The sequence below is a fragment of the Pygocentrus nattereri genome, chromosome 15, assembly GCF_015220715.1.
Source record: "Pygocentrus nattereri isolate fPygNat1 chromosome 15, fPygNat1.pri, whole genome shotgun sequence".
Lineage (NCBI taxonomy): Eukaryota > Metazoa > Chordata > Actinopteri > Characiformes > Serrasalmidae > Pygocentrus > Pygocentrus nattereri.
In genome coordinates, this window is record NC_051225.1 from 40870958 (window position 1) to 40995957 (window position 125000).

General features: G+C 41.4%; 7 protein-coding genes across 10 annotated transcripts; 3 read left to right on the forward strand and 4 right to left on the reverse strand.

Moving 5' to 3' along the window:
- Positions 1–1697: 1697 nt before the first annotated feature.
- On the reverse strand, positions 1698–19163 carry dapk2a (death-associated protein kinase 2a). 2 transcript variants are annotated; one of them, XM_037545153.1, is made up of 10 exons: positions 19014–19163; positions 18504–18566; positions 15841–16062; positions 13610–13748; positions 13057–13186; positions 12862–12910; positions 12704–12730; positions 12419–12571; positions 12238–12283; positions 1698–2858 (listed from the first exon to the last, which is right to left on the reverse strand). In XM_037545153.1, exons 2-10 carry the CDS (start codon positions 18563–18565, stop codon positions 2217–2219), a joined length of 1470 nt encoding a protein of 489 aa, XP_037401050.1. In that variant the 5' UTR covers position 18566; positions 19014–19163; the 3' UTR covers positions 1698–2216. The 2 variants fall into 2 exon arrangements, with proteins under 2 accessions (XP_037401050.1, XP_037401051.1); XM_037545154.1 differs by lacking the exon at positions 15841–16062.
- A 1996-nt stretch (positions 19164–21159) lies between these two features.
- Positions 21160–27381, forward strand: si:ch211-112g6.4. Its single transcript, XM_017721560.2, has 6 exons — positions 21160–21439; positions 24682–24771; positions 24946–25114; positions 25249–25443; positions 25740–26642; positions 26729–27381. The coding sequence occupies exons 1-6, from the start codon at positions 21228–21230 to the stop codon at positions 26771–26773; spliced, it is 1614 nt and encodes a 537-aa protein (XP_017577049.1). The 5' UTR covers positions 21160–21227; the 3' UTR covers positions 26774–27381.
- A 15-nt stretch (positions 27382–27396) lies between these two features.
- LOC108441835 (calcium and integrin-binding family member 2-like) lies at positions 27397–33226 on the reverse strand. Of its 2 annotated transcripts, XM_017721561.2 has the most exons (8): positions 32523–33226; positions 32303–32421; positions 32126–32160; positions 30844–30955; positions 29842–29989; positions 28782–28977; positions 28122–28276; positions 27397–28028 (listed from the first exon to the last, which is right to left on the reverse strand). In XM_017721561.2, exons 2-7 carry the CDS (start codon positions 32351–32353, stop codon positions 28255–28257), a joined length of 564 nt encoding a protein of 187 aa, XP_017577050.1. In that variant the 5' UTR covers positions 32354–32421; positions 32523–33226; the 3' UTR covers positions 27397–28028; positions 28122–28254. The 2 variants fall into 2 exon arrangements, with proteins under 2 accessions (XP_017577050.1, XP_037401035.1); XM_037545138.1 differs by having other exon boundaries at positions 32303–33226.
- Positions 33227–35659: 2433 nt separating this feature from the next.
- On the forward strand, positions 35660–42262 carry rab8b (RAB8B, member RAS oncogene family). The gene is made up of 8 exons (XM_017721563.2): positions 35660–35933; positions 37701–37761; positions 37862–37922; positions 38423–38500; positions 38626–38715; positions 38836–38901; positions 39052–39102; positions 40523–42262. The coding sequence occupies exons 1-8, from the start codon at positions 35810–35812 to the stop codon at positions 40610–40612; spliced, it is 621 nt and encodes a 206-aa protein (XP_017577052.1). The 5' UTR covers positions 35660–35809; the 3' UTR covers positions 40613–42262.
- Positions 42263–43110: 848 nt separating this feature from the next.
- On the reverse strand, positions 43111–67914 carry trpm1a (transient receptor potential cation channel, subfamily M, member 1a). 2 transcript variants are annotated; one of them, XM_017721562.1, is made up of 27 exons: positions 67800–67914; positions 66957–67036; positions 66324–66513; positions 65734–65947; positions 65505–65629; positions 65183–65354; positions 64246–64420; positions 63888–64011; positions 61159–61231; positions 59323–59423; positions 59005–59178; positions 56973–57107; positions 56054–56104; positions 55617–55757; positions 55127–55156; positions 54706–54995; positions 50734–50962; positions 50509–50640; positions 49256–49393; positions 48814–48942; positions 48474–48725; positions 46929–47103; positions 46425–46445; positions 46155–46299; positions 45370–45575; positions 45126–45258; positions 43111–44449 (listed from the first exon to the last, which is right to left on the reverse strand). In XM_017721562.1, the coding sequence occupies exons 1-27, from the start codon at positions 67800–67802 to the stop codon at positions 43264–43266; spliced, it is 4824 nt and encodes a 1607-aa protein (XP_017577051.1). In that variant the 5' UTR covers positions 67803–67914; the 3' UTR covers positions 43111–43263. The 2 variants fall into 2 exon arrangements, with proteins under 2 accessions (XP_017577051.1, XP_037401234.1); XM_037545337.1 differs by lacking the exon at positions 67800–67914 and having other exon boundaries at positions 46911–47103.
- Positions 67915–74273: 6359 nt separating this feature from the next.
- Positions 74274–78853, reverse strand: gtf2a2 (general transcription factor IIA, 2). The gene is made up of 4 exons (XM_017721587.2): positions 78663–78853; positions 75539–75643; positions 75279–75405; positions 74274–74550 (listed from the first exon to the last, which is right to left on the reverse strand). The coding sequence occupies exons 1-4, from the start codon at positions 78732–78734 to the stop codon at positions 74525–74527; spliced, it is 330 nt and encodes a 109-aa protein (XP_017577076.1). The 5' UTR covers positions 78735–78853; the 3' UTR covers positions 74274–74524.
- A 29268-nt stretch (positions 78854–108121) lies between these two features.
- LOC108441852 (forkhead box protein B1-like) lies at positions 108122–110150 on the forward strand. The gene has a single exon (XM_017721591.2). It carries the CDS (start codon positions 108585–108587, stop codon positions 109458–109460), a length of 876 nt encoding a protein of 291 aa, XP_017577080.1. The 5' UTR covers positions 108122–108584; the 3' UTR covers positions 109461–110150.
- Positions 110151–125000: the final 14850 nt, after the last annotated feature.

A 125000-nucleotide genomic window follows, 5' to 3' on the forward strand; every position in this document is an offset into this window, starting at 1 on the left:
CTTTGGTTAGTATAATGTAAGAAAAACACCGAAAAGCAAAAACAGCACATACACCAACCACTCCCATCACATTGTCATGACCAGTTATGTAAACAGTAAAGAACACGTGGTTTTGGAATAACAACCTGTACACATTGACCTCCCACTAGAATCCACACATACACCATCTATAGTTTCCAGTTTGGCTGACTAGAGTCAGTAATAAGCCAGCAAGTAAATGAATTACTCCAGCCCCGTAACCAGGTTTACATAAAAAACAGTGATAGGTTTGTACACATGATATCCAACCCCAACCCTAAGTACACCTCCTTTTATGGACTTCACAGTGCTCTCAAACAGACTTGTTCAGAACACTTCAGTTTCCTATGAAAGGCTGTCTACAATAGAACCAAAGGAGTCCAACCAAAAGTTGGGACTGTGTGTTACTGCAAGAAATTGATTAAAATTTTACGGCATTCAAATGAAAACGTCATCTTTCCACTTGCAGAGCAGACATCATGCAAAAAACCCTCAAGATATGAGACACTCAGTTCACCCACCTCAGGCCAAAACTCAGGAAAAGCCAGGCAGTATTCAAAGCTAGAACCAGTGCTTTTAATCCAACAACCTAACACACTGTTAAGAATCTGATGACAGCTCACAACGAGCGTCTGAGTCTCCTGTTTCACATTTATAAAACAAGACACAAAGCGCCCATCGCAATTCCAGTTGGTCTTCGGCATGCCTTGCCGTGCTGAACACCGTTTACCATAACTGATGACTTGACCTGTTTAAAATGTTAATATTGATCAAAAAGTAAGAGCACATCTAATCTTGATTTAAATGTGTACATCAGTTCAATGTGAATGGCAATATTACAGCAAACCATTTCTTTTCAGTTTAGAATGAATGCAGTTGTGTAATGTACAGTATTATTTACTATAGCATAACATTATTCATAAGTAACTGATTTCTATATTTGAATGAACTACACTCAAAGTGCTGTATACGCTATGAATGAGGTGGTGACAGGTGTCCAAGATTTGATTAACAACCAAAACATTTACAAATATATTGTAACGATGGGGAGCGATGTTGAGGGGGACGCATGTGCGGAGACGAGCGAGATTTATTACGGGCAAATCCAAAATCAGGGTCAAGACGGTCCAGGTCCAAACGGCCAATACGGAGAACAGGAGGGACAGACATGACAAAATGAACACAGAACTCCAAACAGACCAGAAATAAACGAAACTCTTCAAACAGCACATCCAACAAACGAAGACCAGCAAACACAGGGTTTAAATACAAACCAGGACAACAAGGGACAGGTGGGAAACAGGTGGAAACAATCAGGGGTGGAGCCGTGAAACAAGAGGGCAGGACCGAAAACCAAAACAAAAGCACATGAACAGGACTGGGAGGGGCCAATCGTGACATGTACGTCCATCCAGTTCACAACAGTTTAGCTCTGCTCACTTACACTAAAGGAATGTTTCAGCCTCAGCTGCTTTTTGGATTAAGCACAATAATACAAGTCACCCAAATCAGAGCTAAGCTTAGTTACATATCTTAAAAGCGCAGTAACAAAAACAGGCTGTTTAATTCAAAGGAATAAAGAGAGGGTGGAAAGTGTTCACGTAAAAATGAATGACTGTTTCTGGCACAAGTGGACCAAAAATAAAATATGCGAAAAATGAAGGATACGGGCTGTTAAATAATCTCATTACAAGAGTTTTATTTAACAGGATTTTACTATATAATTTCTTTGAATTTAGACAGTTGCACCACACGGGAGTCAAGACCCTCAACTAATTTACATATGTGCATCCAGGGGGCCTCATTTCTGGGTTTCGCCTAAGCACCCACAATCATTAAATCCACCCCTGTGCATTAGAGCTGCATGAAATGGAAAATACCACATTGCAACTCTACTGAAACCTATTGCAACTGACAATATGTGAAAAACACAGTGAGCACAATGTTATTTGATGGTTAAAGATGCATTATGTTTGGTTAAATTGTTTGTGTTTGTTGGTTCACGTGAACCCCATCGTTTCATCCAAATACCCACATAAATCCATCTGGAACATTTGTGGTTAGTCTAGATGCTCACAGTACATAAAAAAGGCATTTTTCATAAGGCACACTTGCATATTGCAGCTTTATACAAAACCATGATAATATCATGATAATATTTAACAAACAGTGCATTGTGCAGCACTAGTGTATATGTATCATCTCTGCTGGTCTAGGTTAATTCCTGTCAGCAACTCTCCACCACAGGTCCTGTTCAGCAGCTCTTTCAGTGCCTCGTTCACATCAGCATTGAAGACACTGCTGAAGCTGCAGTTGGGAAACCCTCCGTTGCTCCCGGTGACCTGGAAGGATCCTACCACCTCCTGCACCCACTGCAGCTCCGCCCCCAGCTCCTTCTGCAGAGCCTCAAAATGAGCATGCCTCTCCTTGTAGCGCTCACTAACACGACTAATGCCACCCTCTACATTCCTCATGTCCTCCTGCACACTGCGCCTCTGTGCCTCCACCTTGCGGAACTCGTAGCGGAGCTGCGACAACTCATGACGGATGCTCTCGCTCTCCTCTTTGTACCACAGCTCCTTCTCATTGTAGATGGACACCAGAGCATCAATGTCCTCCTGCAGGCCATCATGGGCCAAAGCCAGCTGGCTGAATGTGTCCTCCATGGCTGCAATGTCCTCCACCACTTGGGCGAAGCGTTCGAAGTTCACGTACGTGTTGTTGGGTGGCATGCTTGAGTGCGACTTGACGGTGTACTCTCTCAGCCGCTTGGTCTTCAGCTGCCGCCGCTCACGTTTCCTCTCTGGGACTTTGCTGGGCTCCTCCTTATGCTCATTGGACTGTAGAGCCAAGGAAGAGAAGGGGTTAGAAGACGGGGTGAATGGCACTGAGATGTTTAGTCCAGCAAGAAGAAAACAGTGTTTCCCACAGCTCTACAATACTCTTATGTACTAGCTTGTAGTTTTGCCAACAAAGTTTAATTTTTATAATTCTGTAGCAAAGAACCAATAAAACGTTGAAACACATGTAGCTGTTGTTGTGTCCCAAGTTATGCAAACAAAGACCTTGTTGATACGTTATTACCCAAGAATACACTACACAGAAAACCCTGGAAAAACTAGGCTGTAAAAATGCATCAATCTTTGACACCTGGGAAATTAAAACTGCAATCAATTATAGTAACGTTCAATAAAGCATGCAAATTTTATATTCGATTTTGAAGTTAAAATATCGGTTTGGTTTTGTTCTTTTTTTTTTTTTTTTTTTTTTTTTTTTTTTTTTTTTTATTTAACCTGTCATGTCTGGCCATTTTTGCAATCGGAATGGTAATCCGAATGTACTGATGTACCAAACATATTTGTTTTCACAAGAAAAAGCTCTATAGGTTACTAAAGCCTATTCTTGTTAAAGTTTTTATTTTATTTGTTTGGCCAGGCCTGACAGGCAATAAAAAAGAGGACAGGAAAGAAAGAGAAGAAGGGAGGAGAGAGAAAAAAAAAAAAATAATAATAATAATAATAATAAATCATAATAATGATAATTAAGTAAGTAAATAAATAAATAGAAAAAAGAAAAAAAAAAAATAATAATAATAAAAAAGAGAGAAAAAACAAATAAAATAAGTAAATAAACAGACAACTAAATAAAAATAAATAGATAAATAAGTAAGTTAAAAAAAAAAAAAAAAAAAAAAAAAAAAAAAGGGGAGGGGAAAAAAACAATTATACAGATATACATACATATACATATTCACATATACATATACATATATACACCCAGACATAATTCTACTATTTGCTGCTACATACATACACATGTTTACATATCTATACATATGCCTCTATACATATACACCCACCCACCACACACAATTCTACTGTTTGCAGCAATGTGTATATGTGTGTATATGCGTTCACGTGTCATGTGTCATGGAATGTGCTCAGCAATGAGGGCAAGAAGCCGCAACCATGCCCCCGTGGTCCAGAGACAGATAGGGAAGGACCCGGGGGACCCGGACCATCCACAGCCCATTAGGAACTCAGGAGACCTGAGGCCACACGCTCCGACGGCCACCGCGTGCACGCCCCAGAGGACAAAGAATGGAGGCCCCAGACAGAGCGCCCACAGACAAAGGGCAAGTGACCGGAGAGCCAGAGGCAATGAGCAGCCCACCCCCCCCCGGCAGGCCAACATCCCCAGCATGAGCCGAGCATGCGGCCCCCGAGGGCCCAGGCGCCCGAGACCGGCCGACCCCCGGCAGGACCCCCCCCCCCATGCCAGAAAGGCCCAAACCACCCTCAGGACACAACCGCCAAGGGAGCAGGGCAGGGACCACGCCACGATGTCCAGTCATGCACCCAGGGACCCACAGGGCACCCATACCCCGGGTGTGGGGCGGAGTCGGCAAGCAGCGGGGAGCGGTGGGGAGGGGTAACTCCTGCCCACCACCATGTACCACAGATGTCCAGGCTCAGCAAGTCATAGACCCAGGCCCAGCTGTCCACACACACATGCTCACATGCACCCACACACACCCACACCCACACTCACACACGCCGGTCACCCACTCATGCATACACACGGAACATACATGGACTCACAGTATCGGCGGGCGGACACCAGCACGGGTCAGCGGTAACCCAGGGAGGCAGCCACCCCGGCCCCGAATGACCGGCCGGTCTCCCCACCAGGCAGGGTGCACCAAACCGGTGTGAGAGGACCTGCCCCCCCCCCCCCCCCCCCCCCCCACACACACTCAATATGTGTGTGAAATGAAAAGAATGTGTGTGAGCTACAGTGCAATTAAAATTGGAGGGACAGAGGCAATGTAGTACTGAATAACAGCACACTGCCACGCTGCCCCCCAAGGCCCTCAATGTCTAATGTGTAAATAAAATTGAGGGGCAGGTAGCAGTGAGCAGATAAGTGAGGTCACATCAGCAGCGCCACCCACCATCCACTGAGTGACACCTGCCCCCCAAAGCCCTGTGTGTACTGTACTGTGTCATGAAATGTGTCATTGTAAGGGGGGAAAAAAGGGGAGGAGTGGGACATCACGCATCACAGCGAGCAGAGCCAGGTAGGTGGCCCTACTCACTGTAGCATGGGCCCCCCTCCCCCAGAACCCCCATGTGTAGTGTGATGTTTGACTGAGTGGGAGGAGGGGAAGGGTCAGGATAAGAAAGACCGAGAGGCAGAGAACTACCCCTCGGAGGAAGAGAGCCAGCTGGCGCTAGCTCACTAGGCACCCCGGTTTCCTACACCCGGCCGCGGCGCAGGGAAGGCCGGCCCAGGGCCCGAAGCGGCCAAGCCCCCAGGACACCACCGCGCTCCAGGCCGGCGCCCGCCCACACAGCTGACACAGCACAAAACATACACACCCACACGCACACAAGAGACAACAATTATCACACATACACATACTCACGGTTACAATACACATACTCACGATTACAATACAAACACACACACATACATACCAACACAAACACACTCACCCGCACAAACTTCACACACACCCATATATACGCAAACACAGTGGTCCTGGGTCCAGAACCAACCAGCCCTATGTGGTTGTCCCCCTACTTGAGTGCCCCACCCCTCCTCCCGGGAGGCATCAAGAATCCTGGAATGCCAGACAGACACCCCGGCGCGCCCCAGACCCCCCACCACCCGGCGGTGCGCCCAGGGGGGCACAGACCCCTCCAGCGCAGGGAGGAGCCCAAACGGGGGACGGGCGACCCCAGGCGCCAAGGCCCCAGATCCCACACCCCGGCCCACACAGAGGAGGCCAGCCCCCCGGACGGGGCCAGCACCCACCCCCACGGGTCCCCAGGTCCCCACCCCAAGACCGTGAGCGCACACATCCAGGCCCCCCACCATCAACAACAGGGCCCGCACACAGAAACCGCAGAGCGTCAGCCCCCATCTCCAGTCCAAGAGCCATCAGACATCCAAATCCCCCAGCCCACCCCCAGCCACCTGCTGGGTACACCACAAGACAAGACTACAGCCGGTTACCCCCATCACGTGATGGAGCTGATCAGTGGGGACCAGAGGGATTCAAATGTAGTCAATTGATTTTTAGTGGTAGCAGACATTCTTTCCAGACTAATGTGGTCTAGAAGTAGGTTTCTGTAGTGAGTTATACATAAATCATTTTTTGATTTCCACTTCATGAGGATAGTTTTCTTGGCGATGCATAAGGCAGTAAGAACTATATGTGATATATTCGTTTCTATGTTTAATTCACTTATATCACCTAAAATGCACAGTTTTGGTGAGGCTTGGATATCACAATGGAACCATGTGGATAAGTCTTCACATATTGTCTGCCAAAATCTCTGAACAGGCATGCAAGACCATATAGCATGCATATAATTTTCAATATAATTACCTGTGCAGTTAGTGCATATATTTGTTTCTCTGAGGCCCATTTGGAACATTCTGTGCCCTGTATAATGTATTCTATGGAGAGTTTTGTATTGTATAAGTTGTAAATTTGGATTTTTAGTCATTTTAAAAGTATTTAGACATATCTGTGTCCAGAAATTTTCATCCGGGATGATGGAAAGATCTCTCTCCCATTTTGTAATTGGAAGGGATATTGAATCATTAATTTTTAATAATAATTTGTATATTTTTGATAACAGTTTAGGGGTATAGAGGTTTAGAAAGTCTGTTATCCACACAGGGATTTCTAGATTTAGATTACTTAGATTAAATCTTGCCTGTATGATGGACCTCAATTGGTGATATTCCAGAAATTTGCTACTGCTAATTTCATATTTTAAAATAAGATCTTCAAATGAAATAAAGGTCCCATCATGAATAACATGTTCTAAATTATTTATTCCTTTTTCTTGCCATTCTGAAAAATTCAGTACTGTCTTTTTCCGACATATATCGGGATTGTTCCAAATGGGTGTTAATTTACAAGGGATTAGTGAAGACTTAGCCATCTTTAAGAATTCCCACCAGGCTATCAGGGTGGTGCTTATTGTAAGGCTTTTAAAGCAATTGTAATGTTTAATGCTGGAGCTAATGAGAGGTAAGTCAGATATTTTCAATTTCCCACAGAGTGTTTGTTCCAGATCCAGCCATGGGCTGTCTGAGCGGTTTGATTTCATCCACCTTGAAACATACTGTAGTCTATTGGCTAAAAAATAGTGATAAAAATTTGGTAGTTCTAGACCACCGCTGCATTTTAGCTTTTGTAAAGTCTTCAAGCTTATTCTAGATGTTTTACTTTTCCATAAAAATTTAGAAATATATGAGTCTAGCGACTTAAACCAAGCAATAGAAGGTTTATTAGGGATCATTAAGAACAGATAATTTACTTTAGGCAGAATCATCATTTTTATTGTGGCAACTCTCCCCATGAGAGATATAGGTAGAGAGTTCCAACGTGTGAGATCGTCCTCTATTGTTTTTAGTAAAGGAATATGGTTCAGTCGTACCAGATCTAACAGCCTGGGAGAAAAATTTATACCTAGATATCTAATGTTGCCCGACTGTAGTGATGTAGGTATGATGTTCTGAAATTTACAATTCAGAGGCAAAACTGTTGATTTACTCCAATTAATGGAGTAATCTGATACAGATGAGAACTTATCTATAAGTGTGATTGTCTTTAGAAGAGCGGCTTGTGAGTTCCCGAGGAAAAGTAATACATCATCAGCATAAAGGCTTATTTTATGGTCTGTATTTTCTGTTTGGATTCCTTTGATGTTTACATTCTGTCTGATTTTTGCTGCTAGTGGCTCAATGAAGATGATAAACATTGAGGGAGAGAGTGGGCAACCTTGTCTAGTTCCCCTCTGCAGACTGAAGCTTTGTGAGATAAGATCATTTGTCCTAACCCGTGCATTTGGAGAGCTGTATAATGTTTCGATCCAGTTTATAAAGGATGGGCCAAATCCAAATTTATGTAGAACTGCTAACAAAAATTTCCAATTTACCCTGTCGAATGCTTTCTCTGCATCTAAAGAGACTACTATTTTTTCTAATTTGTTAATGGAACAGTAGTCTATTATATTTATTAGTCGGCGTGTGTTATCGGCTGAGTGCCGGCCCTTGATAAAACCTGTTTGGTCCGAATGTATAATATATGGAGTGATTTTTTCTAATCTTCTTGCGAGAACTTTGCAAATAATTTTAAGGTCTACATTAATAAGAGAGATTGGGCGATAGCTAGATGGAAGTGTTGGGTCTTTGCCTGGTTTAAGAAGCAGGCTAATGTTGGCAGAGTTCATGTTTGGGGAGATTGTGTGGTTATTCTTGATTTGAGTCACCATTCTGAAAAAAGTAGGTTCTAACACAGGCCAAAATTCTTTATAGAATTCTGCTGGGAACCCGTCTGGGCCTTGGGCCTTTATTATTTGGAAGGTGCTGTATTGCCTTATAGAATTCAGATGATGAAAACGGTGAATCAAGAGTCGTAATCTGATCCTCATTTAATTTAGGTAGATTTATATCATTAAGAAATTCTTCAATTTCAGCATCAGATGGATTAATCTGTGATGAGTATAAGGCTTCATAAAAGTCTTTAAAGGAGTTATTTATTTGTTGTGGGTCATGAGTAATATTACCGACCGAGTCTTTAATAGAGTGAATAGCTGTTTTTTCTTTATTCAGTTTTAACTGATTGGCCAGGAATTTTCCAGATTTATTTCCATGTTCAAAGTTTTCCAGACGCAACCTCTGCAACATAAATTGTGTCTTCTTATCAAGTATTTCATTTAATTCCAATTTAAGTTTCCTCAGGCTGTTAATTATATTTTCTTGTGGTGATGCAGCATAGGCATTTTCTAAAGATTTAATTTTCTGTTCCAATTCTAATATAAGTGTTTTTTCTTTATTTTTCTTATGTGCGCAGTAAGAAATTATTTTACCCCGCATTACTGCCTTTCCTGCTTCCCATAGAACACATGGCGATATTTCCGGCAGATTATTTTGTTCTAAGTATATAGCCCACTCTCGTTTAAAATAATTAATGAAATCTTGTTCTTTAAGTAATGATGTATTAAATCTCCAGTTCCTAGTTGGTGGTGTAATTCGTTTCTGTGTCAGAGACACAGATACAGGTGCGTGATCACTAATAGTGATCGGATGTATCTGAGTGTCTGTGATTTCCGTCATCATGGAGCTACTGACTAAAAAGTAATCCAAGCGGGAGTGGGAGTGATGTACTTGTGAGAAAAAACTATAATCTCTCAGAGTGGGGTGATGTGAGCGCCAAGCATCGCAAAGACCAAAATCCTTCATGTATTGTTTAAGAATGTCTGCAGACTGCCAGTTTCTTTGACTCACTGCTGTACTAAGCCTGTCAATCTCTGCATTAAGTACCAGGTTGAAGTCCCCTCCTATTACAATTGTGGTATCAGAGTGATCAGCAAGTGAGGTGAAGAAGGTATGAAAGAAGGAGGGATCATCAACATTTGGTCCATATATACTGGCAATACATAAATCTATATTCTGAATAGATAGATTAAGTATTATAAATCTGCCTTCGGGGTCTGACATCGTGTTTCTAATAGAGAAGTTTATCCTTTTGTTAATTAATATAGCTACACCTCTTTGTTTAGAGTTGTAACAGGCTGAGTACATATGAGGAAACTGTGAAGAGGAGAGTGTGTGTGCAGATGTTCTGGACACATGTGTCTCCTGTAGGAACACAATGTCAGCCTGCAAGTCGTTTAATCGGTTAATAATTTTCACCTTCTTCTCCCTTGAACCAACTCCACGCACATTCCATGAAACAAACCTCAGTGTGCTCATATTGAAATTAATCGAGAAAGTGTTGCGTGCTCACTGAAGATGTGTGTGTGTGTGTGGATGTGTGTGTGAGTGTACATTGCATGTTATGTGTCCTGTATAGCATTGTGTGTGTTGTGTAGCAAACATGTTGGATGCAGAAAGAAAAGAAAAGGAAAGGGTGCTCCAAAGTGACAAATATAGCAAAAGAATGAGGGGAAGAGAAAGAAAAAAAAAAAAAAAAAAAAGGAGAAAGAAAAAAAAATAAATAAATAAATAAAAATAAAAATAATAATTACTTAACATAAAGTCCACTATGCTGTCTAAACCGGCATTAATTGTTATATATAGACATGTAAAAAAAGAAAAAAAAACAAAACAAAGAAGATGGAGAAAAAAGGCGTTTGTATACACAGGTCACCTGATCAGTATAGCCATGGCGTGGTTTTCTGGTCGCGATAGAGCTGTCCGTTTATATAGAGTTTGTCCACCGCGATGACAGCTCGTCAACCTTCTTGAATATGTTTTTTCCGGAGAGGGAACAGGATTTTGCGTCGCTCCAGGATCTCTTTAGGAAACTGATCGTTGACGCTGAAGTCCGTTCCTCTCAGCTCCCGTCCGCGGCTCTTCACCAGCTCTTTCTGCTTGAAACGTTCGAATTTGGCTACGATTGGTCTGGGTCTGTGTGCCCCGGGTCGCTTAGCTCCTATACGGTGAACACGATCGAAGTTGATGGTTTTAACAGTGTCTTCCGGGAGCTTCAGGTAGGATTGCAAGAACTCTTTCACTGTCGTTTCCGGGTTTTCCTCCGATTTCTCCGGTAGACCCGAAAACACGAGGTTGTCCCTCATGCTGCGGGCCTGGAGCTCGGTGACGGTTTCCCTGATTTTTTTATTCTCCTCCGAGAGCCGGGTCATTCCCTTGGTGAGGGAATTCACCGACTCTCTGAGAGCGGCGTTCTCCACAGCAAGTGCTTCCACCTGCTGTTGGCTGAACTCTACCGACTCCCGGAGAGCCTGAAACTCCTTGTGAAGAATTTCCAAAATGGAGAGGCGAGCGTCGAAACTGGACAGCTTCTTATCGATGGACTCCAAAATGTCCGCCACTTCGCTGGACTGAGAAGAAGCCCCTGGTGAATCTTCTGGGCGACTCCTCTTGGTGGATGGAGCTCCTTTGTTGCTGGACGGAGTGTTGGTTGGTTTTCCCATTACGACTCGGTCGAAACACTCGTCGATGTAAGCTTGCAGACTGTCCAGATCTTCTTCACCGTCCTCCAGTGTACTTCCGGTAGTGAGTAGTTTATTAATATAAATTTTATAGCTTTTAAAGTTGTTTTATAACTGTGTTGGCTAAGAAAACTAATCCATGTGGTTTATAGATTACTGACTTGCTGCCTTGCTCAATATTGCCGAGGTTCGCGTTGAAGTCTGCGTTACTACAGCATAGCGTCTTCCTGTCTCTTCCTCTTCCTGTCTGGTTTTGTTCTAACATTTCAAAAATAAATGCGCTGAGATCACAAAGCTTGTTGTGTTGTTTTTAAAGTCTACACTCTTAAAAATAGAAATGCCAAAAAAGATCCATTGGAGCGGATGAACCACTTGTGGTTCCCCAAACATTTCAGTGCATTAGAACACACTAAATGAGATGTGCAAGTGTGAGGAACCTTCACATAGTGCTATGAATGCATGCTAATGTAAGGTTTACCTGGTTTCGTGAAAATATACACAATTTTCCACTCACCCCAGATGTACTTGCCAAACATGTCTTAAGCTCAAGTTTTGCTTCTTTAGCTGAGAACTGTGGCGAGGCAAACAGTGCAAAGTTGAACTGAGTAGTCACCTGCATCCAAACATTCATCAGCGTGGCTTAGGGCCAGTATAATTCACTTTGAAGTGTAAAAACGAACAAAGCTGCAGGCAGACAACACGGTCTGTATTCACAAACTACCTCAAGAGTAGGGGTGCTGACCTAGGACCAGTAATTGTGACAATGGCCATTATAAATCTGGAGGAATATGATTTAAGGTCAGTGCTGCTTGGTGAATACCAGCCCAGGTGTTATCTGAAATGTCGCCCATTGCATGAAGGTTTTGTTCATTTTCAGAGATCACAGTAAAACCCACGGTGCTCTAAACCACATCGACAGTTCTGTGCAACTTGCTGAAGACCTGGATTGGTTTAAGCAGGTTGAGAGGTGTTCTAACAATGCATTTCTAATAAAAGAATTCAGGCTACTTTGATGTTTCAGTTCTAAGTTTTGTTAGTAACGTTCGCCTCAAAGTGCCAGCTCTAAACTTTGGATGCTGAATGTCTTGGCTACTACATCTGGGGTCAGAGGAAAATCAGGTAAGTTTGATTTTTAATACTTTCAGCCAAGAACAATTTAGGATTATGCATTGCATTGCATTGTTTACGCTGCATGTTCAGAGATTTACACCCCTGAGAAACTTTAAATATGTAATACCTTGATCCAGGGATGGTTTAAAGCATCTTGAATAGTGAGTCTTTTCCTGCAAAGTAAAAAACCCAAGATTTTTGTTAAAGATACCCTGGACTATACGTTTGCAATCTGAAGTGGTAAATTGTTCGAGTTCAACTCTGTCAAAACATCTAAGGCGCTCTTTCTCTTTAACATCAACTCTTACTTGGTGTCCTTCTGTAGTAATTGTCTGATAAAGCTCTTGGCAAGTTCGCTGGTGTGGCCGAAAAACTCATCATCAAACACATAGTTCATCGCTGAAATGTTTCCTAAGGTGTCTTGCTTTGTCTCTCCTAGGAATGGAGATGCTCCGCTCAGCCTACAAACACACACACACACACACACACACACACACACACACACACACACACACACACACACACACACTCAACATATAACCTATGATAAAATGCTAAAAGATGTTATGAGTCAATATTTCTTCTTAACTTACAGAATATATGTGATGACTCCTATACTCCTACAACAGACAAGCAGCATCAGTTAACTTATTCTGTATGTATGCATTTGTGTTTCAGGGTAATAAACAAAGATCATCAAGACAATATACAGTTAGATTTTAGATTCATATTAGATGACACAAAGCCTCACCACATATCTGCCTCCAGGCCCAAAGGCTCATAATTCACAATCTCAGGAGCTGAAATGGCAAAAAAAAGTAATGACATCAAATTAACATCATTTAAATAACATATGTTTAAAAAACATAGCTGGCTTGCTAAAAGGTGTCATCCATTTTTCCGTTTTTATGCTGGGATCATAATTTATGCGTGTCAAAGGTCTTACCTACAAACTCTGGAGTTCCAAAGATGTTTTTAAATTCAGCCCCTTCAGCGATTTTGTGAGCCAGGCCAAAATCAATAAGTTTGATCCGAGGCAGAGGAACATTCTTATCAAGAAGCATGATGTTTTCAGGCTACAGATAAGAAAAGGTTACCACACATGGACCAAGTTAATCATACATACACCAAGAAACCTGTCTCTACTAACAGAGCACAGTGTTCAAATGTACTAGATAATTAAGTATTTATTTAATTAATCATATAAATATAGCCGTGTTAAGCAAAAAAAGGAAACAGCTTGTCGAGATCTCATCTCCCTGTTTTATATTAATGATAGTAGCCCCACATATTGCGATTTAATGTATTAATGTTGTGATTTGGAAATTTGGGAAATATTGTATGTTATGGTTCCCAATCCGGAGGCCTAACACAGAATCACTCATCTGTAATCAGAGCTTTCTTTCTCTGTATGACTGAACTTCAGGTGGAGTCAGTACTGAGTAACTACGTGAAGAGTGATGGAACTCCACAAACACCTTTATGGTTAGTGAATGTACCTTCAGGTCAAAGTGAGCAATGTTTCTGGTGTGCAGGTAGTGCACGCCCTCCAGAATCTGTTTGATGAACTGAGTGGCCTCTTCCTCACTAAGAGACTCCTTCTGTGCCAAGAAATCAAACAGCTCTCCTCCAGATACTCTAAACACAATTATCCCGTATTAAAACATTATCAAAGTCTTATCAAAGCTCTGATCAAATATTGACTGTTCGCTCATTACATAACACCAAAGTCAACTGTGAGCCTCTGAATACGGTGCAATGTTAGATACATTATATGGCCAAAAGTTTGTAGACACCATTTCAGCTAATGTGTTTTTTTTTCTTCTTCAGAATAGAAATTTAGAAATTTAGAATAGTTTGTTCCTCTGTTGCTGTCTTTGCTCTACAGATACTGATGTTGGTTGATTAGTTATGGACCAGAAACAGAAACCCAGCACATGTCAAAGATATTGGATGGTGCTCCAGAGCACCATCTCTCCAGAGAATGCAATTACACTGCTCCACAGCCCAATGCGTAGTATTCACTTTGCATTATGCACCATGACTTTACACTCATGTGCTGCTACTCCAGAATGCCCCATTCTATTGGCAATGCTTTTCTATTGAGATTATACAACAGTGTTGCCCCTACAATAATATAGGCTGTGGGGCCCACCCAGCCAAAATCGTGTGCTGACAGAGATACAAACGTTAGGATATAACTCACAGGCCAACATTTGCTTCCTAGTGTTCATTTCTTACATGGTATTTGCTCAATTTTGAGCAAAATAATTGATTTTCAAATTGTTTCAAATAATCTATTTTCAAAATTGAATATACTAAATTCAGGCTTATGTCAAGCGGTTCCACGCAACTGTGTTCAACAGCTTCATGTAGTCTGTGAAATCAAGTACACACAAGTGAGTTTTAACAAAGTCCTCATAGGAAAGTCTGTCCACTCCACGGCTATTTGGCAACGTGCCCGGGCAGTTATTTGCACTCATACAAGACCAGACTCCTATCTCCTGTAAAGAGGAAGAACCTATAAATCTGAAACCGAAAGTCATGTCAATGTTTCAAATCATTATCTGTAAAAAGATATGAAATATGATTTTTCAGCTTGTTCTCTTGCAGGTCTCTCACAGATCTCCACAACAGGGTGGGGTGGGGGCGGGGCTTTCCCTGATTGGCTCTCCTTGTAAAAAGACACCATATGAGCGTTATGAGCTTTCCCATTTAAAGGCTATTTCAACCTGTGTCCAGTCTTTTCCCCAGTATTCCATTTAGTAGGGTTCAGTTACTTTTACATAATTCTATCAATAATTCCATCAATTCCATCGGCGATTACTACGGGACTGATCTGTCTTTACAGAACACTCTGCAAAAGATTCCATGGCAACTTAAATTTGCACCAACAATAACGAAGCTTGACGGTTGATTGCTTATTGAGTGATTAAGAGAAACGTACACATAATAGAAATATAGGCAACACAAACGTAGTGAGTAAAACAGTAAGCAAATAGTTGATGTCAGGGGCCAGTGAGAAAGATTACAGTGACCAAACAAAAGCTTATGAAATAAATCTGACAATTCACTTAATTAATAACTTAAATAAATAACACACCTAACTCAGTTTCACTTAACGAGCTTTTGTTAAGTGATATCACCCACAAGAAACCCACAAGAGTGCAACATTTAGTCTGATCAGGCGTAATTATATATATTATATTATATATTATATATAATATTATATATTATATATATTTTTTCTGAGATATTAGTTTAGGGTGTTTGTTTTATTCAAATTTGTGCTGTAGTCCTGAAATGAGAATAATAAACACTAAAATGACTAAAACGTCGTGTTTCACCTCTTCTGTTATTTCAGTGAGCTAAACCAGCCCCTGCTGGACGTTTACGGACGTAAGAAATCAACTTCCTAAAGCGTTTTCACGTATCATCAAACGCAGATCTCTTTGGGCTTTCTTGCGATGGTCCCAAGCTGGTTCAGTATCAGACTCCTTTTTTATAGACCTGGCAGACTTAAAACTACACTGGTAGCTGCGAAGGGTCTGAAAACATCTAGAGGAAACACTGGACAGGCTGCGTGTGCAACTGAACTGAGTGTCATGAGTCGCTTTTAAAGTAGCTGAATTTACTGATTAATTAGAATGGGTGTCCGGATACTTTTGAACACATAGTGTAGGCAAAATAATCAACGTGTGTGCGAAAGAGTAAGTATGTGTGTCCTCACAGCTCCAGAATCAGCACAACATCGGTTTTGTTCTCGTAGACGTCGTGCAGAGTGACGATGTTGGGGTGGCGGATCTGCTGCAGAATGCTGACCTCCCGCTCGATCTCCTCTCGTAGCACTCCACGCCGGCTGGCATTGCTCTGCCTCTTTTTTATGAACTTGGCGGCAAACTCTTGGCCCGAACTCTTCTCCCGACACTGCTTCACAATGGCAAACTGCCCACTGATGCACCAGCAGCACAAGAATTCGAACAGGACAGTCACTGTTTAACCTCTTCAACACTGGGCTTATTATTACATGTTCAAAATAAGACTTCTCACTCAGTAACTGCTATGAAATTAATATGTAGGAGGAGGAGCTGAAATGTGGGCCCACATATGGGCCTTTACAGATGAAGGAGTTCATTTGCCTTTAGAAATTAAAGTACTAACCACACATTCAGCACATCCTCAGCCGATTAGACATGCTGCTCAATAAGCACCAAACAACAACAAGGAATTTTGTCCCGTTGGCAGGATGGCCAATCTGACAGTGGTAACGTAATTAAACCTCGTAAAACAAGTCAAATAGGTAAGCGGCGCATTAATGAAGGTGAGACTGTTCACTACAGTCCTACCCCTCAGAGAGCTGTGTGAAGGTCCATAGACAGAATGAAGGAAACCCTGAAAGTTTAACCTTCCTGGAGCAAACAATCCTTAAAATATGTCTTCTAACATTTTTGAATTACTTCTCACTCATAGTTCATTAAAAAAACAGTGAAATTCAGTTGAAAGTGCAGATTCTAGACAGTCCACACCACATTTGAGTTTGTACAGTTGTATGTATGACATGTTGACATGTTGTATGAATGTAACTTATTTAAGAAAAAAGATTAGGTCACATTTTATGTTTTATTTTGTTAAACTAAGCAAATAAATAGAAATTATGTGCTAACATTCATAAATATATAAATAACATATTTAAGTTTGTTCTGTTGAAGATGTTTGAACTTATTTTCCCTTAGAAAATCAACAAAACATGTAAAGTGGCTGCGGGGCTGCTGCTCACACAGCTTCTCAAATGTGTTTTACGTGTAACTAAGTAGAAGAGGAGATTTTATTATAACCTGAATTTGACGAAACGTCGTTGCTGTGCGTACGGTCTTGTTTTGTTGAAAGAAAAAACATGTATTGCATTTTACCTCTGTTTGTTTTGGTTTACTGACATTGAAAAAGTGGTAAAATGTCTTAAGTGTAGACTGAATATACATTCAGGCCAAACGAAATCCCACAGAACTCACTGATTTTGGGAGCAGCATGAAGAATGTAGCGCTTATTAGGCTCTGGGTAATCAACACTACAGCGAATGTCAGGTTAAAAAGGACTTCTACGGCAGTGTGAATAGCCTAGGAGGGGTCCTAAAGATAGCTCTCTTTAGCATCCCATCTGGGGTCTGCAAGGCTGGACATAGCATAGCTGCTAGGATCAGATAAATGTGCGATATGTAAACGTGTTTACTCTACTGTGTTTACTCTGCTGTGTTTACTCTGCTGGGTCTTTAAAAGCACAACACTGAATCTTGTGAGGTGTCATCAGCAGATTCAGATTTTTTTTAATCCAGCCGTTATTTATATTCACCGCCCAAAGAAAGCAGCAGGGCTAATAGGACACCCATCAATCAAACTTCTCCAAAGTGGGCGAAAATGAGCTAAACTGGACTTATCCTAATACGTTGTGAGAGCACAGTACTGAGACCTGACATACAAAAATAAAACCTGCACTCTGTAACACAAACCAGACAAAACATGAAGCTTTACCCGACGCACGCATATCACCTTAAAGCGTGCCTCTTATTTTTTATAAATCAAATGACCTACATGAACTAATAATAACCAAAAATAATAATAATAGCCAAAGCTTCTGGAGGACAACAGATTTTTGCTCTGTTCCTGACTGGGCTGAAGCAATAAGTCAACCAGTTACTACTAGTTACCATCCCTGACAGAACACTGTACAACACTGCAACACAACATGAACACTCAAAAGGCAGCAACAACTCAATGCATCCAATGTCATATACACCCATGGCCACTTTATTAGGTACAACCCTAACCCTAACCTGTTCAGTCGCTTGTTAACACAAATGGCTAATCAGCCAATCACACGGCCGCAGCTCACTGCATTTAGGCCTGTAGAGGTGGTCAAGACGACTTGCTGAAGTGCAGACCGAGCATCAGAACGGGGAAGAAAGGGGATTTAAGGGGCTTTGAACGTGGCGTGGTTGTTGGTGCCAGACGGGCTGGTCTGAGTATTTCAGAAACTGCTGATCTGCTGGGATTTTCACGCTCAACCATCTCTAGGGTTTACAGAGAACGGTCCGAAAAAGAGGAAATGTCCAGTGAGCGGTCAGTTGTGTGGACGAAAATGCCTTGTTGATGTGAGAGGTCAGAGGAGAATGGGCAGACTGGTTCCAGATGATAGAAAGGCAGCAGGAACTCAAATAACCAACCAGAATCTCTGAGGAACGTTTCCAACACCTTGTTGAAAGTCTGACACGAAGAATTAAAGCAGTTCTGAAGGCGAAAGGGGGTCCAGCCTTTTACTAGCAAGGGGTACCTAATAAAGTGGCCGGTGAGTGTGTCCTGCACATGCTGAGTGAAAAAGAAAGGGAAATAGTCTTTTAACCTTCCAAGCTCCTCTCCGACCTCATAGAAGTCTTCCACCTTCTCCTGTTTAAACACAGCCATCCTGTTGGATTTTTAAAGAGAAAGAGAGAGGGAGAGATGGACGGCAGGGTTGCTACATTAAGCAATGCCTGTTTTTTTGGTTTCCTCTGCTCGTTGTAAGTGTAGCCCCCCAGCCCTGCACGCCTCCAAATGCACTGGAATATCAAATCAAGCAGATCAATTTTTTTGGTCCCTGAAAAAGGATTATTTCTACTTCTCTCAAGCCACTGCTTCACATCTCACTCACAGATGACTCACGGCTTATTTCGGACTAAATAAAAGTAAAAATAGCCAGACGACCCCAGTGACCGGTGAAAATATTATATTACACTTTAAATAAAAACATGCTCTTTCTCCATCGGCCTATAAAACACGTACTTGTGACGGTGACAGTGGCTGAAGTTGCTGAGCTAAATGGACCAACTAAGACTAACATACGTCTGTGAAAGTGCATTAAACAGAAACTTACCTCTTGATCTGTTGTGTGAGTTCAGTTCAAAAGCTTTGCTCTGTTTTGTCTCTCCTGTGAACAGCCTGCCTGACTGAGCGCGTTCCTGTGCTCGAGCCTCGCTGTCTGTCTAAAACAGGACGCCACCTGTTGAACTCATGGCTGCATAAACACTTTGCCCACTGACTAGAGAAGCTGCCCTGTTTGACAGATGTATGCAGGCTGTAATATTAGGCTGTAATATTCGTGTCCGCACAGCTTAACGTCCTTATGTGGAGCAGCTGGTTTGGAAAAAGACTCGTTATGTTGTGTCGGTCCACTGATGTGGTGCAATATCTGTTACTAAGGTCAGTTTTCTCGCCAATCACCTATCTACTGATATGCTACTCTAAAAGCTGTAGTGACATGATATTTAACAGCAGTGAGAAGTTTCAGTCTACATGTTTTTGTGGACTGTTTAGCTGAATGAACATAAGACCTATAAAAACAACGAAGGTGAACTTAGCACAATGTGAAACGATCATTTATGTGCAGTTTTCTCCAGGAATAAAGTCACTGGCAAAAGTTATTGACACTCTTAAATCAATGAAATGACACAGGTGACTGTGCTTCACTGAAAAAAGAGATTGAAAATAAATGATACTGTAAAACATTCACCGCTCTTCCACCACCTCTGCATATTTGAGCTGACTGGGGAGTCTCTATTTTTTAAAAACAAAAAAATGACACACTATCAGTCTAAAACGTCTACAGACGTCACAAAATGACTAGTTTTGCATAGCAATGGTCAAATGTTCACCCGAAACCCTCATCTGCTCATAATCAGAATCGAAACTAATGTTCAGGTGTTTGAAATCACTTGTCATATTAGTAAATTTTGCTTTTCGCACCGTAAACATTGTGGATTAATATACTGTATGCTAGACGATAGATGAAATTTCAAGATGGTTTATTCAATATTTCAGTTTTTATTTGGGACACCAAGAAGTTATTCAATGGAAAGTAATACAGGCCTACCAAAAAAAATATATATATACCTGGAATCAGCCAGAAATGAACCCAACACCAATCGCCAAACTAAACGGGCTGTAAGAAGCTTTACAGACCGGCTGGAACAAAACAACATCAATACTGATCTGGACAAACTGACCAAACTGAGCTGAACCTGATATTGGCTCAGTTTTATGGCTCAGTCTGATTTGGTCCGACTCTGAAGACGAGACGACACTAAATTCCCAAACTGTCGTCTCCACTGAGCAGCTTTTCAGTCGGCAGCTGTGACAGAAGAACAGCTGAACAACCTGGAATCAGCCAGAAATGAACCCAACACCATTCGCCAGACGGGTCTGATCTTCAGAGTCGGACCAAATCAGACTGAACCATTTCTAAGGAGAAAACATGCCAAGAGTTAACCAGAAAGCGTCAGAGTGACCCAGCTAAAATATGAGATGAAGTTTTGTGGTTGGATGGGAGAGAAACGGAAGTTTCTGGACAAAATTCAAAATGCTGCACGTGGTGCGAATTTAACACCGCCAGGTCCTCAACAAATGCCATCCCAACAGTGAATTATGAGGGAGGCAGCATCATGCTGTGAGGATGCTGTTCCTCAGGAGGAACTGGGCGTCATGTTACAACTGAAAGACGGATGGGTAGCACACAATACAATACTGTAAGATAATCTGTTAAAAAACTAAATCTTGGGAGGAACTTCACCTTTCAGCAGGATAATGTTCTAGCAGGTACTAGTCTGAAGGGGCTGAATACGGACGCATGCAGCGTTTCTCAGTTTTTATTTAAAAAAAAACAAAAAAACAAAACAAAACAACATCTGCTGACAAATATTGAATTTTGCCCTTGGAAATGTACTTTTGAACATACTGGTTTGCAATTAAAATAGTGGCTGGAACATTTTGTAAGACGAATTTGACGACTTTTACGGGGGCTGAATATTTTTGCAAGGCACTATATTTACACAAGACAGCCGGAACAGATAATGCAGTAAAATCACAAGAACCTGTCAGAGGTCCAATCGAACAGGTAGATAGACACCCTTTAACAATGGCACTATTCACAGGCACACTCTCGCACACTGACGTGTAACGGAAAATAGGCAAATGAACTCGTCTTCCTGTAGCAGGGCAGGATTGCTGAGGCGATAGCGGGAGGGTGGTGGCAGGAGTGTCCAGGTGAATTTTCTGTGTATCTGTATTTTGGAAGCTGTAAAGAGAAAAGGAGATGGTAAGGATGGAGGAGATACAAGCTGCTATGAAAAGCCGATCAGCCAGACTGAAGATGTGTGCGGATAAAACGGAAGGAACAGAGTGGATGGAAAGAACTGAAGGCGGACTGAGGGAACAGGTCCTGAGGTGGTTTGTCGAAACCCAGGCTTCACTCATTCTTTGTAATGGAAACTTCCCCACATGGTTTCATGGCTTCGTCCCCAGACAGTAAGAATATATATGATAAGGTTATATCTGCAATTTGAGTGTGACTGTAGGGTAAGATCTGGTGAAAAGCAGCAGGAGAGCGGGGAGGCAAAACCTACCAAAGGTAAAAAGGAACATAAATGGTCTATCAGTTAAGCAGGTTTGAGCAGGAGCAGCTTGTGTTCTCCTTCTCATATCCTCTTAGCAATGGGTGGTGGGGTGAAATGCGTTATTTCTGTTATATAATTCACAATATTTGTATTCTGGATCAAAAGGTGAGCATGAGACAGCAAGATCTAATTAGTGAGGAGTATTTTCCATTCAACATAAACCAGGAAAAAATATCATTGGCTGTGCATTCCATTTTCAGCTGAGCATAAGTATTGGGACAAACAAGTTTAAATTAAAATGATGTTGTTTTAAGTTCGTATTTAGGACCAGGTCCCTAACGTGGAATAACTGACTCAAGAATCTTGATAACTTTAACTCCTGATAGCATGTGATGCTCTGTAGAGCCTTTCGGTTAGTCCTTGTTTTGGGAATATTCTGACTTCAGTTTCCTTTTCAGCTGGTAACTTAAGCTTTGTTGGGATTATATCAGGAAACTGACGTTTTTTTTCCCTCTCCTTGGTTAAGGTTAATGAGTTTGGAGGCATTTGCTTGGACATGGGTAGACGAGATGTTTATGTACACATCATATATCATTCTGCTACTGCCATCACCAAAACCTGTGAGAAAGTTCTAGAAGCAGCCATGTGTGCCCAAGCCGTGGCACTGCCTCCACCATGCTCCGCCATCTCTCGATCACTTTGTTAAAAATGAATCCATCCATATATCTTCAGGGACAGCTCCAGAGCTCTTCTGGCTCATCTCTGCTTCACTGCGAATTGCCTTGCCCCTCTGTCCTTGGTGCAAACAAGACGTTTGCATGTTGTAGTGTAGGGAATAGTGACATGTTCACCCTGTGGGCAGTCTTTTAATTCTATGGAGGTTAGTTTTGTGTTTATCTCCACAGTTTATCTCCACAGTTCTAAAGTCAGGTACACCGTGTGATTTTAGACATTTTGTTCTTTGGTGACAACTCACATTTCTGTGAATTTGAATCGTCCATCATGTACAGACAACGCCTGTGATTTATATGCTGAAGTTGTACAAAAGTGGCCATTCTGACTTACATACTGTGACTTGGGTGCTCACATTCAGGGGCGCCGTATGGGGGAAAAGTTAGGACGATTCTAAGGGCCCTAAAATATTTAGAATTTTAGAAGTTTTTGTGTTTTTTTTTGAGTCCTCAGTACAATGTTTAATTTATTCTGTACTAACAGAAACTAACAGTTTCTTTTTCATTTCTTGTTTTGGGCAAAAAGTAGATACCCAGAGAGCCTCTATACGGCAAAATCCCTGGTAGCACCCCTGCACACGAAATGCCGCCCTTACAGACATCACTGTCTGTGGACAATTTCTAATAAAGCTGTTTCATACAGTTTCACACTGCGCCCAAACAGGGCACGCTATGTCTAGTCATTTGGGATTGACCTGAATTGTGTGCACAATTCCATACTGGACAAATGCACCGTTTAATGCAGCATCGTTAACGTGTGCCACACTTTACAGGTCTTAATTACATTCAGTCTAACAGAGCAAAGACAACACATACAGACCAGCCTGTGGGTTTTCAGCCATACAGGAAAGACAAGTGACCAACATTTCTGATATCACAGAAATCTATCTGATCGTCTGATTGATCAATAAGAGCTAGTTTGGTCAGTTAAGTGGGCATTGCTATCCTCCTTACACTGCACGGCCAGTCACCAAATGGAGCATAAAACTAGTTCAATTGAACAGTGTATGACTGCCTTTACAAGGTTCCCGTCATCAGCTGCTGTGGTCTTCCTGGGATGGTCTGATTGTCCCAAATTGCTTTCATTCTCAAAATATTATAAACTGTTGTGTTTAGAATGCCCAGTTGTTCCACAGTGGTTCTGGCTGGTATTTGTTTAAACTGCTGTTCAAAACCACTGCTTACCATCATAAATTCTCTAGTTTTACAGCTCATTTTGTACATTTCAAATCAAAACAAGAGCCCTAACGCTTCAACGACTACAACTGATTATATACATTCACAGCTCTGTAACGTGGAATCACCTTTCATTCATTTGTTCCAATATTTATGCTCAGCTGGTGGCATTCCCACAAGAAGTCACAATAAACAGTATGGTTTATGTTGTATGAGAAATAAAACCGATCATTCTGTGGTTTTTTAGCTTCATGCTCAACTTCATCTAGAATATGAATTTTATGTATATATCCATCCATCCATCCATCTTCCAAGCTGCTTCAAGCAATGTAGCTTGTGCAGTTGGCCTGACTGCATGTCTTTGGACTGTGGGAGGAAACCGGAGAACCCGGAGGAAACCCACGCAGACACGGGGAGAACATGCACACTCCACACAGAGAGGACCCTGATCACCCGGCCGGGGACTCGAACCCAGGCCCTCCTCACTGTGAGGCGACAGCGCCACCCACCGCACCACCGTGCCGCCCTTTTATGTATACAGTCATATGAAAAGTTTTGAACACTCCAATTTGGTAAATGAAATACATTCAAACATCCTCTACAGGGTAAAAACTTAAATATGTGAATTTTAATAGTATATTCGATTTATTTGAGTTTAACATCCTGGAAAAAATAAAACAAAATTTTAATTTGCCTTTTGCACGGGCCACATTTTATGAATTATTCTTTCCCAAATACATGAAGTTCAGCAAATAAACAGTACTTATGCATTAAAACAAGAAATGTGTTTTCTGTAGAGGATCAAAACATGTAATTTGACCAAGAGTGGCAAAATTTTTGCATAGCACTGTGAAAAAAACAAACAAACAAACAAACAAACAAACAAAACAAGCCACATTACGTTAATTTTCCCAATATTTTGGTTCTCACTGCTTCTTCAGATTCTGGATCATATATTGTTTTAAATATTCTCTGACAGCACCCTTCTTATGCATCTTATTCAAATATTGTAAAGCAATATGTCGTTCCCCATGCTCCTCTAATTACAGCACGCTAATGTTTACTAGAGAAGGAAAAGATGACATACAGCTGCGGTTTCCAATCCCAGTCTTTCCAACCAGGTATGCTGGTTGGAAACTCCCAATATAGTAGACATAAGGAGTTGCTTGAGGTTACTAGACAGTTGGTGTAAAGAGCTGAGCTGGCAGACTTCATTAGGTTTAACTCCACTTCTTTCTTTACTTAGAGAAGCTGAAGATCATCTCAGAGATAAATCTTTTGGCAGCTTTCTTATCAGACTCAGTGAGAAAGCCAGTGGCTACATTCTCTCCTACAAGTAAGAGTTCTGTAGCTTGACGATGTTCACACATTATGTGACATTTGTTCTTTTATTAATGTGTACAAGTATAAAAGTAACTCTCACAGCATGAACCACTAACTGTACACGTGTTACTGCTTCTGCTTGTTGCTCCGAGCACTTCAGCTTTGCTAATGTATTGTGTTCTTGCAGGGGTCAAGATCGTTGTCGTCACTTTGTTATAAACCAGACCAAGGAGGGCATGCTGGTAGTTTCTGGTGATTCCATTACTCACAACAGTCTGCCAGAGTTGCTTGAATACTTTAAAACCACACCTATCCAGCCATTTGGAGAGTGTCTGATCTCAGAGAAGGAGGTAGAGGTGGGTATCAGGTAAAAACAAGAAGACGCAATGTGTCACTATGGTTTGAAAGGTGTTAGCAGTTTCAGTAAAACTTGCCATCACAAGCACACGGACTTCTTTCTGATCATTTTCCTTTATGTGCATTTCTACAGCCCCCCTCAGATGACCTGTACGACGTGGTTCACTGTAAACCCAGTGTGAAGTCAGGGGTGAGTGTTCAGGCCCTGCGGAGTTTATGGGATCACCGTTGTGAAGTCACACCGAAGGGCCCTCCTGCTCTACCCCCTAAAAGTAGCACCCGCAAACTCATCTCTTCGACCTCCATTGACAGGAACAACATTGTTCAGGTAATCAACTCCAGACACAGGCCCCAGACTTGGCGTAGAAAATGGGATTATAAACACGTTCACACAGGTTGCCAAGCTAAAACTAAAAAAAAAAAAAAAAAAAAAAATCAACCCCTCACTGGCACCTTGTATGATGTAGGTGCTATACACTTCTGTGTCAGGAGCCAAAGTCAGTGAGGGCATGTTAACAATAGACAAAACAAAGTGGACAACATCTATTTTTCTCAGTCAAGACAAAATCAGCATTGAAAATGGCTCAACTGTTATGATAAGCAACATCATTTTTGCATAAACAGATGAGAAACTTACCTCTTCGGAACGCCTTGAGCGGTGGACATATATCACACGGCATGGAGCAACACAGCCAGTCAGACCAGAAGTGGCCGAGCAGCACGGGGACCGAAGGACTTCATCAAAGGCAAAGAATGCATGCCTGGGAGAGTGAGGGATTCAGTTCCCTGGACTCGCACTTGCAGTGTTACTCAGAGTACGATGACCATGTTTCCACATCTGACGTACATCACAACAGCCGGAGCAGGTCATTACCTCATCTGGATGAGGATCACCATCACGGCAGCCACACAGCTCACTCTTTACTTGCTGCATCACCACACCTGCCCTTTGTTCTGCCCAAATCAGGCCCAGTCTCTTCCTTGTCTCAGCTCAAGGAACAGAACCTGCCTGACCTCCCTGACACTAACCTAATGACCTTACAACCTAACCCACTGTACCAGGCCTCCTCTGGGCTGTCTTCTGGGCCCACTAGCCACTGGGATCCACACTGCAACCCCCAGCCAAGCAGACTGTCTGAGATTTCCAGCAAAACCATCAGTGAACCTCTTACACCAGAAAACGCCTACCAAGACACTCTGGAGCATCAAAATACCTATGAAGACTTACCCACCATCCAGCAAACTAACCTCGCTACCCAAGAGAACACCTATGAGGACCTACCTGAGATCCAGCAAGGTAACCTATCTACCCAAGAGAATAACACCTATGAGGACCTACCTGAGATCCAGCAAGGTAACCTATCTACCCAAGAGAATAACACCTATGAGGACCTACCTGAGATCCAGCAAGGTAATCTACAAACTCAAGAGAACAACACCTATGAGGACATTCCAGCTACACACAATAATACATATGCAACTATAAAGGAGCTGCAGCCCAAACAGCAGAGCTCCCTGGGAAAGAAGGTAAGCAACCAGAAAAGACTGTACAAATACACTGCCAGTTCAAATAAACAAATAATTAAAAATACGTATTCTTTATACTTTCACAGACCCACAAGTGGTGGAAATTCAAACCAGATAACAAGAAGAAGTGAACAAGCTGTCAAAGGTCCCATGCAAAGTGAGGTGCAACTAGACAAGTGCACGTCTCAGTCAGATGTGCATGATATTATTATTATTATTATTCCTTCTTGCATATGTGCATAGTATTTATAATTCAGTGTTTTGTTTAGGAATACTATTTAATAATAGTAGTTTTAATGTGTAACATTGCCTATAGCTGTTGTGTAGCAGATGTGATGTGCTTAATCATTTTACTGGAATAAACTATTGACATACAAATGTTTTGCAATAATACAAAAAAAATGCAAGGCATGAATATACTCAATATGTCTTGGCAGTAGGTTATGCAGTTTGCAGAATATATATATATTACACACACACACACACACACACACATGCGCACAAATGCCCAACTTAGATGAACATTTATGTATATTTAATGTTATTTCCGGATTGTAGATTTAGTTTTTAGAATAGTTTTGAATACTGAACCATCAGAACCCATTTTTGACTGCCTTGAACTCAACGTGTGCAGATGCTGTAGTTCTGTAGTTTGAATTGCGTATTTGTGGAGAGAATTTAGGTCTTTTTTTTCACAGCTCTATGAAATCTGACACATGTACTGTTTTTAAATGGTTAAATAAAGATGATTAAATTAACAGTTGTCCCTTATTTATTAAGTAGACCACAGCTTGATTTACAGAATGATACACAAATAGAATACAGTAAACCCAATATACGTTTAGTACATATATGTTGAGTGTTTTTTTAAGGGAAACCCAGATTCCCACTGTTTCATGTGGTTACTTTTCACTAGTCTAATGTGCTCACATATAAGAACTGCATTCAAAGGATTATCTCTCAATAAATCTTTGCTTTGCATTATTAAAAGCAGGGTTAAACGGTCTACCAGCTGCACTGAAGTCAACAAAAATTACCTGAAAAAGGCTGAAAATGCATTAAAGGCTTTTCAGAAACAACATCTTTGATACACACAGTATTTACTGAGCTGTGTAGTGTAGATTATGAAAAAGCAACTACCAAAGGGTCGTTCAGCTTTCAAACATGAAATGTGAATGTTGAATCTGTTTATCTCATGTTAATCATTTACAGTGGGAAGTCCACATGAAAGCTGACCACCTCAAGTTCAGGTTTCCTTCATGACAAGTGGTCATAAAGAGTTTTCTTTCACGTAGTATCCATTTGAGAAAGACTCCACTGCGGGCAAGACTTCCTGTGCACTCAGTCCTTTTCTGCTCTTTAAAACGACTGAAAAGATCCTTTCACCTGCAAGCAGAAGGTAGCCAAAGAGACTGCTGTTAGTGTTCACATAGACACGATGTCTCTGCTATCTGTCACTAATGTGCATACGGGCCTTACCAGCGGACTGACATTGTCATTTTGGCCAGCATCAAAATATAGTCACATAGAACAGCAGCACAGGAGAGGCACAACCCACTGAGTCAGCCATCCATCCTCTTTCACCTCCATTCCAAGGTCATCTTCCACCCTTTCAGATGCGTACATGGAAGGTGCTGCATGGCCACACAACATTAGAACAGTTTAGAAAAGAAAACATCAGCGCCACGTTTACTCTCCGCCCGACAGGCCACCCCAGCTGAACATTATGCGGTATAGAAACCAGTTTGAACCAGCTTCAGCCCATCCAGCTGATTATGGTATAATATACCTGTCCAGTCCAATAATGCTTTCATGTCTCTCAGCTCTAAGCCATTTCCAAATGGTTTGGACTATAAAATGGGATCCACTTACAGCACCATGATGGATCGGTCAGCAGTAAAAGGTTTCTCGGGGACTTTATGTCTGAGCAGCAGGAAGGTTATTTACCAAATCACTCAACACTAAAAATGAAGCAAGACTGCAAAGAGCAGTGTAATCGAACTAGCACCCTTCCCTAGATTTCACAATAAAACAGTGAGCTATGCTCAAATTTAGGAGATATGTACGTACATTTACCCATTTAACCATAATGGCATGTTATATCCCTTGCTGGTCTTTGATAAGTGCAACTTTTCTTACCTAATGAAATCTGGTGCCTTGGAGATCATGTTCTCAAAGTCAATGAGGGAGAGCTTCCAATCACCATCTAGGTCTGCTTCCTCCATCACTCTCTGAGAGACAAGCCTCCTTTCTTCTGGCCTCAGCTCTTCTCCAGTCAGCCTGTGCACAGTTTCCTCTACGTCCTTTTCACAGAGGAACCCATCTCTGTTAAAATCTGGCCATAAAGAATCGCAGACCCATTATTATGCAATAAATGTCATAAATAAAAAATTCATTAACAAGAGAGGTTATTTATGTTTATTTAATATGAGGAAGAAATTTGTGTATAGATTAGATGGTTTATATGTTGTTGGCTATTAGGTCACAGATACACAGGGAATGATGCCTAATGCCATAATGGAATAACGAGGTCATTCCACGCCTGTTTCTTTCCTATCTGAATTCCTACAAAAGCCCAGTCCCAAAAACTGCACTCATGGTCCTGTAGTCCTCAATTACATGTGCACACAAGGCCATAACATGTGGATGTCCCTTTCTGGTGATCAGTAGGGCGCCCACTTTGTTGAGGACCACAGCTGAGAAAATTAATTACTAAAAATGTCTTGAGATACAGGCATGGGCCAATCAGAGCAGAGGGTTTGTTTACACCTGTTTGCCAACACTGTGCCACTGCACATAAGCAAATGATCTAAAAAAGGATCATGACAGATTTGCCAAGTACTGCACATGTAGGGCCTACACATTGCATGAGTTTGTCCCAAATACACATCTTTAAATAAAACATCTTGAAGGCATTTTGCCCAATAGTTGGGCACATTGTAGAGGTCAACAAAGTGTGGATTTTAAGGAGGATCACAGTTCCATTTCTTGCTACCACTGCCTGTGAGGAAGCTTTTTCGGCCTAATATCTGGACTAAAGCTGAAGTCACCTAGAACTCACTCACTCACAAAAAGATTTTAAAATAATTAAAATAATAATAAAATGCCAAGAGTGCCAATACTGGGTGTCAGAACTAGCTGTGATACTACTGTGACTAAAAACATCTCCATGAACAGGGATTGAGGAGCAGAAGCCTACCGTATATCTTGAAGGCGTAGATGATCTTCAGATCTAGTGGTGCCATTTCACTCAAGACTGAGAACATGTCCACAAAGTCATTGAAACTCAGGTTGCCCTTGCCATCCTCAGAAAAGGCCTCAACTATGCTGTGGCGGAATGGGTTTTCCTGCAGAAAGGAGCAGTTTGTAGTCCATCTGTTTCTCTGCATACTTCATTAGCCCCCTTTCACTCTGCTCTTCAATGATCGGCGCCCCCACAGGACCAACCACAGAGCAGGTATTTGTTTGGGTGGTGAATCATGCTCAGCTCTGCATCGACACCGACATGGTAGAGGAGCGATATTGTGTGTTGTGCTGGTACATGTGGATCAGACACAGCAGTGCTACTGGAGTTTTATACACATCATTGTCATTGCTGGACTGAGAATAGTCCACTAAGCAAAAACATCCAGCTAACAGCATCCTGTGACCACTGATGAAGGACTAGAGGATGACCAACACACACTGTGCAGCAGCAGCTGAGCTACTGTCTCTGACTTTACGTCTACAAGCTGGACCAACAAGGTAGGAGGGTCTAATAAAGTGGACAGTGAGTGGGTGTTTAATTAATAATTAATACCTAATTAATAACTCCTGCCGAACTGCTGTGTCTGCTCCACTTGTGCCAGTGTAACACACATTAACACGTCTCCACCACGTGCTGTGAATTGTCCTCCACTCAAACAACAAATAATACCTGCTCTGTGAGGGTCCGTGGGGGGCCTGACCATTGAAGAGCAGAGTAAAGAGAAACAAACGGACCACATTCTGTAACTGTAGAACTATAAAGTGCATCTAAATGGTAAACAGAGTAGATAAAATGGACAATGAGCTTAGACATAAGGAAGTGCACTTAATACCCGTTGGTGTCTATACACAGTGTACAAAAGGGAACCAGAAGGAAACTAACATTACACACATTATCATGTCAAAGCAGCGACAAATAATCCTCTTAAATGAAAGGCCATTCCTCAAATTTTACCTTAAGTTCCGGCATGGCGGTAATGACGGAGGAGGGGAGAGTAATATCAGGGTTATTTGTATAGTCCATTGGAACAATGTTGGGAGCCAAGTCACGGAAGCGCCCATGTAACCTGGAAAAACAGGCTACACAGTAAGACAGATGCAAGCACTACGCTTCCAAAGCCAAAGCCATCATTCTCAGACAGTGACTGAACATCCTGCAGCGGACGGTGGGAGGAACTTTTAGAGCAGAGCTTTAGGTGGGATAACCAGGGGTGGGCCTTTGTATTTTAGTTTTTCCTGCTATTCGGCTCACGCAGTACGAAGTTAACCTAGTTAACTTTACACCTAGGAAGCCGAGTATCACATCTGTATTTATTACTACTGCAGAGGCAAAGATGAATTTCCAGAATTTTCCTTGAGATATGAATTGTGCTGGGACAACTTCTGTATACGTCTAAAGCAGCAGCTGAAGCTCAGCTAGTTTACTTCTACAAACCATGTGAGTGAGCCAAGAAGCTGGGAGTAAGGGAGTTAAGAGCTACAAGTCAGGCTCCATAGGCCAGCTATTAGGGCTCAACCTGAGGGAGGCGCGGGAGGATCCCTCGCCAAAAAATATCCCCTTTATAAAACTACTGGATCCCCCTTTCCTTTCCCTTCCTTTCCTTTCCTTTCCCTTCCTTTCCTTTCCTTTCCTTTCAAATTAATGTCATAATGTGATATCACCTGAGAAGTGCATTGTCAGTATTAACTGAATCATATTTAAGATTTCCTCACAAAGTACTGTAGATGAAATAAGTCCAACGATGCCTGTATAAAACAAATGAAACAATTATACTGAATACAATGTGGTTTATACAGCACATGTAATTCTATATCTACACTGATGACTAAAAATGGGATAGTTAGAATATTTTACAATATAATATAATCTAATATAGCACAAACGTAGCGGCCGACCAGTAATCAAACTTCAGTGGCAGATATAGAAAGCAGCTCTGCGCTGCAGATGAGTGGGCTTCATCATCTAGGAGCTTGCAGGACATTCTTCTACAAGCTCACTTGTACCATCTTCTGTAATGTGTTCTAGTCCAGCTAGACTCCAATATAAGAAATGTTTAACTGAGTGAAACATGCACACTGAGCAAGAACGGCCTCTTCACTCCTGGTGCTGTAGGCTTACTTTCTCGATGTCCTAGGACCACTTCCCTCAGCCAAGTCAACCAAGACGGGCACGATAACAAAGCAGGCTTGAGAAATTGCGCAAGCAGCTCTGGCGCTGTTATATGAGAGTTACTCACCGCAGGATTTCTTTACTTGTGAAGAAGGTGCAGTCCTGTTAGAAGACAGTAGGGCACGCTGTAATGTGAGCAAACCTCTACTGCGATGTTATCTTACTTTTATATCACACATATAAACGCTATGACCACTCAAAACGCTATGACCACTCAAAACGCTATGACCACCCAGGAAGGTACCTGATACTCGTCGAGCTGGTCATCTCTGAAGGTGGTGTGCTTACTCCCCATGTCCTGTAAAAGCCTTCTTTCTGCACAGCAGCATGTCAGTACTTCAGCTGGAGGCTTGAGTCGCGGCTCTTTACAAAGATAAAGATAAAAACTACGCGAATTTTTGGTTACGTCAAATAAATCTGATGAAAAAATCAAAACGCCTCTTCGCCGAGCGACGGGAGATCACCTGCTACATCTGTTTCGTGGGAAGTGAGGATCACGCTCGAGTGCTCGTCGCAGTGAGCACATGAACCAGTAGGGGGCGGTATTTCACCGCCACAGTTTACCTACATAGACGCAGACAGGCGACTGCCCTGATAAGCGACACCTACCTGAACGGACGAGAGGGGAAACACAGCGAGTCCATCAACTTTCAGACAGGTGAAACTACCTTATACAGGTCAGCACTTAACATGCCGCCACGCTCTCTGGCGTGTAGAAAACGCCGAGTAGCCCCGGCTGACCGCAGCTGTGGATCAACATGGCAAGATTAAAAGATCTAGGCGACTATGCAGGTGAGTAAAGGTGCTGTAATTAAAGTGGGATCTGCGCTCAGACGCGCAAAAGACAAGGAAAATGTGGTCAAAGGCTGTGATGCTCGGGCACTGGTGTGATAGCTGCCTAAGAAAAGACGAAAAACAGCGGCTCCTCAGGTGAGTCAGTTTGAGCAGGTGAACAGGTGAACAGGTGAATACCTACACAGGGATATTGGAACATAACCGGGAGGCTGCGAAAAAAATCTCTCATTACAAAGACGAATGCACGTGTGAGATGTCAGTGGTTAAAAAACAAACAAACAAACATCACGAAATAATGACTTCTAAACGCCACACTTACACTCTCACACTCTTACAGGAGCACTATAGATTCATGACCTATTCAGTGCACTGTATGGAACTATTTGAGAGTCAGCCGGACAGGACACTGGCCTACAGTACAGAGTATTGTAGTGTATTGTAGTGTATTATAGTGTAATGTTGTAATGTAGTGTATTGTACTGTACTGTAATGTATTGTAGTGTAGTGTAGTGTATTATAGTGTAGTGTAGAGTATTGTAGTGTATTGTACTGTAATGTAATGTACTGTAATGTATTGTAGTGTATTGTAGTGTATTATAGTGTAGTGTAGTATAGTGTATTATAGTGTAGTGTATTGTAGTGTAGAGTATTGTAGTGTATTGTACTGTAATGTATTGTAGTGTAGTGTATTATAGTGTAGTGTAGAGCATTGTAGTGTATTGTACTGTAATGTAATGTACTGTAATGTATTGTAATGTAGTGTAGTGTAGTATAGTGTAGAGTATTGTAGTTTATTGTACTGTAATGTAATGTACTGTAATGTATTGTAGTGTATTATAGTGTAGTATAGAGTATTGTAGTGTATTATAGTGTAATGTTGTATTGTAGTGTATTGTACTGTACTGTAATGTACTGTAATGTATTGTATTGTAGTGTATTATAGTGTAGTATAGAGTATTGTAGTGTATTATAGTGTAGTGTAGTGTATTATAGTGTAATGTTGTATTGTACTGTAATGTATTGTAGTGTAGTGTTGTGTAGTGTATTATAGTGTAGTGTAGAGTATTGTAGTGTATTGTACTGTAATGTAATGTACTGTAATGTATTGTAGTGTATTGTAGTGTATTATAGTGTAGTGTAGTATAGTGTATTATAGTGTAGTGTATTGTAGTGTAGAGTATTGTAGTGTATTGTACTGTAATGTATTGTAGTGTAGTGTATTATAGTGTAGTGTAGAGTATTGTAGTGTATTGTACTGTAATGTAATGTACTGTAATGTATTGTAGTGTAGTGTAGTGTAGTGTATTATAGTGTAGTGTAGAGTATTGTAGTGTATTGTACTGTAATGTAATGTACTGTAATGTATTGTAGTGTAGTGTAGTGTATTATAGTGTAGTGTAGAGTATTGTAGTGTATTGTACTGTAATGTAATGTACTGTAATGTATTGTAGTGTATTATAGTGTAGTATAGAGTATTGTAGTGTAGTGTAGTGTATTATAGTGTAATGTTGTATTGTAGTGTATTGTACTGTACTGTATTGTATTGTAGTGTAGTGTAGTGTATTATAGTGTAGTGTAGAGTATTGTAGTGTATTGTACTGTAATGTAATGTACTGTAATGTATTGTAGTGTAGTGTATTATAGTGTAGTATAGAGTATTGTAGTGTATTATAGTGTAGTGTAGTGTATTATAGTGTAATGTTGTATTGTACTGTAATGTATTGTAGTGTAGTGTTGTGTAGTGTATTATAGTGTAGTGTAGAGTATTGTAGTGTATTGTACTGTAATGTAATGTACTGTAATGTATTGTAGTGTATTATAGTGTAGTGTAGTATAGTGTATTATAGTGTAGTGTATTGTAGTGTAGAGTATTGTAGTGTATTGTACTGTAATGTATTGTAGTGTAGTGTATTATAGTGTAGTGTAGAGTATTGTAGTGTATTGTACTGTAATGTAATGTACTGTAATGTATTGTAGTGTAGTGTAGTGTATTATAGTGTAGTGTAGAGTATTGTAGTGTATTGTACTGTAATGTAATGTACTGTAATGTATTGTAGTGTATTATAGTGTAGTATAGAGTATTGTAGTGTATTATAGTGTAGTGTAGTGTATTATAGTGTAATGTTGTATTGTAGTGTATTGTACTGTACTGTAATGTATTGTAGTGTAGTGTAGTGTATTATAGTGTAGTGTAGAGTATTGTAGTGTATTGTACTGTAATGTAATGTACTGTAATGTATTGTAGTGTATTATAGTGTAGTATAGAGTATTGTAGTGTAGTGTAGTGTATTATAGTGTAATGTTGTATTGTAGTGTATTGTACTGTACTGTAATGTATTGTAGTGTAGTGTAGTGTATTATAGTGTAGTGTAGAGTATTGTAGTGTATTGTACTGTAATGTAATGTACTGTAATGTATTGTAGTGTATTATAGTGTAGTATAGAGTATTGTAGTGTATTATAGTGTAGTGTAGTGTATTATAGTGTAATGTATTGTAGTGTATTGTACTGTACTGTAATGTATTGTAGTGTAGTATAGTGTATTATAGTGTAGTGTGTTGTAGTGTGTTGTATTGCACTGTTCTGTGTTCAGCTCTGTTCCTTCTCTCTCTGTATCTACAGTGACTTTAGTTTCTATCAGTATCTGAGCTCAGGACCGTCTTTCTCTCTGACCTACTGGTCACTAGCAGAGAGACTTTCTCTAGACAGACTGAGCTCTTCCTGTAAGTGTCTCTGGATCAGAGCGTCTGCTGAACACTGGAAATGTAGATGTAGCTGAAAGTCCTGCTCTGAGTGTGACGTCACTGCACACACACACACACACACGCCCAGCCTTTCCTCCTCAGTGTAGGAGTCGGAAAGACCAGTTCACCCACATTTTTATGAACCGTTAGCCAAATATCGCCATTTGGCTACCACATCAGGCGAGGTAGCTGTCTGAATACATCGGAGTGGACATGGCAAAAACTTATGACTATCTCTTCAAACTCCTGCTCATCGGAGACAGCGGAGTGGGCAAGACGTGTCTGCTGTTTCGGTTCAGTGAGGACGCGTTCAACACCACCTTCATTTCCACGATAGGTCAGTTTCTGAAACGCGCCCTGTGCGGTTCATCGGGCTCACTAACGTCGCGCTGCTCAGTGGGAATCGCCGGGCCATCTGCCGTTCTGTCCAGCTCGCCGGGTTCTCCGCCCAACACTTCGCGTCTTAAACTCCAGATTTAGGAGAACCGCTAGGAGTTGAGTGACAGGAAGAGGCCTTCCGCTCCGGCAGCTTCGCCTCGGCTAGGAAGTTTCTTAGCTTAGCTTAGCTGCGTTCGCCGTCAGTTCACTAACCTGGCGCTCATAAACTTTCTCCATCCGAGGATGTGAGGATAACACGTCGTGTGCGTTTCCATCACCGAACCGAACCGAGACCAGAAACGTACCCATAGCGTTCCGTGTGCCTGGTTAGCAAGCTTGCTAACTTAGCTAACGCTAGCGGTCTGGGCAAGTAGCATCGATGGCTAATGTAGCTTAGCAGCTAAGCTAAGCTGTGTAAGATAAGTTGGTAAATGTCAGGCAGCTGTTTTTGGCGGTGTAGCTGGGTAACCGGGTAGTTAAACTAGCTGGTTATACTGAAAGAGTGGAGCGGTCAGCTGTTGTAGTTGGTTAGTTAAGTCACAGCAGAAGTTGTGCTAACGAGTTAACTAGTTAGGCGTCATGTTTCAGACATCACGCCCACAACGTAGGAAGTTATCACGGAGACTGAAAACAGCAGTGACAGCTTTCCCCAGAGCTTTCTCGGGAAAGCTTCAGCGATCAGAACCGCCAGCTGGCCGTGTAGCAGGGTCATATTGTCAGCCAGTGTTTCTCAGGCTTTTATTAGAGCAACGAGTGGGAAGAACTGAATCTCCATTGAGTGGAGTGGTTGGTTGGTGTAGTGGGTAACACCCCTGCCTTCTACACTGGAGACTGGGGTTCAGTGCCCCGCCTGGGCAGCACCCTACATTATACCAATAAGGGTCCTTGGGCAAGACTCCTAGCACCACCTTCACCTACTACACTGTAGACTAGGGTTCAGTGCCCCGCCTGGGCAGCACCCTACACTATACCAATAAGGGTCCTTGGGCAAGACTCCTAACACCACCTTCACCTACCTGTGTAAAAATCACAAGTCGCTCTGGATAAGATGCCATAAATGTAAACGTAAACACATTGATGGTACGAGTTTAACGTTAGGCATGGAAAATAAAAATCAGAACGATCTAAGCACGGCGGCATTAAGTCATCCATGTAGCCAGGCACTGAAGGTACTAGGTTTTTGTAGGTTGGTAGGTTAGTTATCCTAAAACCGGTGTTGTTTGGTTTGGGGCAGTCGGCTGGTTTCGCTGGCTGGGTATGATGTTTCCGGTCTGAAAATGGAGCGAGTGTTTGGAAGTTTCTTGACCTTTTTGTTGTTGCTGTGCTGCAGACTTCCCCTATTGCTATGGGCAATGCTGCTGTCTCACTTCCTGTCCCATATCCTGTCAAAGCTTTCAGTGGACAGAAGTCTGTTCAGTTTTTTATGATTGTGATAACTGGGAGTTGTTTCGCTTCCCGTTGAATGCAACATGATTAGGCCTGATACCAGCCCATTCAGTGCAGCAGCCTAATTACCTAGTGGCTTGCATGTCGGTGGGCCGCGACGATCCGGCAGACGTTGGAGTGTTGTAGCCTTTTCCCACATTGTGTTTCTGTGGTTGCCCAGCGCACACACTGGCACACCTCTGCTGTCGTCTTGCGGACAGTGGCGGTTAGGAAAGGTATCTGGTGTTATCAGTCGGAAAGCCTAAGTCATGACACGGATGTGTTTTTCCACTTGTTGCAGGAATTGACTTCAAAATTAGAACAATTGAGCTGGATGGCAAGAAAATCAAGCTTCAGATCTGGTAAGCCTTAGGAAGATTACCGATTGGTACAGGAATACTCGTTGATTTTGCATGAGTAAGTCTGAATATCAGTGTGTGAGGATATGTGTGTGTTCTGCAGGGATACAGCAGGACAGGAAAGGTTTAGAACCATTACCACAGCATACTACAGAGGAGCAATGGTGAGAATGGGACTCTTGCACCACTGCAGATAAGTGTTTGTAGGATTTGTAATACAGCACAACAAATGAATGCTTGAATGCCACAAATGTTTCTGGAGTTGTTCAGTTATGTAATATTATTCGTAATTCATGTTATATGATAATGTAGGGATTTTGATGTCTGAGTCTATTTTTGAAGGGGAATGTCACAGATTTAAACATTTTTCTACGTAATTAAATTGTTCAGGTGTAAATAAATGCATTTAGATATCCCATAATAAGCAGAATGGCTGTTGTAGACATAACTCTGTGGTTAATGACATTTCAACAAGTGAACTTTTGAAAAATCTATGAAACTCCTCTAAATCCCTCCATAAAGAAGTGTCATCTCCAATGCAGATCTTTGAGTCTATACGTGAAGAGAATTCTGTATATCCAAGAAGAGGTTTGAAGAGAATAACAGCCCTTCACATATTACCACTAACATTTGTAATTAAGTCATCCTGCACTTTTTCTCCCAGGGCATTATGTTGGTATACGACATCACCAATGAGAAGTCATTTGACAACATTAAAAACTGGATCAGAAACATCGAGGAGGTGAGTCTCTAGTCGCTGGTCGTTACAATCAAAATGAAAGAGTTATTGATTAGTGTAGGTGCAGGTGGCTTTGTTTTAAGAATGTTAGGTTAACTTTCTTTCGGTTGTACTTTGTTCTGTCACAGCATGCATCATCAGATGTGGAAAGAATGGTTTTGGGGAACAAATGTGACATGAATGACAAAAGACAAGTGTCAAAAGAGAGGGGGGAGAAGGTAAGTAGAGCCAGTATATATAATACTTTTATTATTAATAATTCTGTATTTTAGTGCTGAACTGAAGGACCGGCAAGACTTTGTTGCATTTATACGGTCATTTCTGATTTTTTTATACAGCTAGCCATTGATTATGGGATCAAGTTCTTGGAGACTAGTGCAAAATCCAGCACAAATGTAGAAGAGGTAAGAGAAACTCGGATAAAAACTTACGTGATTGAGTAAATGAATATTTTTAGCAGTAATGATGAGCAAACAGAGTTAAGGATTGAATGGGCCTTCCGTGCTGTGTGTGTCGGTTTGCCCTGTGCTAACTACACTGTGACTTGTCTTTAGGCCTTTTTCACCCTCAGCAGAGACATTATGACCAGGCTTAATAGGAAAATGGTAAGTTCTGTTTATGCCATCGGATTTAAAGTCAAAGTTAATGTTATGTTGTTGATTATTTATTGTTAAGTAAATATTAAATATGTTAAGTGTGGTGAGGCTGTAACTAATAATAATTTCAACGATAAGTTAATCTGTTGACTAAGGATGTAATGATACACGTATAGAAACCAAACATCCTGGTTTTGGTTTGATTCTGTCTGGTTTGGCTCAGATAAATAAAGGTTTCGTCAGGACCTCCTGCACCAGCCCCCTAACACAATAAACCACTGAAGGTTCAACCCCTGAAATTTATAATAGTTTAAGAATAAGCCTAGTCATTTGTGGGAGGGTGCAAACCCCAGTCTCCTCAATGAGAAGGCGAGTGGGAGAGCGAGGGGCACGTTGGTAGTACAGTTTTAAATTCATTACACTGTGTGCAACATTTTCACTATAGAATTGAAAACTTTTCACTATTATTTAATTACTCAGCCAATCAAACCATGCTTTGTCTCACTTTGACCCCATTAAGGTGCCACAATTCACATTCAACATGTCTGTTTGTGTAACATGCAGTTTCTTCTGTGGAGCAATGTAGTGTATTTTGCACTGTTTGAAACTGAGAATCAGGTCAGTGGTGGTCCTGCGAAGAAAGATCCCCTGGTGCCCCTTTGCGTTCAGGCAGTACAAGCTCCCTCTTTGTTTGGTTCCCTGCACTGGCCTTTGCCTTCTGCTATAAAATTAATTTTCATTCATGGTCAGATCAGTCAGGCCTGTCTCGTACCATTTATAGATGGGCTAGCGGGTGGCTGGCAAACTATCCAGCAACAGATGGGCTTCGTTCAGTAATTAGAAACCTACAGAAATGCACCTATAATGAATAGCCAGTTTACTGAATACAGGGTCCGTTCTCTGGACATTTTATCAATGCAGAGTATATATAGGTACACTTTCTCGGTATACAGTTACTGAGTTATTCAGTATATCTGTGTACATAAGTTAGTCATATGCAAAAGTCTGAATACCCTTCGTCAAATAACACATTGATTTTTCTAAGTGAAAATTAGTTAACAGGGAACAAACTTGAATATAGAATTTCTACAGAGTTCAGTGCAGGATTTCTGTTCATTTGCAGAGCAAAAAAACCCCCTTTGTCCACAGGTCACATTTTACATGTTCACCCCAGTATGTTAAGTTCAGTAAATTGCTTGTTAAAATTGCAGAGCTGTGATCTCTATAAAGTATTTTTCACTTACACAACACAACCTAATTTGACCAGGGCATCCAGCTTTTGCATCGGACTGTAAATGAAGCTAATATTAAAAAATCGGACTTGCCCAGAGAACGCATTCTGAAAGTGTTCCGTCGCCAAACCTTCGGTCTTTGTGCAGCCACTGGCGCTAAAGCTGAATGTCTCCTTGTGTTTGGGTTTTGTGTGCAGAATGAGAATAACCCGTCGGGAGGAGGTCCAGTCAAGATCACAGAGAATCGCTCCAAGAAGCCCAGTTTCTTCCGCTGCGTTCTTCTTTAACCCTGCACTTCTTACAGCCTCGGTGTGTGAGGAAGCGCGTGTGTGTGTGAGAGAGTGTGCTAGGATTATTTTCTTTTATTTTAATGTTTAATGGAGCTCAGTGTGTGTATGTTTGGGGCAGCCTGCAGTCCCTCAGGAGTGCGAGCTGCTGCTGAGAGCCCTGGACACCCTTCCTCTGAAGTCTATACTGAAGGCTTAAATAAGGAAGAGGAAGATGGAGCTCATCCTAATCATCCTCAGCAAGTTGCTACCAAAGCTTGTAAAGGCACTTTTTACGTAACAGTGTTAAATTAACATTGTAGCATTTACATATGAAGATACTTTCGATTAGTTTTACACGACAGTCATTATGGATTATGAAGGAAAACATAGGAGCGCCCTGGCTATATGTTCTTTACTTAGTCTGGGGCTAGTTTAGGGTCAAGAACACTGACATGAAGGAGCATAAAGTTAGGGAAACTATGAACTGAAGGATCTCCATTGATTAAAGGACTTCTTAGGAAAAGCTCTTTGTCATTTTTTAAAGATGATATGTTTTCTGGTCCTGAGAAAAATGTCCTTTGATGTTTACATTGAATATGTTTGTAGGTAGATTCATACGAAATTTAAATAGAAATGATCTGAGTGAGGAAAGCATAGGCAAACTGTTCAAAGCAGGCCACAGCTTAAACTGCAGGAACGGAGGTGTTTTGCCGAATGCGGTCTTCCCATCTTCCTCTCCTAGCTTATGCCACCATAAAAACGAAAACCAAAAGACTGAGAAGTACGGACGCTGTGGGTGGGTCAGAGCTGTTAGAAGTGTTTTAGGGCCATTAATGGTTTCCTTTCTTCCTGAAAGGATGGGCACTCTACATGCTTCCGTGGTTAACAGTGAACGAAGGCTGGTAGAGACCTGACCGTGTCTTCTGACTCATTCTTAGCAAGGTTGGTGTTTGTGGGTAAATTATTCCTATAATATCATATACATTCCATGTTCTGATTGAAATTGAACACACACAGTGTAGACAGACGTGGAAGACTCTTGTCCAAATGCTTGTTGAAGCAGCAGCCAGCTTTGCCTCAACTGGGCCCTGAATATTAATCCACATTATTATGTTTACTAATGGTATTATATTTTTATACTTTATCCAAGGAGGCACCTGTTACCTGTTACTTACCACTCCATAAAAACCACTTGTTAACCTGTTCTAAAACATGTTGTTATATATGTGTGTGTGTGTGTGTATGCGTGTGTGTGTGTATTTTATATAATCAATTTCAGTGTATTTACGGTATGTTGATGTTGCTTTGCCTTTTCTAATTCCTCTTTTTTAAGATTCCATGTGTGAATTGATTGTGTAGTGTTTACAGTACCACTGCTACAGTATTTTTTCTGTTCTTGCACTATTTGCTGTCTGTCTGAAAGACCTGTCCTGTTTGAAAAGCCACTGGGACCCTTTTGGAGAGGTCTGTCTTAATCACTTGCAATAAATTGTGATACCTCAGTACTGATTGTGTGGAACAGTACAGAGGTAATTAACCAGATTCCTTAAGTCAAATACTGAAGTCCTAACCCAAAGATTCCAGAGGTCCTAACTCAAAGGTTCCAGTTGACCCTTAGGACATTAGGACACCAGTCTAGTTATCATTAAATCTGCTCATTTCATTCCACATTCTACTGATTGTGTTTAATGGCAGTCCATGACTCTGGGTTATCATTAAATCTGTTCATTTTATTCCACATTCTACTGATTTTGTTTAAGGGTACATGATTGCTTGAGTTTCATTGGCTGTTTGGGCCTAACAGATATAGGCACCTGCTCAGACAAATAGTCTGATAGCCCCTCATGGGTGTGGCATTTTTAATGACCTCTATGGTCCAAATTTGAAAATGCATGCTGGCACATGTGCACACTTCACAATGTAACAATGACAGCATTCAGTCTCCCCTAGAAAATGATCTTAATAATACAATTAATTACTCAGCTTCTCTCCTTTGAAGTACTTTTTAACGTCTTCCTCAATTCCTTGTTTATTCTGTAACGCACACACATATATATATATATATATATGTGTGTGTGTGTGTGTGTGTGTATATGTATGTGTATGTATATATATATATATATATATATATATATATATATATATATATATAAAATAAAATGTATAATATAAATCCGTGTGAACTGATACTGTATAAAGATTAAACTATCTTTTGTAAATTAAACTGGTGTACCTTCTATCTGTACTACATTTTAAGAGTTTTGTTCTAACTCTTGTTTTTTTTAATGCTTTCTTTAATCAAACATTCCAAAATAAGTGATGGCTTTATGGTGTAATTATATTTAAGCATGATTTTATTTCACTACATGATAACTGTTATTGTTAAAAATTACACAGAGGTAGTTATCATCCCTTTTTCATTTAAGAAAAATATATTTTATAGCAAAAAATAAAATAACATCTAAAATGTTTAATAAATAATCATCTAAGAAAAGTTTTCATCTTATTATATTTCAGTAATACATGTGAGCTAAGACTGTATGGGAAGGAAACTTAACCTTCACTTATGTTCCATGTTAGGCCCAAAGTTTGTTCTCACAAACTATAAAGTTCTAAAATTCAGTAAATGATATTTCTCCTTGTGGGATGTCGTTCACTGTGGCTCAGAGTCAAGTTTGTGAAGTTGTTGTCTCTGCAGAAGGTTGATGGTCATTTGCATTAACCTCAAAAGCTCCCACAAGGTCCTTTACGCTGCAGGCTGTTCGAGGCTTTTCCAGGCTGTCTCCTAGGGCCTTCATCTTCCGAGGGTTAGTATTCAGACTCTTAGATCTGAGCGCCGGGTACATTCTGTTTTCAGCTACTAACAAGTGATCTGTGTCTGCCACTTCCTTCTCTTCTGTTTGAATCACCTCTCTTCCTCGTCCATCCTCTTTGTCCTCTCTTCCCCCTGACCCTGGCGTTACTTCAGAATGCTTCTCTGCAGATACTCTGGGCACGTGTCCAAACAGGCAGGGATGAACTTTGTATTCAAAGCGAGGCGTCCAACGACCAGTCGTTGGTGACCTGCTCACCTGATCCTGTAAGCTGCAGGGTTCTGATGCCCAGGTGTCCCCTTCTATTCTTAGTCTTGGCTGTCCCACTGGAGAATAGACCATGGTGCTCCAGGCCCTACTTTCTGGTGAAAGTGAATTTCTAACCGCCCCCGTGGGATACTGCCGAAGTGACTGGGCCCGCTCCAGAGGATAGGAAACCACTGTCTCCAGCCTTGTCTTCCCTACCATGACGCCGGCTCGCTCCAGTGCTGCATCCAGCAGGGAATGTGGATCTTTTGGCGGGTGAACGGAGGTCAGTCTTGGGCCTCGAGAATCCTGCCCCTCCTCCTGTGGATTGCAGGGAGAGATGAGGATATCCACACTCGAGGTAGAGCGCCTCCTTTGCTGTAGGGGATGCACATTCAGAGTGGTACCAAAACACTGGACCTGTGGAGGCAGCAGGGGCTCAGTTCCACACAGGCTGCCGTGCCTTTCAAGACTGCCCTGTCCTAGGTGCTCACCCATGACCTCCTCTGAAGCTGCGCGCTCCTCCGCATCCAAGTGAAAGCGGTATAAGCTGTAGCCATCGTTGCTGTTGATGCTGCTTTGGCGGTGCAGGAAGCAATCACCCATGTTCGAGCCACCAGAACGTGTCCGAACCAGGTCAGAGCGTTCAATTCCAGCCAGGCGCTCCAAGGCACGCATCATACGGCCAGAGAACTCCTCTAACTGACCCAAACGCAGGTCCACTGTCTGCAGAGAGGCCTTCATGGTGTGCTCCCTTTCATTGACTTCCTCCAGACGCATAGACATGTTCTCCACCCTGTGCACAACAACAGTAGCAATATAGCTCAATGTACTGTATAATACACACAGTACCGTGCAGAAGATCATTTTTCACTGAATTCATTTTCATTTGAAAACAAATTATTATGTTGTGTTATTAACTGTTCAGTGTCTGGAAGACTGCAGATCTTCCATACTGCATGCTGTGAGGTGAAAGTAGCTAATGAGCTATTGTTTAGCGTTATGCTGAAACATGTCATTTTATATGAGATATTGACATAATAATTAGTTTAACATATCATTTTTAGATAACAGATCACAGCATCACATGTTAAGGTGATCTGAAATTACAACAACCTGACACGAATTTAGACGTGTGTGAGGGTTCAGCTATGCAGCGTGATGCCAAACAAGAAGATATAAGCTTCCATTCCTTATTAGCCACATTCAGCTCTGGTGCAGAACCAGCGACACTAATGAGATTTTTGGTGAAACTGTCGGACGCATCATTTTCTGTGCTCAATTTTACTTCTAGCTATATAGGTGGTCTGGATGTTCCCAGCATATCTCCCACTTTTGGAGAGGAGGAATATATTTCAAGTGCTGGTCAGTAACATCCTTCTTGCAGGTCACGTAACCAGAGAAGATGGTCAAGTCTTTTAAGGAACATAGGCTGAGAAAAGGCCCCTGTACTATGAGTTTGAGCTAAGTACCTTTCTGAAGTGACTCGGATGCGTTCATCGTTGGACGACTGCTCCTCGTCCTCCTTCTCTCTGAAGTACTCCTCCACACACTGCTCTTCAAACTCGTACAGGTTCTTCAGCTCATCAGGACTCAGAATCAGTTCTGAAAAAGAAGTGAGTTTAGCAAATTAAACCCCCTGCGCATCTTTTAGAATATTATAAGCTGTTACAAGCAGTAATAATAAGCAGTGAGAAGGACTAGGAGATGATTTACTGAGGCCGCGGTCTCTTTCATCCAGCTCCCCTTCCTTTTTCTTTTTCTTACAGCGGCAGCACAAGCGCTTCAACACAATGTAGATGTGGCTGAAGATGATGAGGGGAGGAGGAAGAACTGGTCGGTCATGGAAAGTCATGATGAGCTGATAGCGCTGGAACTTCCACACCTGGTTCGAGATGGACTTCACCTCAAAGAATGTGTTGCTGTTCAGAACAACATCATGTTAGGTGTGCTGCTTTCAGGATGGCTACTGGACAAAACGATGTCCAGACATGGCTAACTTGAGCCACTGAATGGAGATCTGTCCAGCAAACTCAAATAAAAACAAAGATGCTTCATAAATTACTATAAAGTTTTTAATTAAAGGATTTTAACAGATAAAATAAAACTTTATCTATAATGCACAGAATATTTGATATCCATCATATATGGATAAGAAGTTTGTATGCAATTAATATGTATTATTATTTAAGTTGTTTATTTGAACTTATTTCTTTCCCTTGAGGTCCACTTGTGACATTTTTGTGGTTTTAAAGCAGTCAAAAAACAGTTATAGTTTCCAATCTGTCTTTAACCCCCTAAAAATAAACTAGATACTGTGCCTTTAAGAGAGAAGAGTACAACACCTTTGTTCTGACTTTTCCCCTTAATTTCTATATGTAGACCCTAGGACAAGAGTGGGAAAGGTGCTTTCCCAGAATACTCCATTAAAGGAATGACAGTTGACTTTTCCATATACGGGTTCCTGGTCATTTCTTGCCAGTATTTTATTTTTTACTCACTTAAATACAGCGATGAGCAGATTAACCAGTAGGATATTGGCTACCAGCAGGTAGCAGGCCATGATGGCAGGTGTTAGCCAAGCTCCAGGGATACATGGTGGCAGTTTCTTTCCATCCTCATCGTACATATTCTCACCACAGGGCGCTTTGGAAAGAAGAGCTCATTTAGATTGCCACTTTAACATGACCCTCCTATCTGGTTATTTAATATACTTAAAAAATATTACAGTTTCTACAGAAGGGATTGTAGCATAGTGGGGCAATACTTACGGTTGATCTCCATTGCATAGACTTATTGTTGTGGTCAGCACAGAAAACGTTATAAGAAATGAAAAGAGTTATAAGAATAAAAAAAACGAACAGAGAAAATTAGAACAATTTCTGGGTTTATCATATAATATTAAACAGTAACGCCTGAACAAAAAACAAGATGCATTTTAAACACAAAGTTAATTACATGCGTTAACACGAAAAGTAATATAACATGTCATAGCAGCTCAAACCATCGTTGACTAGTAAACCATTTGAAGTGTAGTATTTCAACACCAACAGAGGGAGCAAGGAAGGGCACAATCACACGCCCAGTCCAGACCACACGATTCAGAGGACAATGAATGGAATATGAGTCATAAGATGGTGAAAATGTCTGAGGCGTTCCTTAGAAATCGTGGCTCCTGAGGGCTATAATTACACATGAAGGGCTAGAATGGAGTTGGAACGGATCATTCGTCCATGAATCAGGAAACGGAATCTTACTATGAATTCTAGTCTTACGGTCTATCGAGTCTGCAAACACCTCTCCATAGATCATCCAGTAGGGCATGTAGAAGATGTTCCTGGCCAGACGCCAAGTCGGCTCCTCATCTGGATGCAGGATGGCCTGTCGTGCTACGCCAAAACTCATCAGCACCACCAGCATGATCACCACAAAGTACAGCATGTCAATCATCTGAGACACACACACACACACACACACACACAAAACTTATGAATACAATAAAAGAAAGTAAAAATGTATATATTAAAATAAATATCTGAAAATTAAGCTTGAGAAGAAATAAGATCAAATAAAAGATACAGAAAAACAGATAAATGGAAAATACAATCAGGAATGTCTAAATTAAACCTACAATGCTGTTCTCAAAAAAGTTGGAACGCTGATATAAATGATATGTAAATAAAAAACTAAATGCATTGATGTGCAAATCATTTAAACCTTATATTTAATTGAGCATTGCACTGATAACAAGACACGACATGATTTCCGCAAATAATTTCAAATTTTGATTCACAAAACACTTTTCCACTTCGCACCAGTCTATCTTAAGCAAGGTGAGCCCAGAGGATGCAGCAGCGTTTCTAGATGCTGTTTATATCTGGGTTCTTCTTTGCTTGGGGGTGATGAACTGTGTTCACAGTCAGTGGTTTTCAGAAGTGTTTCTGAGCCCATGCAGTGATTTCCACTACAGGATCATGTCTGTTTATAATGCAGTGCTGCCTGAGGGTCTTGCATACAGAGATTTCTCTGCATTCTCTGAATCTTCTCATATTATAGATCAAAGATGATGAAATTCCCAAGTTCTTTGCTATTTTCTGTTGATAAAAGTTATTCTCAACATGTTGCACTGTTTGCCCTCACATTCTTTCACAGAGTGGTGAACCCCTCCCCTTTTGTTGCCCCAGTCCCAAAAAAAAAAAAAAAAAAAAAATATATATATATATATATATATATATATATATTAAAAATAATTATTACTATGTAGAGTAATTCATAGGTCCCAGGATGTGAAAGCAAATGCCTGTGATGTTTTTATAGGACTTCCTTTTTGAATCTCTCTCACGATTCTGGTGACAAATCCTGAAGGTGGGAGATACTTTTGAAAAACCGTATTGAGGTGTGAGTGCAGATAGATTTTATTTGTAATTCTGTAGATCAGTGACTAGGCTAGCAGTCAGGATTTCCTAAATGCTGTAAAACCTCCCAATGTCTGTATGATGCATTTACATAATGCATGCTTGGTTACTGTATTGAGAGAACACTGATGAATGAAAACAAACTATACAAAATCATGAATTCTGTTAAATCAATGAGGCCAAGAGATACAATAATTAATACATTACTAAATAAAATGACAAAAAAACATATAAAACACTGGTTTTAGGCTGGAACGATTTAAATAAAAGGAGGCTAAGCCGTGTTTGTGGCAGCAATACCGTTTTTTTAATGAATGTGGAAATTTAACTGGAAGCCAGTGTAAGGTGGACAAAGCAGAGGTTCTTTTCTTCTCCATCAGTTACCTCGTTACTTTCAGTGCTCACCATTTTGCCAATCATCATGACGTATGGTCCTAAGTACTTGTTCACTCCGAAGATATCAAGGACCCGGATGTACCAGAAGATGATGTCCACACAGTAGATGACCCGCCCGTAGCCCATGTAAGGCTCATTCTGTAGCCGAAGCAGCAGGCCCAAAAGGAACGTGGTAATGGCAACCAGGTCAGTGATGTTCCAGTACTCTTCTAGCCACACGTTGATCTTCTGTTTCAGCTTCCCTGGCTCGGACATGAGGATCTAACGCATACAGACACATCAGATTCATGCCTCTTAATTCTTATATTGTTCTGCTGCTCACATGTTTTAAAACAGACTTGGCTTTCACCTGTCTAACTTTCTCCAGTCCCAAAGTGATTATGTAAGAGATGACGATCCACTCCTGCAGTGATGGCCATCGCTCCATTTTCACCAGGATGATGTAATTATACAGCATGAGGTACACAAGGTAAGCAATCTGTGAAATATGATGACGGCAGCATATTATATGTAGAAGTTTATGCAATACGTATTGCATGCGCCACTCTGGGCCCAGTTTCCCAAAAGCATGTAACGACTGTATTAATTGGTTGGAAGAGGGTTCATTGTGCTAAGCTTGCTCTACCAATTAAAAAATCACCTTTGCCCTAAGATGCTGTCGGAAAGCCCAGCCCTAAAATATGTTGTATAGGCCTCTCATGAAACAGACTGAAGATATTTTGAAGATATATTGAAATCATTACTTGATAATAATAGAGCAATTTCTGCAGATTCTGTGGAATATCACGTACCGTATTGAACCAGAACTTGGTAAATGGGGCATTATAGAAATAATAAATCTTCCTCCCAACAGGAACTCTTTTGTGCTTCTTTTTGGTATCCTCTTCATCGCCTTTCTTGGATGTTCCATCCGTGTTCACAGCTCCATCCTGAGAGATATTGACATCCTCAGCTCAGATTTACCGTATCCTATTTCTAGAATTTATTTCCCTTTTACTAGATTTATAAGTAACACCTACTTTGTAGACCCACCTTACAAATGTACATAATAGCCTGTAAAACATCTGCTGCTATGAACAGTTTGTTTTAGCCTCTCATTAGTTGTTTCTGACCAAAGGACGAGGACAGGGGTAGGATGATTCTAAGGGCCTGTGACAGACAAGCGCTCCTGAACATTGTAAGAACATTAAGTGTGTTTCTTCAATAATAAATAATTAACCCATCATGTACTTATAAAACTAATGGTTTCTTTTCTTGCTTTGGGCAAAAAGTAAACGTCTAGTGTGTCTGTGTTTTGAGTAACAACATATCCAAAAATGTCTGCTACTAGGCCCAACAGATGCAGCTCCAGGTTCAACAGCCATGTGTGCCCATCCTCATACACCTACCAATGAACCAGCCCCACCCCCTTGAAGTAGATGAGCAGCATTGCATTGAATGACATATCAATTGGCGTAACTACAAAGTGTCTGTGGGAATTTCTTTTTGTGTTATTTTGAAAAAAGATCAAATTATTTTCAATGATGAATTAAAATACTGTAATCATTTTTCCATAATTCATTTTCAGATATGGCTATAACTCTTGTGGCTAATTCTGAAGCCTCAGGCTACTGTTTAAAAAAGCCAGCTGGCTATCAGCAATGTGGCCAAGCTTGCACTCAGTTTTATGCTGCTGTTGCCCACACATTGGCATGGCCTGTGGTGGTGAAGTGGTGTGACCCAGTGTGATTAATATCTTTTCATGGGGCCCAAATTCCCTGGCAGTAACCCCCGGATGGGCTATTGTCTGTAACTGTATGTCTACAAAGTAAGTATAAAGTATCTATAAAGTAAGTAACGTCATAACGTGGCCAGTGACTGACAGTCTAAAATGAGTGTTTTTAATAAATTGGATTGTGAACGTATATCCTGTAGTGTGGTGATTCCTTTGTGATTTGTGTAGAAAGTCATCTCGTGTTTTACCCCCTGATGTAGTCAACATTGTCATACTCACTGATCAAATTGAGTTCTGGACATTTGTTACTCTGTATTTTCGTCCTCTTACCTTGCTGGATTTGGTATCTTCCTCCTTTTCTTTTGCCTCCTCTGTTTCTTTGGAGCCATGGTAAGACATGTCATCCCCTATCCGAAAGTCCAGCAGAAGAATGGCAGGAGGAAATATGATGCCCAGAATCACCTGCAAAACACACCCATTTGATCTTATACAATGCATGCTGTTGTTTGTTTAATTATTTTTAATTCTTTATTAAGTATGTGCATGTGTGTATACCTTTAGGCCACTGCTCTTGCCCATTCTCAGGCAGCCCATCCACATGTCAGTGAGTAACATTTGGCTGCAGGTGTGAGCAATGAAGTCTCTGTGTTTGGCAGCCACAGCCAGCTTTAAGCATGTGGAGTTACTCCAGTTCTTCAGTTCGTAGGTTAACAGCTTCATGGCTACCTGCTCATCATGCTTATAGGACTGATCCAACAGCTCATATGCTAACTGGCCAAACTCCCTAAGAGAGAAATGAGAGAGAGAGAGAGAGAGAGAGAGAGAGAGAGAGAGGTTGTAATAGAAATAGTGTAATGGAAAATTAAAAATTCTATACTTTTTAAATATAGTCACCATTTTTACATTTATCTGTTCAAAACTGAGCATAACCATGATAATTATTAACATACAATATTGTATTATCAATATATTTTTCCCTTTCCTTTTTAGAAATATCTCATAGATTCACATTGCTGGTGTACACTTAGTGACTACAGCCCATCTATTGCCAGGGACAATTTGTGATACCACTCATCAGTGGTCAGTTTCTGACAAACAACCAGTTTTGGCTAGAAATTTTGGTTGGTGGATCATTCCAACCTAGCAGTGATGCTGACATGTAGAAACCCAAGCAATACTACTACGTCTGATACACTTATATCAATGTAACACCCAGTTTCCCTTTCCCTTTCCTGGATCAGGGCCTTGTTGTGGACTTGTGTGATCTAGGGATCTTTAGAGCTAAGACGTCAAGAGCAATATGCTCCTGGTAGGATCTCCCAGGATCAACAGGTCTGGAGTGAAGACCCAGGCTAACTCGATCCAAAAACTCCATGAAAAATGGACACAGAGAAACGTGTATCCTGCCTGGAAGAGGGACACCAGGACCTACCCCTGGAGCCAGGCCTGGGGGTAGCGTTCCTAGGCGAGCGCCCAGTGGCTGAGCAACCCGTGTAACCGGCCAGGCGCAGCCTGAAGAGGCAACGTGGGGAGATCATGTGGGCCCACCACCCGCATGGGGGAGCAAACTCCTGGATAGGGGTTGGTCCCCCTCCTACTCAGGGGTTGCACAGGGTGAGAGGCGCCGGGAGGGAGTGGGGATACTCATGAGTCCCTGGCTGGCGGCCGTGCAGTTGGAGTTTGTTCCGGTGGATGAGAGCGTCGCCTCAATGTGAATTAAAATCACAGAGAGGAAACTCTGACTGTTGTCTGTCCTTATGCACCAAACAACAGGTCAGAGTATTCGGCCTTCTTGGAGTGAGTGGGCGGGGTTCTGGAAAGGGTTCCGCCTACGGACTCCATAGTCTTACTGGGAGTCTTCAATGCTCACGTTGGCAATGACTGGGAGACCTGGAGAGGCGTGATAGGGAAGAACGGCCTGCCTGATCTAAACCCGAATGGTGAATTGTTATTGGACTTCCGTGCCAGGCATGGATTGTCCAAAACGAACACCAAGTTCGAACACAAGGATGTTCATAAGTGTACATGGTACCAGAGCTCCTTGGGTCAAAGGTCAATGATCGACTTTGTTGTTGTTTCACCTGACTTGGGACCATATGTTCTGGACACTCAGGTGAAGAGAGGTGTTGAGCTGTCAACTGATCGCCATCTGGTGGTGAGTTGGATCAGATGGCAGAGAAGACTGATGGTCAGACGTGGTAGGCCCAAGCAAATAGTGAGGGTGTGCTGGGAACGACTGTTGGAGGCCCCTGTTCGGAATGATTTCAACTCCCACCTCCGGGAGAGCTTTTCTCATGTCCCAGAAGAGGTAGGGGACATGAAGTCTGAATGGACCCTGTTCAAAACCTCCATTATGGAAGCTGCCAGGCGTAGCTGTGGCCAAAAGCTTGTGGGTGCCTGTCGGGACGGTAACCCAAGAACCTCCTGATGGACACCGGTGTTGAGGGAGGCCATGAAGCTAAAGAAAGAGGCCTTTAAGGACTGGATGGCCCACAACTCCCAACTCAGGGGACTCAAGGACTCCCAACTCAGCAGATAGGTACCGACAGACAAAAATGGTGGCAGCTGCAATGGTGGGAGAAGCAAAATCCAGGGCATAGGAGGAGTTTGGTGAAGCCATGGAAAAACACTTTCATTCTGCCTCAAGGAGGTTCTGGACAACTGTCTGGCAACTCAGGAGCAGTTGGGGTGGCTGTGCCCAAGCTATATTCGGCAAGGGTGAAGAGAAACTCTGACTTCAATTGAGGATATTGTCAGTCGGTGGAAGGAGCACTTGGAGGAACTCCTTAATCCGGGAGACATGCCTCCCTCATGGGAGTCAGAGCCTGAGGCTTCTGGTGTCTCAAGTTCCGTTTCCCTGGTGGAGGTCACTGAGGTTGTTGGCAAGCTCCTTAATGGCAAGGCACCCGGGGTGGATGAGATTCATCCAGAGATGCTTAAGGTTCTGGATATTGTGGGGCTGTCGTGGCTAACACACTTCTGCAATATTGCATGGACCTCGGGAACAGTACACTTGGAGCGGACAGACCGGGGTGGTGGTTCCTATTTTTAAAAAGGGGGACCGGAGGGTGTGTGCCAACTATCGGGGTATCACACTGCTCAGCCTCCCTGGGAAAGTCTATGCCAAGGTGCTGGAAAGGAGACTTTGACCAATAGTTGAATCTCAGATTGAGGAGGAGCAATGCAGATTCTGTCCCGGCCATGGAACAATGGACCAGCTTTTCACCCTCTCACAGATTGTTGAGGGGGCATGGGAGTTTGCCAACCCAGTCTACATGTGTTTTGTGGACTTGGAGAAGGCTTACGACCGTGTTCCCCGAGATATCTTGTGGGAGTGAGACCTGTGTTCGTATACTCAGCATTAAGTCAGACTCTTTAAGTGTTAGCGTTGGACTCCGCCAGGGTTGTGCCCTGTCTCCACTCCTGCTCGTGATATTCATGGACAGAGTGTCAGGGCATAGCGGGGGTCAGGTGGGCATTGTGTGTGGAGGCTGGAGGGTGGCATCTCTGGTATTTGCAGATAATGTTATTCTTTTGGCTGAATCACATGGATGCCTCCAGTGCTCACTGGAGCAGTTTGTAGCTGAGTGTGAAGCATCTCTGAGTCTGAGTCCATGGTCTTAGCCTGAAAGAGGATGGCATGCCCACCCCAGGTAAGGGGAAAGGACTTGCCCGAGGTGAAGGAGTTTAAGTAGCTTGGGGTCTTGCACCAGGGGGCACCAGGCACCAAGACCCCAGGGTCGTCCTAGAATCTGCTGGAGGGATTATATCTTCAAGTTGGTCTGGGAGCAGCTTGGGGTCCCCAGGAATGAGCTGGAGGAAGTTGTGTGGGACAGGGTTGTCTGGGATTCTCTGCTAATTGCTACCGCGGCCCTATCTAGACTAAGCGATTAATAATGATGATGATGATGATGATGATGAACACCCAACTCAATGCCGCTACCATTGCTACAGTTACTGCTGTGCTGAGCCACCACCCAAACAATATCTGGTCAATAACAGCCTGGTGGTCAGAAACCAATGATGAATGGGGTACATTCATGATTCATGGAGAAATAATGCATGTCAACAGCAGTAGTTCTCAATCCAGTCCTCTGGGACCTACACCCGGTCCATATTTTTGCTCTATTTGTATGTGTTGGGAGTTTGGATCAAACAAAAAATCTGGACTGTCTGGGGGTCCCTGAAGACCAGTTTGACAACCACTGGGCTACAATATGCTTTGTTGTACACCTATTTAGTGTTCCAATTGGATAAGCAGGACTGAGAGTGGAAATATAAGCTAGACATTTCTAATAAAGTGGATGGTCGTAGATAGATCTCAGTGCTGATCCTGGAGTGCTTTTTCCCTGCACAGATTAGTGTTTTCCTCCTAATTAGCACATACAATTCAACTCAGGAAGTGTCTGGTTATTAGCTGATTGGTTGAATCAAGTATGTTGGAAATACTAAATAATACTAAAATGTGCAGAACAAGGTCACTCCAGGACCAAGATGAAGGCTCTGTGTGTAGGGGTGATCCCTCACTTTGAATTGTTGTCCAAGTCCTGAGAAATATCGTCCACCAGCTCGCTTTGGGAAGATTCGTGGGCCATCGCCTTGTACAGCTTGCAGGCCACCAACGCTTTGGCCATGGCCTCTTCACCCCGCTGCCACAGAAAGAGTGCCATCTTCTGACGCTTCATCAGCACGGCCCACACCATCAACTCGTGAAAGGGGTACTGGAAGCGGCTGACCTCTGGATCATCCACATCAATATCGATCTCCTCCTCTTTCTTCTTCTTCTTTTTTTTGCCTTTAGGCCGTGGGTCATCATCCTGTAGGGGTCGGAGGACAGCAGAAGGAGTCAGATCAACAGTAAAGTTGATTTCAAATATGCCAATAACACAATTGAACTATTTTTTAGGGATATGTCTAACAAGAAATGATAGGACAGAAAAAATCTTACCTCCATGCCCAGAAGTTTGAGAGCTTTGGGCTGTAAGGACACAGAGAAGTTGGTAAATGTTGACCCTTATTAAAATCACTAGATTTTAGATTAGAGATGAACTGTGTGGAGTTTGGGTTTATCTCAGACAACACTGATCAAACTGTGAACTCTAGTCTTATAGCGTTGGTTTGTCTCAGAGAGAGAAGAGAGAGGCTCCAAAATCTCAAACAGACTTGCATGTGGTTTTTGAATCTGTATTACATGCAATTATTTATAAAATTGGACTACATTATATTACTGAAGATGGTTTGGTGCAAGTGTGGATTCTGCAAAGTGTTAACATGGTGGCTGTAAGTTTACATTAGCCTTCTAGCTCCAGTTCAAACCTGACAACAGATTTTAGACACCAAACATGTCTTGGCTCATCAACGTCATCTGTGGTAAGATGAAATTAGATTTTGAGCCAAATTGTATATATTTTTTTATGACTGAACACAGGTTCACTTACTCTTTTTAGGCCATACAGGTTATTGTAGAGGGTACGAAAGCTCTTCCTGGTATAGTTACAACGATATGCTCCACCCATGAGAAACTCCAGAACCAGTCCAATGTCAATTAGGGTGATCTGGTAATCTGGAGGGAGATTTCCCTGAAAATGGAACGATATTGTGAACATTACAAAATTGTTGCTATATCATTATATCAACTTATCATCCATAAAAACAAGCAGCCAGTCTGGGGCTTAAATTAAGCTGCTGAAAGGTTTAAAGTGAGTTCGCCAACTGCTGCTTTTAGACATATAAATCTGACTTGTTTCAACACTGACTCTTTCACATGCACACACACACACACACACACACACACACACACACACACACACACACACACACACACACACACACACACACACACACACAGAATGATAGAATTGTTAACAGCATGTACCTTTTTAACATCTCTGACCACAAAATGCAGTGTGTTAGTTGGCCCCAGTCTCTGTAGAACAAAAGCAGTTAATGGAACAGAGCAGACAGGGAAAAGCATTAGGAGCTCCACCTGCTATCACTTAGCACAGCACCTACCCACCACCGCCCGGCAAAACATGCAATTCATGTTTTGTAAAACAGAGTCTGTTGTGTTTAAGAACACAATAAAATTTCAACACCATTAACCGCAACACCACTGACAGACAATACAATCCACTGCCACTTTAGTTTCACTCACGTCACAGTGTATCTAGAAAACTGCAGTATTGCAATGACGTTGTCATTTTTATAACTTTTAAAAACACTTCATGTTTCACGTAACTGACAATCTTTCTGCAGCACAGAGAGCTCTCAGTAAAGAGATTTCACTGTGGACAAAGTATTTGTCTATTTTTGGGATATTGCCACAAAAACCTTGATTTACAGATTTCTGTTACTGTAACATCACTATAATAAAAGTATGGGACATGGTTTATAATTACAATTCAACTGTATTTATATAACTTTAATCATTTTAACCGTGGACAAAAATCTTTTTACAATTGAAACTAAAAAGAAGCATCAAAAAAGTTGTTTCACAGAAAATAATGCTTTTCTTCAGCACAACATGACTAAATTTCACTAAAATAAACATTAAAAGTTGGTTCATTTAGGGATGAAATGAAGGAAACACAGACATCAGCTCTGTGTCTTTGTTCTCATCTTCATGAGTTTAAAGTTGTGGGGCACCGTTTGCACTGCGATGGTAGAATGACTCTAAATGTACACATTAAACCATAAACATCCGCTAAGCTACATGACCGGGGAAGTTGGGGGCTTTTGTCCAATTATATTGTGCTTGCTGATAATATTGTCATTGTATGTATGTGTGCACTCACTGTGTTATAGAGCTCCTCCAAACGTGGAATGGTGAGGAAGTGGTGAATGTTAACACCATTCTCGAGGAGGAGCTTCACAAAGTCCACCCTGTCCAGCACTAATGCATCCATCATTGCTTGCTCCAGGGAGTTCACCTGACAGGCACAAACACACACACACACACACACACACACACACACACACACATGAGAAACAACAAGGAAACCCACACCTTGATACTAAGGTGGTGATTCCACGGCATTAATTTGGAATGTGAAAATGGATTACAATCAATTATAATCAAATTAAATACACTCCTTTATACCACAATGACTTTCTCAGGCTAATTTCAGACGTAAAATGCAGGCCAATGTATTGTTAATGTCTGCGTCCCTCCCTACTGGGCAAATCTGGATGCTGTGTCTTGGGAAAAATCAAACTGTGTGTCCGGTGAAGCTAAAGTGCAATGCTTGTAGCAGAAGATATATGTAGGTTTCAAAGTGAGCTTTTAAAAAATGTGTTTTACAATATTATACTATATTTTGTTACTAAAATACCTAAAAATGCAATTTTATTTGAATTTTATATGTTGCCCCTCTCTTTAGGGATGTGCACGAGTAGTCAGTTAACATTTGAGGTCCTATACTGTATATATCAAATATCTCTATCTCTATATATCTATATATCTATACTGTAATCACTACTTGGGTTTTTGTTACGTTTTATCATGGAAATACACAAGCTAGCAGTCAATTACTGAATTAAAAGCAGCGTTTTTTCTCATTTTGGCAAGTTATTTACAATGTACGACCCCCAGACACCAGTGCCTTAATGTGAGCACGTTGCAAAAGATGCCATGTAGAGAGATGGCAGAGATAGTGTGGCTATATCACTACCTACTCAGGGTTTTTAAGGCCTGTCTTACTCGGTCCAGAGACGATCTGCGCCCCCTGTCTGATTTGCACTGCACATGCGCACCGTTGCATGTGGAGCTTGCATTATGTGGTGCATTACACAGTGGTGCTTGATCTGTACCCCTCATGCCTGTATTTTACTCTAGCTGGACTAGACTAGGTCTGGAAACTGAAAATATATGTCTCTGACAAATAACATGGAATTACATCGTCCAATGAGGAGAAAGCACCTCGTGTAGAAGACGACGAGTCTCCATCAGCATTTGTGACACTGGTTAGCTCCAGTATGGGAGCCTGCGTAACTCCTCCAACATGAAAAACCTATTTCACTTGGCTGTTTCTGAATAATAAAACATGTTCATCTGCCTGCTGCTATATTTCTGTTCAACACCGGTGCTGTTATCTAATAAGGGGCAGTCATGGGCTGGAGGTTAAGGAACCAGACTTGTGATCGGAAGGTTGACCGTTCGATCCCCATGAGCAAGTGCAACTATAACCCCCAGCTGCTCCCCGGGCACCGTGGATAGGGCTGCCCACTGCTCCGGGCAAGTGTGCTCACTGCCCCCTAGTGTGTGTGCATTCACTAGTTGTACTTGGCTAAATGTTCCCATTGTGGGACTAATAAGGGCCACTTAACTTAGTCTACAGCCATACGTCACTTTCTGTGTTTTATTCTTCAATCTCTTTATTCTTTTTTTGATCATTGTTTTTCCTTTCCTGTGATTAGCTGGATTTATGAAGTCTCATGGATTGCAATATTTTAAAAAACGAATTATATATATATAATAATTCATTTAAAAAATATTGTAATGGATGGATATATATATATATATATATATATATATATATATATATATATATATATATGCAGACATGTATTCTGAATCTAATAATAAATGTCAATTATGATTGTCATGAATGTCAATTATTGACATTTAATTATTGTCTCTGGTGAGTTACCAGCAACATGATGTGTTTTGTATCTACAAATAATTTTGAAATATACTTAATTGTGGTGAAATCTGACATTTCATGATGGATCATATTGGTTCTTGAAAAACTGCAACTGAGCTGAAAGTCTGAGAGGCCTAAGATTGACACCTATGCTTAACACAGGACAGTGTGAAGTGGGTGTTACCCAGTTGAGCAGCTCTAGTTTCCGGGGGTCCGTCTCCTCAGGTGGTTCAGGTTTAGGTTTTCCTCTTCTGCCCTTCTTGGCCCGAGCTGCTTTGCTCTTGCTGGCGCGGGTTCCTGATGGGCTTTTGGGCCTATCTTGTGGTGGGGCACCCGAAGTGGGTAAAGAACCAGCAGGCTGAACAGATATAAAACACCTCCGGTTAGCAATGTTTACACATACAGTCATATGAAAACGTTAGGTGCCCCTAACTTATTCCTGTACGAAAATGAAAATGCACAACGTATGTGTATGTGTGCTGTAACTCTTGATATCACCCACAGGCCAATGCTGGCCATGAACAAAAATCTGGCTCCGAGCAATGTCCACACGGTTCCAAGCCAAGGCCAGACTTAGCTGGTCTGGGGCTGAAGCATTTGTACCTTAAAACAAGACAAATTCACCAAAAACTCAACAAGTTACAAGAGGAAACGTGCAAATTCATTTTTTTACCACAATCGAATGCAACAAAATTATTCACAACTACAACAAAACAGTGTCCTTCCTTTCTAGCTATATGTAGAGTCACGTCCATAAGTATCTGGACTATTTTTTGTAATTGAGCCTCTGTGCACCACCAGGATGGATTTGAAATGAAGCAGTAAAGACGTGATTAAAGCGTAGATTTCAGTTTTAATGAATGGGGTTTAACAAGTGTAAGCGTGAGGGTCCGACGTAAGGTGGTTGGATAGCTCCTAGTTTAAAGAGGAAGGAGGATGGAGACGGATTTCTCTCCAGCAGCATCCGTTCTCATTACTCGAGCCTCACGGTCTCGTTCTTCACTCTTCTCTTCTCTCTTTTTCCCACAACTTCCTCTTTTTCCCACATCACGTGATTTCCCCAAACCGATCACAAGACAGAACAGATATTTGTGACAATAAACGAAGAATAATTTTCTAGTCAAGTGATTCAAGTGATTTACACTCTTACACTGCTAGAATTTAAACGTTCAAACACGCCAGTAGAAACCATCCAAAACTACCACTCAATCCATCAGCCCAAATTCAGCTCTTACACAAGTACTATTAATGAACAATTATTAATGAACTCTTTAGGAATTGCAGACATTTTTACATAGTCTCTCCATTTACATGGTCTCTCCACAGGCTCAGCATTAATTGGATAAACTACTAATTATAAATACAAGGATCATTTTTAATACTTGGATGCAAATTCTTTGGCTGAAGTCTGGAACCCACAGACATCACCAAGCGCTGAGTTTCCTCCCTTGAGATGCTTTGCCTGGTCTTTATTGCAGCTGCTTGTTTGTGGGTCTTTCCTTCTTTATACTCTTCACATCATTCAGGTACAAGTTAATCTCTGTTTCATCTGTCCAAAGAATTTTGTTCCAGAACTGGGCAGGCTTTTTGTAGATGTTTAGAAGTCTAACCTAGTCTTTCTGTTCAAGAGTGCTATCAGTGGTTTGCATCTTGAGGTAAACCCTTTACATCTACATTAATGAAGGCGTCTCTTAATTCTAGATTTTGACAACGGTATGCCGGCCTCCTCTAGACCGCTCGGCTGTTCTTGACTGGATTAAATGTTGTGGAGGGATTTTTCTTCACCATGGAAAGAATTCCGCAGTCACCCACTGTAGCTGTCTTCCCTGGTCTTCCAGGCCTTTTGGTGTTGCTGAGCTTGTCAGTGCAGTTCTTCTTTTTAAGAAGGAACCACACTGTTCATTTGGCCACTCCTAACATTTCTACCATCTCTCTGATGGATTAGTTTTGTTCTTTCCACTTAGTGATGGCCCCCTTCGCTTACATCAACATCGCTTTGGACCGCGTACTCTGAGCTCCCATGGACAGCTACCAAATGTATATTCACACATGAAATCAATTCAAGACTTTTTTCCCCTTTTTATCTTCTTGTTATTTCAATTTGTCCTAAAATAATAGACAACAAGCCACACCTGGCCGAGAAACTGCTTATCAATCAACTGCCTAATTACTTCTGAGCATGTGAAAATGTAGAGATCATTTCAAATCCACTGTAGTGGAGTGTAGATGCAGAATGTCCAAATACTTGTGGACCTGACTGTATGTAGCTTCATGTTTTCAGCCACTCTTCATGTTCTACACCTTGAATTTGAGCAGCCAATATCTTCCAACATTTTACCTTTGAGCAGAGCAGTTAAGATGGCCATCTCAATGTCCTGCTGTCCCTCAGAGCCCATTCGGAACACTGTGATCTAAGAAGCAAAGTTGGAAGCGGGAGACAATGAAAAGCTGCCCACTAGCATGTGGCCCATAGGAGCTCATTTGCTGGACAAAAATAATGCAATTCTTTTTCACACGATTTGTTGCGGCATTTCAGTCTGATTACATGTTCCAGTCTGATTACATGTTCCAGTCTGATTATATGGTCCAGTCTGATTACATGGTCCAGTCTGATTATATGTTCCAGTCTGATTATATGGTCCAGTCTGATTACATGTTCCAGTCTGATTACATGTTCCAGTCTGATTATATGGTCCAGTCTGATTACATGGTCCAGTCTGATTATATGGTCCAGTCTGATTACATGTTCCAGTCTGATTATATGGTCCAGTCTGATTACATGGTCCAGTCTGATTATATGTTCCAGTCTGATTATATGGTCCAGTCTGATTACATGTTCCAGTCTGATTACATGTTCCAGTCTGATTATATGGTCCAGTCTGATTACATGGTCCAGTCTGATTATATGTTCCAGTCTGATTATATGGTCCAGTCTGATTACATGGTCCAGTCTGATTATATGGTCCAGTCTGATTATATGTTCAGAAACTGGTAGTTATTCTGATTTTTAGCTCATTAAAAAACAACATCCATCCAAACGGAAATACTGTGAAACTGGAAGCGATTAACGATGATGATGATGAGGATGATGAGGATGATGAAACAGAAATGAAAATAAGTATCATACAGTAATTAAATACTTGTTTAATTACTTACTAAGTATTTATTTGTACTCAGCTGGACCTAAACCAACCATTTACGCAGCTGCTTATGATCTGCTTCTGATCATTATCATTTGAGCGCTTTCTTTGCAGGCTTGCATCCAAAAAGCCTTTGTGCATCTTTTTAATGAACACCAGCTCGTCTACATCACTGTGAGAAAAACAACCCCAGAGTTTGATGTTTCCACCTGTGCTTTTCACAGAGTGCAGTCTGGCTGGAATTCTCATCCAGGGTTTCTCCACATAGAGTGTCTTCTTTCACTTTGATGTGATGATCCTCTCTTGAAAAAAATATAATTGTGTTAAATATTTTATGAAGTAACCTACAGAACTTCTTTAGAGTTTGTTCAAGTGTTGACTTGAGTGTTCAAATACGTCTTTGGGCCAAAACATATAGGAATTATATTTTGGACATGAGGGATTATAGAGGGTGTACACCCACGATATAGAGGCAGGTTTACAGTTACTGATTGTAGTCTGTCTGTTGCTCCTCGCTACCTTGTCCTTCAATGGCAAGGGACTCCCATTTGCACTGGTAAGAATACATCAGGCACAGTAGTTGCTGCGTCTTTTAAACACCTTAGTGTCACTGCTAGCTTGAAAATAATCTGCCAACCAACATCATCTAGCTTACAGCAGTCTTGTGGTCAGAAACTGACCACTGATAAAGGGCTAGAGGATGACTAACAAAAATCGATTAGAAAAAAAAAATAAATAAAAAAAACATATAGCAGCACTACTCATGCCAGTGCAACACACACTACCATGACACTACCGTGTCAGTGTCACTGCTTTGCTGAAAATGCTCCACCTCCCAAAGAATATCTGCTCCGTTTCCACCGTTGGATGTGGTACAGAGGGCTGTGAATGAGCTGTACATGCATCTGTAGTCAGTAACAATATATGGCAGGTGTTTGGTAGGTGTACCTGATTATTTGATTATTTCATGTGGTACACACACACACACACACACACACACACACACACACACACACCCACACACACACACACACACACACAAACACACACACACACACACACACACACATTTTCTAAGCCGCTTCTCCCTCATGGTCGTGGAGGAATGCTGGATGGGCGGAAGGCAGGATATACCCCAGACAGGTCACCAGCCCATCGCAGGACAGACAGACATACACAATCACACCCACACACTCACACCCAGGGGCAATTTAGCACGTCCAATCGACCTGACTGCATGTCTTTGGACTGTGGCAGGAAACCGGAGAACCCGGAGGAAACCCACACAGACACGGGGAGAACATGCAGACTCCACACAGAGAGGACCCCGGTCACCCGGCCGGGGAATCGAACCCAGACCCTCCTCGCTGTGAGGCGGCAGATATAAATATATATAATATTAAATTGATCATTTTTTTCTGTACAGGAAAGGATATGTCTTCACATATCACACAGAGAGGATAACGTGTGGATGAGTTGGCCAGTGAGGAAATGACTCTTTTTGCTTCCTGCATCACCAGTGAAAGGTAGTGTGAAGACATTTTGGGAATGGGACCTCTTAGTGTCACTTACATGCAGATACTCTACATTTGTCACAGCCCACAGTTAATAGAAGAGTGCGCATCATCTGTACCTGACAGGATTGGCACTTTCATTAAGACAATAGTCTGGGAGCTTATGGAGAGGCTTAATAGGGGAAATGATGTTGAAAGCAGTTTGTGATTTATGAAACACTGTATAATGAAGAGTGAAATGCAGTCGCAGAATGACAGTGAAACAACATGTAAATGAAAGCAATGTTTATTGTAGGGTCTGCAGCTCAATACAACAAGAAAGTGTTACTATAAACAGAAGAACATGTTCATTAAAAGACTGCACTCAGTACTAGATTGTTAATAGGTCTATGGTTCTCACTCCATTTACTCACCAATTCTCTCTTCTTCATGCACTCCATCACCATGAGGAAGATCTGCTGAGCCTGATTACGGTTATAGTTGAAGGTTTTCTGAATAGTCACCAGAAGCTGGTCTCGAACACTCTCATTGACCAGGCTGGAATTGATGAATAAAGGCAGTTGGAGTTGATGATGTACTTAAGGCACAAAGGCATAACTAGGATCTTATGGGCCTAGGATCTAACTAGGATCTAAGGTGCTCCCATACAAAGTTTTCCTTGAGTGAATAAAAGAAAAATGACAGTGCAATTTGCTTGTTCACTATCCCCCCCCCTCCCCCACTGGTGGTAGTCAAGTCACTGCTGAGGTATCACGTTCACACATGACTCACCCATCTTCTTCTGCATATTTATGGGCGAATGAGATGATGTCCGAAGCTCGGCCGCTGCCATCACACACCACAACCGGCACAGGAGGATCTTCTCTGAGGCTCTCCAGCACAATGGTGATGACATTGGGTCCCCCTTCCAGAATCAGACACACCAAAGGTACTCCTTGGCCCAGACCTGTAGACACAACACATCCACCCATGACTATTTAGAAAATAGACCAAATCTTTGCCTTTTTTGGTACATGGTTAATTGGATGGAATTTGGATGTAGTATGGGATGACAGCTGGGCCTCCCTTTGCTGTCCCTGCCTCATCAGGAGCTCCAGGCATAGGATGACAAAGGGAAACCCAGGAGGTCACAGACAGGACAATCCAGCACAATCCACCACTCACAGATGCCACAAACATGCATTGAATTTATGCTCTCATCATGCTTTCTCAAGATCGCCATTGTACATCAAATAGTGTTCAGTGGTCTTCTGTAAAGTCGTCTAGATTAAACTCTTAAAAATGAAGCTTCCTAAAAGGTTCTTGGCTTCATAAGTGAAAACATCAGTGTATGTAATATAATATGATATAATACTCGTTTTCATATCATTTTCATCAAGACATCGTCAAGACAGTTGCTCTAGATACAAAGACTTAAAGCAAGTAAAATACGAACAAATGAAATAAGCTTCTTTCTAAAACGATCTCAAAAGGATAAATATTAGACATATTGACTAGACATAAAATTTCTCTTGCCAATATCTCATTTTTTGCACTGTAGATCTTTAAAAATCTTTAGGAAGTTCTTTAAACTGAAAACAAGTGTTAGATGTCTCTTTAGTAAAATGGTTCTTTCAGGTACTGGAAGTGGTTCTACTATGGTACTGCTTTAAAGAACAATGTGTTACCTTTTAAGATCGCATAAGATCAGGATTGCTCAACGACTTACGTGTATTGATTTTCTGCAGGGAGATGTGTTTCTCCAACTGTCGGCGGAGGCGGACCTCAGCACCGTACTTGCCGTGAGTGCCATTGTCAGCCAGGATAAAATGAGAGTGGCTGCTATTAAGCACTGAGAGCTTGCTGAGAGGGTTGGACATGGTTTGGTATGGCCGACTCACCTGAAAATACCACAGTTGTGGTAAATCATTCATAAAAGTACCTCAGAGTACATTCCAGGGGCCAAATTCTCTACAGACAAAACAGGGGTTTCCTTGAAAATAATGTGTGATCTTAGGAGCTGTTTACAGGATTTTGAAGTTCAGACTTACATCTCGACCAATAAGGTCCTCTTTATTTTCCACAATACCCCAGGGTGCAATCCCAATGGCGCAGACTCTACCACGCGACTTTGAGGAATGATCTTTTAGAGCATCTCCTACATGGCGGATCACTCCTATCCATAGCGAAATGACAAAAAGAGGTACACAGATTAAACTTCATAGTGCAGATGATTGTTGAACACAAATCAGTATCGCTATAATGTAGAGAGGAACTCACCAGTGCTGACTCCTCCTGTGAAAATCCAAGCTCCAGTGGTGACCGCAGCTTTGATCAGGCCTTTCCCAAACACTTGCTTGAGTTTGGGCTGCAGGTCGAAGTTTTGAAGGCCACCATGCACTGAGATGAGCAGAGTGGGCAACTCCAGCTGCCAGTCTTTTACCATCAGATGTAGCAGGTTATCAGGCTTAGTGTCATAAGACACACGGATGTACTGATGGACAGATAAAAATCGAAGCTAATTAGTACTTCCTAGAAATGCCATGGATTTATTTCTGCTGACTTTCAGGTTTAAAGGTATCATATCATAGAAAAAAATTCCAAAATGCTGTATATTGAATTGTTATAGTTTATATATATAACAGGTTTTTTTTAAACAAATTAAAACTGACATACAATGGAAAACACATTTTTCTCTGTCAAAAAATGTTGTAATATTATTTATTATAATATAGCATTGGTATTTCTTGTACATGTAAAGTCCATTCCCAACAATATAAATAATGGAAAACTTTTTTTGAAAGTGGTCTATAATGCGCTTTGGAACAAAACTCTTCAATTATGTCTGTAATATTTAAAGCTTTCGGTACCATGGCCTTGTTGGCATGCCCTCCTCCCTGAAATTCGATGATACCAAAGGCATCGGTGGACATGAGCTGTGTGTGCTTCACAACAGACCATCTCTCCTGTGGAGGCTCGACCTGACCCTCCTCTGCGCTGTTATTGGCGGCGGCTGCAGGAATAGCCGTATGTTGACTCAGCAGCTGACCACAACTGCATCTACAAAAGTCATAAAGCACAAGGAGTGAATCTTAAGTCACGGAAAACTCTCAATCTATAAAAATTCATAGGGTTGCTAAAGTCATGTGGCAATTGTGCTGACATAACACCCAAACTGGGGCAGCTCCAGCTACTCTGGAGCATGTATATCTTTCAGGAGGATTTCTGAGAGGGATTAAAGCTCTATGGTACGGCAGGATTTAGCTTTTAATGTTTTAATTCTGTCCCCCAAAGATTAGGCACCGTGGAGAATTTATATTTTTAATATAAAATGTATAATATTTTAGAGACCAAAGCCAAGCGCACTTCACAAGGTACTTCTGGGGTGCACTGGGGTGACTTGTGAGTTGTGAGTTGTGAGTTGTGAGTTGTGAGTTGTGTATATGTCTGGTAATTCTATAAAAAATGAACATGGAATTGAACAAATGAAACAGAACACTGACTTGGTGGGTTCTTTGCTGCTGGGCAATATGTAAATGCACTCCCTCTTCTGAAAGGTCCGCTCAATCCACACTTTCTGGGCCTGTGGAACATGAAAAAATCTGGCATGTGTATATTCTGTTCATATTACTATTTTGGTCTCATAAATCTGCAGCAAACAAACAAACCACAAAGCGCATGCTGTGCACTATCCTAACACATTCTCTTATTTGGATTTTTCCATGTCATTTATCCTCTTAGCTTACGTATAATCCTCAGTAACCACCAGGTCTGGATAAAACAATGCTACGATCTAGGAAAAAATATCTGTGTATGTGAATAATAATGTAGTAATTATTGTGATTAATTTGGCATTTCCTGGAACGTTGACAAATTTGTTCGTTCGAGATAATGGCAGATTAAGCTCACGTGCAGACAGATTACCCCGTTATGCCTCCTATATTTCCGTTTTACTCTCTCGCTCTCTCTTCCACATACACAGACATCTCATCTATATACATGCATACATACATACACATACATGTGTGTATATATATTTGAAGTTAAATACAGCTAAGCTTCAATGTTAATGGTTAAAAAACAGCAACATGGGCATAAGGCGTCAAATCAACAAGCCTCAAATCAAGACCCTTCTTAGCCTGTTTTTGAGATGAAACAGACATGAAGTCACAGCATATTTGCTCTCATAACTTCTTACAAATACAGAAATCTTCAAGTCAAGTCAAGACATAGAGTTGCCCCTCAAAGCACTGCACAACGACTAATAAACTCACGAACTAAAGAATGCGTTTTTCTGCCCCAACACTTCAAACTGGCCTCAGAGAGTGTAGAAAGTTAATATTTACCATTCATGAAGTCTGCAAAGGAGCGAGGAACACATCTCAGACCAGGCTAGAACCCTGCTCCTTCTACCAAACCCCACAGTTGCTGTCCACTCTCAGACACACCACTGCCGCTGCCTTTATGCATCTCTTATGAGGACCATGTGAGCTGGCCTTCAGCCTCAAGTCTCATGACCACTGCTGAAGGTAATCCTCTGAGAACCTCATGACCAACTCACAGCCACACAACCACCCCACTCAAGCCCATTCAGTAGCTAAGGAGCCACAAATCTACTTGGATGGCTACCACAGTAATCTCTAAGTTTTCTTCCAGTTCCTTCCTTCTGAACAACTGGTGATAATAATTAACGGCCCAAATGAACGAACTGAGTCCAGAGAATGAAAGAGATTGTGTAGAATGTGTCAAGAACAACAAGAACCCATTAGACTAGGGGAGACTTCTGGGTTCTCGCCTAGTCTACGCCTACAGTATGAAAGGGAAGAATAGAATGTGAGAAAACATAATCAGAGATGATCAATGGCAAAGTGTACCAGCGCTTGCAATGGACAACTTATTGATGATTGGCTAAAAAAACCACAGTACAGTGAAAGATTTCCCCAACTACTCTCTTGGGAGTAGTTTATTTAAGTCCAGTCTTGTAGACTCTTAAGGACAGCAATGAATTGCAAATTAAAGTTCAATAAAAGATTTAATTACAGAGTAATGTAACTTTTGTCTTTAGGAAAGCAAGAAGGCAGGAACAACTAAGACACTCCAAACAAACAAAAAAAGGCTGCAAAATGCAAAAGCACCAAAACACAGTGTCCTTGGTTCAGTCTTACTAAACCAAAATCTGTGTGTGTTCCAAATTTCATCGTGGGATATGTATTTCAACATCTGTCGGCAGCTCTGCTTTTGATGACTTTTGGCCCTGAGTCATTTAGAACTACATAACACCCAAATCCTGATAAACACAGATTTTGGATTCCCCTACCATTGAACAGTGAGGCATTAGCATCTCTATCATCTAAGGGTGACCATCCACAAGCGCTTTTGCCTGGCAGGACCATTCAAACTGGATTCCAGTTCCCAGTACTGCTACACAAAGAATAAAGCTCTCTCTCAGAGCAGCAGTATAAGGTTTCAAACCTCCACATATAACCGAAAGGCTGAGATAACATCTCCAGCAGCACATCCTGACTTTAACTGAGAGCATCAGGTTATAAAAAGATGGTTCTGTTTCTCGGTTTCCAACATCACTTCTAACTAAATAACTTTGAGGGCCTGTTCAACTAAAGTGGAGCTATGTGTGCTGTTGCATGTCCGTGTTTTCCGTAATGATGCACACGGTCGCCCTGGTTCGGCTAAGCATGTGAATGAGCTACAAAAAATGAGTTACAGTAAAAGGCCTTACACCAGCCAAGTCTGCTAGTGCAATGCGGTGCACAGCACAATGCAGGGTTTGAGCCTTTTCATGAAACTATCTAATTATCAAAAGTCCTGGGAGCTTGCACTAGCTACATAGGCCTCCTGTTAGAAGCTTAACTCCACAGATTATCCCCCTCTGCCTAAGCAAATTAACTTATTAGCCAAATAGAAAACAATGAGCAACATTTGTAGTGAGGGAAAATACTTTTTTGGGGGATTACTGGAAAATACAATAGACAATAGAATTCTGTATTAACGTAGGATTGAGTTGTCTAAGCTACAGGAGACTGAGAAGAGGTCTGATTTGGGAGTCATTATTATTATTATTATTATTATTATTATTATTATTATTATTATTATTATTATTAAGATTGATACCATCCTGTGTTGGCACAATCATATAATGGAACACACACACACACACACACATCTTCTAAGCTGATTCTCCTTCTGGGTTGCGGGGGTGCTGGAGCCTATCCCAGCTGTCATTGGGCGAAAGGCAGGCTACACCCTGGACAGGTCACCAGTCCGTCACAGGGCTACGATGGAACAAAACTTCCTTATTATCCACAAATTCTTGTTATTCCGTGTGCGTTAATGCATCCGCATACAGTGCAAAAGTTCAGACACCCTGAAAATTACTTAGAAAGCTATTTTTTATATTTATTTGCTAAGAAAACTAATATTAGAATAAATACAAATATTTATTGTTTTCATTTGACCCTTTCTAAATCTCTCCTCATGAGCCATTGTTATTTGTAGTTATCATCTAACACCTCTTTCTGTCCATCAATCCTTCATTAATTAAATAATTTGTAGTAAGTGTGGATTTAAGCAAATCCGTGTGATGGCTGGTTGGGATCAAGGAGAAATCCAGAATATTCTTCTAACCATGTCATTTCAACTACTTTTAGATTTGTTACATTTTATTGTATTTATGTCTATTTATTTTAATGTTAAATAATGCTTTTCTGATCAAATGCAGTTATTTCATTACAGCTATTAAAATTACCAGTTTTTAAGGTGTCTAAGACTTTTGCGCAGCTGTGTTGCTGTGTTGCTGTTTTCTGGTTGCACAGTCATGTCTATGTGTAAAAGAACATGTCAGTTTAACTCACTTTCACAGGGCTTTGTGTCACTGGGGTGAAACAGGGAAGCACATAACCACATTTTTAGGATTACTGTAGCTTTGAAAGGCCCTGGGTGGGGGGCATGGGCCCACTTGCATGTGTGTGTGTGTTTCAGGAGATCTTTGCAGAATCAGTTTAGACTTAATTTAAGTGTATGGAATTCATGTGATTCACAGAGCTGGATGGACTGTTAGACAGACAGACACATGACTTCTTAGTTCTTTTGAACTCCCACATATCAGTTTTTTAAAACAGGTAAAATGAAATTAATAAGGTAAGAACATGAACTCTGCTTAAATAATATATACAGGGCTCAGGTTTTCTCTACTGTGAACGACGGCATATGATTACTCAGCTTCGGGATTAATACCAGTACAGATTAGTGATCATCAGATTAAACAATAACAATCTAAAGAATTGCTTAATGCAGTAAACGTGCAGCAGCAATATACCTAGAGGAACCTGATAATAGCAGTAATGTATTCTGCCAGCAGGTTTCATAAAATGTATTTCATATCTTGTCACCAAAAAGTTTTCATCAAGAAAAAAAATCCAGTTTCCTGCTGACTAAAATCTTTCCACTGATGGTCGCTTGCAACCAGTTTATCACTCTTAAAATCTCCATGTTTTACCAGTCTTCGTGGTGAATGGCACTGCATGCCTTTTTTCTGGTTAAATTAATAATCCAACATTTAATGGTTGTATTTTATGAGACGGTAATCTGATTTTCTGATTTATCTACTAGCATCTGATTTTCTGTACAGGTTTATATTTACCTATTCCTGTATTTTAAACTCACAGTCCAGTTATTGCCTGATCCTTTCAATGTGATTATCCTGCTCAGCCTTTTTACTGGGAGGAATATGAGGACAGAGGAAGAGGAAGAACTGGAAATGAAAGCATATTCACTAAAACTGCTGTCAGCTTTAAAACGCACAAACTTGAAGACACAGTATTTATCATGCAGCTTCCCCATACTCCTCTATACTTTTTGCAAGGTACTTTTAGAAAGCAGATGTGAAATTATTTCGGGGTCAAGGTCGTGGAGTGTTTTAGTTCCGTCTATATTTTTCTGCTTGCATTAATCACATGAGAGTGAGTATTAGAATGAACGGAGGCACTAAGCTGCGCAGGCAGCTGGTCTTTACAGAGCCATTACCAGAGATTAAAGAACAATACTGAAATGCACGTTTGTCCTCAAGGATGTGTTTATCTGTGTTCTGAGCAGGTTCTGTTCTGGGGTTGGATGCTTTCAACAGTTTCCAGTCCTGTTTTCACATCTTTCACATTAGACGTTTAGACCAGCGGTTCTCAAACCACTCCCCAGGCCCCCCAGACTCTCCACAGTTTAGCTTGATCACAAACCTCAAAACATAAAAACAGAGCAAAAATATGGGCCATCTTAGGGGTCCTGAGGACAGGTTAGAGAATGACCCATTCAGACAACACATAAATAATATATTTTAATCTTCCTCTACCGTAAGGCCTTTTGTTTGTTTCTCTCTTATGTACGTATCACCGCCCTTGGAAGAAAAAACCTTGTTTCCTTACAAGGGTCATTTTAGTGTAAGTTAACTTAAGCAAGGAATTGCAAGTCATTTTAAGCCACTTTCTCCTTGCCCACTTATTATGAAACATTCACACAATGTAAAAGGCACCTGGCATTTTCAAAAAATTGAGATGCAAGGTTTGGTCTTAACACTAAACATGCACAAAGAAAATAAAGTACAAATAATTCATACCTACACTTACTGGCCATTTTGTCAGGCATGCCTTCCATATAGGTAGATTTGCTGACTGCTGCCGGTCACTCTCTACGCCATCCATATCTCCATACATTGGACCACCACTGACCAGATATTATTTGCAAAGTGAACCACTGTGTATTTGGCATGGGTTCACATTTGTGCCTAGTCCTTGTGCCAAAACTGGCACTGCGAACCCTTTGACTAGTTTATCATTGTGACAATACAATATCATGACAAATTACATCACAATGTTTTTCTGAGTATTGAGTACTGTCAGTACTTCTAGAACACTGAACAGCATGCATCATAAAAAAAGACCAGAAGACTCAATTCTAGCCCGTATCTGCTGCCAATTGCTGGTGATACATAACTACATGAACTGTTTAATAGCAAGCAGCCAATTGTACGTCATTCCTTTACACCTCCTTTACATCTTTTATCAATTCATTTTTCAACAATCGTTTGATCGTGCAGAACCGTGCTGCTCTGTCATGCTCAGTGTGTTATATGTCATTCTATTCTGTATTGTGTGCCTGGACTGTGACTATTCTGCTTTATCCCTACATGGTCATGTCTGTCACACCTGTCACTTGTCATGTAGAGGCTGAGCCTAACCTTGGCGTCAGCCCAGTGTCCTACAGGCTGGTTAAGTGTCTGGTACCTGCGCACAAACGAATAAACTTCACTTCTCCAGACATACGGCTGGTCAGGGTTTGGATTCCTCAACTGTTACTCCTGTACCCTCAACAGAGGCTTTTTAAAAATCTGCCCAGACCGAAATCCCTTGGCCACACCACAACAGCCCTATTTGGGAACAAATACTACTTTTTTTTTTTTCTACGCCTTTGCAAACAAACAAAAAATGTATTCATTGTACTCAGCTTTTCACAGTATGTAGCAACACAGTCTAACTCGTGCATCATGTCCATATATTTACAATACAAGCTCAAAAACAAAACTCAGAAAAAAAGTATAGCGCTGATGTTCCTGCCGTATCATCCACCTATAATCGGTGATAAGGTACAGGCTTTGTCTTAGAGGGCATCTCAGGAGGTGAGCTATAGACATCCTTACCTTCTGAGAACCAGAAGTTGTGCGTTTGATGGAGGAGCGTTTAAAGGAACCCTCTTTGCCCTTCTTCCCACCAAAGTTCTTGTTCTCCATGGCTAGCTGGGCATTTGTCTCTCCTCACTGCTCTTGTTCAGGCGCTCTTCTCTTAATTCTGGTCCTTCAAGTTTTGTACTCAAGCATCGCAAGTCCACACAATCAGCCAGGCTGACCGTAGGAGTCAACAGTGATGAACACAAACTCCAAATGCTGCCTTGAGTAACAGAGTGCAGCTAAAGTGAGGAGGGAGAGATTGAAATACAGATAAAGCTGTAAACAGTATGATGCTGACAGGGACCCCTTCCCTCTCGCACTGCATGTGCGTTTGTGTAATCAGGCTTAATGGAGTCACTCCTATGAACGATGCTCTTTAATGCAGAGGAGATTTAATAAATGGTGATTGAAGGTAAATCTACTTTGGTAAAAGTCAAACCCAAAATGGCTTTAATGCTTAATAATAGCACGAGAGTCGGGCCGTGACTTGCGCTGCATTAAGAGAAAGAAATGCACAGGCTTACCAAAGCACGTCACGTTTGAAGTCAGTTGATGTGGGCAGCGTGTGAACGGCCACGTAACGGACGATATATTGAAAACGTTTCTCTAAGGAGCTACTAAGGGCATGGACCCCACGCTCGTTTGGGGGAAGGCCTCATGTATTAAGACCATCACTTCAAATTTTGATTAACCTTATATGGGCAACAAGTAATTTCAATAAAATGATTATTGTAAATCCAACATCCATCGACTCCCACACACTATAAACTCAATGCATATTCTTCTCATAGAACAGACTTCAAGCAGTGATCATCTAAAAAAAAACCCTCAGAAATCTGTTTTTCATTACTTATGCCCAAAATAAGATGATACGAGTGCCCTCATTTGGCCAGAGAGCTTAACGGCATGTCAGACTGACGCACATTGAAAAGCTGACATCAACACGTGAGGGTTTACTTGCCGTTCAGCCATGTTAATTCTAATCCACCAGATTTTTCACTTAAGTGAATTTACAGTACAATAGATCTTTTAAAACAAGTTTATTAAATGATTCAAGCTAAACTGTAATAAACTGAAACAGGAAACAAAATGATGTTTCTACAAAAATTATATTTTATATATATATATATAATCCATAAAAAAGGTCATGTCCAAGGCTTCGTCTTGTCTGCAGCCTTGTGCTGAGCTGGTTGTTATTATTATGAAGGACGGAGAGCTGTCGCCTGTAATAAATAATATGTACACAGTCCTCTCTGTGTGACCGGCCTTCGTCCTAGTCTTCCTCAGTCAGCATGGCACTCTGTTTCCATTTTCTCTCCCGCCATCCGTCCGCTCTCCTCCTCACTCCGCTGCATTAGAGCCGGTGTCTGCAACAGAACGTAATGATATTAAAACCAATGCCACACTTAAAACCACACAATGCACCGCTAAACTAAAACAGCATAAAGGGTCTGGCAGAATACTGGCCTTAAGAAAAACACGCGCTCTGTGCTGGGCTTGCAATTTCCATCAGTAATTAGACACCCTTTAAAATGGGCAATTACATCTGACTGACAAACAATCCAGACTAAACCAAGTGGCGTCAGGAATGTGAGAGAGTCCAGCGGCTATGGCTGCACAATATGGACCAAATACTAGTATTATGATTAAAATGCAACATATTGCAGTACATCTTGCTATTTATTACAATGCAACAGTAAATCCGTTATGCATTATTTTTGCTCGAATGGCTTTTTAAAAATATCTCCAGAAACATTCATCTGGATCTGTGATCTGTGAAGCTGCTCACAAACATTATAAAACGTTATAAAGGCCATTTGAACAACGCTGCCTCATGCCCTGTTCACTGTGCAGCCAAACCAGCATTTCTACTCTACAATATTATATTATAGGACTGAATTCGATGTAAAGACACTTTCAGATCAGAAAGTGGGGCAATACGTTGATGTCCGTCCTCTAATTGAACAAAAGGTTATATTTATTTACACATGCATTTGAGACAAGCTACACTCACGAAGCTTCTCTCAGATTAGTGTGGTAGGCTGGAAACAGAGGAGAATTAACAGGCGATGAACAACACAGATCACAATCTTACTTTTCCCATCACAGGCTACGATCTTCACTTTGTCCACCTTCACCAGTTCAGTGACTTCCCGGAACTCCACATCATTTAAAACAAACGTCCACACGTTGTCGCAAAATCTGTACGTGTTCAGCGATCCCTGCAAATCAGAGAGAGAAGGTCTGAAGGTCTTAGGAGTTTTACTAACGAACACCAATTTGCCATCAGAACCTTCTTGATCTAAAAAGCAATTCTGAGAAGAGTTAATAAAACGCATAATCACTCATATTCACCTTAAAGTTGACTCTATTGCGAACTCGGTTGGCCAGCGCGGTGTTGATGGCTTTGTCGAACTGTAGCAGAACTTGGAGGGCTAACTGTGGGGTAATCTGTTGAGTCTGTAACAACAAGCAAACAAACAAACAAACAAACAACAAAATAAGAAATCGGCTCTTCGACATCGGTCCATTCCAAACGATGACCGAGACAGTGCCTAGTGACCCAAACCAGACCGTTGGATCCTAATGTCAATGCGCTCATGTGGTTAGTTGTAACTCGTGGTGACGACGACGTCCGATCAGCAACGTTCTAACACCCCGTTCCTCAGGCTCCATGTACCCGTCCCCGTCTCTCGACTAGGGTCTCTCTCTCTCTCTCTCTCTCGACTAGGGTCTCTCTCTCTCTCTCTCTCTCTCGACTAGGGTCTCTCTCTCTCTCTCTCTCTCGACTAGGGTCTCTCTCTCTCTCTCTCTCTCTCGACTAGGGTCTCTCTCTCTCTCTCTCTCTCTCTCTCTCTCTCTCTCTCTCTCTCTCTCTCTCTCTCGACTAGGGTCTCTCTCGACTAGGGTCTCTCTCTCTCTCGACTAGGGTCTCTCTCTCTCTCGACTAGGGTCTCTCTCTCTCTCTCTCTCGACTAGGGTCTCTCTCTCTCTCTCTCTCTCGACTAGGGTCTCTCTCTCTCTCTCTCTCTCTCGACTAGGGTCTCTCTCTCTCTCTCTCTCTCGACTAGGGTCTCTCTCTCTCTCTCTCTCTCTCGACTAGGGTCTCTCTCTCTCTCTCTCTCGACTAGGGTCTCTCTCTCTCTCTCGACTAGGGTCTCTCCCTCTCTCTCTCGACTAGGGTCTCTCCCTCTCTCTCGACTAGGGTCTCTCTCCCTCTCTCTCGACTAGGGTCTGTCTCCCTCTCTCTCGACTAGGGTCTCTCTCTCTCTCTCTCTCTCTCGACTAGGGTCTCTCTCTCTCGACTAGGGTCTCTCTCTCTCTCTCTCGACTAGGGTCTCTCTCTCTCTCTCTCGACTAGGGTCTCTCTCTCTCTCTCTCGACTAGGGTCTCTCTCTCTCTCTCTCGACTAGGGTCTCTCTCTCTCTCTCTCGACTAGGGTCTCTCTCTCTCTCTCTCGACTAGGGTCTCTCTCTCTCTCTCTCGACTAGGGTCTCTCCCTCTCTCTCTCGACTAGGGTCTCTCCCTCTCTCTCTCGACTAGGGTCTCTCCCTCTCTCTCGACTAGGGTCTCTCTCCCTCTCTCTCGACTAGGGTCTCTCTCCCTCTCTCTCGACTAGGGTCTCCCTCTCTCTCGACTAGGGTCTCTCTCTCTCTCTCTCTCTCTCTCGACTAGGGTCTCTCTCTCTCTCTCTCTCTCGACTAGGGTCTCTCTCTCTCGACTAGGGTCTCTCTCTCTCTCTCTCGACTAGGGTCTCTCTCTCTCTCTCTCGACTAGGGTCTCTCTCTCTCTCTCTCGACTAGGGTCTCTCTCTCTCTCGACTAGGGTCTCTCTCTCTCTCTCTCGACTAGGGTCTCTCCCTCTCTCTCTCGACTAGGGTCTCTCCCTCTCTCTCTCGACTAGGGTCTCTCCCTCTCTCTCTCGACTAGGGTCTCTCTCCCTCTCTCTCGACTAGGGTCTCTCTCCCTCTCTCTCGACTAGGGTCTCTCTCCCTCTCTCTCGACTAGGGTCTCCCTCTCTCTCGACTAGGGTCTCTCTCTCTCTCTCGACTAGGGTCTCTCTCTCTCTCTCTCTCTCGACTAGGGTCTCTCTCTCTCGACTAGGGTCTCTCTCTCTCGACTAGGGTCTCTCTCTCTCTCTCTCGACTAGGGTCTCTCTCGCTCTCTCTCTCTCGACTAGGGTCTCTCTCGCTCTCTCTCTCTCGACTAGGGTCTCTCTCGCTCTCTCTCTCTCTCGACTAGGGTCTCTCTCTCTCTCTCGACTAGGGTCTCTCTCTCTCTCTCGACTAGGGTCTCTCTCTCTCTCTCTCGACTAGGGTCTCTCTCTCTCTCTCTCGACTAGGGTCTCTCTCTCTCTCTCTCTCGACTAGGGTCTCTCTCTCTCTCTCTCTCGACTAGGGTCTCTCTCTCTCTCTCTCTCGACTAGGGTCTCTCCCTCTCTCTCTCGACTAGGGTCTCTCCCTCTCTCTCTCGACTAGGGTCTCTCCCTCTCTCTCGACTAGGGTCTCTCTCCCTCTCTCTCGACTAGGGTCTCCCTCTCTCTCGACTAGGGTCTCTCTCTCTCTCGACTAGGGTCTCTCTCTCTCTCGACTAGGGTCTCTCTCTCTCTCGACTAGGGTCTCTCTCTCTATTGTCTTATCGCATGACTACGCGATGCTCGTGTCACTTTTATGTGTCTCCCCTTTTCTTCTCAGTGTATGAGCTCTGCTGTTCTGATCAATAAACGGGGATGGACGTCTGAGTACAGACACTGGCTCTGTGGTCATTTGAGTGTCGTCCCCCCTCCCCCCAGCTGGCTGGACTCTCAGGAGGGCTTCTTGCTTAAGTTCACAGCTTTGGTATGGAGGTCAAACCCTAGAACCGTTTGATGATGGTTCTAACCGGTCACTGAGACTTCGAGTTTCATTCACCTGCGGTACAGAAGACCCAGCGTTTAAAGATGCGTCTCTCTGGTTGTCCGACACTTTACTAACCTCAGCGGGCATCTGGAGACACAACCCAACAGAACCCAGCAGGACCCCACAACCCAACAGAACCCAGCAGGACCCACAACCCAACAGAACCCAGAACCCAACAGAACCGCTGGCTGCGTCGACTTAGCTCTCCTACACACGTTTATGTCCTGCCTGAGATTTTATAGCGGACAGCTCCGCTCGTCGAGGGTCCGGCTGAAGTCGCTCGGACACGGTCAGAAGTTCAGCGCGGGCTGCTGGTGGCGCCGCTAGCCTGCAGCTAAAGGCAGGACAGGTTCCTCACGAACGGCCTCCAAACTGCGCCGGCGGCCAAGAACCCGGTCTAGTTTGAACACCCACTGCGCGCTAAACACGGCCTGCCGAACTGGCTCTGCCTCCAGACGGCGAACGGCGTCTAAACGGCCGCAGCACCGGCCGCAGCCGATTAGCTGGGTCACTACCTTAGCCTGCGAGCTAACCGCGAGCCGCCTCGCGACCTCGCCTCCCGCGAGCGCGGCTTCGCCTCACCTGTATAAGCTCGTCGAGACTCTCCTGCAGGCTGTTTCCGAGCGTCGTGTTTCGGTACAGCTGATACGCCATGGCGTGTTTTAGCGCGAGGTCGAGCCCGGTTCCGCTGCAGACAATAAACCGCCAGGCGACGCTCCGAGTCCAGCACCGCTCGCTTCCTCAAGCGCTGAGAGCATCTCGGTACGGAAAGTCGCAAGGACAAATAAGCGCAGCGGCGCGGCGAACGCGCGAAGCCCAAAATCCAGAGCGGTGCTCATCAAACGCTGTGATCAGAAGCCCCGCAGCCCCCCAATCAGCCGCGCTTAGTCACAGTATTGTGCGCATTATAGATGATGACACCTCACTCTATCACGAGCGCACCACATAGACCCATATCTTACCCTGCCTCTAATTAAAGTGCGATATCTGCTGCTGACAGAACGGCGCGAGCGCAACACACACAAGTTCTGGACATCTGGACTCATTACTGTGCAGTATCTACAGTTTCGGTGTGATATCAGCTGCATGTGTAAACTGGACACTTGTAGCTTCTCAATCCTGTTTTTATGGTTTATATTGTTCCGCTAACAGACGCCTTGTTTATTTATTTATTTCTATTGTTTATCTTATATGCTGTATTTTCTATGACGCGCATCTTTGTCTACTTGCTGCTCTTCATCTGCTGTAACAATGCAAATTTCCCCTTGTGCATTGATCAGGAGTTTGCACTCACACTAGGATCTAACACTGATTTAAACAACAACAACAACAACATAGGGAAGGTGGTGTCTAGTGAACGCTCTCATATGATCTCATTTAACAGGGAAATTCAGAATCTGAAGTTTAACGCGTGAATTAAAGTATAAACCGTATATTCTGCTCGCTCTCGTCTCATTTGATGCATTAGATTAATGTAAACCGCCTTTGTGGAATTGTAACAGTGCAATGACGATGCTGAGTGATGGCCACTAGGGGGCAGCACATCACTATTTTTGAATGACCAGCACCGGGGAACCAGCGCGCCAACGCAGCTGTGTTTGAGAATATTCAGCCTCAGTCTCGAGCGCGTCTCTTAAATAGAACATTAAGTATTAAAATTGATCGGTTTTTATAAACTGTTATAAACTATTAATACGTGTCAAAGAACCGATTATATTACGTAGTGCAGTAACAGGAAATACATTTAAAATGATGCAAACCCAATTCCAGTGAAGTTGGGACGTTGTATAAAACATAAATAAAAACAGAAAACGATGATTTGCAAATCCTTTTCAACCGATATTCAACTGAATCCACTACAAAGACGAGATATTTAATGTTCAAACGGATAAACTTTATTGTTTTTTGTAAATATTCACTCATTTTGAATTTGATGCCTGCAACACGTTCCAGAGAAGTTGGGACAGGGGCGTGTTTCCCACTGAGTTACATCACCTTTCCTTTAACACTCAATAAGCGTTTGGGAACTGAGGACACTGATTGTTGGAGCTTTGTAGGTGGAATTCTTTCCCATTCCTGCTTGATGTCCAGCTTCAGCTGCTCAGCAGTCCGGGGGTCTCCGCTGTCGTATTTTGAGCTTCATAATGCGCCACACATTTTCAATGGGAGACTGGTCTGGACTGCAGGCAGGTCAGTCTAGTACCCGCACTCTTTTACTACGAAGCCACGCTGTTGTAACACGTGCAGAATGTGGCTCGGCATCGTCTCGCTGAAATAAGCAGGACGTCCCTGAAAAAGACGCTGCTTGGATGGCAGCAGATGTTGCTCCAAAACCTGTATGTACCTTTCAGCATTAATGGGCCTTCACAGATGTGCAGGTTACCCCTGCCATGGGCACTAACACCCCCCCCCCCCCCGCCCCCCAACCATCAGAGAAACGTTGTTCAAACGTTTATTTGCAAAAAAAAACTAAGTTTATCTGTTTGAACATTAAATATCTCGTCTTTAGAGTTTATTCAATTGAATATCGGTTGAAAAGCATTTGCAAATCATCGTATTCTGTTTTTATTTATGTTTTACACAACGTCTCAACTTCATTGGAAGTGGGGTTGTAATATCTGTACCATTCAGTCTAATGGAATAATGTTAATAAATTTAATAGAAGTCTTCAACACAATTATGAAATGTATTTTACTACCTAAAGTGAGCAGTGAACCTATTTCTTTTGAGTTGTGATGCTGATGATGATAAAGAGGTGACTGTGGTGGATGAAATGTTTTCTTTGGAAGAAATGAATGTACCTCTCCACCATGTGTGGACATTAAAAAGTACTGTTGGTGCCACGGGGCCAATGCAAAGTGGCTCCCAGGCTCCGGTAAGGAAAAGACAGCTACTGTTTGCTGTTGTTATGATTAAGATGCTGTGGTTAGTGTAATTGTGACCAAGGAGGATGGGTCATATCCTCCCACATGACCCCTTCTTGTGTTTCATTACATTGTTTATTTTGCATATCTCAGTTTAAAAGTAAGGCTTAATTTAAAGCCTTAAACTTTTAGTCTTTCTTGTATTATTGCAGTGTTAGCCTGTTAGTCAGCTAGCTTTTTACAACCTGGCCAATCTGCTAGTGAGGACAGAATTAGTGTAGTCAGTATAAGTCGGGGCAGTCGTGGGCTGGAGGTTAGGGAACCAGCCCTGTGACCGGAAAGTCCCCTCAACAGTGCCCTTGAGCAAGACACCTAACCCCCAACTGCTCCCCGGGTGCCGTGGATAGGGCTGCCCACTGCTCCGGGCAGGTGTGCTCACTGCCCCCTAGTGTGTGTGTTCACTAGTGTGCATGTCTGTGGGTGTTTCACTGCACGGACGGGTTAAATGCAGGTCTAACTCCACAGTGTGCGAACACAGAGACAAATGGTTCTATAAAGTGAATAAAAAGGTAAATGGAAATCTGGTAGGAGCAACCAGTGATGTTCAGCTGGCAGTTTACCATCTGGTTGCATTTAGTAGACTCAGATTTCAACACTAACAACTGGGCGTTTTAAGGAGTCAATACAGTTTTATCTCTGCTGAAGCACTGCATGATATTTGCTGTGGGTTTGGTGTTCTTGCCATATTTTCAACCTCACTGAGAGGCGAAGAGACAGCAGCTTAAAAAATAAGCACACTTTCTTGACTTTGCTACATGGGTGTGGCTAGGCCAGCTTAAGGTGGGGGGGCTTTAGCCCACCCTAAATATTAATTAAGCCCCCCTTTCCAAGTTTCCATCATCCATAGTTTATTTTTATTTAAATTTACAGTAATAGCAGGGCACGACCTGGGGGAGGCGCTGCTGCTCTATGCAGCGCAGCCTCTGCTTTGTTACCAGACTGACTAACACAAAGTTCAGCCAATCATATCAGACCTGGGGGGATGTTCTCTGCAAAGTAATTGGTAACCGCTGAAGTAGAAGACAGGATTTTGCCTAAAAGCTCACTAAAATAAACATTAGACCTTATTGAAAATCTGTAATATGCAGAATAAAATAGTAAATAGTTACAGACGGAATGTATCCACCTACAATATGGATTTGAGGCAAATTATGGTTGGTCTAGCATCACACGCCTGACTCTTGGAGTGATCTTTGTTGGTCGACCGCTCCTGGGGAGGGAAACGATGGTGTTGAATGTACACAGTCTGTCTGATTGTGGTTTGGTGGAGTCCAAACTCTTTAGAGATGGTTCTGTAACCTTTTCCAGCCTGATGAGCATCAGCAACGCTTTTTCTGAGAAAGCTCCTTTGTTCAGGCCGTGACGCACTTCCATAAACGTGTGTTGTGAAGAGCGGACTTTGACAGATCCCTGTTCTTTAAATAAAACAGGGTGGCCACTCACACCTGATCGTCATCCCACTGATTGAACACACCTGACTCTAATTTCACCTTCAAATGAGCTGCTAATCCTACAGGTTCACAGACTTTTCCCACTCACAGATTTTGGATCATTGTAATGTAATATTGGATCATTTTCCTCAATAAACAAATGACCAAGTATAATAAGTTAGTGTCATTTGTTTAACTGGATTCTCTTCATCTAATTTTAGGACTTGTGTGAAAATCTGATGAGGTTTTAGGTCAAATTTATGCAGAAATATAGAAAATTCTAATGATTTCACAAACTTTCAAGCACCACTGTAGCCAGCTATACCAACCATAATTTGCCTCAAATCCATATTGTAGGTGGATACATTCCGTCTGTAACTATTTACTATTTTATTCTGCATATTACAGATTTTCAATAAGGTCTAATGTTTATTTTAGTGAGCTTTTAGGCAAAATCCTAACGCGTCATCCTAAACCTAAATCCTAAACACGTCACAGTGTGAGCGGCAAGATAGATAGAAATAACAGCACTGACAGCTCTTTATATTTTAAAACTTCAGTTCTTTAAAAAAATTAAATATCAGTTCTCTAAAAACAAATATTCCTTGTTTTTAAACTTTCTTCTGTATTTGTACATAAAAACAGCAATATTTGCCAGATATTGTTGTACACAGTAAGTTAATGTCAGTGAAAAGGACAAGGCTGAATTCCCATTCAGTTCCCATTCGCCATTCTTCTTCCAATTTTCCCGTTCCGTGGTGCCAGAATGTAACTGCTGCGCCGTTTAAGGTGGAACGGAAAATTCTACCGAGAAGCTGATTTCAGCTTCGTGTGAAAAGATCACACAGTGTTGATCAAAACGTACTGGAATCCCTCAACTGCTCAACCTGTGGATGGAGAGGCCAATGATATGATACGATTTTTACTAGTTAAAAACAATGCTTGGTCTCTTATTATTGCCTTGAGTTCTTGTAAATCTTAATGTTTAATAAATGCAAATGCCTCCCTAAACACAGGAGAGGAGGGAGAGAAAGAAACTGAAGGAGACTGACAGAACTGAGGGAGCAGGAAAAAAGGAGGGAGAGTTATTTAAGCGTTAAATAAAAAAATAAAGTTATATTTAATTGAACTTAGTCAGAGCAAAACTACAGTCTTTATGATTGCACAAACTGATCTATAATCTGTGTATTTGAATAATATATTTAAGACTATACAGCTTATCTGACAGAGAGGACATAGCATTACTAGTCTTCAGTACGATTGCTTGATTTGTGCCTGTCATAAGTGGATGGATAACGCCTGTTATCCTGTCAGCGACCTGCCAAGCCGCTTGTCCTGTGTCCACTGTGTTCTTACCCTGGCTGTGTTTAGCCTGTCTTCAGCCATTCACTGCACATGTGCTATTTACATTTTGTAAATTTAAACTGCTTCAGTACTTAATTAAAATCTTAAAGTAAATTTTTTAACCTCTTCAGCTCCTCGAGACCACCGGTGGGTCCAAACCGCATTCGGTCATGTTCTTCATAACGTTCATATTCCATCAGCTCCATTCAGAAGCTGGGCGTCGTGTGAGGCTGTAGCTCTTCTCTCCAGTCTAATAGACGGTGACGTCATTTTAAACCCTTATAATAAAAGAAGCTGAACTCAGTTTGTTTTTCTACTGAAAGTCGACCCGTTTTTCCCCAAATCTGGGCTCTAAACTATAAACAGACGGCGTCTCTTCAGTGATCTGCTCTGGAGACATCACTTTTAGAGAACAACACAAAGAGCGGCGCAGATTTTTGGCTCTCAGCAGTGAATCATGAGCGTATAGTGAAATGTGGAGATCAGAAAACACACGTTCTGATCATCTGAGGAGCTTTTACAATAAATAAATAAATTACTAAGTAGATAAAATTAAAAAATTGCATTTATTTCATGCAGTTACTGAATAATTTGCCTTACAATTTGGTCACATAAGTTCAGATGGAAAAACCAAAATAAACCCTGGAGAATAAGAAGTTATGTCTTTCTTTAGTAATTCAATTTAGGGTAGGCACCAACAAGAATTGAGATTAAACTGGGATTAAATCAAGGTTGATGTATTAATCATGTTGCACCAAACTATAAACCTGGTTTTAAAATAATCAGGATTACATTTACAACATCGTTTTAATCTTGGATTTTTTTACAGTAAAACTAAACTAAATTGAATTATTTTGGACGATTACTTTTGCACTCAGAGTTCAACTTTATTCAAGGATCAAATTTAAAGGATTTTAAGGATTTTGTTGTAAACTGATTTATGGTTTACCGTTCTCCCCACAAGCTTTTGTGTGTGCATCACTTAAATAGAGTAAAAAAATAAACAGAGGAGTCTGGCCACTTCCTATTTCCCCCATTATATCACAAACAGGACGGCAAAACAGCAGAGGGCACCTGTGAGGGAGTCCTCAATGAATGGGAGTAAATGGAGCTCAATGGCTGAAAACGGAAAGGTAAAATAGTTCCTAATCCCTCACCCAGAACCTTCCTCTAACTTGTCCAGAACATTAAAGTAGAGGGATGTATTTCACTAAAAAAGCAAAGAAACTTTACTATATATTTATTTTATTTTGTTTGTTTTTGGGCAGCAGGATGCTGGCATTACTACTAGTGAGTGCTGATTGGCTGGCGAGCGAAGCAGCTCTTCGGCTGTTTGCCTCTCAGACATCGTGAACATACACGAGGCTCCGTTTTAAGCTCCTGTAACTATATTAGAGTTTAATAGAATGGACAAAAGAAACCATTAGTGGAGAGTAATGTTCCTGCTGTTGCCGAATCCAACAGACAATCAAAACGAATGGCTAGTTAAGGTTTCAGTTGTAGATTCAGGCTTTAATCTCAGATTTGTTAATCCAAGTTTAAAATTAAATGGTGCAACACAACTTGATTTAAAATAAAACCTAGATTAAGACATTTTTGATGGGCTGTTTAATCTAATCCGTGTTGGTGCAAGTTTAAATGATGTTGCATAAACATTCTGTTTAATCTAGATTTGCTATAAAAGTCTAGGATGAAAGTGATGGTTTAAATATAAACAAAACTAGGTTTAAAGTTTGGTGCATCTGGATTAATACGAACACTTGGTTGAATTCAAATTTAAGCTTAATCTTTGTGTAACCCATCCTACACACTGTTTAATATGCTTTGAAAATGCAATGACCTGTTTCAGCAAAGAGAAAGGAGAAAAATATTATTGGCTAATATTCTCTGTGCAAGGAAAGTTAATTACGGTAAACATAATCAAAGGAAATTAAAGGAAGATGAATCATGCATAAATATAACAGAGACAGGGGCTATTCCATTGGTTTTAAACACCCCTTGCTTACCAACACACACGTTTGCATTTGCATTGTGGAATTTGAACGTTTCCCAAACTCTGTTTATGACTGTTGTAAAACAGAGATGTTGTTCTTTTAAGTTGAGGTGTAGGAACCCGTTCACTGAGACTGTTTCATGAAGAACTGAATATACTAAACAATCAGTTTAGTTCAGAGCAGTTGTCTCACAAATCCTCCAAAAGCTTCCAACTCAGTTCCTAAAGACAAGCTCAGCGTCCTCAGTGCAGTCTAACTTTTCATTAGGAACGTTTTACGCAGACAAATGAAGATGCCAGGAATTGCTTGAATAAGGACTTAGGCAAGAAAAACCTCTAATTAATCACTGAAGGAATTTAGTAAACTACTCACTGCACTGCAGGTTTTAAATGGTTGTTTATTAACAGATGGCAGCGTTTAGAGAGAGATTCGAGATGACACTTCTGCGCAACCATTTCATTTTTCCCCCAAGAATGCAAATAAGGCACATTGTAAATAGAGACAAAAACAGGTAAGCAATTATTTGGATGCACCGAGTGAGAACTTGACACAAAAGCAAACTATTAAAATTGATCAATGAAGCTGTTCTCTTCTGCTTTGAAATAATGGCTTTCGTTTAACTTATTCATCTCCTTCTGCACATGTGTTTTTGTGCAGTGGAGGGTGACAAGTTTGTAAACGATGATGGATACGGAGAGGTGAGCGGAAATGGGAGCTGCTTCCTTCATTTAATTACTGTGTCAAACTGAATTACTGAAGAAATCCGAAAACAGGAACGCCGCAGTACGGATTTCATCCGTGCGCTGGACTTTTCTCTCCTGTTTGATGTATTTATCTAGTTATATGTTGGCATCTTAAGTATCTTAACATTTATTTAGTGCTTCACTTTTGTTGGATAATTAAATATCAACAAATTACATCTCGCTGCATAAAGGTTCTGTTTAATGGTGAAGCTGTGCGGCTGTTGGAAAATGGAAAGGACTGAAGTTTATTTCTTAAAAAGCTGCAAAGTCTGTCGTTCCTGATTTTAATAAGTGAGAATGCAGGAACGACATGGGCAAGGCTTATACTGTGAAATGAAATGTAGAACAAAAGAAATATCCTAAGAACTTTATTAAGGCCAAACAATCTTGAAAATAAAGCTTCCTAAGCGGTTCTTGGCTTGGAGACATCCATCCATCCATTTTCTAAGCTGCTTCTCCGTCAGGGTCGCGGGGGGGTGCTGGAGCCTATCCCAGCAGTCTTTGGGGCTTGGAGACATGATTCTATGCAAAATCTTTAGTTTTGAACCAGGGCTTGATTTAAGGGGGATATAATCCACCTGGTCATTTCCTTCCCATGTTCTTCCCCTTTGCGTGTCATTATATCACCTAAGATTTACTCCACTGAGTTCAGTTCCCTCCATATTCGAGATTTGTATCATGGTCCACAAGACAACACACAGTCACAGACAGTGGCAGACGATGGCCCAAGATGCCTTCTAATAACATAACGCTACTTTCTTCAAATACAGCACAAAATGAGTGAAAACTCATCTGAGGTTTGGATCCTTTACATCATGTTGAAGGTTCTTCACACTCAAAATCCCGTTTTTACAAAAATGGTTCATCATTGGGAAGGTTCTTCAGGGATGCAAAGAACCCTTTTGACAGCTTCTCTTTCTGTCAACATGCCTTGAACAATTTTGAAGCGAATCTTCATTAAATACTGCAGAGTTCATAACAAATTCAGCAGCATAATGAAGCAAATTGACTGAGGGCTGTTTGAAGGTCAGAGAAAGTTCCTTGTGCTGTATCAGCTTCACTGAAGAAGCGGCTCCATGCGAGTGGAATGCTGTTGTTCTCCGACCTCACTGACCTCTGAGCTTCACACAGAACTTTCACTCCTTGACCTACAACCTCTACCCCAGAAGACAGGGTTCATTCCGCCTCTCATTAGCATGTCATTCAACATTCTTTTCAAAACAAGACAGGTGCAAGAGGACACAACCAGCTTTCTGCACGAAGTTATGGTCTATCTCAATGATACGAAAGATCAGCGAGCGAGTGTCTGCTTGTCTCCTGCTGAGAGCAGAATAATGTGAAAAATAGTGTTTTTATTGTAACTGTTACAGTTCGTTCATTCATTCGTTCGTTCGTTCGTTCGTGCGTTCATTCATTCATTCATTCATTCATTCATTCATTTTCACAAATCTATCTACAATTTACTCTGGGAGACTCTACAGGATTTCATTCTCTGTACTTCAATAAAACACATACAATGAGTTGTGTAAAGACAGGAGTGCTTAACATCAGTAATCAGCGCATCCATCAGGAGCTTTTCCTAGAGGATGCAAATGTAATCGGCAAACAAATAATGAAGTCAATGAGAACAATTAGCGCAACAATGCCCTCGAGACTGCTGCACTTAATTAATGATTCTGTTGCCATGGCATTCAGCAGTTAAGCACAAACTGCATTTTCTCAGCTTTAATATTTAGTGTTCAAGAATGTATAAAATTAGCCTAAAACCTCTAGAACATTACGCTTGGTACAGGTGCTCTGCCCAGCACACAAAATAAGAAATGCTTGCTTGAGCTTTAAATAAATAAATTGCTACCACGGTATTTGGATACCCACCCACAGATTATCTACAGAGCTTCAGATTGGTAACAAACTGGTGAACCTCAGTACTTTTACAGCATTTGGCAGACGCTCTGATCCAGAGTGGCTTACAGTTTGATCATTTTACACAGGGAGGCCAAGGTGGTGTTAGGAGTCTTGCCCAAGGACTCTTATTGGTGTAGTGTAGGGTGTTTACCCAGGTGGGGATTGAACCCCAGTCTACAGCGTAGAAGGCAGAGGTGTTACTCACTACACTAACCGATACCTAGTATGTTCTTACCAGTGTTGGATTTTGGTTTATTACCATGGTAAGGTTTAGGATTAGGGCCTGGTTTAGGGTTTTAAGGTGAATTTAATAGATATTTAGTTAAATGTACAATAAATGCAAAGTAAGCATCTATAAAGCACCAACTTTAGACTATCCAAATAAAATAAATTATAGTCAATAAGGGTAAATTATTTGTATTATGTGCTTTCATGCATTAAATATGATTAAATACATTGCATTATATGCATTTATTTAGTAGAGCATTTTTTGCTTTCTGGCTTTTATGAATGTCGCCACAAAAAGCAATGAACATATCTGTGTTATGGTCTATATAACTAATAGTTTCAGTGAAATATTGTGCTAAATGGCTGAAACAATCTAAACTACTTTGCATCTTATACCATTTTAAATTCTGACCACACTGGCAGTTGTAAGTAAGGCTAGTTTAGTTCCAGCACAGAAAAGTAATAATAATTTTGTAGCATTTATAGTTTTTGTTGAAATGTTTGCATTCATGCTATGATTTTTTTTTTCAGACAGAAAAGCCGAAAACATGATCTAAATAAAGAATCTAAATGTAAGAAAACCAATTAAGAAATCTAAACTCATCTGGGTTGAACCAAACCATCTGACAGCTCCAGTCTTCATCAGGCTTCACCGTGTCCTCGGCTCATTGGCCACAAGAGTGATTTCCCTGCTGCAGCTGGATGTTTCCCTGGTCAGTGGATCAGAACTCCGCACCGTTTCCAGCAGCACGACTGGGTCATATATAGTTAACATCAGTACAATGTCTACTATATGAAGATCTTTACTGTTTGGGCAAAATACGTTAAATTTGTGTTGCCCTTTCCACCGGTGCAAACGGGTTGAGCGGTGGGCTACAGTCAGGTGGTTCATGTGGTGTTATGTGTTAGTGATGTGGTTCTTCTTCTGTAGGAAGAGTAAGATGATCACTGGGAAGTGTTTCAGTCTATGGACAAATGTAAAGTAATGAATAAAAATATGAATAAGATACTTTATTTATATAGCACTAAAGCACAAAATCAAAGTTACAAGGTGCTTCACAACAAAATAGAATAAAATAAAATAAAAATATAACATTTATAATAAAAAAATAACACCATGGCAAACTAAAACAAACAGAACCTATAAAACACCAGAAGAAAACACCACTCTAAGACACGTTTCAAACAAAGTATGTGTAACTTACTTAATAAAGTCATTTGCCTGGACGCCTTAAAATTTGGAGTTAATTACTTGTTTACAGAACAAGTAAAAAATGAAAACATATTTTTTTACAAAAAAAACCAAAACAATAAAAACGAGTTTTTAAGTAGTCGCTTAGAAGTGTCCACTGAACATCACAATAACGTAAGCAAAACATTTAAACGTATAAATGTCTAAAAGCCTAAAATGTAAATGTTTTCCATACAATTGGTTTTAGGCCGTCCTTATTTTCTCTTATAAATTTGGACGGGATTAAATCTGTCTTAGTAAAAGCTTCACTGCACTATCAAATAACTGTTTGCTCATTTACTCTCCAGCCATTTGTGGCTAACATTTAGAAATTGACCGTCTGCACTGAGCAGACAGAAAGTGCCACACATTCTGATTCAGGGGCTGCTTGATCACTTCTTAATTAAATGTACATGACCCATTGCCTAATGTTCAAACAGCAAACAGTGGGGATATCATGACAAATAGGTCATAAAGACACACACTTACAGAAAGAGTGGAATATGCTTAGAGAGCACTTCTGCTGGAGGAGAGCACTCGCTGAAAAGCCGGAAGCTCCATGTTATATATGCTATAATTCAATAACTTTGTTGGATTTTAAGTCTTAATGCTGTGTGTGTACAATGACCATAACCCTAACACACACACACACACACACACACACACACACACACACACACACACACACACACACTTAATATTTCCTTTTAGCGACCCACATTTATACATTAGTAATCTGAGGTTTGATGTCTAACCCTTAACCTCACCATAACAAGATAACTCTAATCTGCTCGACCCTTATCTTAAAAATAAGCTTTATTTCAGTACCACAACATAAAAGATAGACAACAAAAAATAAAAAATCAATGGTTTAGTATTCCTTATGGGACATGTTGTAGGTCACCATGAAGAAATGTCAGTTTCACACACACACACACACACACACACACACACACACACACACACACACACACACACACACAAATGGCATTATCTTTTTACCATGTAACAAGTCCCTATAAAGAATAATAACGTGGACACACACATGCACACACACTTACACTTAAATGGGGGGTGGGGGGTGTGTGTGGGGGGGTAGGAGCAAAGAAAAACGATCATTTCCTCTGGGACTACTAGGCCCCAAATTAATTACAGCGATTCAGCATTTTTAAATGGGCCACTTAATAAAGCGGTGGCATAATTAAATTTCCAGTCCTGTGACCTTGAGAGCACTTCATAGATAATGAATGATATGAGATAATAATCAACGTAGACCAATATCACCATCAACACATACACACACACACACACACGCACACGCACACACATGCACACACACTCAAGGTCATGTATACCACAGTCTTCAGCCAGTCATTAAACATCTCAATCATAAATCTCCACAACAATATCACATGATCAAACAAACCCACAAAGCACACAGAACAGAACAATAACACATGAAAACATGATGCACTAACCAGTCAAGAATAATCAAACCCTTTGGAAAAAGCACAAAGAACAGGTGCGGTCCACTTACCGGACAACTTTAATCCACTCCAGGAGAAGTATGATTGGAGAAAACAGTACTCTCAGAGTTGGGGTAGTGTTATGGACAGCACACAAATAACTGTTATACACTAGTGTATAAATATAAGGGAATAAATGTACCAATAGTTTCCTCGATTACAACTCCAGCTGTAGGGTGAATAAGAGAGAGAGCAGAGTAGTTCAGCCCACTGTCACCCAAGACCGTCTATTCCAGCTGAACCAAAAAGAATTCAACAAGCCAGAACAAATTATACATTAAATATAATTGAATAATTGAATAATATAGTACATAATACATATATAGTAAAATAAGTAAGTGTCTACTTGTTCATGAGGCAGACTGAACTGAACGGTGAACATGTTCCATTAGCGTTATTTAACCTTAGTATAACTAATCATTCAACTCATAGCGTGACTGACATTTTAATTCACACTGTTTATGGGGTTAAGCAGTGCATAGATGAATGAAATCCAATATTATTACAGAATTACACTTCATGCTAAATCAAGTAAAAAGTTATTTTATCTGCAAGAGTCTCCAAAAGAGCATTTTATGCTTGCGCTGTGAAGTGAGTGACTGTCAGTGAAAACTATTATCAGAATAGACACTTTAAACTTTAAACCAGTGACAAGCTAGTATAATTTACAGCACACAAGTCAGATAAATACAGGGGACGTAAATTTACTTGTGGAAGCCATATAAAGAAAGCGAGATTTGCGATTGTGTGGCATGTGCTTACTTTATTAAATGCTTATGAGATTGTTTGGCCTGGCAGTTGTAATGGTTAAGCAGTGGTGAAAAACTCTTACATAAAGGAAAATCTCTAGAAAGGTAATGAAGGGGCTGAGACTGTGTGTTTGTGAGTGAGAGTATGTGTGGCGTTGTTCTGATTTATGGTGAGATGTACAGCAAACAATCAATTTACAGCACAATAAACAGGCTTATCCACTGCCTAACTCAAATGCCAATACTGCATTGACGAAATGTCAGCACTTTCACACCAACACTACTGGACATATAACCCCCCGTTCATCAGCCTCAGAGCCACTCACATCACACACATACACACACACACACACACACACACACACACACACACACACACACACACACACACACACACACACACACACTCACACACACACACACACAGTGTTTGAGATTATGGCAAATTGCCATAGTGTCATTGTAAACTGTATATAGTCAGTGGAGAGACAGTAAAGGGAGCAGACTGTCTCAATTTAATAGAATAATGACTGCTTTCAGAGTGTTGGCATAGGCTTATCAATAACCTCATCATGATAAACTAAAAAAAAAAACAGACATAAAATGTATTTCTGAAAATGTTTGAAAAATGGCCCAAAATGTTTCTGTTTATTGTATTTTTTATAAAACTGTATGTACATTTATTGTTCTTATATCTTCATAATTACCATCAAATCAAAACTTCAAAACTACATTTGTGATTTATTTATTTATTCTTTCATTCATTCAGAAAATGTCAGCTTTTCCTGATGACTTGACTAGTAAAGGGAAAACATTTCCAAAAATAATGGTGTGAAAAATCATTTTTTGAAGTGTTGCCACAGAAGATCTGCTTTTGGTATCCTAAAGATCAATTCAGTGGCACACACAGACTTCGGTCCGTGCAGAGCTGAGGCCTTCAAACGCCATTACAGATGCAGTTATTCTCATACTACGCAAACAGGATGTATATTCATCCATTTTTCTTTTTGGTAAGCTATTAAATGTCCTAATAAATAATTACAGTGACATATTAATCAGAAACAGAAAAAACGCTCTGCTTTCTTTTCCGTCTGTTTTTTTTCAGCCAGCTTGACTGTAAATATCAGATCAGCACCCGTTTTGTGTAACTGCGCCGGTAAGTGTGTCTGTGACTAACGCATGTAGTAATGTGTCCTGGCTGTAACACTGACTTTACACACCATGAAGCTTTGCCAGTTTCAATCCCAGTGATCCCATAACTGTCTGGAAGCCCAAGAGAAGAAAATGCCTGTGGGAAAATGTGGGAAAAGAAAGAGGCCCCCACTAAAGTAAAATGTATTTATACAGCACTTTTCACAGACACAAGCCACAAAGTGCTTTACAAAACATAACACAATATAAAACACACAGCATGAGAGGACAAAAGATTTAAAGTGCCTTAGCTGCTTTGACCATCATCCAAACGCCTGCCTGAAAAGGTGGGTCTTTAGTTGCGTCCACAGAATCAACTGATCTCAGAAAAGGGGGCAGAGGATTCCACAACTTGGGAGGATAAATAAAATAAAGGGGAGACAAGTTTATGCAACTGACTTTTAGCCTCAACACCAGCGCTACCAAATAAAGGACTAAAAGCCTGATGTCAGTTTCGCTGAAGTGTTTTTAATGTTTTTTCCTTCCTTTATGTTTTTATGGTTAACCAGATATCCTTTCATTACCTCTTGTGGATAAAGCATCTCTAATAGACAGTGAGCTTCATTATAAGATATATAAGATTTACGCTATCTAGAGAGCTAACTTTCCCGTTCCACCTTAAATAGTCAGTTTAAGTCAGTATGGGCAAGTCTCAGCAGTAACACTGCATTTTAGTGACATGTTAGTAGTGTGTGGCTAAATGTTCATTTTTTATTTACGCTATGTCACATTGTCAGCATCATGCCAGTTATCACATACCGATGTTACCCGATATAGAAAACTGACAAATGCAGCCTTGATGACAGAAAAAAAGATTAGTATAACTTTTCCAAATGTAAATGTTTATTTAGCTTTATGTCAGTTGTTATGACAAGCTTAGTAGGTGTCATGTAGCAGTATGAATATGGACCTACAGTAAAGTGTTTTTCGTAGAATCTAAGCGAGGAACCATTTAGAAACCTTTATTTTTTTTTAAATGAAATTTTTACTTTCTAAAAATTTGCATGACTGGTAATAATAGTAGAACCCTTTTTGGGTTCATATACCAGTTTTCCATCATACAGAAGAACCATTATTAATATGTGGTCTTCGTATAGAGGACCCAGCAGATATTAAACTGATAAGAACTGATAAAACACTTGGGCCCAATCCCATTTCACCCCTCGCCCCTACCACTGAGCCCTCAGCCCTCTGTTTTGCACAGTCACGTCTAGGAGCAAGTTTTGCTGAGATAGAGGGGTGGGGCGAAGTGTGGGGGCTACATGACCCTGCAAATGGAGGTTTTTCAGAGACTCCAAACAGTGTTATGAGAAAAAAAGAAAAACCGGCCAGACGGCTGCGCGAGCGACCAAAGAAACCCATAAAAAATAAATGAGAATTTGTTATTTTAGTTTATTTTAAGTTAAAAATGATGATAAGCGCTGTATTCTCTTAGTTTAGTGTCATTTCAATGTATTATGGTCATTTTCTTCACAACAAGCATAAAACTATCACTAATAGCCTCGGTATCTAGAGAGCTAACTTTCCCGTTCCACCTTAAATAGTCAGTTTAAGTCAGTATGGGCAAGTCTCAGCAGTAACACTGCATTTTAGTGACATGTTAGTAGTGTGTGGCTAAATGTTCATTTTTTATTTAATTTAATTTTTTTCCAAATGAAGTGCAAAATTCATCCCTACTGAACAAACAAAAAAAAATCATATAAACCATTAAGTGTTTCTGTTGGTTCCTGATGGTTTTGTGATTTTTTAATGGGTTGGTAAAACAAAATTTACAGAAAGGACAGCAAAATTGTGGTGACTGTATGAAGCTGACGTTGACTTTTTACCAGCAGCTTCTTATTCGAATCTTTCATTCCACCTTAAGTGGTACAGCAGTTCTGTTCTGGCATCTGCTGCACCATTTAAGGTGGAACAACAAATTTGAATCTGAAGTTGGCAAATAAAAAGTCAGCTTTAGCCTGGCGCTGAATGCTGTGCTTGCTTTACCAGCAGAAGCTGTTAAAATCGTTTTGATTTGTTTTGCTGTCATGATGGAAATGGTCATTTTGCCTAGTGAGCTACTCCAGTAAGACGGGAGTTTGAGCGCTGAGCTGGGCTTATTGATGCTATTGATGGTTTACTCGTATCAAGCTGATGGATTTCAAGCTCAAACACTTCACTCGTCTTCCGAAATAAAATAAGCCATGCAGTAAGAAACATTGGATGAGGCTGCTCTCCATTAAATTTACAGCAGAAGACAAAGTCGAGTCAAGTCCCAAGTCAGACTTGAGTCCAAGTCATATAACTCACATCCACACCTGTCTGGAGGTCCTTGAGGACCAGTTTGTGAACCACTGCTTTTAAAAACATGTCGTTAATTAGATGTGCTAGTTTAAATGTATGTTTAATATAAAAAGTTTCTTAGAAGAACTGTAGGTCCTGGAATTCTATTATCATATATTCTGGTGATCTGTAAATTTAAGAGTTTTTTTCCTTTCTCAGTCCGTGCTCCACTGCTGAAGCTGATTTACCAGCTGACTGACTGGACTTCAGAGTCAGGGTCCAGCTATAAGGGCTTCTCTCTGTTGGCCTCCAAGACTTCCAGGCCGACACACACACACAAACACAAACACACACACACACACACACACACACACACACACACACACACAGAAGTGTGATGAGCTCAATTCCAAAACCACTCTCCACCCGGACAGTCCAGGGGTGACAAATGGCAGTGATTATTAAAAGAAGGTTACTTTTAAACACTGTTCCCTGGCAATGAGAGAGCATAGCAGACGCTAAATCACTGTCAGGGAAACTAATGATAAGATATCATAAGACACGCAAGACATAAGGCAAGATGGAGTGGAGCTTCACTCCACCTTAATCAGCCTCTGTCTCCTCTTCTCCTTGCGAACGTCTCTATTCAACACAGTGCTGCTCTCTCAGAGGGGATCCATCACTCCTCCTCTATGGCTGTCGTTCAAGCCATTTTGTGCGGTCAGTATGACTATGATAAATATGGCCTGCAGCCGCTATGTGCTTATACTGGCTTTTGTCTCCGAACTGTTCCATTAATGCACTGCTGACAAATGTAAAGTTTGCATTGCGTGCTGAAAGCGAGGCAAAATATTTGCCAGGTGGCTCCAGATTTTTGGTACTTTTTGGATGGATGGGAGTTTGTACATGGGGTAACTTCACTGTTTCGGCTGTGGATACACGATGATGTGTTTGACTCCCCCATACAGGATACATCATAGCATAATCTGTCAAGTATTTACATTTCTCTCAGTAAACAGGACAATACGTGCTTTTACTTACCCTCGCTGGTCATTTTTACCTAGGTCCAAGATGATGGCACATTTAGGATACAGGGGTTACTTCAGATCCTGAAAATATGGTGCTCTTGTTTCATGCAGTCAGATACTCGATATCAAAAAGTTCAGCTGTAATAAATGATGAACTGTAGGAGGCACTGTGTAACCTCGTGGTACTCTGAAAACCAGGCCTTGGGCCCATGGGATTGTGCGACGCTGCCGGCTGGGAGAGGAAGTGTTGAAAACGGTGTGTCAGAAAGCGGAAAAACGTAAAGCATTGGGATTTTGAGCTAAACTAAAAGCTAATCCTCACTGTCTATTCTCCTCTCCAACATCTGCTTTCTTGACCATTTTTCAACTTGTGGAGCAAACACATTGGACCTTGTTTTACATCAATATCCACGGTGCGTACAGGGCTGTACCGCGCCCCCAGCTCTGTCATGGATAAGCGTGCCAAGCCGGTTCTGAAACAGGAGAACCTGGTCTGAGGGCCATATCAATACTTCTCGATTTCTACACGTGATTTGAAGCATAGAACAACCAGCCAGTGAGTAAGATCACCCCTCCTCCCACCAACCAAGTTCTTGATCTATCCACAGTAGATATTAGGACAACCCTTTCCAAATCAAATCAAATCAAATCAAATTTATTTATATAGCGCTTTTTACAACTGATGTTGTCACAAAGCAGCTTTACAAAAATGGGAATCTGACCCTCGGAAGGCTGCTGGCCCTGACAACGTACCTGGCTGGATGTTTAAAGGAACGTGCTTCTCAAAGCTCACAGACACCCTAACCAACATTGTCAACATTTTTCTGAGCCAGGCTTTTGTCTTGGAGTGCTTTAAACTACCATCATCGTTGTGCCAAAAAAAACTGCTGTGTCTTGCCTCAATGACTACTGACCCATAGTGCTCACTGCTTTGAGATGTTGGTAATGAAACACACAAAGAGCAGTCTTCTACACATGTCCATTTCCGGTCATGTATCACCCTAACTGGTCCACATAAGATGCCATATGCTCTATTATTCACCTGTTCCTCCAACCTGGACAAAAAAGAAAATTATGTAAGAATGCTGTTCTTAGACTTTAGTTCAGCATTCAGCACAATCATCACAGCAACTTGCTGAGCCTGCTGGATCTGAACACCTCCATCTGTACCTGGATCCTAGACTGGGAGACCTCAGTCTGTTGAGATGGACCTCCAGCACCACTTGACTGAACTCCGGTGCTTTCCAGGGCTGTGTGCTCAGTCCCCTGCCGTTCGCACTGCTGAATGCAAAGCATAAAGCTTCAGGTTTGCTGATAGGACTTCACTGGTGGGTCTTATCAGCAACAATGATGAGTCATCATAAAGGAAGGAGGTCACTCTCTGCTGCACATCAATGCTTCAACTGTGGAAAGAGTCAAAAGCTCTAAGCTCATTGGTGTGCATATCATCGGCGACCTCGCTTAGGACCCTCAACACCACCTACCTAGCAAAGAAAGCCCAGCAGCAACTTCACTTCCTCAAATGATGAAGAGAGCAAACCCTCATCCATCCGAACTACATTCTGCAGCGGGACAACGGAAAGCCGCAACTGCATGTTAAATCGCCATTGGCTTAACTATTTTACACATTGCTTAATTTTAAAAAAAATTATATTTATGTCTTTTTTATATTTTCTTCTTTGGCCTCTTTGCTCCTTTTCTTGAGGTCCCAAAGGTACTTATTTATATTAATTTATATTTATTTTATTTCTAAAGCATTTAAGGCTAACTCTTAATCAGAACCTAGTCACTCCCATGATCACATGTTCAGTTTTCCTTCAGGGCCTCTTGTGTTTAGCTGACAGAGCTGTTTCTTTAAGCTGTCTGGGGTTAATCATGCACTGTGTAAGAGACTCTAGATTAATCTAATTAATAAAAGTCATGCTCTGTCCCAACATATCTAATACTTTAAGCTAATGACATCATAAATCCTTTCTGCTTATATGGCAGGCAGGAAGTGGGTGGGAAAGAGAGGAGTGTGTCTATTATTGTGTGTGTGTGTGTGTGTGTGTGTGTGTGTGTGTGTCTTTGTGCAAGGATGAAGAGATACACTAGAAGCCAAAAAAGTATATGGACACCCAAACATCACATCCATATGTGCTTGTTGAACGTCACATTTCAAAAGCCCAGGCATTAATATTGAGCTAGGCTTCACTTCGCTGCTATAACAGCCTTGACTCGATTTTAGAACGTGGCTGTATGGATTCGCTCCCATTCATCTATATGAGCATTAGTTAGGTTAGGCAATGATGTTGATTAGGAAGGTCTGGCTCACAGTCATCATTACAGTTCATCCTAAAGGTGTTGGATGGGTTTGAAATCAGGACTGAAACAAGAAAGGGTCATGCTGAAACAGAAAAAAGGTCTTCCCCAAAATGCGCCCACTGCACAATTCCCTAGGATGCCTTTGTAAGCTGTAGTATTAAAAACTCCATTCCCTGAGGCCAATCTAAAACCATGAAAAACAGCACCAGACCATTATTCCCCCTCCACCAAACTTTGACACTATTCATTCAGATAGGAATTGATCTCTTGGCATTTCTTAAATCCATATTCATCAATGGAACTGCCAGAAGAGTGATTAATTACTCCAGCGCACTGCTCCAGAGTCCAGTGGAGGTGCACTTTCACTCCAGTTTTTGTGCTGATGGTGCAACCAAAGCCAGTTTGGAACGCTATCCTGAGTGTTGTAACTGAGGACAGCCGATTTTTATGTGCTACATGCTTCATGTGGTGTGAGCTTATTTGTCCTACTGATTGACTGAGCTGTTATTGGTCCTGGAGGTTTCCACTTCACCATAATAGCACTTGCAGTTGACCAGGACAGCTCTAGCAGAGTGGAAATCAGTCACATTAGTTATGAGTTTGAATAAATGGCAATCAACTAAGGCTTTCAGTCAGCATTGCTTGCTAAAGGTTCATTTGATACTTATTAGACATTAGATATCTAGCAACCAAACACAGCACCATGCAAGGTGTTAGTTTAATCTTTTAAATCAAAACTACTCAGAAATCACCGTTTCAGATTTTTGTGGAATAGTAAAAGGCTACATTGTCACATTCTCTGTGGCTTGTCGTGACAGTGTGGTCACTGCTCTGTCCAAACCACCAAACCACACTAGAATATATTTCTTTTTTTTGTTTGTTTTTAAATATTTAAATACTGTCTGTTTATGTGGGCATGGTAAGTATCTGTGCTACAGTTATGAGTGAATCCTTCTTCTAAAACATCTGAAATGCTAATTGCTATTCCAGCAAGTGAGAATACACACAACCTATATGACAGCAGTCATGCCAAACTTAAAAACTTTGTGTCTATATTTTAATGCATTGCTTAGAAAACTTATATAAGCTCAAGCAAAGTTATGTTTAAAAAATAATATTGGCTGAGTGCATAATATGACAATATTAGTCATATGCTATTAATTAATATGCCAATCATATTATTATTTTTTATAGCATGACTAGAAAAATTATTATTAGAAAATCATTCCTGCTACTTAATATTCATTGAGTGAATACAACAAGCATAAAAGCTACAAACATAAAATATTTCTAGACACTACAACTGACTGATCTTGCAAGAAAGATGCAACTCATCTGCATATTGGAATAAGAATATATTTAATCAATATTTATTTACTGGAAGAATGTTCATTGTTGATCATGAGCAAGCAAAATCACACAGAGTGCCAGATTTATTAACCCATGATTTATAACCTCTGAGAAAAGCCAGCCTGTTAGTTACCGAGCCACACATCTTGGTTACTGTGTTCATTTGTTCAAGCTTATTTGGATGATTCAATTAAGTCTGTATGAAATTCCTAAATGTACTAAATACTAGACATCGTTTCCCACTGCAGCATCTTCCTTTACTGGAGTTTAGTTTTTCGGCCGTATCAGAGAATTTACGATTAGTAACTGTTAGTGATCTAATCATCTCAACTAATCAACGGCAAGGTTGATTATTTAGAAAACTGGTGAATGATTCACACTTAGCCAGCTAGCCAAAAGTGTAAAAAACAAACAGTATCAGTATTTACACCTTTAATATCTTCATCACGACAGCTGCAGAGTTCACGCTTTATCACGGCAATGAAAACCCAAGCACTGGCTTGCTGTTGCATTTTAGAGAAGTCCCACGTTAACAGTGTTTAAGCTGTATAAACATTATAGAGTTTACAAAAGTAACAGAAGTTGTAGTGAAGCACACAATGGCATTTTGTAATTTCATAAATAAATAAATAGCTTAAATGTATAATTTACTAAGATCGTGTTCCATTTGTATGCAAAAAAAACAACCAGTAAATGTATTATATTAATTAGATTAAGAGAAGTCCAGCCAATGCGACCTTGTAATGAAAGTGACGCACCGCACAAGCTCAGTAAATTTGCAACACATTACTAGACTGTCACATTACATTTGCATAGTGCATTAATGAACCTGCAAGTGAAAGTGAAAGGTTTTTCCACACTGACTTCTCTTAATTAGAATAACTCCTCCCAGTTCATTTTGTGATCAAAATCTCTCATTAGCATATTATAGAGAGGGCTTATGCCGGCTGCAGTCAGACTCACCTCCTTATTAACAGTGACGTTAATCTTTAATACTGTTACTGTTTCAGAAGGCGCAGAAATAAAATCAGCAGATGCTCTGCTCATCATTAAATTCATAAACCAATTAGACTTGCGATGATTCCTGAGGAAAAATGATCCAGCCAATTATCAATTAAATATTCATGCTGCCGAGTGGGGAGGAGGGGTTGATATACATGCATAATCCAACATGCGCTTTGGTTAATGCGGTACCAGAAATCCTATGGTGGCAATCCAGAGACATTCTGGAGGTGATCTAAAGCTTTCTGACTGATATGCATGTTAATCAAAGGTCTTCACTTTTATTTAAATTAATTTTATACAATTGACCTGATATAATTAAACAGAAGACTGTCATAACAAACCGTTTGAAGCATAATGTAATTGTTTTATTAGGAAATACAGTTCTGTGTGAAAGTCTTAGGCACCCAAGACACATTTTCAAAATCTATTTATTTTTGTAGTTTGTGTTTATTTGCTGAGAAAAGTGTTAATATTTGAATAAACAACATTTATAGAATATTAATTAATAATGATTAATTATTATTAATTACGGTTTATATATATAGATTATCTCTCTCTCTCTCTCTCTCTCTCTCTCTCTATATATATATATATATATATATATATATATATATATATATATAAAGTGATGTTCTGGATGTTAGTGTGTGTGTTTACCCATCTCCAAGCCTCTCCTCCTCGAGGAAGTCCAGTATTATATGTAGTTATAAAGCAGCTCCTGGTTTGACCAATCAGTGCTCAGTAAATTGAGCTCATGATGTAATTGATGATATTAACGAGTCTCTGTGGCGGCTGTGAAGGTGTCCAGGAAAAATATGGACCCAAGAAATTCATGTTACTGTTTATTGTTTTTCTGTTTATTTGAATTATGAATATGAATTTATTCTAATGTATATTGTGATAAACTCACTGCTGAGGTCAACTGGTTAAACATTTGCTTCGCACAGTGCTGTAGATGCTGTGACCACAGGGACTGTGTGACCACATAAACAAATAAAGGTTCCTGAAAGGTTCTTGACTTGGACATACGGTTTTAGAAAAGAACTTTGAAGATCCACTTTATTCTGGTAGCCCCTTACAGATACTCCGCAAATGTTCTTAACAAACTATTTGGTGAAACTCTATAGATTCTCTGAAGTGTTAGGAATAGGATTAGCACTATTATTAGGACCAGGATTAGGGTCAGGTTCTGGGCTGGGGTCACAGTTAGAGTGAGTGTCAGGTTTAGGGCTAGGGTCAGATATACTGTTAAATGCAAGTCAAAGACAAGGTAAGCATCTACAAAGTATCTACAGTGGTGTATCCAAAGGAAGTGTGCAACTTTATGTGGTAGTTCTTTAAACTTTAACAAGGTTCGCACATCAACTCGCTTGTAAGGTTCTAAGGTTCTCTAGGGAATCGTATGACCTCACTCATCTTATTCAGCACCTTTATTTTTCAGAGGGACTGAATATTTATGACTAGAAGAGGATCTTCAATTAATACTGAGTTCTTCTGCTAATACCACAGGGTGAAGTTCACAGAAGAGATGATGAAACTCTGGTCCACTTGTTGGGTTCGAGACGGTTTCGTATGCAGTTGTGCACATTTTTATTTCTTTATTTTGTTCAGTGCACAGCATTACCACTCCGTAAGCTTTGCTGGTGTAATTGAGTCACCATGCTGAATTATCCTGGTCTGTACACACTCACGAGAAATGGAATAATTACACTTGTAAGAATAAGATGCAGTGTCTCAATAACAAACCATGAATATTACTTAGTCCGCCGCCTCTACGCCCCACTATTCTGTTACTTTCACATTTGAGCACAAGGTGTGTGTGTCAGCATCTGTTGTTTAATATCATGTAGTGAACGCTCATTCTCTTCTCTCTGTTCATCTGAAATCTCTTCATGTTCTGCACATTAACACACTAATTATGTAATTCACCATCCTCCAAATGCCTGCTTCTCTGGGCCTAATTAGCCATCATTTGTTTAATTGGCAGCTAAACGGATTTAAATGGTTCACTTTAGGAAATTGCTGGATGATTGTTGTGTAAATAGGCAATGCTGAGAGGATGAATTACCAATATCTAAAATACTAGTAGTTGATTTAAGAAAAATAATCACTTGAAATGTGAGCGGCAAGGTACGACGTTCTTGTCTTTACATAAATTAGTTTGTAAGGAAACAGTTGTGAAGCCAAAAATTGGGCTATAGGAGCATTAAAGGGGAAATCCATTCATTTTTCATGATTATTTATGATGTAAACCTGCTGAGAAGTGCTCAGAGTGGTGGCGATAGGTACCAGAGGTCTGACTTTAATGTCTCTAAAAGGTCCTCACAGAAAGTTATTAAATGAGATTGTTGTGAATATGTTGTTTGATTGTTTTACGGTACCTTTAAGACAAGATCTTGGACAAACACGATTTTTAACCCACTGATGGCAGAGATGAGGGGCATACTAAGGCAAAGAAAAAAGATATTTTGACATATGATTATTTAAACATTATAATCATTACATATTTAGATATTTTTGGATAACAAATAAAATGTCTATATTTGCATTAAGGCTGTATTACACATCATGACCCCTGGTTCCTATTACCACCACTGTAATGAAAACAGAGCTAATAGGTTTCTCTACACTGAAGGCATCAAACTGCACCAAACCAAATCTGAATGACCTTGTTTATCTCAGTGATTAAACTATGCAGACATTTTTAAAAATCACTGGAATTCCCCTTTAACAGGATTCAACCGGCCATATTTCCGAGAGCCATGTGTTGCGTGGGTATGTGGGAAACTCCAAAATGATAAAAAAAAAGTGAGAAAAGAAGATATACTATCTTTAATGACATATGTCTTTCTGTTTGGTCACGGATTAGCGCAGTGTTTGAGTGGAACTGGGCTGCTGCTTTGTGTTCACTGGGTCTTAATTAGGGTCTTAGTGGAGCTGTGTGTGTACCAGGAGCAGAGCCGGATCAGGAGCTGAAGAGGAGAGTGAGTTGCAGCTTTGCATGAAACACGCTCATCATCAGCTAAGACTCTTCAGCTCTACTCATACAGACTTGCATTAGAGCACTGCTTCTGAGCATAATGCTCACACACTCCCACAACCTAAACACGCACACCCTTAAGCATTAATCAGCGGAAGAACAGAAACAAACATCCTTCTTGAGTGCAGTACATAGACATCGATGGGTCAAGCTAGTTAGACTATGATGACATTTTTAAAGTTTATGACTTTATAATAAAAAGAGAAGTGTGTGTTTTTCCATGTATTCAATCCTGTGTGATTTGGACACATTTATTTGTCTATGGAGCAAATGAAGGGATTAAAGAGTTTAATCAGAAATAAACCATTAAAGCCAGGGTACAGTGATTGGATGACCAGCAATATTCTGATTTTGTAGTTGTACTTTTTAGAACGGACATCCCAAATAAACCAGAAAAAAGGAATAGAACATTCTTCTAACAATGAATCGCAAGTACTGTATGTCACACCAACCAAGTGTTTGTTTGTTTGTCCTAAAGACAATTTTTATTCCCGTTTAAAGGTTCCTCCCTTAAGCATATACATTATAAGGAAATTCGTTAAACTGTGAAAAAGTTATTTACACCCTCATGTCGTGTGACGTGGAGCGATGAGGCGGACGCACGTGCTGGGATAAACGAGTCATGGTCAGGGTCATGGTCAAAACGCTCCAGGTTCATAGAGCCAACACGGATCGAATGGGGGACAGGCATGATGAAATAGAAACACAAAATACAGAAATCCAAACACTTCAAACAAATCAGACATACATCCAGTACAAACAAACATCCAGCATTATCAAACATGCATACAGCACGTCAAAGCAAGCACCCAAACAAAGACCAACACAGACCAGAGCAAACACAGGGCTTATATAACACAAGGGATCACAAGACACAGGTGGAAAACAGGTGGAAACAATCGGGGCGGAGTCACAAAACAAGGGGGCAGGACGGTGAAAATCAAAACAAAGAAACGTGGAAGTAACAAGGCACATGGGGGAGTGGGAGGAACCAATCGTGACAGTCTTGACAAGCTTCTTGGCGACTTCCGTTTTAAAAGTGTAAAGGTAGAAGATCTTGTCGGTTGGATACTGAGGCTGGGTAACTTCATCTCTAGCTGTTTAAACTTCTTACTGCGTGCTGAACGACACTGTGTGTTTATATTTGTGCTGTGTTTGTGTTGTCAGTGCTGTCATAGTGGAACACTAGGAGAAAGCTCTCAAGGTATTTACAGACTAGAGTCATCGATCAGACTAAAGATGCGTCATGATCTGCTTCTAGGCCACTCCATCAGGAAATACTCCATTCATCACAGCATACAGGCCCAGCCTGTTCTCACTTTTAACTTGCCCTGCATCAGCTAAGGGTCAACAGCAGCATCCACACACACACACATACTAAAACACACATTTCTACACTGTCTCTCCATCTGGAGCAGTTGGGCTGTGTAGCGTTGGCTGGATGATACATTGAGCTCTCCTCCTGCTTTTCTACAGCCCTCGCTTCCTTATGTCAGAAGAACAACCGTCACCGTACATACAACAGTAGTAATAATGGCAGCTTTACACAGCAGCTTTAACACAACCAGTGCATGGCATGAACTGTCCGTGGTGCTGAAGCTGCAGAAATGAAACGCAGACACAAGTCTGGGTGAATTTCAGTGGTGATTAATGGTTAATCAGACATCTGATGTTTTTCAGTAACAGGTCATGTCTCATATACAGGATATACATACACTTATAGACTTCTGTTATGTGTGTTTTAAGGGTAAACGCCACATAAATGCAGGAACAATAAGAGTAAACGTTTAATTCATAGTAACAATGACTCACAGGATCAGTCCTGGTTGTTGAACTGCAGTCCGAGGAAATTCACTGAATTAATAAAGAGTGATACATCTTGAAGGGCCCATATCACGGAAACCTGGATTTCCCACTCTTTTTGCAATAAAGAGGTTTAAAGCAACACAAACACACTTCAAGTTTCAATACCAGTCACTACTCAGTCCATATGGTTAATACATGGAGCCCGTTTGGACTTCACTGATTCTGTAAAGCCACCAGAACCAATTCCTTTACATAGATCCACCGATACCAACAGCAGTTTAGCCCAAAGCTGAAGTTCTAAGGAGTGTTTCCTTTCTGCTGCTTTTCAATGATGCACAATACAGAGCAGCCAATCAGAACAGAGCTTATATATCAGTCTTCAAGGAGCAGTGACAAAAACAGCTTGTTTACCTCTGAGGGATAAAGAGAGGTTCGAATTTAGAAAAAACACAAAATGCTCTAAGTTGAACTCAAATGAAAAAAATAATAAAACACATGAAAAGTAGGAAGGATGTAGGATGAGGGCCCTTTAAGTTCAAACGACCAATGAAGTTCCTCCTTATCAACATCAACTCAACAATCAGGATATTGTCATTTGTCATTCAGATTTATTTGTACAACCACTCCATCACCCCCCCAACCCCCCCCCCCCCCCCCCCCCCCCCCCAGGCCCGAGGGTGCATTTATTCCAGTTTTTTATTATTTAAATCCTGCAGTTTATTCGTTTCGTGAAAGTTCATTTAAAGCTGCTGAGCGAAGAAACAGACCCTGTGCGCGCTCATCCCTGTGATCCTCAGAATAAAATCTCTCTATTAATATTCATCCGCGGCAAAATCGCTCAAAACTCTGTCCAGATCACAGCGCGAATTTCACTCTATAATCACTCGGCAGAAGCGGCTCAGTCCCGTGGAGGAAACGCCGCAGAACCGGTCGGAACTGCGGGCTGCGATCCCATCAGATCAAAGTCAAGCCGCGTTTATTTGTAGCGCTTTTTACAGCTGACGTCACAAAGCAGCTCCACAGAATAAAGACAGAGTCTTTAGGAAAGTTAGCCGTTAGGATCTGAGGCCCGATATCGATTATCGATTAACTTGGGGTTTTTCTTTCATCTATCAACTTTTCCACCGTTGCTTTTTTACGCGCTGTAAAACAAACAAAGCTCGTTTTAGCTTCTGGAAGATGAGACGTTTTTAAAGTCAAGCTTACGGAGCATCGGATATAAAAGACAGCAGAAGAGGAATCGCGCGCGCTCCGTTCTGATAACGTGCTGTTTCAACTTCAATACAATCCGACGCCGGTTTACTGGCCGCTTCTGCACGAAAATTCGTTTGTTCGCAGCGTTTCTTTCGGGATTTACCAGATATTCTGCTTACTTTAGGGAAGCTCGCGACGTCGAGAAACGAAAACTTGCCAAAAGGCCAAATTCATTCATTTCGTTCTCGAACAAGGTTCCGTTTAATTATCGACTATACTGCTCAATTATAAACATTAATAACGACTCAATATTTCAGCGGAATTTAAATAAGTAAATCTGCAGTTTAGCCACTGTTTCCGACTGCAGGGGAATCCAAAGCGCAGGAGAAACAGCTCCCCGTAAACTCGAGCTCCTCATCGGGCTGCAGGAAAGTACCGACAGACGCACTGAACCAGGCACTGTAGTTAAAGTAACGTGTGGGGACGTATTAGCGACCCGGCTCGCTTTAAGGAGGAGTGAGGTGGCCAGTGGGAACCTGAACGGCACACAGTCCGCTGCGCTCCCCTGACAGGTTCGTCCAGTTTGACGGCGCGCCGCTTATAAACTCCGAGCCGAGACCCCTGCAACCCCCAAACCCCATTGGTCCTTTCAAAGCAGTAAACAAAAACGCCCACTTACGAAGCCGCCCACTTCAAACGTAACCGCCCCCTTTTAAACAGCATGTCACGTGAACACAGAGAGGTCCGTGGGGGCGCCTATGGGGTGAAGAGGAGAGGAGAGTGTGTGGTTTTGCTCCTGTCACTGTAACTCCAGCACGCGCGCAGCCCCGGCTCACATGGACACACCAGCGGTCAGTCCACCACAGAGCTCAACGCTGTTCACTTTGCGCCGAGTTCGCTGAGTGATGATAGAGCACCGAACCGTCCGGAGGCTGCAGCACAGCGAGGTAGGCGGTGCTCTTCAAAGTTGTGAAGCCACATGGTGCTCGGCTCACCGACGACCGGGCTGAGCAAGCAGCAGCTCCCAGAGCCGCGTCGGGTCAATGTAGTCTGACCGGAGGCGAAACCAGCTCAGTTCGGTCTCACTCAGCACTGATCCAGAGAAACTTTCCAGAAATCTTGGCCGAGACCTCCAGTCAGCAGGCCGAGGGCACCAGTGTCAGGAAACTTCCAAAGAGCATGAAGAAGAAGCACTGAGGAAACTTTGGTTAGCACCGGATTCACCACATCACATTCAGCAAAGTTTGGAGATGCCTCGGCCGGGCAGGAACACGTACAGCGAGCAGAAGCCGCCCTACTCCTACATCTCCCTGACCGCCATGGCCATCCAGAGTTGCCCGGAGAAGATGCTGCCACTCAGCGAGATCTACAAGTTCATCATGGACCGCTTCCCGTACTACCGGGAAAACACGCAGCGGTGGCAGAACTCGCTGCGTCACAACCTCTCCTTCAACGACTGCTTCATCAAGATTCCGCGGCGGCCCGACCAGCCAGGCAAAGGCAGCTTCTGGGCGCTGCACCCGAGCTGCGGGGACATGTTCGAGAACGGCAGCTTCTTGCGGCGCCGCAAGCGCTTCAAGGTGGTGGCCCCCGCGGACCCGCTGGCGCGCAGTAAGGCGGCCGAGGCGGCGCATTACCTGCAGCAGCAGGCCAAGCTGAGGCTGAGCGCACTGGCTGCAACTGCCGCCGCCGCGCACCTGCCGCCCATCGGCGGATACCACTTCACCACGTCGCCGCCTCCGCCGCCGCCCCCGCCGCCGGCTGCGTTTAAGCACCCTTTCGCCATCGAGAACATCATCGCCAGGGAGTACAAAGCGCCCGGCACCGGCGGAGTACCCTTTCCGCCCGCACAGCACGCGCCACAGGCCTACCCGCTGCACGCGTGGCCTCACGTGTACGGCGGCGGCGGCGTGGAGCCTGTTGCTGCACCTGAGTGCTCCGCGTACGGCGGGGTTCCGCTCAGGGCCGTTCCCGCGGTGCCCGTGCCCATCAAACCACCGCATCTCCCGGCATTTTTGTCCGCGTCGAGTCGAGCGCTGAGCCCCACCGGGCCGCAAGGGGCGGGAGGCCCGAGCGCAGCGTCCCAGCAGAGTCCGGCAGCACTGCGCTCGGTCGCTGTTCACTGAGGCGAGGTAACCGGACAGCTGGAGGGAGACAAAACTTCCTGGGCGCACGGACAAGTCTGTATTCACGAGGGAAAATCTGGGACCAGCAAAAAGCGCTTCAGTGCGACCACATCCCACAAACAGCCCGGTCACAGATTCCAGAGCAGGCTGCATCTCATCTGAGCGGACAAGTCCTGGACACACTGAAATAGCCGAGGCTGCTGTTCTCCTCCTGGATCACGAATACAGCCACTTCATTAGATCGAGCCTCCGGCAGCGACCCGTCGCTCTAAACCCACGAAACCCAAGACTTCAGATGAAAAACATCCACAGCGCGCGCGCTTCTTCAGGTCGGTCGCTTCAGGTCTACAAGAAGGACGTTAGGCCGCGTTCTGCTGACACAGCCGCACCACAGCGTGGCCTCTGGAGGTCTGGAGATCTCGAGATCTGGAGCCTGAAACTCTTTGCTGATGCACTTTTTGTGATGAGAGCCGCGCTGAAGACCTCCTGCGTCACCCGCTTTGCTGCGCATGTGGAATAAACGCTGTATATTTGTACGTTTTCGACGCGGGCATGGCGTGTTGTGTTTGCTGCTAGCATGCTGCTTTTTAAGTGCGCGCGATATTCCTGCAATAAATGATAAACTCGGTCAGCGAGATGTGTTCCGGTCTGATCAGGCGCGGAGTTTAACGTCTGATATTCAGTTACTAAACATTTCAAACTCAAGATCTATTATCGCTTTACGCTCAGACAATTTCAGACTCTGATCTTTATTATAATTATCTTTATTATTATTATTATTATTATTATTAATATTATTATTAGCAGTAGGAGTGGTAGTGGTGCTACACCGTCGCTTTTATTTTAAGTGAAGGCGGTAAATAAAATTTTTTCATGTTCAAAAATAAACGTTTTTTTTTGGCACAAATTGCTGCAGAATTATAAAAGAGGGCCAAACGGCTGGACCCCACCCTCCCGATATAAACCGGGTTTATTATTATTTTTTTTTAAGGCTTCCTTTGGCTACGTCACATTTTTCAGCAGGGGTCCTGGAGACCTGCTCTCCCCCTCTGCTCTCCAGCCGTCCCCATCACTCCACCCGGTCCAGCGGCGTCGAGCCTTAAACTCTCACACGATTTCGGACGTTTGTTAAAGTGAAACGATCGCTGCCTCTTCCGCTCTGAGCTCGAACAAAGCGAGTTCGGTCTTCGCTCCAAAACGTTCCGTAGAAACTCGAGTTCAAAAATTCGGGCGCCCCTCGTCAATTCACGCGCTGATTCTGCGTGTTGGTTTTCTCAGCGAAGAGAAGCGCGCGCTCTGCGCGTGTCACTGCATAGTTACAGCTTATATCTCTTGAATTAAAGACACTGGGGAAAAACATAAAACTGGCACATTTTTATTTTATTTGATTTTTTTTGTGCTGAACTCAGCAAATAAATACAAACTGGGCACCGCGATTATCACAAGAATTCCCTATTTAGTGTATCACAAGAATTCCCTATTTAGTGTATCACAAGAATTCCCTATTTAGTGTGCTCCCTTTAGAGCATGTTTACTTAAATACGCTTAGAAAATCAACCAATCACGTCATTTGATTAGGGGTGTTTAAACTTTTGCTTAGCAATTCTGGTCAAAACGAAGTCCTTGACAACAGCAACAAACGGTTCAGTGTTATGTCTGAAGGTTACTGCAATTCTAAAATATCAAATATATTGGTCTAGTTTTCTAAAGGGATCTGGCACCTCAAGCTCTGAAAAGAAGGACAGCAAAAAATATTTGTAGTGAGCTCATTTAAGAAAATGCATTGCTTAATATTATATTCTGCCATTTGGAGTTTTACTGTGCTAAAAGAAAAAATATTGAAATAAACTTATTGCAAAACTATGGATTATAACTTGTGTCTTGATGTAAGGATGTCTGAAAATGCTCAGCCTGTTTCTCTACACAGCGGTTTGCTTCATCATTCCTGTGCATCTCCTACAGAATGAGCACCAAGACGTCACTAAACTAGTGACAGGCGAAATGAAATGACCCATAAAAATGAACTGAATCAAAACCGCTGAGCTGATCTGACTGTCCAGACACAGGTGAAGTCACCTGGAGCACATGGTAAGAAAAACAAAAAGCCTGACCGCTGAGAACGTCCAGTCTGGCGTGGGATCGGGTCACACAGCAAAAGGCACTCGTTAGAATTACACTGGTCAGTTTTAGGAACTAAAACACACCGGACTGTCATCTTTATCACAACACGTCCATGATCTGCTTAGACACCGATGAAGGTTAGGCGAGACAGCAAGTGAAATATGGACCTTTCCATACAAATCCACAGAGCAGAGCTTTAATTAAAAGAATTAATTAGAGTGAAGGGACATCCAGGGTAATTAGCATGCATAATTTATGTACTCCTTAATGCATATGGGCAGTGGCCTGAATGATGAGCCAGCTTTAACCTGGTGCAGCAAGAGACAGACTGGAGAGGAACCTGTTATTTATAATAGCTCTGGAGGAGAACTAATGCCACCAGGCTGAAAATCAACTCCCAGAACTTAAGGGGGAGTTTTCGCCTGTGGTAAGCTAAATGGCCTTATTTATTTTTCTCTGTGTGACATTATTAATATGAAGTGTGCATATTTATGAGAGAAATACCTGAACATGCATGGGCAGGGGGTGGCAGAGATATTTATAAGCCTGTAAATCAGCTGGCTGTGGAGTCTGGAGACTGAGAGAGGGCTGAAAACAAAGACCGCAATTTATGTGTCCTATCAATCTGTACAGACACGTTTAAGCCCAAACACAAGCCTTATGGCCATCTGATCCCATAATGTTCTTTTTAATAACTGTTAGGACAATTTAGGAAACATTTCAAAGAAACTGTTGATCCTGAATGGATCCCAAAAAGGCTATAAATCAGAGCGCGCTTTGCATTTGTTTTGTTAGTTTTGAAACTCATTTGCATTCAGTTAAGGAATTAGGGAGGGAACTGTACCTCTATTGAGCTTAATTTACAGCGTGTCATATACCTACTTTGAACATAAGCCAAACAGACAGAGGTTCGGATCTTTCAGTAACAGCGCTGCACTGCAGTGTTTCACTTTCCAACAGTATATTTGCTTTGGCCAGAACTTTCAACAACATAAAAGATTTATAACAATAAGGCAAAACAGAGTCCCTCAGTTTAACATTACTGTTGTATTACGGCTACTATACCTTGATACTAACATACTGTGACACATACTGTGATATTTTAGTAATATATTTTCTAAGTAATAAGCATTACATTCATTATATAGTGCTGTATTATTTTTATTATTATTATTATTATTATTATTATGTGCACTTAATTTGACGTATCCATTGTATCCAGAACCTGCCGATTAAGTGCAGTGCATGTCATTTGTTAGGACTGTTAATAAATATTAAATTTTCTTTCTGGAAATATGGCTTTTGTCTGGTAAATAAGGCCACCTTAGGTTAATTTTAAGTGAAGAAAACAAAGCAAATGCGTCAAATCAAAACACTTTCTGGTGCTCCTATTTAAGAAGCATTGGCTCATTAACATTCTAACTTTTTAGCTTTATTAATACTAACTGAAATATTGTCTTATACTGTCTCCTACACTGTGTACTGAATCTGATCAAATCCATCCAGCACCTGCAGTGACACTGAAAGTGACAGAAAACAGGGAAAGGTGCATTGCCTGGAATTCTGGTGGTCTCTCAGAGGACAAACAAGCTGAGGTTTCTGGGCTTAACGTGAGGCCTCGGCTGACCCCCCCCAGCTAAATTCCCCAACAGTACTTGTATAAAATGAAGTTTGAGGCTGTCCGGGTTAATTATCATGGCTGAGCCTGACAGAAGGGGCAGGTGCAGAGACCCTGAGCTGAGCCCAGGCAAATGCTGAAATGTGCAAGACATCACTTTGTCAACATCTAATTCATGCTGCTAGGCAGAGACTGAGAAGCAAATTATGCCAGTGGGTGGCACTACCAATATTAGCTCAAAAGGGTCTGGAGGGAAAAGGTCATCGCCTGATCCTTCAGACTTTCATCTTACCACAACTTCTATTGTCAACGGGTTTAATTCAGAGAAATGTAGTCATACCTAGAGCACACATCGGCTAGGACTGCGGCACACTTAATGTGCACCGACAGCAGTAACCTGTTGCACGTATGTTCTAGTTTTTATAGTGAATGAATAATCACATGATCACAGAAGGTCTTGAATGAAAGTCCTAGAAGTGAGCACTTTACAGTTTGCCCAGAACTGTGCAGGAGCAGGACAGACTGTTTGGTCAGCCATAAAAGATCACCTAGCGAACACTAGCCCAGACTATTGTGTCCAGTCAATGCACTTCAGGCCTTTCAGCATGTTGCCAAGCGACCAGCTCTGTTGACATAGCGATGCTGGGTCTGATCCCTTAGCTCTGTGTGTGTTTGTGTGCGTTGGGTGTGCGTGGGTAAACGCACAGGCTTTGTCATACCAAGAGACCTCCAGTGAGAGATACAGCACCCTTTTAAGATCGCTGTATGTTTGTGTGTGTGGGTTGTGGTGGGGGGTGGGGGGGTGGGGGGGTGCAATGCATTACAGTACACAATAGGAGAGTAAAACGTGTTTGCTGTGTGGGCTTGAAAGATACACTGACAAAGATCAGAAGACAGAAAAAATGATGTGAAAGGTAAACGGGACGTTTTTTAATTCCACAAGGACTCGTGGTTGAAGCTGGACTGTTCAGAGGTCATTTAAATGCTGGCGAGATCAAAGTTTTGTATGACTGAGAAGGTTGATATATTTCACAAACACTTATTCTGTTTTATTATTATCTTTATTTTTCTCAACATCATTACTTCAAGATGTTAATGTGTCCAACTTTGTCAAATGGCTAATTTTCACCTAATATCCCTGGGCAAACTGACGTAATCATATATCATGTAAACAATATATTTATTTTGGCTAGAGCTACAAAAATAATAATAATAATAGTAAAGCAATCACTAAAAGATATAATAAGGAATTATCATGACTGCATCGAAAGCAGCAGAAAGCACTGAAAAGCACATTGCTTTGAAGTCTGGAAAACAAAATCATCCTGAATTTAAAGCCGTATCAATAAAAACATATATTATATTATATTATATTATATTATATTGTATTATATTATATTATATTATATTATATTAAGGAAAGCATGAACTATGTTATCCTGTTATAAGTGAAGATATTGCAGTGTCCGTCATAAGAATGCAGAAAGTTTGCTGAACAAGTGTTGTGTTTAAACACAAACAAAAGTCGGGCTCTTATCTAATATGGTGAAGGCCTGTAACTACACTTCAGCACAGATGACTGACAGCTTTTAAAGGCCTCGGGGGCTGGAGCTCAAAGCTGCCGCAACACTATGGAACGTAAGGGATGAGAGAAACACACACCATTCATCATCCTCTGGGCTCTAAACGTGCCAGCAACAGTCACTTTTAGATGGAAAATATAGGCATCTTAAGTCAGAGGCCAGGAAAGTGTTTAATGAAATATCTGCCTGAATGCTGAGTGAGTCAGCCTCACAGTACGTCCAGAAACAGTAGCTTATCATGAGGTAAGGTTGTCAGTGAGTGTGGTACATGGCAAATGGCACGTTTTCCTGCTTTCCAACCGAAAATAAGTTTACACACAGTACACTATAAACTCTTTACTGCACAATTTATTAAACAAATTGTGTAAAATGAAACAAAATATAAAATGCCATTATTTTTGCACAAGCCGCACTAATGTTTTACTTTTTCTTTACTATAGATTAGTAGCTGTGCATTAAAGTGTGCAGAAGTGTGTTCTCTGTGTAGGATATGTCGTTATTTTCATTCAGAAAATCAACAAAATATTTGAGCAGGGCCGTCAAACTTGTGCACACAGCTGTCTCACAAATAACCGGATTGAGTTGAACTCATTAAGTCACGTTCTCTTCTTTGACTTTGCCTGACGAGGCTTGTAATAATTACTTTAAGTTGTAATTGACTATAATTATTTAACTTAAGTACATTTTTAAAATGGGTAAATTCAAGTCATTTCAACTTAATTTGTTTTCTGAACACATACAGGAGCCACTTCTATGTTTTTTGATGGCAGACTAAAGGTACACATGCACTGATTTATGTGCTCTTTACATGACTGCTTGAATATTCTGCTCACTGCCAAAATCAGAGAATGACTGCGTTATTAGCGTGCATGTAAACACACTCTGGTTTCATTGTGTGTGTTCACTTCAGGCAAACATGGTCTGTACTTGTCTGTAGTCGCCCTCCACCACTTCCACCTCAACTTTCCATATTTTAGAAGAGCGCACGGGACTGATCAGAACAGCAGGCATGGGCCTATTGGTGATTAGATGCCTCGGGGCGCCTTTTTGTTCACTTCAGCTGTGCTTCACTTTAATTGTGGTCCTGGCTCGCGGGTATTTCAGAGGCTCAGGTGTTGTTTGCGACATGTGAAATGCCTGAGGGGTAATCACAGGTTGAGTGAGTTTTAGAGCCCTGTTGTTCTGCCTGCAGCCGTGAATGACAGGTTGATTTAGGCTGTGCTGGAATCTCCATAACTCCTCATAAAGTAACACCTCAGGACCACTTCAAAGGGTCAGCCACACCTGAGGTGACAGAAGGCGTCGCTTCTTTATGTGCAGATAGCCAGATAGAGGGAGTGGAACAGAGGAATGGAGGGTAGGGGATCCAGTTTTGAGGGTCAGTAAAAGGTAATCCAGGACAAAAAAAAATTCACACTCACATGGGTCAAAAAAACAACTGCGTTAAAATGTTCAACAGGTAAATTTACATTTCCATTAATAGCGCATGTTCCTGTACATGGTAAGTTAGAAAGGTTCGAATGAAATCCTTTACACTGGAACACTAAAGAACCATGAGGAAGCGGGTAAAGGACATCGAACAACAGTCAGCAAGTCATTAAACGAATGCAGCGTCTACGCAAACCCTCCACACTTCACTGACAGGAAGGAAGAGGGAATGTTCTGCTTGGTCATGACAATAGATTGACTTTACTTTGATCTGTGATAAATCCTTGCCCATGTGAGGAGTCTGTAATTGACCTTTTGTTATTGGGATTAACGTCTCTGTGCTTTGTCCAAGCGGACTTTGTTCTATTGCCATTGTTTTTGCAAAGTCAATGTGAAGCTAATTAGTAGTGAATAGTGAATTTTGCACCGCTATGAAAGGGCTCTAAGCAAATAGTTCCATAAACCGAGTATTTGCTCTTTAAAAAGCTTCCTTAACTCCGGTTTTAATATACAGTCGTAGGCAAAAGCCCCTAAATTACACGTTTTGTTGATTTTCTAAATGAAATTGAAGTGTCAGCGCATTCTTTGTAGACGACAAAAGTAAATATGTATTATAATTAGCAAATTGTTGTGCATAATTTCTATTTATTTGCTGAGCTTAACATGCAAAACAAAACTATAATACATGCAAAAATGTTCTCATATTTGCATATGTGCCATTTTATGTATTTTTTCAATATGTTGAATTCAGCCAACAGTAATTGCACCTAAAAAACTCTGCAGTAAAACGTGCTGAACTCTGTTCTCTGTAGAGGATGTGTCTTTATTTTCACTTAGAAAATCGGCCAAACATATTTTTTGACCCAAACTTTCAAATTCAAATGTATATACCTGGTTTAAAGAAACCAGAAGTGTCTAACATTATTGCTAGCAATTTTGTGTATATGGCATTTCTGAGCAGAATGAAATGACAGTGGTGTCTGCGTTTCCACACGAGTCAGTGCCGTGGAGCAGTTTAAGCTAAAATGAGTAGTTATGAGCAAACCCGCTGTTTCTACATGCCCGTCAGTCCCAGAATACGCTTTTACTGCACAATACCATTCCAGCTGCTGAGTATTACGCTAGTGTGGCCGACAGCAGCTGGGTCAAAGACCCCTGTACAGGTGCATGGCCTCCAGAAGTGAGGTAGAGGCAGTAAGGGAGGGAGAGGTGATAAGGGTGGAAGCCGTTAGTCTGTGAGGGGTAAATTACTTAACTCTCCATAAAGCTACTGTTTCTAAAGAGAGGCCAATTTGACTAACTGCTCCATTGTAAATATAGCCTTCAGCTAATTATCATACGTGAGAAGGAGGAAACTCCTCGGGCTTCTAGAGCCGGATGGGGGAGGGGGCACAGAGCGGGATGGGTAAGAGGGGACAAGGTTTGTTCCGCAGCTGTAGCAAGTGATTAATTTGAGGAACTGATCTAACATCTTTTTCGTGGTAATCAATCCGGCACATTATATATTACCTAAATGTAAACAAGAAACATGCATTAAACTTTCATTTGCATTGTTGAGGCAAATGACATGTTTTGTTGATTTGTTGATAATAGGTTCCCATCCCGTTGCAGATTAGCCCATCTAATGCATTCTTGAGGCTCCACATGACAAATGTATCTCATTTTTAATGTCTTTTTTTTTTTTTTTTACTGATTTTAATGTAATTTATAAATGCCAGCTACCATTTCCACTGTGTCATAATTTTACTGATGAACTGACCAACAGACATCATCCAAATGACCTCTCCTTCTCTTTACTTAGGCTGAACATTAGGAACTTTTTTCTACTGTAGAGTCGTTTTTTGGGACTGTTCTCTCCATCTTTGTAGTTTTACTATACAAAATCATTTTGTCCTACTTTTCTGAACATTTCTGAAATTAAAAAGAACTAATTCATGGCATGATTGAAAGGTCTTGGCTTTAATTACAGTCGAATGCAAATGTTTGGGCGCCCCGGTCAAAATGACAACAAGCTCCTCCTCGCTTCTACACGCAACACATTTCTGCATATTTTAAAGCACAATTATCATTTTCTTGTTGAATGTAACTTGCTGGAAAAAACATAAAATGTGGCCTGTGCAAAAGTTTTGGCACATTTTATATATATATATATATATATATATATATATATATATATATATATCAGAAAATAAACATAAATTTTGTACTAAAATCTGTCCCCTGTGGAGGATGTGTGATCTTATCTTCGGGAGTTGTATTATTTAGGTCAAAATAAATCAGACAGAAGCACCTCTAGCTGAATGGCTCATGATTAATTTAGGCTCTGGCAGCAGAGTCCCATGACAACAGATTGCTCCTTGGTAAAGTTTCACCACAATACACACAGCTCTGTGGCATTTCTGGGCCTTCAGTGATTCATACAATAACATTTCGGTTACGTTAACACAGATTTAACTTGGATTGTTTCATGTTGATCATAGACACTATTATTACTAAACACAGACTCTTCTCACAATTACATCATTTATTTGAATGGGCACTTTCTGTTGGAGTGCATTGCTACTTCCAGCAACATGTTTGGAATGAAGGCTGTGCCACTACTCGGTGCTCCGTCCCGGCAGTATGAGGGATGCGGTCCCACTGGCCTGTGACTCAGCAAAGGCAATGAGCTCATTTCTCACAGTGTTGACTCTTTGTCAACAAAGCAGCTGCATTACTGATATCAATAAGAATCCAGAATGTTACAACGCTGCATTTTACACAACACAAACAGACTAAACGGTTTATTTTATTGCTTGTGAGCTAGAACACATCTGACGTTGCCCAGCAATGCCCAGCGTTCTGGCTGGCGCAACCAAAGGTTAACAAACTCGACTGATCTCTCACCCTGCACCTGGTCAGCAGACTGCTCTGTTTACTGCTCTCATGCCAAATTAACAAAACTTCATCGCAACATTTTCTAACAGACAGGCTCAGGCCCTCTGCAGCGTCTACAGCAGGTATGCAGGAAGCCGAGCTGACTGCATGAAAGACACAAACATATGCATCCAACAAATACAAGTGAACCGCACAGCCAATAAGAGATACAAAGAAATATTTACAAATTTTCAATTTTAAAATTTCTGTAAAATTAAATTGCTTTGGTTTGACACAAAATGCTTTGATCTAGAGAAACTAACCAGCCATCTGAAGAGTTTCATGTAAAAGCTCCTCATTTTATGAGAATCCATCCATTGCAAACAGGTCCATGCAGGGTGTTGAAAGGCAAAACCGTCTTTAAAAAATCTTTTTCTTTTCTTTCACATTCACAAGTATTTACCCAACATTGTACGTGAGCGCACAGAAGACACCTGCAGGTCCGCTATTCGTTTTAGATAGTAAATAAAATGGCAATATTTGTGCTGTAGACACAGAGACCCCTGGTTCCTATCAACACTACTGTAAAGAAATATGAGTAGGAATTTATTTTTTTTACAATTAACCATTTCATATCAATCTACTCCGATTGACATCTCAACAACTGAATTATACAGAAATGTAAAAGAATTGGTGGAATTCCACTTTAAGGCTCTTGTGTAATGTCCATTTTTTTATTGCTGCATCGTTTCGGATGTGTGGAAACACATCAGTGTTACAAATGAAACTTCAATTTCAGGGTAAATGCACAATTTCAGAATCAGATGCCATCAACAAAACACCATCACACAAACTCAAATATGGTGAAATGAATGTTTTAGCTCTGTAGCCTTTTCACCATTTCCCTATTTTACTCCAATAACTGCTTTCTATTACTTTTATTTTTACTTGACTTTTTTTATTTTTACCCTACTTTACTTAATATTTGTTTTTGTTTTCAGCTCTGCCATCCTCAAGCCCTTCTTCACTGGTCATTTTCTGGTCACACGGCCATGGTCAGCTGGATATTTTTGCTTGGCAGACTGTTCTTTTGTAGTTGAATGTTATGACTGTAGTAATTTGTAGTAGTTTTATTTTTGCGTATGGTCTCTGATAAAAAAAAAAAAAAGCATTGTAAACTAAAACTGAAAACCTAATAACAACAAATGAGGTCTTACATGTGACTCGCCCCCGTCACCTCACCCAAAGCCACAGACCTCACACCTGACTCACCAGAACACCCAGAGAGATTCTCTCTAAGCTAAGGTGTGAGGGGAAGAGCGAGATGGGGGAGGCCTTCTTTCACCCTCTTTGAGGAATAGAAAGACCCCCACCCCTGAGCTCCATGGGGCTGAAGAGGGGGCGGTGTCAACATCACATTGTGTATTGGAGTGGTAATTCAGGGCTTGGTGGTCTAATGCGCTTGTGAAGCACTTTTAATTTTCCCCAGTTTACGTCTGAAAGGAGCGCTGGGTAGCTTTCTTTCACAGCTGTCTTTGAAGTACAAGAGAGGTGCTGAGCTGGGGGGGAGGTCACTTTTTAATAGTCTGACCACCAGAAACGAGACGCAGAAAGCGGATATTGTTCTTACACTGTTGTGTTACAAGAGAAAAGTGTCACACACACAAATGGACTTTCTGCCATTTTTGCTTTTAACCATAACAGGTAGCCAATCTTTGCTGAGTGGACGTCTGATTTTGAAGTGTTAGTCGTGGCTGTTAAACAGCAACGTTATGAGTGTAAGATGTGTGCTAACAAATCTAGAGTACCACTGCAAATATACGCTTCATGGTACAGTAAAATCTGAGCTGAGCTAGAAAATTAAACGATGAATTTCACTGAGACAGTGACGGTGTGTAATGTGTGCATTTCTGAAGGCTGTCAGAGGCCAGTCTTTAATAAAGTTGTGTGAAGTAACATTATGATGCTGTACACAGTGGAAGCTACATTTGCCTTCCAGAAGCTGTACAGTGAAGTCAGGTAAATTGGGCCACTTATAGGCAAATTATTCTGAACTTGATTAAAAATAACACAATGTGACTTTCAGATGTGAGTTTTATCACGAGACTCCTCTTTCATTCTATGTTGAGAATGTATTACAAAAAAAAAGAAGCAAAACAACTTCTTAGTCCTGCAGCTACAACCCCAATTCCACAACGTCCCAACTTCACTGGAAGTGGGGTTGTATGTACCTTCAACACAACCCGGCTGTAATCAAGCAAAATGGGCGATGTGCTCAGCTAAAACAAGACAGTGAATCTTTACTGCAAAATCATCATTTTGAACAAAGAATCATTCTTTATTTAATTTTTAGCTGAAAATGGCGTAAAAAATTGTGTATAAACAGATGGTGTTTGTGCAAACACAGATGCATGGATCTGTATGTGGTTCTGTATGTGGTTCTGTATGTGGTTCTGTATGTGGAGCTGTATGTGGTTCTGTATGTGGTTCTGTATGTGGATCTGTATGTGGAGCTGTATGTGGTTCTGTATGTGGTTCTGTATGTGGAGCTGTATGTGAATCTGTATGTGGAGCTGTATGTGAATCTGTATGTGGAGCTGTATGTGGTTCTGTATGTGGTTCTGTATGTGGATCTGTACGTGGTTCTGTATGTGGATCTGTATGTGGATCTGTATGTGGATCTGTATGTGGTTCTGTATGTGGTTCTGTATGTGGTTCTGTACGAGGAGCTGTATGTGGATCTGTATGTGGTTCTGTACGAGGATCTGTATGTGGTTCTGTACGTGGTTCTGTATGTGGATCTGTATGTGGATCTGTATGTGGAGCTGTACGTGGATCTGTATGTGGTTCTGTATGTGGTTCTGTATGTGGATCTGTATGTGGATCTGTACGTGGTTCTGTATGTGGATCTGTATGTGGTTCTGTATGTGGAGCTGTATGTGGATCTGTATGTGGTTCTGTATGTGGTTCTGTATGTGGAGCTGTATGTGGATCTGTATGTGGTTTTGTATGTGGATCTGTATGTGGTTCTGTATGTGGATCTGTATGTGGTTCTGTATGTGGTTCTGTATGTGGTTCTGTATGTGGATCTGTATGTAGATCTGTATGTGGTTCTGTACGTGGAGCTGTATGTGGTTCTGTATGTGGTTCTGTATGTGGATCTGTATGTGGATCTGTATGTGGATCTGTATGTGGTTCTGTATGTGGAGCTGTATGTGGATCTGTATGTGGTTCTGTATGTGGTTCTGTATGTGGATCTGTATGTGGATCTGTACGAGGATCTGTATGTGGTTCTGTATGTGGAGCTGTATGTGGTTCTGTACGTGGTTCTGTATGTGGATCTGTATGTGGATCTGTATGTGGTTCTGTATGTGGATCTGTATGTGGTTCTGTATGTGGTTCTGTACGTGTGTATGAGTGAATTTGTTTTTACCACTATTACACTCATGTGAACGAGCGCCAATGTGTGCTGCATGTGAGAGTGAGTGTATTTATGAGCATCAAATATGAATCTTTTTCATTAATAAGAACCGCAGTAATACTCACTTAAGGTCAGTTCATAAGGTGGCCCTTTTCGGCTGAAATGAATGGTTGATTTTATCTATCATGTTAAACTAACCAAGTAAAAACGTTTTTTTTTTTCCCATAAAAAATAGTTTTTGAACTGTTATTGAATATGACACGTTTTTTATTAACATGTTGACTTCATTATTAAAAATTAAAATTTAGTATATCAGGACAATCACTGTGATTTACTTCACCACTCCACAAAGAAGGCAGTGCCCCACCCACCTTAGCAAACACTGACCCATCAATGGCCCAGTTTACCTGACTTCACTCCATACAACATTTACCTAAGGAACAACACTGTAAACAGTCACATCAAAACAAGCAAAAATCAACAGACATAAATAAAAATATATCCTACTATATGTGCAGCTGCAAGTATAAGTCATAAGGTTTAGCAATGAAAAGCAAATCTGAGCAGGTAAGACTACCAGCTGTTATTCACTGTTTCTGAAAAAAGAACTCTCTTCTGCTGAGATGCCAGTGATGGGAAAATAAATGGGAAGTGTTCCCTACATGCCATAATTCTTTAAAGTTAAACAACCATAAAGGCTAAGAACTCTGACCTTCACCATCAAACTAAGCAAGAAAAGCCAATGATGTGTGCAAGGCCCCGCTGGCTCGCCACATACTGATTATGATAAAATATGTCTCAGCTTCAGCCAAAAATAACTGTATGTCATCCGTGACACATATAGGGCCGGCATTTCAATAAGACCCCAATTTCCTTTGCACTAAAACCTTTTACCATTAGTCATAAAGCACAAAGAACAAGGGTCAGGACGAAACTGCTCAGCAGAATTAGTCTCGCTAGCATTTTCTTCAGGGCTCCTGTTAATATTTCTCTTAGGAAATCTTGGAGAGGATCTCAGGTGTTTCGTGCATTCTTTGATTTCGTTCTCATTTTTAAGAATTTAACTGATTTACAGAGTCCATTTTGATAAACATTAAGACATGTGCAACAACATGACAAGCATTTTTAACGATTTGATTAGTTTACAGCTTATATCTATTCATCTGTAGGACGTTTAGGCCTTGGTTAAGACAGAAGAGACAGAAGTCTCACACTTTCATGGTTAGCTGGTATTTGGCTATGTATCTAGCATTGTTAATTTAGCACTTGACGGCTTTGTAGTGAAGCCACAGCATGCAGCTTGCCATGCCCGTAAAGACCACCCTCAGGGCCTGCCTCCATCACTTTCACTGCCATATGTTTGCATACTTAGGAAAATACAGAGAGCCACAATCCGTCTTGAGCATTTGTTCTTAGCTATTTGGCAGGACACAATATTTGGTTGTGGTGGCCTATTTTTACTGCTTTAAAGACAATTTTACGGCATTATAAAAAACATTTTCATATTGTTCTTGTTGCAGTGAAAGTACAACTATGACTGGTTTTACTACAGTTACAATTAGATATTTTGATGACTAGGCTAACTCTTATTTCTCTGCGCTATGTCTGAATAAACACGGTAATGTCTGCTGTAAGACGACTGAGTTTTGAAGTGCTTGCTGTTTTATTCAGCCTGTATTGCAGGGAGACGAGAGGATCTTCTTTCATTATCAAGGGTCGTTTACAATCCCATAACACATTCCAACGCAAGGGGAACTGTCCCGTGATAAATTCTTCGCTATGCCCTTCACAGTTGTCGTAGCAGGACCATAAACAGCATTTATAATAATCTAGTCCAGAGCTCCCAGGGTGTTGATTAGCATGCAGAAAATGGGAGGATGGGTGAATATGCCTGAGGACCACTGATAGATCTTCAGTGCACATCATCAATATCATTGCAATATTTTAAAAGAACTGCAAACACATATCCGAGATCAGCACCCTTGTGGGATTATGGAACTCTTGTCAAATATGAACTATATTTGTTATAGTCAGACGGAGCTCTTCTACAATGTGGAGGACACAAGTTCAGTTAAAAACAAGATACAATATCATCGGATATTACATATGCAGGTTTTGCAAGACATCAGTCAGGAGCCTCGACATACGTATCTCGACAAAGTCAGACGCACACACTGTACTTCCGTCACCTCAGTGCAACATGACTATTCATCCTATGATTAGTCATAATTAGGGTAAGCATAAAAGGTCCACAGCTCCAGATTGGCAGAGTCTCCATTTACACCTCACTCATTACCCTGTTTAACTCTCCTCAGCACCCACGTCTTTTTCCCCTTAAGGAGGCCCTCAGTGTCCATAACTAACAACTATCCAGTGGCGTGTTTGTGAATGAAGATTTCATCATTATATCATGAACTTTCATCCAATTACATTTAGATTTTCTTATTATTTGTGTAACAAATAAACGTAGAATTTAAAATGTATTTACAGAGTCACTATTTTTACTGCAATAT

Coding starts and splice junctions, on each gene's coding strand:
- LOC108441835 (XM_017721561.2), bottom strand. CDS start 32,353: ATGGGGAGTAAGCACACCACCTTCAGAGATGACCAGCTCGACGAGTAT. Junction 29,990..30,843: donor CCGCCATGCCGGAACTTAAG/GTAAAATTTGAG, acceptor TCCTTTCTGCAG/GAAAACCCATTCCGCCACAG. Junction 28,277..28,781: donor AAGGCACCAGATTTCATTAG/GTAAGAAAAGTT, acceptor GTGGCCATGCAG/CACCTTCCATGTACGCATCT.
- si:ch211-112g6.4 (XM_017721560.2), top strand. CDS start 21,228: ATGGTAAGGATGGAGGAGATACAAGCTGCTATGAAAAGCCGATCAGCC. Junction 21,440..24,681: donor CATGGCTTCGTCCCCAGACA/GTAAGAATATAT, acceptor TTCTTTACTTAG/AGAAGCTGAAGATCATCTCA. Junction 25,115..25,248: donor TCTCAGAGAAGGAGGTAGAG/GTGGGTATCAGG, acceptor GCATTTCTACAG/CCCCCCTCAGATGACCTGTA.
- dapk2a (XM_037545153.1), bottom strand. CDS start 18,565: ATGGCTGTGTTTAAACAGGAGAAGGTGGAAGACTTCTATGAGGTCGGA. Junction 13,749..15,840: donor GTTGTGCTGATTCTGGAGCT/GTGAGGACACAC, acceptor AATTGTGTTTAG/AGTATCTGGAGGAGAGCTGT. Junction 13,187..13,609: donor TTGCTCACTTTGACCTGAAG/GTACATTCACTA, acceptor TCTTATCTGTAG/CCTGAAAACATCATGCTTCT.
- gtf2a2 (XM_017721587.2), bottom strand. CDS start 78,734: ATGGCGTATCAGCTGTACCGAAACACGACGCTCGGAAACAGCCTGCAG. Junction 75,644..78,662: donor GTCTCGACGAGCTTATACAG/GTGAGGCGAAGC, acceptor TTGTTGTTACAG/ACTCAACAGATTACCCCACA. Junction 75,406..75,538: donor GCAATAGAGTCAACTTTAAG/GTGAATATGAGT, acceptor TCTGATTTGCAG/GGATCGCTGAACACGTACAG.
- trpm1a (XM_017721562.1), bottom strand. Junction 59,179..59,322: donor TTCATGGCCAGCATTGGCCT/GTGGGTGATATC, acceptor ATATCTGTTCAG/CCTGCTGGTTCTTTACCCAC. Junction 54,996..55,126: donor TCAAACTTCTGGGCATGGAG/GTAAGATTTTTT, acceptor CGACCCCTACAG/GATGATGACCCACGGCCTAA.
- LOC108441852 (XM_017721591.2), top strand. CDS start 108,585: ATGCCTCGGCCGGGCAGGAACACGTACAGCGAGCAGAAGCCGCCCTAC.
- rab8b (XM_017721563.2), top strand. CDS start 35,810: ATGGCAAAAACTTATGACTATCTCTTCAAACTCCTGCTCATCGGAGAC. Junction 38,501..38,625: donor GGATCAGAAACATCGAGGAG/GTGAGTCTCTAG, acceptor GTTCTGTCACAG/CATGCATCATCAGATGTGGA. Junction 39,103..40,522: donor CCAGGCTTAATAGGAAAATG/GTAAGTTCTGTT, acceptor TTTTGTGTGCAG/AATGAGAATAACCCGTCGGG.